The sequence below is a fragment of the Camelina sativa genome, chromosome 18 (assembly GCF_030686135.1).
Source record: "Camelina sativa cultivar CO46 ecotype springtype chromosome 18, ASM3068613v1".
NCBI classification, from domain to species: Eukaryota; Viridiplantae; Streptophyta; class Magnoliopsida; order Brassicales; family Brassicaceae; genus Camelina; species Camelina sativa.
In genome coordinates this window covers 3213191-3337688 of record NC_141897.1, presented here as the reverse complement: position 1 = coordinate 3337688, position 124498 = coordinate 3213191, and the positions used below count along the sequence as shown (strand labels likewise).

Genomic DNA, 124498 nt, shown 5'->3' with positions numbered 1-124498 from the left:
TAAAATTTTGGTACACGATTTGAAAGAAAATATCTTTTTAACTAAATGAGAATACCATAATTGTGTAGTTAATGTTCCAAAATTGTGTAGTAAATTGTCTAGATTAAAAAAAAAAAAGAATCTCTACAGAGCAATCACGGACCTTGTAAAAGAAGGGACTAGACTTAAACAGCCCTGTCTTAAACAAATATGGGACCTCTGTCAAATTCTTAAAAAATTTAGAAACCTTTAATAAATTTTTTTTTTTTGAAAAAATTGGACCCTTTTGCTTAAAGAATTTTTTTAATATTTGGAATGCACCCATGGCATTTGCCTACTCTGCCATGGGGTAGAGACGGCCCTGGACTTAAACTCCGATGACTTCCCTTTTCCTTACAGAGATAACATCTACAACGTCACCGAAAGATTTCTTGAGTTTAACAGTGAGTCACGCCTTCAAAAGTTCAAGATTAAGAATAATCACGGCAGATACAATGTGTGTAGCGAGAGACTGAAGGAGTGGATCGCCATAGCGGTTGATAGAGAGATTCAACATCTAGATGTTGAGACCAAGAATCCTCTGTATCTCAAAGATTTTATGCCTATGAACATTTATAAGAGCAAGACACTGGTGTCTTTAAAGCTTGTATACGTAGGGATGAATGACCCTGCAGAGTTTAGTGTTTCTCTACCTTGTCTCAAGATCATGCATCTAGAAAACGTTTGGTACCGTAATGGTTGTCCTTTGATTGTGGAGAAGCTCATCTCAGGGTGTCCTGTTCTTGAAGATCTTACCTTGGTAAGGATTCATGATGAGGGTCTACAAGCTCTGCCTCTTCTACGTGTGAGTTCTCCAACTCTGAAGATCTTCCGTTTAATGTTTGATTTAGAGATGTCTACTAAATCTATATTGGTTAAGATTGATGCTCCAAAACTCATGCATATGAGTTTTAGAGATAGGCGGTTTGATCGAATCATGGTAAAGAATCTGAGTTCATTGCTCAAGATAGACCTTGATACTGAATTCGGTGGCAGTTCTTTTGATGATTTAAGGAAGAGATATATCGTCCGTGATTTTCTCACCGGTATTTCGACTGTGAGACATATGGTCATCTCTCAACGTACTCTAGAGGTAAATAATGTTCTCTGTAATGCATGATCATATGTAACAGTTTAGTTATTTATTGGAAAGATTCTCACATATATGTATCCTCTGCTTTCTTCTTGCAGGTCATACATCGTTATTCAAAACAGGAACCAGTTCCTAAATTCCATCACCTATCTCATCTGAAGGCTGCGTTCTCGAGCTCATCGTTACAAATATTACCAGCCTTTCTTGAGAGCTGCCCAAATCTGAAAAAACTCGTCATGGTAAGAATCTGTTTTGATTTTTGATTTGGTAAAGTAATATCATTGTTGACATATATTATAAGCTGATCAGCTCGTTTTATTTCGCAGGACTTGTCTGTTTCAGCGGAGCCAGAGCAAACTGATCTTACCGACGTGCCTGGCACTACAAAAAACAGCTTATGTTAAATCACTTAAATTGAATCATAAAACTAAATGATAGTATATTAAATTATTTATTTATAATTGATAGAAAAATTAAAATGTAACATCAGTTGCAATAACCAATGCCGTTATTAATTTGTGTCCCATCAATTGATTAAAACTGATGCAAAACTAAATTAATTTGTATCAATTTTACATATTGATAAAAATTTACATCACTTCAATAATTGATATATTTATCAATTTATATTAACATCATTTAAGAAAATGATATATGATTTACATCACTTAAAAGTGATGCTGATTAAATTATACTAATTACATCCAAACAAAACTGTATCGGTTCTTAACTTCCTATAAAACTGGTAGTTTAGCATCAGTTTTTTAGTGACTTCATATCACTTTTATTTTTAATTGCGGAACCAAAAAAAAAATCTCTTTTTTTTTCAATTTTTTTTTAAATGGGCGTCAGTTTTTTGGTTTTTACCTCAATAATACCATAATTCAAGATATTGTTGAAAACAAAATATTCATTTTCCCCACTATTAAGTGAATCCTAACTTCTCTAAAATTCTTCTTCTTCTTCTTCTTCTTCTTCTTCTTCGCAAAAAAAATGTCAACGATGTACAATCCTTAGGCTAAGGTCATAGTGGTTCCATTTACTACAACTTTTGATATCAAGATGATGATGTCAACGATGTCAACAATCCTTAGGCTAAGGTCATAGTGGTTCCATTTACTAAAAATGTCAACGATGTACAATCCTTAGGCTAATGTCAACCATTTACTATTCGAATATTCGTATCTTTTGAAATCTATATATATTTGTCTATTTGAACTTTTTTGCCATGACAAAAAATAATATAAAATTTCAATTTCAACGATTTTTACAGCTCTCTAAATTATTCTCTAGCATTCATTCTTTTAAAAGTAAAGAAATTCTTCCAATTGTTGATTTAACAAAAGACTTTTAGAATGATGAATCTAATTTACAACTTTTAGTTAATTTTATATATAAAATTTTAATGAAATACCTAGAGTTTTTTTCCAAGAGTTAGATGGATTATATAGTGAGCTTTTGGATTTGACTTTTGAATATGGTAATAAACATGCTTTTTATTTAAAAGCAGTTTATATGAGTTTGTAGGCATAATCAAGTGCGGACACAACAATTGTGATTTTTTGTAGTATTTTTTCTTAAAAAAAATGTTTTTATTTGTTGTCTTTTTAATTGAAACGGTTGTATCTGTTCATTGTAGAGTTGTGTCTTTTCACTATATTTTATTTATATTTCTTCATCCCAACTTTTCGTTCTAATAGGTGTATCTATTTAAATAGTCATGCTTTTTGAACTCTCTTTATATTTGTCTCTTCATCACTAACTAACAAGTTCGTTGAAGCTAATTTCCATTTTATGTTGAATCTAAATAATTGAATATTAATATATATTCTATAATCTAACTAAAATTTCAGAAATGATTATAGCAATAGAGAAATTTTATACAACTTAATATAGAATTTACAATTGCGTCTATTTATCGTAACTTTTTGTTAAAAAATATTTTAATATTTAAAAATAATAATAACAATCTGAATAAATGAGAACAACAATTACGACTTTTCGTAGTACTTTTTGTAAAAAAATTCGTTTTTTTAAACTCAAACAGTTGTATTTGATCATTGTAGAATTGTATCTTTCACTCTATTTTATTCATATTTTTTCATCACAACTTTTCGTTCTAATAGGTGTATCTATTTAAATAGTCATATCTTTTGAAATCTTTATATATTTGTCTCTTCATCAATAACAAACAAATCATTGTTTGTTGAAACAAATTTTTCGTTTTATGTTGAATCTAAATAATTTGAATATTAATATCTAATATTCAATGTTATTCTATAGTCTAACTAAAATTTTAGAAATGATTATAGTAATATAGAAATTTAATAAAACTTATTAAAGGAATTTACAGTTGTGTCTATTTATCGTAACTTTTCGTTAAAAACTATTTTAATATTTAAAATTAATTTTACTTTGTTTTTAAGAGTTTTGTATTTTAATTTTAATTTTTCGTTGATACAGTTTCACTCATTATTAAATATATTTTTAATTATAGTTATTTAATAGAAAATTACATTTACTCATTACAATCATTAGTTCAATATTCTCAGTTAGAATCACTTTGTCCTAATGATTTTTTTTTTAATTATAACTCTTTACCATAATTCTTCATAAAAATATCTTATATTTATAATACTTTAAACAATATGTTTTGCAAAATTGCGTCTATTCTACATAATATTTTTTGTTATAAGTTTTCATTTTGATGGTTGTGTTTTTAGTAACAGTTATGTATTTAAACTATTCTATTACATTCAAAAAAATTCATAATGTATAATTTTAAATTTTAAATTTTTTTTTCTCTAAAATACTTCCCCCGCGACATCGCGGGGGTCTGAGCCCTAGTAAAAATAAAACATATATGCAAAAAGAATGACCAATATGATTTTGCACATGCCATATCATAAATGTAGAGGTATGTGGTGAGGAAAAGGTAACTTGCAAATCATATAATAATAAAATAAATATTTTGTTTCAGTATTTTGAGAATCTATACTATTAAAGCAGAAGTACCCATTAGACTCAAATTGGACCATGACTTTGTTTTAGTATGTTTTTCATTACAAATGATTAGAGAATCACTTAATTTAATTAAATTACCCTATAGTTTTGATTTCAATAAATGCCCATTATACCCCTTAATCGCCCACTTAATTACGACCGGATCGGGACGCGGATCCTCTTTAACCCGGTAATAGAACAAAAATCTACACGTGGATCCGTTTGTAATCCGGGTTAATACTATTCAGATCGTTTATTTGGTTTGATTCAAGAATAATTATTCATACAACCAAACATATGTATTATCCCTATAAATAAGGAAACTGGTATCCGAGTATTTAATGGCTTCAGTAATATCAAATATTAACTACTACCATATTTAATCCCTATAATTATTACGAATATTAATAATAATGAGAAATCTTTAATACTTATGGATTGTGACTTTGTTGCTTCAAAAATAATCAATAGATTAAATACGAAATTGTATATATATGTAAACTTATTTGATTTACTTTTATATTGTTAGATAATTACGGAAACAACAAATCAACATTTAGTTTAGATTTTTCAATATTTCCTTCACAAAATTATAGTAATTAATTATGATTAGTATATATAGAAATAATAAAAAACGCAGAAATTATATATATGTAAAGTTGTAAACTAATTTACATAAATTGTGTACTGTATATCCCACATCGACTAAATATTTTGGAATATGGTTCATAATCACTATAATATATGACTAATATGTTTTGAGTACAAATGAGCAGGAAGTTTGATTTATCAGGTATCCAAATTTAACAGTTTAATTTGGGTCTATATTTGAGTATATTTAAACTTTTAAAAAGTAAACATATTATAATATATTTACGTTTTTAAAAAAAGTTTAAGAAATTATAAATTTTTTAATTCTTATAGAATGTTTAAATTATTATCAATAGTTGAACTCCGTCGAAAGTTTAAAATATTATAATATATTTAAGTCTATAAAATATTTAAGTATTATTAATATTTTTACTCTTAAAAATTTTAAAATATAAAAATTTTTTGAGTTAAACCCATTAAAACATGTATTTTTATCAAACTATAAATTAAATTGGGTTTTCACAAATTTGCTGAGATTTGATATATTAAATATTAACTTCTAAATAATAATCTAAATATATCTAATCTCACTATAAATACAATGATTTCCTAACTATTGACATATCTCACACTAAAATTTAACAAGCAACTTCTCCTCTTTTGACGACAAACCAAAATAAAGAAAAACTCATCCTCTTACAAAAATAATTTCAGATATTGCGGTGTGTCTATCCTCTTACAAAACTACTATATGATATTGCGGATTGTCTATTCTCTTACAAAATTACTATCCAATATTGCGGTGTATTTGTTTCCATGAAAAACTACATTCTACAAACTACTTACTCTATTAAGATTTCCAGTTTACTGTATAACCCCAAATATACAAATAAACGCTATATAAACAAAGAAAATACGTCAAAATAAAAAATTACATTACAAAAATATAAATTAAAAAAAAAGTAACTAACAAAATATTTAATCTCGTGCTGTAGCAAGGGGTATCACCTAGTTAAATATTAAAATACGGGAAGACACACACGGTCATTTGGTTGATCCGCTAACCAGTGAAGTTTTAAAGTCATTTACATTGTTTGTTAGAAAAATTGGAAATTCCACAAAAGGAAGTCATATCTTTATTACTTCACTGTTCACTCACTTCAAATTTGATGTCCTTTTCAAGTTTGGTTTGAAAATTCTGGTTTCAATTATTTTCTTTTGTATAATTATAGCTTTAGCCTTCTCGCCTTCTGGGTCCAAGATTGCAACTGGATACATTAATTAGCAAATTGCAGCTGATGGAAGACGAGAGAAGCCACTTCATTCCAGGCTGGAAATGAATACCACAACTAAGTAAATAGTAAATACACATCAAGGTTCAAGGATATCTTTCTTTCAAAGCCACTTCAAAGGCACATATGACCAAGTAAATACATTATCAAGGTTGAAGGTTTCTTTTATTTTTTTTCTTCTTTGAATGATCCTTTCTTTCAGATGTGTAAAAGAGGCGTATTGAATCTAACATTTTAAGTGATTTGTTTAAAAATTATAAATCCTATGTAAAAGTTTAAAGAAATTCATTGTTATTGAACTAAGAATTTAAAAAATTCTACTTTATAGATTGATGTTTTTTATAAAATGGTTATAATATATTGACTTAAAAAAGGGCGTAAAATATAGCCATATAATATTTTTTTTTACAGTATTGTATAAATTATTTAGCATTATAATATTTTTTGGATTTTTCCCTTTTTATTGAAAATTAATTAAATTTGCCTCCAATTAAATATTAATTGATTGAGTTTGTTCTATAATATATACTAGGTTTTCACCCGCGGTACACCGCAGAACTAAATTATAAATTATTGTTTTTTAAATAATAATTTTTAATTTATTTAGTTTTCAAATTCCCAATTAATTAAATTTTATCTAATTAATTTATAATTTTTAAAAAAAAGTTTTTTCTTCTTCTTATGTTTTATATAGTTTATAACCTAATTACATTAAATTTGTTATTAGATAAAATATAAAATTTTAAAACACTTAGTTTTGTTTTCTTCAGTTAAACAGATGTATATGCCGCCTATATGGTATGTTAGTGTATATTTTTATGTATATACAATTTTTTTTTTTGAATATTAATGTGTTGTAGTATGTGTAATATTTTGTAGTTCATATACTAAATAATTTATAAGTTAATTTTCCAAACTATGACTACAAATCTATAGTATATGAAATAAACTAATAGTTTTAGTGTTGTATCTATAGTCCAAACTCGCCATGCTAGGTAGATCACGCAACATGTTTAGAAAATTTTAATCCGCAAAAACTTATCATACGAAACCCGTGAAAGTAAAATATATTATGTGAGGCTAAAAATCACTTTTTATCAAATGAGTTTTTCAAAAATCACTTCACTCACCTCCTTATAAAATAAGGAAATAAAATCTGTATACATTTACAATTATATTTGTTACCTTTTAAAACACTTAGTTTCTATAAAAAAAATCAAATATAATTAAAATTAATTTGTTTATTAAATTAACTATTTAATGTCAATGGCATGTCTGTAAATAAGTGTCAACTTCAGGATTTTTTTTATAAATGTCTCAAAAAATGTATCTATAAATGTATATATATTATTTTTTTGAATAACTAAGAGTTTCGGCCTAGGCCTCACATTCACTCACGCCATGAAAAGTGTATTGTACCATGTACACACACAAAAAAAATAATCTGCATACACTCTCTTTTCATGGATTTTGTTTTGTTTTTTTTGAGTGGCTTCAAAATTTGGGTCCTTAGAAATACATTATCATGTTTGCCAATATACATACACATATATATATATATATATATATATATATTTACAATGAACATTTCGATTAAAAAAACGATGAAATTATATCATCTACTTAAATGTGAAGATGAATGATGATGTACCACTGCAACCGTATACAAATACCATTATATATACCATTATATATATGGAAAACAATTTAAGTCCATCTCATAATTTCTACAAACAGATGTAAACGATGTTTCCGATTTCAACTCTCATCACTGAAAACACAATATTGATTAATGTCACATCTTACGCAACTCTCGTTCTCATAGCTATCTTATCGATTCTATGGTACTTCTTGAAACGCTCGCCACATCCACCTCCACCGCCTGGACCGCGAGGGCTACCTATTGTCGGAAACTTTCCCTTTCTTGACCTGAAGGTTCACAGATACTTCACAACCCTCGCTCAAAGGCACAGTCCAATCTTCAAACTCAATCTTGGTTCAAAACTAACCGTAGTGGTCAACTCTCCAGCACTAGTTTGAGTGATCTTGAAAGACCAAGACATCAATTTCTCAAACCATGCCATCCCTCTGACAGGCCGAGCCCTTACCTATGGCGGTATCGACCTTGTTTCGTTACCGTATGGAGCCGAATATGAAAATAAAGAGAGAACTTTGAGAAATTTTTACTGTTTTATTATAATCTCTTGATACATTATAGTTTTAGGGTACATTGTCTTATATAGAGGCAGAAGAAACAATCTAGAATAGGATGAGTCATTGTGACAGCTGTGGAAAGAGCTAGTCACCATCCTTATCCTGCAAGACACCAAATGGTTATAGAGCAGGGGAATTGCAGGTACAATCTTTGTCTTCACTTGAGAGTGTTGACGGGGTTTCTGTGATGGGCCTCTTCCTTGTTGGACTGTTTTGTGATCCATTTCACCTATATCACTTATATTCCCCCTCAAACTTGTGGTGGGTGAAGCACCAACACCAAGTTTGACTATTAGATCTTCAAATTCCCGTTTTGGTAAGGACTTGGTAAAAACATCGGTCAGTTGCAATTGTGCAGGTACATGCTGTGTTTCAATGTGTCACAATGCTACCTGCTCCCTGATGTAGTGAAAGTCAGTGTCGAAGTGTTTAGACACTGCAGAGAGATTGTCATGCAAGTACACTGCAGAGAGATTGTCACAACGGAGCGGAGTAGGGAACTGTTGTGGACTTGCAAGTCACGTAGAAGAAACGAAAGCCAAGTAATCTCGTGAGAAGTGGCCGTTAAAGCTCTGTATTCTGCCTCTGTTGATGAATTTGAGACTGTTCCTTGTCATCTTGTTGACCAACTTATCAGCTTAGGACTGAGAAGTATACAGAAACCAGTGGTGGAGCATCGTGTCTTCTTACATCCGGCTTGGTCACTATCACAGAATGTCGAGAGTGACAAGTTGGAGCTTCTTTTTAAATATATACCCATGTGCAGAGTTCCCTTTATGTATCTGAGTATGCGTTTGAGAAGAGCAAAGTCAAATACCGTAGGTTCATGCATCCTTTGACACACAAAGTTTACAGAAAATTGAATGTCAGGTGTGGTTATTGTAAGATACTGGAGCTTTCCTGCAAGACTTCTGAGAAGAGTTCAGGACTCTGCTTGTACATGTTTTGTGGTAGTGGAGTTGGCATAGGATTGCAGTTAGTCATTGCAGCTTGATGAAGAATGTCTGATGCATAAGCTGTCTGGTGAAGAAAAAGACCTAAAGAACACTTTTGGATTTGAATACCAAGAAAATTGCTTGGTGCTCCCAGATCTTTCATTGAGAATCGCTTGTTGAGGGAGATGAGCAGATCATCTAAGAGTGTTTGATCATTCCCTGTAAGAAGCATATCATCAAAATACATTAGTAGCACCAGATATTTACCATTTTTATGATAGGTGAATAAAGAAGGGTCTGATTTGTTGCAGGTGAACCCAAACCTGATTAAATATTTGCTAAAAGTGTCAAACCAGGCTCTCAGAGCTTGCTTATGTCCGTAGAGTGCTTTCGTAAGACGACAGACATGAGATGGTCTTTGTGTATCAACAAAACCAGGTGGTTGCAGCATGTAAACTGGTTATAGCAATTCTCCATGAAGAAAAGCATTTGATACATCGAGTTGTTTAATCATCCAGTCTTTAGCTGTGGCAACATCAAGAACCATTCGTATAGTTGCAGTGAGTACAACCGGACTGAATGTTTCAAGGTAATCCAATCCTTCTTCTTGATCAAAACCTTTCGCCACAAGACGTGCTTTAAGCTTATCAACTGATCCGTCCGGTTTTAGTTTGGTTTTGAACACCCACTTGCACCCTAAAATGTTTATTTCTTCTGTAGGCTCAACCAAATCCCATGTATGCAACATATGAATAGTACTGATCTCATCATGAGCTGCATCGTTCCAACCAGGATGTGCCAGAGCAGCTGTAATGTTTTCGGTTCTTTTGGAGAAAACCTTGAGGTGAGGAGAACAAATCTGGGATTAGGTTTGTGAATGCCGTCTTTTGCTCTTGTTGTCATAGGGTGAGTGTTATTTTCGTTTTTTTGGTCCTCTTGTTGCTCTTGTTGCTCTTCTTGGTGTTCTCCCGCTGATGCAGAGTTCTCGATCTCAATTTCTGTTGAGTTTTCCTCCTCACTAATTTCATGATCATCTCCTTGTTGGACTGTCTCATGTGGTACAAGAACTTGTTGGACTGTTTTGTGAGGGATATGACCTTGTGGAGATGATGATTGTGCTTCATTAGAGCTTGCAGTTGGAGGAACTGAAGCTTCTTGCCAAGCTTGCAGAAGAGGAGTCTGATATACAGGAATTAGAGACTTGTACTGTTGTGTAAATGGAAAGCAGCTTTCATCAAACACTACATGTCTTGATATGTAGACTTTACCCATTGGAGGATATAGGCAGCGGTATCCTTTATACTGTGTATGGTACCCCAGGAATACACATTGCAGAGACTTCAGATCGAACTTGTGATTGGCCATGGGTCTGAAACACGGATAGCAGGCAGATCCAAACACTCTCAACATGTTGTAGTTCGGTTTTTGATTAAAAAGTAGCTCATAGAGACTGCAATTGTTTAATGTGACAGAGGGAAGCAGATTAGAGATGAAACTTGCTGTAAAGAAGGCTTCTACCCAGTGATGAAGAAGAGTACGGCTGTGAAACATCATTGAAAGGCCAAGCTCCACCAGATGCCTATGTTTCCTTTTAGCAATCCCATTTTGCTGAGAAGTGTAAGGACATGAGATTCTGTGAATAATTCCATGTTCTGATAAGTGTTGTTTAAAAAGATTGCTTGTAAACTCTCCTCCCCCATCACTCTGAAAAACCTTGACCTTAGTCTTGAACTGATTCTCAACCATTTTCTGAAAAACTTTGAAGATTGCAATAAACTCTGATTTTGCTTTCATTTGATAGAACCAAGTAAACCTTGAGAAATCATCCACACAAACAGCATAATACTTAAATCCTTGGTTTGATACAACTGGTGATGGTCCCCAAAGATCACAATGTATTCGATCTAGGGGACATAAAACTCTAGAATCAGAAGAAAAAAATTGAAGCCTACTATTCTTCCCCATCTGGCAAGGCTCACAAATGGAGGTGGTGCTGCTCTTATTTGTAATGATATCCTTGCTGGTTTTAAGTTGTTGGAGAACTTGTGAATTTGAATGCCCAAGTCTGTGATGCCATGTATCTTCAGAGGCTGTGCACTGACGGTTAGAGAACAGAGCTACAAATTCTTGATTCCCCAACATATACAACCCACTACTTCGAGGACCCTTTGCTACCACCTTCTGGGTAGGTATATCAACAACGCAAACTTTATAAGATTCAAACCACACACCACAAGGCAGGTCATCACACAGTTTAGACACAGAGATAATAGACTTTTGCATGTCCGGACAGACAAGAACCTCATTTAATGAAAGCTTACCTGAAGTGGAAGCAATGGTGGTAGAGCCAACGTGAATTATAGGAAGAAAGGTTTCGTCTCCAACCTGAACTGTGTCATTCCCCGTGTAAGTTGTTGTAGTCTGCAGGTTTGTAGCAGAGGAGGTGACATGAGCCATAGCTCCAGAGTCAGTGACCCAGTCATTGCCATCAGAGATTTGTAGAAAGGAGAGCACTTGAGCTACATCAGGACGTTGATAATTTTCATCGAAACGGTTCCAGCAGTCAGTCGCAACATGTCCTGTTCGACCACAAATCTGACAGATTGGTCTTTCTCCAGTTGCTTGAGGATTGGTTTGATGTTGATAAAATCCTCTGCCTCGTGAGGAGTAATCACCACGTCCTCTGTTTTGACCTGAAGACCTTCCTCTACCACGATAACCTCCTCTCGACTGATTCCCATATCCGTTTTGTTGAGCATGAAAGGCAAGATGTGGAGTAACCGAGTCAAGAACACTGTAGGACCGAAGCTGAAGCTTGGTGTCAAAGCTTTCGACTTCAGAGACTACATCACCGAAGCTTGGTGGAGAGATCTTGCTCAGAGAGCTTTGAATGACAGTCGTGATTGGGTCATAATCACGACCCAACCCATTCAAGAACCAGAATATTTTCAGGGACTCATCAATGGGTTTTCCAATAGAACTCAAGGCATCACAAATGGCTATAAACTCACGACAGTACACAGCAAATGACAAATCTTTCTTTTCTAAAACCCATAGACTACGGCGAAGAGTAAATTTCGTAGCAATGCTACGCTTATTGAAGTTCTAGAGGTAGTGATGTTATGAACATACCTGAGGACTTCTTCAGAGAGAGTACCAAATAGCCACGACCGAATGAGTTGATCTGTGCAAAACCAGGCTTCATATTGTGGGTTTGGGATCTCCGCACCGTTTGTTATTGAGATGGTTCGAGGTGGAGCTGTGACGACACCATTCACAAAACCTATGAGCTTTTGACATGACAATAGTGACTCAAGCTGAGTTTTCCAAAGGAGATAGTTGGTATTATTGAGCTTAATAGTGACGGTATTGGTGACATCTATATTGTCAGGAAAGGGATACACAGTAGCCATTGATGGACCTGTTAAGGTTTACAATAGCTCTGATACCATGAAAAAAAGGGAGAACTTTGAGAAAACTTTATTGTTTTATTATAATCTCTTGATACATTATAGTCTTAGGGTACATTGTCTTATATAGAGGTAGAAGGAACAATCTAGAATAGGATGAGTCATTGTGACAGCTGTGGAGAGAGCTAGTCACCATCCTTATCCTGCAAGACACCAAATTGGTTATAGAGCAGGGGAATTGCAGGTACAGTCTTTGTCTTCACTTGAGAGTGTTTACTGGGTTTCTGTGATGGGCCTCTTCCTTGTTGGACTGTTTGGCGATCCATTTGACCTATATCACTTATAGAATATAGAATGCTTAGAAAAGTTTTTACGTTGTCAAGCTTCTTAACCGTAAAACCTTGGATTCTTTTTACGAGCTTCGACGCAAATATTTTTGGGAAAGAACGAGGTATTTGTACAAGAAAGGTCAAGAAGAATCACCGGTGAAACTCGGAGACCAGATCTTTTTGGCGATGATGAATCTCACAACGAATATGTTATGGGGATGTTCAGTGAAAGTAGAGGAAATGGAGAGTGTTGGAACACAGTTTAAAGAAGTCATTTCTGAAATAATTAGGCTCTTAGGAGTGCCTAATGTTTCTGATTTTTTCCCGTTGCTAGCTAGATTCGATCTTCAAGGTCTTGTGAAAAAGATGCACCTGTGTACTTGAGAGGTCGGTGCGATAATTGAAAGAGCCATCGAGCAGATGCAACGACAGAGAAGTAGGAGCGGTGATGATGGTGAATGTAAAGACTTTTTGCAACATTTGATGAAGTTGAATGAGAAAGAAGCTGACTCGGAGGTTCCCTTTACACTAGAACATGTCAAAGCCGTACTCATCGTAGTGAATGGTTTCAGTTTTCATAGTTTAATTTATACACTTTGGAGGATAACATATTCTTGCACACTATGTAGACTAGTCTTAAGATCTTCCGATAAAAAACAATAAGATGTTTATTTTTTCATGAGAACTGACTTAACATGTGATTACTTGTGAAGAATATAGTAGTTGGTGGTTCAGATACAACAACCAACACGATAGAGTTTGCAATGGCCGAGCTAATACGCAACCCGGAGTTAATGAAGAAAGCGCAACAAGAGCTAGAAAAAGTTGTATGCAAAGACAACATAGTTGAAGAATCACACATCACTACACTTCCTTACATATATAGGAGCCATTATGAAAGAAACACTTTATCCAACCATTCCTTTGCTAGTCCCTCATCGTCCAACTGAAACCGTTGTTGTGGGTAGCTACACTATCCCTAAAAATGCTCAGACATTCATCAACGTTTGGTCTATTCATAGAGACCCAAATGTGTGGGATAACCCAACTGAGTTTCGTCCTGAGAGGTTTATTGATAACAACACTTGTGATTTCAAAGGAACAGATTATAGGTTTCTTCCATTTGGATCTAGAAGGAGAATGTGCGCTGGTACAGCACTTGCTGAGAGGATGGTTTTGTACACTCTCGCGACGCTATTGCATTCATTCGATTGGAAGATTCCCAAAGGTCACATGTTGGATTTAGAAGAGAGGTTTGGCATTGTCTTGAAGCTCAAGAACCCACCTGTTGCCCTGCCCGTTCCTAGGTTGTCTAATTCGAATCTTTATCTATTTAAAATTTTATAGAAATGGTAAAAGATTGTAATAAAAACCGCAACCGTTGTTTTGGGGTGAATGTACTATGCATTTATTTTTATTATTTGTTATCTAGAAACCAAAATAACCGAGACAGAGTAGTACACTGAAAAGAAAAGAAATATGAAATAAAACACACAGGAACATTTACCCAGATTCAACTCTCACTTGATCATGGAGCCAAGAAGTCCTTCCAAGTGTGAGGTAAGACTGAAATCTTCCATCTCTTGTAACACTCTTTGCAATAGTTACAGCCACCTTATTTGCAGTAAATGCAACTTGAAACTATACATTTTTAAGTTTAAAATTTATTTTTGTCCTGAAAATAAACATCATTTTCCATAGACAATAAAATTTTGAACTAGGACCACTTCTTTTACTTTTTTTTTGAACAATTATATAAAATTAACTCAACTAGATTTTAACCCGCGGTACACCGCGTGTATATAATTTTTATTATTATTTATATTTCTATTTTATTTATTCTTTAAATATTGGATGTTTTCCAAATAGAAGAATAACTAATTTTTTCGACCGTTTTTGCGGCTAAAATTTTACATTAGTTTTTTAACCCGCAATATACTTCATGACCATTTGCTAGTTATATTTAGTTTGTTTTACTTAGTGATTGAGATTCTATTTTGATTTTTAATTATTATAACAAAAAAATAAAGGATCTAAATACATAGTAAGTCATTTATACGCTATGACTAAGTCACATTTTTCCTAATAAATTAATTATTTTACACAAATTAGTTAAATCAACTTAATTTTTATATGTCAAATATTCTAATATTAATAGTGTTGACAAATAATAAAATGGGGAATTAACCCGTGTTAGCACAAATTTAATATTATTTTATTAATTCTAACATGTCCTCTTTATAACTCATCTACTATATAACCATATTATATACTATTTTAAAATATTTTAATTTTACTTATTCGTAATATTTTAAAATTTTATTAAGTTTATATATATTAATTATAATATTTAAATAAATGTGAATCGAAGTTTTTCTTACGTTAAAAATCAAAACTCACACGTTTTGGAAAACAAAATAAGAATCAAATTGTTGTTTTCTTTGTTTGCAAAAGATTCAGAGATATAATATCTTCAATACAAAATAGAAGGTGAGTTAAATATATCACAGTTTCTGTTTTCATATTGATTCTGCTGTATTTTTTAGTTTGTATGGTATGTAAAATATTTAGGAAACAAAATCTGAAGTAATGCTATTTTTAGAAATGTTTTAGGGATTAACTTTGTAAATAAGTTTTTAAATAAGTACAAATAAAAGGGTGGAACCAAAATGTAGTTCAAAAATGTATGTATAGATTGAGCCAATAGTGGAGAATGTTGTTTACATAAGTGATATAGTGCGCTATGGTTAGAATTTTTGCACCTAACTTATCTGCTAAAAGTTATTTAGTATTCCTTTTGACTCGTTTGTCTGTTTTTGTCTGTCTTTTGTGTTTTTTCTTTTTCCCGCGTCTTTAATCTTGTACAGGTTTGAAGGAGTTATGCGGGAATTAGACATTTTTGGGCTTATTTGGGTTGAGAACGAAAAAGGAAGGAACCGGGCATTGGACCGATCAATCCAAAAATTCTGCACTGACGCATTCGTCTGACTCCTTGATGCCAATGTCCGATGTGCCTATGCGGGTGGACCGATTGTCAACGTGTTTGTCACAAAGTCCATCAGCGAGTCCGTCAAGAAGTAGTTCAGCTACTCCTGCAACAGGTGTGATGTCTGCAACATTTGTGAATTGAGCAATGTATTTCTAGCCAACAGAAGTTGATGTCATAATGAATTGTGAACTCAATGAATTTATTTGGTAATAGGATTTTGGTTAAGAGGTTGCAAATAAAAGTTGTATCAAACTAATAGCCAAGTTTAGCAATTAATGCCTTGAAAGAGGGCTTGTCTATTCTTGTATTCATGTTCTATGAAATACTCTATGTCTCAATGTTTTTTATCTTATAAGTTAAATCGTTTTATTTTTTGCATTTTTTATTTAGTCAAAAACAAACAAAGTTTTGTCTATATTAACTGTTTAGGAGTCTCGCAATTCTTTAGAATATCTTTGGTCGTTGTGGATTGACCCCAAGTATACTACCTTGCGGTTAAGTGTATCGGATAATTACTCGAACAATCACTTTGCACCAATCAGTATCGATGTATTTTCCGCACAAAACCCTGGAGTCCCTTGTTACTTTTTATGTGGTTTTAGCTTATTCTAGTCTATATAATCCTTTGTGTGCTTGTTTTGGTCTTCGTGGAGTTGATCCCTAAGTACTACTGTGTGTGTAACTATGCACTTGCGGTTTTATAATGGGTAAAACTTTTTAACTTGTTACTATAACCTCTCAACTAGCTTTCGATCTTATATGAGAACACAATATAGAGCAAAGAAATAACATAAGAAAGAGATGAGATAACTATGAAGATGAAGCAAAGGAATGATGTAGAACTTAAACGAGGAGCACACACAAGGTGTAATGAGTTCATGAGGCCTCCAATGTGGAGACCATACATCTCGCACGAGGCACATACCCTTCATAGAATCCACTAAAACACACTTAGCAGGGTGTATTGAAACCACAATTTTAGAAGATTTTATGGGATTTAGGAAATTAAGATTTTTGCTAGATTTTAGGGAAGTTTATATAAGTGATGTTAAAATTCTTTTAAATCCCACCTAAAATCATGAGATTTAGATTTCTGTATTTTTAACTAAACAAATCCTCTCAAATCCTCCAAAATCCCTAAAACTTATTAAAATCCAAATACACAATCTGTTTTGTGTAACAGTGGATTTTAAAATAGATTTTTAAATCATCAATTTAATAACAGTGGATTTTAATGGACTTTTTAAAATCAATGATTGAATAACATAGGATTTGTAAATTTTATAAAAATCACTTAAAATGTCAATTTTAATACACTTAAATGTTTTCATCTTTATCTCTCACCTTTTTTTCCCCCTCTTTGTTTCCCGCTACTCTCGCACAAATCTATATATAGATACTACAAAAACAATGAAAGTTTCTAAAATACTTTATTACCAAACAAAAATATATCTTGTCTTTAATGATTAGAACTAATAGGCCTCAGGGCATCTTTAAAGGGGCAACTATTTTTGGTGTTCTTAGACTAAATATATTATGAAAATAATGTAAGATCAGTAGTTAAGATCTTTTGTTAAAAAATTAGTTATTGGGAGAACATGTTTAAGATCATAAGATTTAATAATATAATAATATTAAACAAATCAAGAACATTTACAAGTATCTGCATTTTGCAAACTTAGCTTCATAATCAAAATGTTGTTGAGAAGCATAGTTGAGGTTTGTTTAACAAAATTTCGTTCAGGTTCAGTAATATTTGAATGTAAAAAATGCAGTTAAAAGAAAACCTTTACTTATATAATGGTTTTGTGGAACCAACTCCCTATACTCGTGAAGATTATTACTCTTCCTTGGATCTCTTCCTCGCCTCTGCCTCCAAGAGCTCCAGATCTTTGTTGAACTTGCAGATGCGGTAGATGCACCTGTCAATGAACAGAATATATGCCAGTGTAAGAAAGCTAAACTGCAGACCAAAAACTAACTGCGAACCAGAATCAATCAAGTTGTGAGAAAGCTTCACCAAGAACCAATTGCCAAAAGAGTCACAAGAACATTGTAAAACTCAAATTGATCAAGTTGTAAAAGAGGATAAACACTTACCACCGTGCGAAAGAAGTAGCTAACAGTGTTCTCAAGACCTCTTTTTGCAGCATGATGTTCGATGATCTTTGAACGCGTAAGAGGAACTCTTTCAAGTGCAGTACATGCTAGTCTCATTAGCGGCATTGTGAATGGTCTGATCCCTTCTGTTAGCTACACATGATCATCGTGCAGTCATTGCACAAGCATAAGTAGAATCTCAATAGAAACTGAGCAGAGAAGGGCAAGTCTAGTGCTTTACATCTCACTTCCACTAATCTAATTTTCAACCTATTAATCACTTCACAGTACTACGCCGAGAATCCGATCAAACATTAGAGACTCTTAAAAAACAACAGTATATTCAACCTATCGATCACATTAGCACTCAAAATAGCGAAACATAGACATGGATCAAACATCACGAACTCTAAAGAACACATTCGATTTGATTGATGTTCATGGATACAAACAAGAAACAACATCAAATTCTCAGCTTTATGTTGAATAGACAATCAAACAGATCCAAATTACAGGAAATTTTAGCTAAACATCATCAAAATCAGAGCTTCAGAACACTATCAAATTTGCCACTCAACGAGCAAACCCAATCACAGTCAGAAGCAAACCAGATCGAATTTCGTGAATTCGAGAACAAACCTGATACTCCCAACAATGGCCCTAGCTCGAAAATATCGAAGAAAATGAAATGATAGTGATCTCTCGTTTGCCAAAAAAAATTTTCCAATAACAATCGGCCACGTCACACAAGAACAACCCAAAAAACAGTTTTACAATAAGATCAATAAAACTAATCTAAACCCACTTTTTCATTTTTTCTAATTTAAATAAGCCCAAGAACATACTAAGTGTTATGCCAATAAAGATGGCCTCATGCGCCTCAGAGTAACCCTCTTTCCCAGAGAGCAGCTTTCATTGTTTTCAGTGATTCTTCCATATCATCACAAATGGTGTGAGGATCCGGTATTATGGTAGGATCAACCGTTATCGTGATTGTCATTTCCCCCGCATAACTTGTGTAAATTATGAACAATGCCTATCAAACACACATAAAACAAGACAATTAATTAAAAAGAAAAGCTTATACCGTTTAAACTAAATTACACAACAACACAAAAAGACGTACATATTGATGTCCATAAGAAATCGACGAAATATAAGTGATAGGATGGCCATGGAAACTGATTTCTTCCGTAGGCCCCATAACGTTTGAAACACATGCCATTGTGTTCACCGCGTGTAGATTGTATAATGATGATACTACCTATAAGACGAGAGATTTATGATACTACCCATAAATATAAATGCAAACAAATCTCAATTTATTTTACCTTAGCTCCAAACACTTTTAGGCCTATTTTGATAAGATAAATACGCTAGAGCTGCGTGATAAGAATGCTTTTTTCGAGCCAGCATAGCTTTGGATTTTTTCAAATGAACCAATGGATCGGTTTCTAAACGAATTGATAACGGTAAAACAATAAAGCTAAAGTAGTTCCCCCATCTGCATTTTGAATCCTTGACCATCATTTCTGCCAAAGGCTTTATGAAGAAAATATATATATATATATATATCAATATGTGCAATTATTGTTTGTTGAGAACTAAAGAGTTATATTGTATAAGTCTCTAACCTTGAACCCGATGTCTGGCCTTAGATTTACTGTACAACCTGCACGGAATCGTATTCCATCTGGAAGACTATTCCGATATGAAGTCAATAATGCTCCATCCTCCTCATTATTCTTGTCTTGTTGTTCTTCAAGAAAAAGACGTGCGGGTGAAACATTAATTTATAGATCATATAAACAGCTTCGTTTCATTGTATTAGAATCAACTTCAGCAGGCTAGGTTATTAATCGTTGTAATTTAATCACTAGAACTCTTAATAATACATCATCTATACTGGATTTAATGTTTACCATATTGTCGGTTCATATAGCTAGAAAGAGCAGCTTGTGTAATTCCGAGTAGAACATCGTTGATCGTCTAATAACAGCATATGCAATATATAGAAAGCACAGATATCCATTAGAAAGTTGTTACGTAAGAGAAATCCTCTCAAATGAGGTCTGAACATAAATCACGTACCATGTTCATAGCATTCTTGATAAGTTCTGTATCCTTCAAAAAAAACATTGTCGCAAAAAGCAAGAACATATCTACGACTGTATTCCATATCAGTCTCAATGTAGAACCAATGGTGAATGTTACCCATAAGAACCAGTCATTTTTTTCAAGTCTATGCGTATGCGACACAGTGCTTCCCCGTTTCACTGAAGGAATAACATTAGGCAACATGTCTCGATTTGATGTTTTGTGGGTACATGCGAGCACGAGGGAAAAGAAGGACATTCTGTAGGAAATATATTTGAATGAATATTATGTAACGTGTTTACAGCATATATATAGTATATACAGAAAACCCTAGGAGAACTTAATTACACTTAGACCCTCATACTATACTACTCTGACACGTCCCCTCAAGATGGAGGTAGTGGACGAACTCCAATCTTGCTATTGAGATTTTGAAAACGTGGTCTTGGTAGAGGTTTGGTGAGAGTGTCGGCTAACTGATCATGTGTGTGAATGTGAGCAACACGAAGAGCACCATCTTGGATGTGACCACGAACAAAGTGATAATCAAGGGCTATATGCTTCATGCGTGAGTGGAATATGGGGTTCGCACATAAGTACGTAGCTCCCATGTTGTCGCAGTATATGGTTGGCGGTGACCGGAGTGTGATACCCATCTCAGTGAGGAGATTACAGACCCACCGAAGTTCTGAGGCCGTGTTTGCTACGCCGTGGTATTCGGCTTCAGTGGAAGAACGAGCTATACCTTTTTGCTTCTTCGAGGACCAGGAGATAGGATTACCACCAAGATAGAGAATGTAGCCATTTGTAGAGAGATAATCGTGGCGATCACCGGCCCAATCTGCATCGGAAAAGGCATGGAGAGTGAGAGGTGTACCAGCCTGGAGGAAGATCCCATGTGACGATGTTCCAGGGAGATAACGGAGTATACGCTTCACAGCTTGCCAGTGCAGATCAGTTGGGCTGTGCATGAATTGTGAGAGGCAATTGACCGCATAGGCGATATCAGGACGGGTGAAAGACAAGTACTGGAGCATACCAAGAACCTTGCGATATTCAGTAGCATTCACCAACGGCGTTCCGGAAGTGAGTGTCAGTTGTGGTGAGGGAGCCATTGGTGTTGAAACGGGCTTTGCAGCGAGCATCTTCGTTTTGGTGAGGAGATCAATGGTGTACTTATGTTGCATTAGGTGTAGTCCTGCAGGCGTACGAATGGCCTCAATGCCTAAAACGTAGCTTAGGTGGTCTAGGTCTTTGAGGGAGAATCTGGTGGCGAGCAAGTTGATGATGCTCGACACGAGTGCAGTACTACTACCGGTGATGAGGATGTCATCGACGTATACAAGCATGTAAGTGATGTGTCGACCTTCCCAATGAATAAAGAGTGAAGTGTCCGCAAGGGAGTTCTTGAAGCCAATGGAGAGAAGGTAGTGACGGAGTTCGGTGTACCAGGCGCGTGGTGCCTGTTTAAGGCCATAGAGAGCTTTGTTGAGGCGACAGACATGGTGTGGTCGATCCGGATCAACAAAGCCTGGGGGTTGAGCAACATAGACTTCATCTTCTAGCGTTCCCTGAAGAAAGGCGTTGTTGACATCAAGTTGTCGATTTGGCCAGGAATGATGAACCGCAACGTCAAGAACCGCACGAATGGTAGTGGACTTGATCACCGGACTGAACGTTTCGTTGTGATCCCGGCCTTGCTTTTGTTGAAATCCCTTTGCGACAAAATGTGCTTTATATTTGTCAACTAAGCCATTAGGAAGATATTTTGTGGTAAAGAGCCACTTACAGCCGACGAGGTTTTGTGATGGATGTGGAGGGACCAAATCCCATGTACGGAGACCGACTAAGGCAGTGATCTCGGCGGACATGGCTGGGCGAAAACGCGGATCTTGGAGAGCCTGTGTGACGGTCATAGGTTCCGGCGAGTGTGTGGTAATGGCGGTGTAGGTAAGCTTTTTGGTCAGTTTACGGATGTTGTTTTTGGAACGTGTTTGCATGGGGTGATGATTTACGTGAGGAGGGACAGGATTTGGTGGTGGTGGTGGAGTGTTAGGTTGTGGTGGTGGGGGTGGAGTCGTCGGTTCGGGTGGAGGTGTCGAAGTGGTTGGTAGTGGTGGTGGTGGTGGTGTCGGTGGGTGTGGAGACGGTGAGGGAGAGGGCGATGGTGTATCAGCTAACGATGGTGTCGAAGTGGGTAGAGGATTGATGAGGTACACAGCTGCGGTGAATGCATATGTCCAATACAACATAGGCATGGATGCGTGTCCAAGAAGAGTAAGACCGGTCTCCACAATGTGGCGGTGTTTCCGTTCTGAGATGCCGTTGTGTTAGGGAGTATGTGGAGGAGTGGTAAGATGTGCAATGCCATGACCGCCTAAGAAGGAATGGAGAGCGATGAATTCACCATCGTTGTCGGAGTATAACGTACCAACTTGGGCGCTGAAATGATTCTCGACCAGGGCAGTGAACGCAATGAAGGTCTCCTTTACTTGGGACTTCTGCTTCAGTGGATAGAGCCATGTATACCTGGTGTGGTGGTCCACAATTACCAGATAGTATTTATAATTGTCAACCGATGTGATTGGAGATGTCCAAACATCAGAGTATAGGTATTGGAGAGGTCTGTTGGAGGTCTGTGGCTTTTATCAATATGACAGTCAGAACAAGATATGTCTTTTTGTGTAAACGAAGAAAGCGGAAGAGAAAACTTAGAAATGACAGTTTTTAACACAGGTAGAGAAGGGTGACCCAATCTAGAGTGCCACGATGAGAGATTCGGTTTAGAGGTTGGTGAAGCAAACATCAAGACCGGCGGATTGACGGGCCACTCATACAACTCGTTTTTAGTCTTCCCTTGGAGTAACCGGTCCCCCGTGCTGAGATCCTTCACCTGAAAATTGGAGGGAGAAAATTTCACAGACACTTGGTTATTGTTGCACAAGCAGTAAACAGAGATCAGGTTTTTGTGGATATTTGGCACAAATAAGACATCTCTTAAGTATAAAGGATGAGAAGAGGTAGAGTGGGAGGTGGAACCGGTTTGGGAGATGGGAAGTGTCGACCAATCGGCAATGTTCACACCATCACTTCCTTGGTACGGTTGGTGTAGTGCCAAGTTGTTAAGATCCGATGTGAGGTGGTGTGTGGCACCGCTGTCAAGAACCCAAGGGGTCGCACCGTACGGAGCAGTAACAAGGTTTGCACGGGGCTGCCATGGAGCGTAAGAGCCTTGTGATGGCTGAGAGGACTGAGAGGTGAGTTGTAGCTGCAGCTGGGAACACCGACGGGCGCTATGACCATGAACACCACAGATTTGACAACGTCCGTTGTAAGGGCGAGGAGTGCGTTGATCGTGTCGAGGAGTGAACTGTTGGTGCTGTTGCCAGTGTTGGTTGGAGCGGTTGTTGGTGTTGCCACGACTGTTAGAGTAACCACGGTTGTTGTTGTTGTTGTTCCGGTTGCGTTGTGCCACATTCGCCATGATGGGAAGAACCGTGGCGGAGTTGGTGTTGGCGTGAAGATTCGCTTCAAAGAGGATCAACTTCTCGTGAACTTCAGGGAGAGAGGGAGTGGTGTCACGTCCCTCAATCTGATTGACGACTTGCTGGTAATCATTAGGAAGACCCTTTAGGAGTTTGGCTAGTTGATCATCATGTTCGACAACTTTGCCAAGAAGTGCTAGTTTGTCGTACAAGGCAACAAGGCCTTGAACATAGTCATCAATGGAGCGAGTCCCTTTCGTCCATTGGGTAACTTAGTTTTGCAACTGGAGGATGTGGCCACGACTAGGTTTGGCATATGTGGCGGTGAGGGTGGACCTGATCTCACGTGCAGTTGTTGCACGAGAGACAATGGGTAGAACAGAGGTGGAGATGGCTCCAAGGAGTGCACTGTAGACAAGTTTATCTTGTCGACGCCAGAGGGAAAACGCTGGATTAGCAACGGTGGCAGCAGCTTCGGTGATGGTTGGGGTTGGTACCGTCACGGTACCATCGAGATAAGTGGCAAGGTCGTATCCATCAAACAAGGCATAAATCTGACGGCTCCACATGAGGAAGTTTGTTGCAGTCAGTTTCATGACATTAGAGGTGTTGACATGAACCAACGAAGTGGTGTCAGTCACAGCTACTGTATCGGCAGTGGAGAGGTTGGATGTGGACATCTCGTTGAATCGAGGGAGGAGGCGGCGAAGACAAAGAAAGAAAAAAATAAGGGTTTTGTGATTGTTTGTTTTTATTTATTTATTATTATTTAGGTATCGGAGGCTCTGATACCATGTAAGAAATATATTTGAATGAATATTATGTAAGGTGTTTACAGCATATATATAGTATACAGAGAAAACCCTAGGAGAACTTAATTACACTTAGACCCTCGTACTATACTACTCTTACACATTCCATCTCCCAACGCATGGTTAAATCTTATTATACCAACTGCTTCAGCATCCAAGGTTTTGACGTTAAGGATGTGAATGTCCCACAAAGGTCGTGATCTATCTAGAGGAATCATTGTGAGACGTGAGATATAGTCATCGACGAAGCTTTGCCCACCATCACATATCTCTTCTTGATCTATGGACGGTACGATTACATGATCTTCTACGTTGACGTCGGTCTCGATCCATTTTGCACCATTTTCAGACTATTAAGATAAGGCACAGATGGAGACCAAACGACATGTGTTAAGATAGGATTTATACAAAATTTATATATCTATAAATAAATTAAAAAAAAAAACATGGCCGTACGTCGACTCAAATTACATGGAGATGAGTATAATAAATATCACATATATTTTTTAATTAATTTATTATCTATATTTAAAGAATAAATTCAAGAAAATCTAAAATTGTAAATCAGGTCATTTTTTAATTATCTTACGTAAAAAGAAAATCAATTTATTTATCTATATTTAAAAAATAAACTCTTGAAATTCAAAAATATGGTCATGTTTGAATGCATCACTTACAAGTGATCGAACATAATTATGTATAAAGAGTTGACAAAAAAAAAAAAAAAATGTATAAGGAGGTTTGCATATATATATATATATATATATACATATATATATATATATATGTGTTTTAGTGGGTACCAGTTTGCTGCAGAAACGAGGATACTTTTGGACATCGTGCCTCAAAGCATGAAGAACAACATCGGGGTTCATTTTGCTTTTGAACAACATCGTGGTCTTCCTTTATAAATAAATTATAAAGCGAGTTTGATTGATAATTAATTCTTCCTAACATACAAAAAATTGTAGTTGCCAGAAAACAAAATATTATTTTTCAGTTTCAAGGTGTTGGGTTTGAATTACCTAGTACTTAAGTGGTTGTGTATACATATGTTCATATCTATAATGTGGTCGAAACTGAAGATAAATCTAAAATTTGTGTGTAATATAAGGATTCGATGAGTAAATACAGTAAATTAGGGCTAGTTATCCATATCATTTCAGTTTATTAATTAGAAAGTTATTTTTGATATATTTATAAAAAGTATAATAGAAATTTACGTAAGTTTTTTTAATATGTGTGAAATATGTTAAAATAACACACTTTGAAAGGGAATGTAATATAAATTGTTGAGACACTTTGGAAGGTAATATAATATACAGAATAATTTGGATTTTAACTATTAAATATTTTATATGAGGTGTTAATTTATATAATTAACTTAAACTAAATGTTTGAATATCATAGTAAAATTTCTTTTTTCACTAATTTTTTCAACTCAATTGTCCATAAATGCTAAAAACTATTATCAAAGTTGAACAATCAAGATTACAAATAAACTTAAGAAATATGCATGTATGTAGTATTATATTTAAAATATATCTGATATTGCATGATTTGAATATATATATATATATATATATATATATATAGATAATTGCATGTAAAACATGTTATAGAAATTTTGGAAATTCATTTGTGTCTATACATATATGATTTTCTGATATTAAATAAATTAAAACTAATTAACATGACTAATTTTACAACTACCTGCGCATATGAGCGGGCTATTTTATATCTAGTTATGTAATAAATTAATACCTAACTTACGTAATAAACTAAAAAACAATTCTTACATTCATTCCTCCATAAAGTTACCAACATTTTAAGAATTAATATTAAGATATGAATGACCCACGACACGGACATTGGGTTGATCCGCCAACCAATTAACTTTTAAAATCATTTACATTGTTGGTTAGAAAAATTGGAACTCAATAAAAGAAAGCCATATCTTTATTACCTCACTCACACTTCAATATGATATTTCCTTTTCAAGTTTGGTTTGAAAATTCTGGTTTCAGTTATTTCCTTTTGTATAAATGAAGCTTCTTGTGGATCCAATAAAATTGCAATTTAATGCATCTATATATATATACATTTTTTAAATACATTTTGGGTTCTACGGTTCTACCATTTTTTCTGTACATTTCTCTGTACTTATTTAAAAACTTATTTACAAAGTTAATCATTAAAATTTTCCAAAAATAACATTACTTCAAATTTTCTTTCCTAAATATTTTACATTCCATTCCAATTTGGAAACAGAAACTAAAATATATTTAACCACAACTTCTATTATGTTTTGAATATATTCTATCTCTGAATTCATTTGCAAACAAAAAAATAACAATTTGATTTCCATTTTGTTTTCTAATACTTGTGAGGTTTGATTCTTAACGTAAGAAAAACTTTCATTCACATTTATTTAATTATTCTAATTAGTATATATAAACTTAAAAAAATATTAAAATATTACAAATATGTAAAATTAAAAAAGTTTAAAATACTATATAATATGATTATATAGTAGATGAGTTATAAAGAGTACATGTTAGAATTAAAAAAAATATCATTAAATTTGTGCTAACACGGGTTAAATCCTTATTTTATTATTTTTAACACTATTAATATTAGAATATTTGACATATAAAATCAAGTTAATTTAACTAAGATTGTGTAAAATAATTAAATTATTAGGAACAATGTGACTTAATCATAGTGTATAAATGACTTATTAGGTATTTAGTTCCCTTATTTTCTTTGTTATAATAATTAAAAATTAAAATAGAATCTCAAACACTAAACAAAACAAACTAAATATAACAAACAAATGGTCATGAAGTATATTGCGGGTTAAATAATTTAATATAAATATTTAGCTGTACAAACTGCCGGAAAATTTAGTTATTTCTCTATTTACAAAACATTCAATATTTGACAGACAAATCCAACATAAAATACAAATAATAATAAAAATTATATACACGCGATGTACCGCGGGTTAAAATTTAGTTAATTAAAAATTGCTGCGGATGGAAAAAGAGAGAAGCCTCTTCTTCTCTTGGCTGGAAATGAATACCACAAGTACAACTACAAAGTAAATACATATCAAGGTTGAAGGAATTTATTAGAAGCCACTTCTTCCCTAGTTCGATGTTTATCTTACACATATGTCCCTAGTACAGACTACCGAATACATGCAAATTAAACCAATCACAAAACCTTGCAATATCGATTCTTGACTTCAGTGTGTCTTTTGATTTGTCTTTGACATTCATAACAGTATACATGACGTTGTCCAAAAAAATCTTCTTCATATATATTTAGTCAAGATTGTGTCATAGCGTAAGATTCTTCCAATAAGATAGTTCCCAAAATGTGCTTTTTTGTGTCAATATGCCATTCATCGGTGACTTTAGCCGTTACCCTTTACCTAATGACCATTATTACTAACATCAAAAGTTTTAGGTGGTTCAACATGTCATATCTGCTCATCTAGAACTTTTTCACTAGTCAAATATTAAGGTGGGTACATCTTCACTGTGTGCTTTTCCTTTCAGAAAAACTTTTTGTCTCCGTAAAGAATGCCCTACATGAAGAAATCTTATGTGATGTGACTGTACTCAAACCAACATGTTCTTCTACCAGCTAGCAATAAAAACGTAATTGTACCATCTATGCAAATGGAACAAGATAGTTTTCCATGCATCGTCCATCCCAACAACTTACCATCTGCCGGAAAATCGCTTATAGTCCACTAGATAACATCTTTAAGGCTGAAATTATGATTTACTGGTACGTCATAGGCCTCAACTTCACTGATCCATAACTATTTTAACTCTTCAGTCAGTGGTTGGAGAAAAACATAAAAACTATAATTTGGTCCCAAATTTTAAGATCGTAAGAAACAAATACTCACTTCTCATGTACATATCTATCTAGAGGTATCATCATCACCAGTAACACCCGCAAACCAAAAGGAGGCTTTCTGGGTGGGTGTCGATTAACACTTTGGTACCCGATTAAGTTTTAAATCGATTATTTTGGTTCGGGTTAAGAAGAAAACCGTAAGGCTCGTTTTCAAAGAAAAATCTAGAGGTTCTTAGGGTTTGTAATCACTTTTTCGTAGCTTTGTGAAAGAGAAGAGAGAAAAAGTCATGTGTTTCTGGGAGCAAAAGGGAAGGTTTCTATGGATGTTTTGGTGAGATCTGTTCGTTGGAAAGGAATTCTCGGCGTGTGCGACTTTAGGAGGTTGTTATGGAGCTTGTTCTTATTGTTCTTCGTCATAATCTTCTTGTCTTAGAGGTGTGTGCATAAACATGGCTTATCTACGCGTTGAGATCTCTGTTTATTTGTTTTTTGTGATTGTATGATTGATTGTCTTGTCTTGTAGATGTGTCTTTGTGTTGGTATGGCGTTGGATGGCTATTTTGGAGTGTTAGGCTATGGCATAAATGGCTGGAGGTGGTGATCCATAGAGGAGAAGTGACGGGATAGACATTTAGGGTGTCAGTTTCAATTGAAGCAAAATGAAAATTACTTGTGGTTAGTTATTTATAAAGATTGAATTGGATTTTTGTTGGTTAATTTTGTGTTATAAAAATTATGGGTTTATGAAGGTGGTTGTTTCAACTAATGCATCTACTACTTTTCTAATTAAATTTGAAAAGTGTACTATTTTCCAACTTATCTCTTGATTTAATTATGATTATATAAAAACAAAATTATTTTGCAATAGATGGGAAGGAGACATAAACTTTCCTAGTTTTTAGTATCTGAATAAAAACAAGAAACATGTTAAATTATAGTTTTAAAAATTTAATATTAGAGGTTGTAACTCTTTCCTGGAGGTTAAAATTTGAAGGCTTTAAAAGCAATTAAAAGTCTTAAAGGTATTTTATTTCCCAATCAAGCTTTCATTACTTTTTTATTTTTTAAATTTTCCACAGCCACTTTAATGTTTTCCTTCTTTATTTCTCTTTCTTTTTTAAAGCCTCAAAATCACGCTTTAAAACTTTGTAAAACCAACAAATTTTTAAAACATAAAACTTTATTCCCCCATCATAATTAAAAACTCTCTATTAATTTACATATATGTTTTGCACAAACTTTTTTACCTTTCTTTTGATATCCACTTCTCTTCACAAATATATTATTTCGCCATCAACATTGCATTTCCTTACAATTTTGTTATTATTAAAATTTATTGTTTTGTCTCTAATTACATATGGATTTATAATTATCAAAATATATATTTATAAAATTATATATCTATATATAATATCAAACCCACTTTTGGGGGTCAACTTTAATCTAACGGATGAGATTTTTTCTATTATCTCATCTAACGGTTTAAAATTATTGATGATCCCAATAGTTACAAGTTTTTTTTTTCCAATAATCGTGTTTCTTCGTCGTACCCCCATCTTTTAAAAATCGCACCTATTAAACCCTTTGTTAATGATCTCAAAAGTTGCTATGTTTCGGTCTAACAATTGTGTTTCTTCGTTGCACCCCCAGCTTTCCATGTTGGCACCCGTTAGTTTTCACACCCTTTTGTTTTACACCTGTTTATTTATATAAAGTTGCAATGTTTTGATCCAACAATTGTGTTTATTCGTCATACTCCTAGCTTTCAATGGTTGCACTTGTTAGTTTTCACACATTTTTGTTTCACACCTCTTTGTTTTCACACTCTTTGTTTTTATATATATACAGATTTTTATGGACTTTGAAAAGAGTTTTTGTTCTTTGAGTATTATTAATGATCTCACCCTTTGTTAATGATCTCAAAGTTGCAAAATTTTGGTCCAACAATTATGTTTCTTCGTTGCACCCCCAGCTTTCCATGTTGGCACCCATTAGTTTTCATACCCTTTTGTTTTACACCTCTTTGTTAATATAAAGTTGCAATGTTTTGATCCAACAATTGTGTTTCTTCGTTGTACCTCTAGCTTTCAATGGTTGCACTTGTTAGTTTTCACACTTTTTTGTTTCACACCTCTTTGTTTTCACACTCTTCGTTTTTTTTATATATATATATGCAGATTTTTATGGACTTTGAAAAGCGTTTTTGTTATTTGAGTATGATTAATGATCTTACCCTTTGTTAATGATCTCAAAAGTTGCAAAGTTTCGGTCCAACAATTGTGTTTCTTCATTGCACCTCCAGCTTTCTATGTTGGCACCCGTTAGTTTTCACATCTTTTTGTTTTATACCTCTTTGATTATATAAAGTTGCAATGTTTTGATCCAACAATTGTGTTTCTTCGTCGTACCACTAGCTTTCAATGGTTGCAATTGTTAGTTTTCGCACCTTTTTGTTTCACACCTTTGTTTCACACTTCTATGTTTTCATACCTTTTTGTTTTTATATATATACAAATTTTTATGGATTTTGAAAAGAGTATTTATTATTTAAGTATTATTAATGATCTCACCCTTTGTCAATGACCTCAAAAGTTTCAAAGATTCGATTCAACAATTGTTTTTCTTTGTCGCACCCCCAACTTTCCATGTAGGCACCCGTTAGTTTTCATCCTTTTGTTTTACACCTCTTTGTTTATATAAAGTTGCAGTGTTTTGATACAACAATTGTGTTTCTTCGTCGTACCTCTTTATTTCAATGTTTGTACTTGTTAGTTTTTGCATCTTTTTGTTTCACACCTTTTTGTTTCACACGTCTTTGTTTTCATATTTTTGCATCTTTTCGTCGTACCCCCATCTTCAAAACTCGCACCTATTAGTTTTTCACATTTTTTTTACCCTTCTATGTTTTACACCTTTATATTTTACACCTCTTTGTTTATTATATAGAAAATTTTATGGAATACAAAAACAAGTTTCGAATTTATTGTTTTCTGAGTATTTTTTATACTTACAAGTTAATAAATAAAATCATAGATTTATATGTTTATATATTATAGCAAACTCACTTTTAGGGGTCAATTTAAATATAACTGATGAGATTATTTTTATTATCTCATCTAACTGTTTAGATTTGTTAATGATCTTAAAAGTTGCAATATTTTGATCCCAACTTTCAATGTTCACATTTGTTAGTTTTTGCACATTTTTGTTTCACACCTCTTTGTTTTTATATATATATATATATATATATATTATGGAACTTGAAAAGATTTTTTGTTATTTGACTATTGTTTAATACCTCCAAATTTGAAAATTCTGGGTATTATTTTATTTCAATTTATTAATCAATATTAATTCACTCATCTTTGTTAAAAAAAATTAGATTGTTTTATTTATTAATTCATTCATCTAACTTTTGTTTGGTGTCGTTTTCCATCTAACTGTATTAATCATCTCTTTCAAGTATTAATTTAGGTAATTAAATTGTGATTTCTAATTTTTCATACATTTATCTTTTTAGTCAATTTGGTTGGTTGCAGTTGCAGCTATGAGCTCTTTCTCCCTGATTCTCTTATTATTTTTTTTATAAATTTTGATAGAATAATGATTTAAATTTTATTCTATGTGAATATCTTTCAAAATTGATTATCTGAGTATGATTGGGTAAACCTAGATTTATATATCTTTAACATATTCTCTTATTTTCACTGAATCGATTTTTCATTTTTATATATATAACAAATATTTTATTTAACTAATTTGGTTAATTCATCTTACTCATTATTTATGACTTTTATATTATATAGTTAAAAAATTACCAAAAAATTATCACTCGAAATGTGAAATTAACAATGTTAATACACGGGCCGACATCTTAGTAATAATAAAAAAAAAACAGTTTTAACAATAAGATTTTACTGAATCAAAATATTTACAGTCAAAACCTTTGCAGCCAAATTCTTTACAGTAAAATTTTTACAATCAAAGTTTTTACAACCATAAATAACATTTATTACGCTATAGACTCCTCCTAATATCGTTTTTTCTTTTTTGAATTTAATATCATTTGTTTTTTTTGAATTTAATATCGTTTTCTCAGTTGTCCCTTTATAAATTAAAATTAGAGGTTGTGTGATTAACTCTTTGCCGAAGGGAGACATGGACAGATGGACTCCTCCTAATATCGTTTTCTCAGTTGCTGTCTTTCCCGGAGGGAGACATGGACTCCTCCTAATATCGTTTTCTCAGTTGTCATCTATAAATTAATACTGCCTCTGATGGACTGATGGTCACGACTCACGTTTTTTTCCTGTTTTGGACATAATAACAGTTAACAAAGACTCTTTAATTATGTTTTCTTTGTATACATAATTTAAACTACAAAGTATACTCTCTGATAACCCACGCCTTTAGGTTGTATGATTAACTCTTTCCCGGAGGGAGGACTCCTCCTAATATCGTTTTCTCAGTTGTCGTCTATAAATTAATACCCATTTTGTATAGTCGTTGGTACAATTAAATTCTGCAACCGCCTGTGATGGTTATGGGCTCACGTTTTTTTCCTGTTTTGGACATAATAACAGTTAACAAAGACTCTTCAATTTGTTTTTCTTGTATAAATAATTCAAACTAGATAGTATACTCTCTCATAACAAACTCGAGAAGAGATGGAGGAAATAAAGCCATGCGCCGCTAACTCGCCACCATTGACGCCGTTAGGGTTCTTGGAGAGAGCCGCCATCGTATACGGTGACTGTACCTCCATCGTTTACGGAAGTAACACCGTTTACACGTGGCGGGAAACAAACCTCCGTTGCCTCCGCGTCGCGTCCTCTCTGTCATCACTTGGGATCGGAAAGTCCGACGTCGTCTCCGTCCTTTCTCCCAATACTCCGGCGATGTACGAGCTCCAGTTCGCTGTTCCCATGTCCGGCGCAATACTCAACAACATCAACACACGCCTCGACGTACGCACCGTCTCTGTTCTTCTCACACACTCTGAATCTAAGCTTCTTTTCGTCGACATCTTCTTCTGTAGTCTAGCCATAGAAGCTATCGCGATGATGACAACTGATCCGCCCGTTCTCGTCTTCGTCGCAGATAAAGAAGAGGAAGGAGGAGGAGGAGATGCTGACTTGGCCGATTGCAACAAATTCAGTTACACTTACGATGACCTGATCCAGAGAGGTGATCCGAATTTCAAATGGATCCGACCCGAAAGCGAATGGGATCCAGTTGTGCTTAATTACACTTCTGGTACAACTTCGGCTCCTAAAGGAGTGTTACACTGCCACAGGGGCATTTACGTTATGTCAGTTGACTCACAAATCGATTGGACCGTACCGAAAAATCCGGTTTACTTATGGATTGTACCGATATTTCACGCTAACGGTTGGACCTATCCATGGGGAATCGCCGCCGTCGGAGGAACAAACGTCTGTTTGCGCAAGGTTAACGTGCCGTTAGTCTATCGTTTGATTCGTGATCACGGCGTCACACACATGTGTGGAGCTCCGGTAGTGCTCAACATGTTATCCTCGACTCAGGACTCGCAGCCTCTTAACCGTCCCGTCAACTTCTTAACCGCCGGTTCTCCGCCTCCAGCCGCCGTGATCCTCCGAGCAGAATCAATCGGGTTTGTGATCAGTCACGGTTACGGACTAACGGAAACGGCTGGTGTGGTCGTCTCCTGCGCGTGGAAGCCGCAGTGGAATCGTTTACCGGCGAGTGATCGTGCCATGTTGAAGACACGGCAAGGAGTGAGAACCATCGGAGGGTTTACTGAAATCGACGTGGTGGATCCTGACTCAGGTCGGAGCGTTGAGAGGGATGGAGAAACCGTCGGAGAAATAGTGATGAGAGGAAGCTCGATCATGCTTGGTTACTTAAAAGATCGGATCGGAACAGAGAAAGCTCTCAAGAACGGGTGGTTATACACCGGAGACGTTGGTGTGATTCATTCGGATGGTTATCTAGAGATTAAGGATAGGTCAAAAGATATAATCATAACGGGTGGAGAGAATGTGAATACAGTTGAGGTTGAAACGGTTTTGTATACGAATCCGGCGGTGAATGAAGTGGCGGTGGTGGCGAGACCTGATGAGTTTTGGGGAGAGACGCCGTGTGCGTTTGTGAGTTTGAAAAGTAGGTTGAGTTCGAAACCTACCGAGGAGGAGTTGATAGAGTATTGTAGGAAAATGATGCCTAGGTTTATGGTTCCTAAAACTGTCTTGTTTATGAATGAGTTGCCTAAGACTTCGACTGGAAAATTTTCGAAGTTTTTGCTTAAGGAGATTGCTAAGAACATTGGTTGATGAGACCATTTCTTTAAACATCTTCCACCGTTCCACAAAATGTACAATGGTCAGTGGATTTGTAATTCCTCTGATCGATCGTACGTAACTCAGATCGTGATTCAATAGATGGGATGTGTACCAATATGTAACAAAAGGGTTTGAATATAGTATTGGGATTTGTTTGTTTTTACGCGGGTTTGAATTGCTCGTCTTATTTGGCAAGACTTATTTGTTTCGACGGATCCAGAGCAAATTGATCTTACCAATGTGGTGTTTAACATCGACTCTGACGTGTGTTGAGATTAACAAACTGATTGATGATTAGGAAGGAAACAACTGGGATTTAACTAGTTCACTATTTTCTTGAGAATTCACCAGTCCTTATGAAACTCAAGCTGAGTTTCACAGATTCTCCTAAGGCTATGACCAATCAACCCATAGATCACATCTTCAAGATGTATCTTACATCTAGAAAGCGTTCTCGCAGATGTCAAGTTATCATGTCTTAACATGCATCTGGAGTCAGTGAAAGCATGCATGAGCATTGTCATCGAACATTGGTATACAGAACTATTCTCATGGAAGTAGCAGTTAGGCTTAGCCATAGATTCTTGAATGATAATGTCTTCTTCATATTTTCCCATCTTTCTTCTGTTTGGATTCTTTATTTTCTGTTTTAAATCTTAATCTCAGTTTCTTGGAGGGCTTTAATCATCTTTGAATTCAAAGTCTTTTCGAAAAATACCGAGCATTTTACGAGATCATAACTTTAATTTTCCTTCGTCAATTATTGATGTATTGTTGTTGACTTCAAGGTTCTCTGTTCGAAGCCAGACTTGTCTTTTTTCTTTTCTTAATACCATCCATAAGCTTCTTCTGCTCGCCAATGTTGACTCAGTTTTCACATTTATTAATTACGTAGCATCGAAGACAACAGTTGAAGACTTGCTTCATCATCAATTTTCTGATCGAATCGAATCTCACATTCATTATTGTGTTAGGTACTTGTTTAATTTTTTTCATTCTTGTTCTAAGTTCTTAATTTTGCTGTCAGAAACCTATCTTAGATATAACATTAAGTTTTATGTATTTTTTTGGTTATGTCATTGCAGCTTCATTTGAGTAATATGGAGAACCTAATATTTCAACAGCTCGGCTCATGTCCCTTACCGATAAAAACATCAGAAATCCGTTCAGCTCCATTCAAAACAAAGGTGACCACACGTATGCAGATAGTTTACTACACGCAATCCATAAACCTCACCTTGACAAGCTTCTAGTCCTCTGTTTAAAGCTCTGTTTTTAAGCTCAAATGTTTCGGCTCCAAATATATCTTTTTTGTAAAACCAGTTTTTTGGTTTGAATAAATTTTACAGTAAATTCATTTTACATATATAGTTACAAATTATGTTCTAAATGTTGATTTTGATTTTTTTTTTTTGTTTTTTTTTACTGTCCATTGTGCATCAGCAATGTCAATGTCATCAATAGCTAACGAGAAGTCGGATTATGCTAGAACCGCAACGTCATTCCGGAACTTTGTATCACAAAAACCTGATTCACAGTTTCCAGCAAAGTCAGGAAGATACCATCTTTACATATCTTACGCTTGTCCATGGGCTTCAAGATGTCTTGCAGTATTGAAACTCAAAGGGCTTAAAAAAGCAATAAGCTTCTCGGTTAGTAAAGAATCCGTTTCCGACATATTTAGTTACGATTTTCTATGGAACATAATCTGATCGATCGGTTTTGTTCATTAGTCTGTCCAACCAGTTTGGAGAAAAACCAAAGAAAGCGACGACCATATGGGATGGGTTTTTCTAGATTCAGATACAGAAGTTCTTGGAGCTGATACTGATCGTCTTAATGGTGCAAGAAGCATAAGAGAACTTTATGATATCGCTAGCTCGAACTACACGGGCAAATACACTGTTCCTGTAAGTTCTTTAAATCCATGGTGTGGCCTTAAGTCAGATTTTGGTAACATATCGGATTTTTAGATTTTGTTTGTTTGTTTGTTTGTGGTTGATTCTTTGGGATAAGAAGCTTAAGACTATAGTTAACAATGAGAGCTCTGAGATAATCCAAATGTTCAATACGAAGTTCATTCATGTTGCAGAAAACCCTTCTCTTGTTCTTCACCCTCCCAGTTGAAAGAATGAGATGTGTGCTAGATTTACAGACTTGTATGACAGATCTGTATGTGCGATGTTTAACAGAGAGATGAAAGGATAGTGAAGAGACGACACAAGAGATTTGTTAACAGGGTTTGAATAACCTACATCCCCGGGACCAAGTCCAAAAACATTCACTAGAATTAGAACGCAAAAGTTACATTTGCCAATGGTATCTAGCACACACTTTTGCCTACCACTTTAATCTACATGAACTAAAGGAAACACCACTCTTTGCCTTTTCCGACGAGTGTGAACCTCTACAAAAACCACCAGCAAATTCTCTATCTTACTGGTGGGACAACACCACACACAACATGTGTGCTTCTCTCAATTTTAGGTCTAGGGTGCGTAAGCTTCTTCTTACTACCACCTCTTCCTTTTATACCTCTTAGAGTTCTCCACAAACCCTAGGTTCCACAAGCTTCTTCCTCTTGAATTTTGGGTAAAATCTTGTTCTCTTTTTGTCAACTTGACCCATGCTTTTGTTTCTGACACACCTAACACAAGTATGCTTTTCTGACACAGCCGCTCCACTGTTTGCTGCAACTTGAAGCTTTTCCGCTCTATTGCACTACACAACCTCTTCACGAGGTTTACCCTGTTTCCAGCTCTGTTGCAATACACAACCACCAAACATGTCTGCTCTGTTTCCACCTCTGTTGTACTTCAGGTTTACTCAACTGCTATATATCTTTGCTCTGTTATAGTTGCTCATTTCTTTCTGCTCTGATGTGCTTTCAGTTTCCTCAGCTGATTAAGAATATCTTGGCTGAGTTCTCACTTCTTGAATCTTCACAATAAGACTCCAAGGTTCAGCATGTCACTTCATTCCATGTGACTTCACATTGAGCTGTCTTGGCTGTGGTAGATTCTCTGATTCTCTATCTGAGGAATCATTGCGTTTGTGTCTGTAGCTGGTTACACATATTCCATTTTGTTCACTGCTTCTATGTCTGAACATGCGTTTGTATCAGGTTTTCTCATTGCTTCTTGATCATCTCTCTTGAGTCTGATAATCAGTAACAACACCAATATATCTTCAATCTCTCCCTTTGTTACTGAGTTATAGAACGTTATAGAACTCAAGCTTTCTCTATTCTGGCACTTGATGATCTTCAAGCTTTCATGTTGTAACTGAGACTTTGGCATCTTCATTACCTTGAGAGGATTCTGTCATTGATCTTCTCTTATCTGTTTCACTAGTTGCTCCTTTACGCTTTGTTGTCAGTCATACAATTTTGTCAACACAATGTATCTTCAATCTCTCCCTTGTTGACTGAGTTGTAGGACTGACAAACGTTGATGATCTGCAACCTCTACATATCATGTTCTTGTTTCTACTGGCACATCTGTTTCAAACAACTTCAATTTCGGTCAACACACAAATCAATCTCTCCCTTGCTGACTGTGTTGAAGGACTCTAGCTCTCCCTTAATCATAACCCATCAAGATCCTGATCTTGACTTGATCACATCTTCAGTGAATATCAAACACCTACAAGTGTTGTCTGCAACCATGACATAGCATAGCAACAACAACAACTAGCATATGGGAGTAAATCAGAGAGTCTCCCTTTATAGCTCAGTTTGATATTCCACTTCATACAATGAAACCAACTCATCATCATCAAACCTTGGATTTTGAATGTAACGCCATCTTCTGCATTTATCAAACACCTTCAAGTTGTGACAGCAGCAATGACACAAGCATAACAGCTCCAACAACTAGCAAATGGGAGAAAGTACAAGAACTCTCCCTTTTTAGCGCAGTTTGATACTCAAGCAATCAATGGCACTAACTCATCCTGCAAGGCAACCATAAAAACTCCCCCTGCTTGAGTGCATAACTAAGGTAAAAAGTAACATATCAAGAGCATAGTCCAATAAGGAACTCATTAAGCAAATATTGATCCTCCTCTTGCTTTGATGAGAAGAGTCTGCTCAGACTTGCCTGAACACTGCAGAAACTTCACACATACCAAAATCATAAAACCAGAACACGATATCAGCCATCAAACCATTGACAATGATTACTTGGTTACAATGACACAAATGAGAGTAGCTCAGAACTAGTTAACCCATCTTCAGAAATGTACCGCTGTCGCCAATAGGAACAGGATCAAAGCCTGTCGTACGCACAAAACAGCTAATTTCTAAAGACAAAAACACAAACTAGTTCTGAGTTGAGAACACTTCCTTGAGAGCACAAATGTCAAACATCTTAAAATCCTCTTTGAACCTCATGAATCTTAACTTTGTCAGAAACTCATCAGCACTAGCAAACAATGTGCTTCATTTCAAAGTTCACCCTTTGAACAATGGAAGCAAAAATTGATCAGAAGCAATAACACAATCATCAAAATAATACCTTTGTAGTTGCAGCGGAAACTTAGACATATAATCTCTCGAAGAATTGATGATTTGTTAAACGTAGCACTGACTGAATAGCCCCAGCTTTTGCAGACTTACTTGCTCAAGTAGCCTTGATTTAAAGTTGTTTCCATTTTTGCAGATATAGCCTTCAGAATGCCCTCCTTTAAATTCAGAAACCCTTCTTACTAAGAAAGACTAGAGATCCATATATTGTACTTCATGAGGTCGACATGCAGCTTCCATTAAACAATTGCAATACATACCACAACTATGATTTCCTTGAGACTCCACCTTGAGACAACCTTTAAACAACATCTTTTGATCCCAACAATGAACCAGTGAATAAGATAGACAATTGTAGCTTCTGAAGCAGGTGTTGTTTCAGTATTTGGAACATCCTTCTTCAATGCACAAAAGAAGAACCTCATAAACAATCCTCAGATTTAAAAACTAGAGCAGCAACAATTTCTTGAATTTCAAAAGCGATGTCCCAACTTTCACTGACAAGACACTTCAGCTTCTTGGGTTACAACATAATCGGTTTTACTCAACTCTGAGTACTCTACCTCAGATTGATCCCGAATAACATCTCCTTGCAGATGTCACTTTTGCTAACCTTGCAGAACTGAACCAGAGTTACACAACTCAGAGTATTCTACCTCAGATTGATCCCGACCATCTTATACTACAAGTGAAAGTGAATCCTTCTCTTAAACTTTAATAATCGAGCGCTCTTACTCTTCTCTTCTAACACCCAGAGGTCTTCTTGAATATTCTGCAACAACTTACTTGTACACAATCCCAACCAATAGAAGACACAACTGAGAACAACACCAATAACATCTGATAAGAGCTTTAAGGACATTCCTCACAAAAACCTCCAAGAACCATAAGAATTTTCAACAGCAAAATATGGGTTTCACATCTCCATAGTAACACTTCTCTCGTGACACTAATTCCCTGCAGAGATTAAATCCTTGGAATCATATTCCATCACGCAGAAGATTTAACTTACATTGACATAGCTTTGAGGTAGTGACACAGAGGTGAATGTATGTCTTGAACACTTCACACTTTGGTGCAAGATGTTCACCTTCAGATCAGATGACTTTCCACACTTCTTCACAATCAACTTAGTGTTACTCACTGATAGATCGTAATACTTTGATTGTGATTAACAAACCAAGGAACAATAAGAACTTCTGTTTCTTTTTCCAGCGAGGAGGTCTTGAACTGAGCTTCTTCTTTCGCCTTGATGCAGAGACTGCCTTGATTCAGAGCATATACGAAATGACAAAACAGCCCAGAAAATTCCAGAGTGATGTGGGATGATCAAGGACAGTAATATAAACCCACAGGAAAAGCGGATCACAATTTGGGTTTGTTGATTGAAAGTTAAGACCAAATTTCCAAAGCAGATCAAAAATGCTAAAACCCTGCGAACAGCTAACTTTGGGAACAGTTTCCCATCAAATGGCACAGAATCAGAAGGATACCTTTATATAACTATAAAGATCCTGCTTTCAAGATTCCAAAACATCTTTCAATGCTAAAATCCAAGGTTTATAGCCATGTCAAACGAAGATGAAAATTCAGACACAAAACAGCTTCCTGAACCTGCAACTCCATCAAAATCATAACTTCTTCATATCTTCTTCTTTTATCATTATGAGTTTGTTTTACTCCCCCATGTTGATTATGTGTTTCCACCAAGAACTTTTCCATAGGAACACATAATCAACACAACACAGACCTTGTCTCTTTGTAGACTTCAAAGATCTTGATATATCTTTCATAAAAACTTTTTAACCATTCTTGATACACGACATCGACGAAGCAGCAATTCAACCCAGAAAATTCTGCAACTTAGTAACAAGACCAACATCAGAGATAGGGAGCTATAGGTGAAATCAGATCATAATTTGGGTTTACGGTTTGGAAGTTATGACCAAATCCCCAAAACATATCCATAAAGATAACTCTGCAAACAACCAACTTCAAAAGCAGATTCCAATAATATCACACAGAACCAGAAAGGGATCTTTATGTCTTTGAGAAGATCTCATTTCCAGTTTTTCAAAACACCTGCCAGCACTAGAAGCCAAGATCTGTAGTCAAAGGAAATTGTAGAAGAAGAACACATACCAGCGACACAACAATTTCCTTGATGTATGAAATTATAACAGGACTGCGGATTTCAGTATCTGAAAAATGTTTCATTTGATCTCTTCTCAAAAGCTAGCAAAATTTTTAGGGCCCATAATCCAAATGATTATCCTTTGATGATACTTCCCTTTCTTGTGATCTCAACTAATCAATATGACCTCAGGTCTTCTTCTTTAGCTAGAAGCATCTTTGATAGGTTGAGACAAACCTCTGCAACACAACTAATGCAATTCAGCCCCTCCCTGACCACTTGTTCACCATACTATTTCTATCTCCATCAGATCGCAATACTCCACGTGCTTCCTCAAGCATACATAAAGGCTCAAACTGAACCCAAACATGTGGTTGACGTCGAACTCCACAGTCACCTGCAGCTTTGACCTATCTTTACCATTTTCTGTAATGGGCTTAGATATAATAGCACACTAGGCCTTTGCACAATTACCAAAAACCCAAGATAACACAAGACCACACAAGATCAATTCTTCATCTTTCTTAAGACGCATCAGCGACAACCTTCAATATTAGTGAGGATCAAACTCCATTCCTCACACAAGCTCTTCTTCACTTCCATAGAACCCGAATTCAGAGATCATAATTCTTTGCCAAGAATCACTTCCTTTTTTTTTTCAAACTGGAGAAAATAACCAGGGGTGTTATTAACTCTTTCTCTAAAGTCCCAACACAAGTAACACTTGTGATTGCAAAGAACCAATCAAACAACCATTGAGTCCTCAGCGGCGGAGAGATGAGCGTCTTCTTCTCATACTCAAAATCAGATGTAAACCACAACACTTCGTTACTCTCTTTACTGTTAGAGACACAGAACAAGGACTCACCCCATATTTGGATTAACAACTATGAGCATCTGGTGACATCTTCTTAGCCTCAAACTCTTTTTATAATTTCAAAAATGATGTAGTTCCACCTCAAATCCACGATATATACTTCATACTGTTACCATAATCTCCAGTGAATTTTATGAAATGTTCAAGGAACAATTCACAACGGCTCACAGCTTTTCCGGCGTCGGAACATAAACTTCAAAAGTAGTGATGAAGGTAATCGCAAAACTTGAAGGCTAATCTTCCAAACCAAATCCATAAGCTTTAGGAGAAAATACCTGTTGATTCAGGCTTCTTGTGACAAAGTAGAGACAAAGGAGATTCCCTGAGCATCAACAAGATCCTCTATTAATTTCAAGGTGAAGACCAAACAGGAGTAGAAGATTCTCGTTGACTTGTTGATTTTTTAAAAACCGATTCACACGTGACAAGAACCCTCACGGGCCCAACACCTTAAAACAACTCCTTGTGGGCTTTTATTGGGCCTGATTTACGAATTTAGATGAAGGCCGACCAATAACACAAAATACCCATGTAAGAAAACCTTTCTCCTTTCTTCGACTATAATTTCTCACGACATGAGAATCAAGACATCTTGAAGATGACACTAAAAATCCCGATGAACTGTAAAAACAAAATCCGGCGAGTTTGAAAACAGATCCGCCGTCGTCATCTTCCTCCATCTCTCTCTATTACTTCGATTCCACAAAAACTTAAAAGAGACTCTGGATTTTCTTCTCAAACGATAAAGATCTTCTTTTCTCTCTTATCTAGCAACACATCCAAGATCTAACCTGTTAGAGATAATAATGAGATGTGTGCTAGATCTACAGACTTGTATGACAGATCTGTATGTGTGATGCTTAACAGAGAGATGAAAGGATAGTGAAGAGACGACACAAGAGATTTGTTAACGGGGTTCGGATAACCTATATCCCCGGGACCAAGTCCAGAATCATTCACTAGAATTAGAACGCAAAAGTCACATTTGCCAATGGTATCTAGCACACACTTGTGCCTACCACTCTAATCTACATGAACTAAAAGAACTACCACTCTTTGTCGTTTCCGACGAGTGTGAACCTCTACAAAAACCACCAGCAGATTCTCTATCTTACTGGTGGGACAACACCACACACAACATGTGTGCTTCTCTCAATTTTAGGTATAAGGTGCATAAGCTTCTTCTTGCTACCACCTCTTCCTTTTATACCTCTTAGAGTTCTCCACAAACCCTAGGTTCCACAAGCTTCTTCCTCTTGACTTTTGGGTAAAAGCTTGTTCTCTTTTTGTCAACTTGACCCATGCTTTTGTTTCTGACACAGTTAACACAAGCATGCTTTTCTGACACAGCCGCTCCACTGTTTGCTGCAACTTGAAGCTTTTCCGCTCTGTTGCAATACACAACCTCTTCACGAGGTTTACCCTGTTTCCAGCTCTGTTGCACTACACAACCACCAAACATGTCTGCTCTGTTTCCACCTCTGTTGTACTTCAGGTTTACTCAACTGCTATATATCTGCTGTATTTCAGGTCAATCCAAAGACCACCAGACCCAAAACAACATCATCTCGTCTTTTGAGCCTCTAATGTCAGAGCTGGACCGACTACTAGGTCGTTCACAAGTGTTCGTTAGTTTTTGTAAAGACGAGCTTGGCGACAACTTTGTCATGCATCTCGTATGGGCTTTGAGAGACTCAGGGATCAATGTCTTCACAGACACCTACAACCCTAGAGAAAAACAACAGCAACAACAAGTATTGACAAGTAGTATAGAGAAGTCGAATATCGCGCTGGCCATCTTCTCAAAGAGGTACTCGGAGTCAAATTGGTGCTTGAATGAGCTTGCAAAAATGAACAAGCTTGCAAAGGAAGGAAAACTTGTGGTCATTCACGTGTTCTACAACGTGAAACCAAACGAAGTTAGAAAACTCCAGGGAGAGTTTGGAATACATTTTAGGGATACAAAAGAGAGATTTGCAATGGAACCAATGATGGTTCAAAGTTGGGAAGAATCCTTGAAGTCCCCTATTATGACAGGACGAATAGACATGAGCTTGGAAGCACACATGTGTTAAGAACATTGAACCAATTCTAGTTTCGTAGTATGACTTAGTATTTGGTCTTCTAATAATCTGTTTTCTACTCATGTTGCAGAAACGAATTTGCTCTTGTTCGCGCCATTGTTAGAGAGGTTTCAAGATTATTACCAAACTCTCCAAGAAGAAGAAAATTAGGGATTAGAGAAGTATTCTTCAGGGCTTTAATCGCTACAATTATCTTTGTTCTCTTCATATCCCCTATGCCTATGCCTGACATGAATTTCTTTAAAATTGGTAAGTTTCTATTAGGATTTCCCTTTTTGGCTGTTCTCTTGTACGAGATTTTTTTTTTTTTTTTTTTTTTTGGTAATGGACAGGGGATTTACCCCCTGTAATTTATTAAATAAAAGACACTCAGACACGAACAAGCCTCGGAACCATAGTTCCTTGACCATCATCGTTTACAACAGCCTCTAAATTAGGCGGACACGACAGCAAGAATTGAAACCCTACATGTAAAGTAAAATCATATTGAGATAAGCCATCCACAAGACGGTTTGCCTCTCTATACACATGTGAAATACGGACTATCCAGTCCTTTGTTAAGAAGCCATGGCACAAGCGTACCAGGAAGGACAAAGGATGAGCATCATCAACCCCTGTCTTCAAAAAACCCACCACCAACTCTGAATCCACCTCCAATTCAAGCCGGATAATCCTCTTCCTCCATGCAATCAGCAACCCGTAATAGACACCCCATAGTTCTGCTAAAGTGGCCGAGCATATGCCAATATTTAGCACAAACCCCCCACACCAGGTTCCCCTCTCGTCTCTAAGCACATATCCACATCACCATTTTCATGCCCACCAAATTCCCATAGCAAACATAGTTGGCCACAAACACTCTCCCCCTGCATTTGCCTGTGTCTCTTGTACGAGATTTTATGTCAGTAATGAGAACAAAAATGATGTTTTTTCTCAATAATGCGGTAAGAAAATGTACCATTCCTACAATAACCATAACCTGGTTTAAACCGGTCCAAAAAGTAATCACACTCGATGGTGGTAAGTCAACTCGTTAGGCGTGAGGCTTGTCGCGTGTGACAACGCAGTGACGACAAAGGCAAGGCAAAGTCCCTTTTTTCTGATTCTCTAATTCTCCTCCACTATAAGAAGACATCCGTCGTCATTACCATCTTCCACTAAAGCTGACTTTTTTGTTTTAGTTTTCCCCTTAATCTTATCGCCAAAAAAAAAAAAAAAAAAAAACACATATTTCCAACAACAGCGACATTTCGACTCCAAAGTACATATCATTCGTTGTGATCAGGTTTTGTCCTATTCTCCTATCTTTACGAATCACCATCGTGTTAGACCTTTTCCTGATTTTTGGGTTTGATCTTTGTCGAACGATCCGTTAGTGTTCTCAATTGCAGAAAGCATAATTGAAGGCTATGAATCTTTATTTGTCTTATAGGTTTAATGATTTACTGACTCTAATAAGAATGATTAAGTAAAACCCTACTCGAAATTTCTCAACTTTATGATGTTTTAATTCGTTTCGTGACCCTTTCATGTGAAGATTGGTAAGAACGCATAGTATAAGAATCTGAGGTTTTGGATTTGTTTTGTGATCCTTTCTTTAAGGGAAATTGAGGTTGACCATGTGAAGATTATACAAGATTAAATTGATTTTTGTATCCATTGTTTCATTATTAGCAAAAACAAAAAATGGCAAGGTCAGGGGTTGATGAGACATCAGAATCTGGAGCTTTTGTGAGGACAGCATCAATATTCCACAACTTTGTTTCACAAGACCTTCATTCTCAGTTCCCAGCTGAATCCGGAAGATATCATCTTTACATATCTTATGCTTGTCCATGGGCTTGTAGATGTCTTTCTTACTTGATGATCAAAGGCCTTGATGATGCAATCACCTTCTCGGTTAGTACAATTCATATTCCTCTATCTCGCTGTTTCCATTTGGTATTAGACTGTTGAAGCTTTGTGTATTTTTATATTTGTATTTGATTAGTCGGTTCATTCCATTTGGGGAAGAACCAAGGAAACTGATGATCATAGAGGATGGGTTTTCCCGGATTCAGATACCGAGCTCCCTGGAGCTGAGCATGACTATCTTAATGGTGCAAAGACTGTGAGAGAACTCTACGAGATTGCTAGCCCCAACTATGAAGGGAAGTACACTGTTCCTGTAAGTTCTCCATCTCTTAGTGAACTCTCTCTAATCTCTCTTGTCCTGTTTCTTGAATGTTTTGTTTTGTTACTATTATGGCAGATTCTGTGGGATAAGAAGCTTAAGACTGTAGTTAACAATGAGAGTTCAGAGATAATCCGGATGTTCAACACTGAGTTCAATGGTATTGCGAGAAACCCGTCACTCGACCTTTATCCTTCTCATCTCAGAGACAGAATCGATGAGACTAACGAATGGGTTTTCAATGGGATAAACAATGGTGTTTATAAATGTGGGTTTGCTAGGAAACAAGAACCTTACAATGAGGTATAAACTCCTCAATGTCTACACCATCTTAACAAGGCTAAAACATTAATTGATACCATTGGATTGACCTCTTTTCTCTCCAGGCAGTGAACCAGTTATATGAAGCAATAGATAGATGTGAGGAAATACTCGGAAAACAGCGGTACATTTGCGGAAACACTTTCACTGAGGCAGATATCAGATTATTCGTCACCCTCATAAGATTTGATGAGGTATGTGAATCGAATTTTCTTCTTTGTTTACAATACACAGCTCATCATGTTCTTTTATTTGTGTTCCAGGTTTATGCGGTTCACTTCAAATGCAACAAGAGACTCTTAAGGGAGTACCCGAATATCTTCAACTACATAAAAGACATCTACCAAATCCAGGGCATGAGTAGCACTGTGAATATGGAACACATTAAGCAACATTACTTCGGAAGCCACCCTACGATAAACCCGTTTGGGATCATCCCTCACGGACCGGACATCGACTACTCTTCACCTCATGACCGCGACAGATTCTCCTCATGAAAAACCCATACATCATATGTCAAATGTTTTATCTCCTGTCAATAACAGCCTTGACAAATCATGTCTCTGTTTTTTTTTGGTTTAAAAGTTGATACTTGTGTGGAAATGTTGGAAGTGATGTTACTAATGTTGCTACATATTTCAAAGTGATTGTATTTTGGAGATTAACTTAAATGTTGAAACACTTGGAGACAAGCCTTTTGATATGCTTATTGTGTTAAAAGATGAAAAGGAGAGAGAGAGTGAGTTGTAAGCATGATAGCTCTTAATGACGTTTGAGTGTGATCACACCATTTTTGAAGATAAGTATACTAAAAAGGAAACATTATCGTTGAATGTTTTATCCATTTCTTGATTTTCTACTGTAGATTAAACGGCTTCTTTCAAGAATTTAAATTGAAATATACACTCACTGCAAAAAATCTTGTTGTAGAGAGCGATAAGTTTGACAAAGGTTTATTTGTCTATGTATTTTAGTAGATTATAAAATTGGGCAGATCTCACTGAATTTTCCAAATTTATATATGGATTTTTTTTAGAAATTTGTTTAAAGATACCAATGTTTACTCGTTTTTGTATTTTAATTTTACAACATTTTTTTTTTAAAAATAACTAACATTCCATATAATATAAACTTTTTTGTTAAATTTTAACCGGACTTTGAACTTATATTTATACATCTATCATTGAACAATAATTTATACATTCAAAGACTATGCAAGGAATATAGACAAAAGATCCTTATTTGGCTCTCACTTAAGTTGTACATATAATTTTTTAATTATTTTCTATTAAAAAAATTAATTAAAGTACACATTTTGAAAAAAAATATTAAAACAAACACACTGTTTTTAAAATAAATAAAAGTAGAAAATATACATTTGGCAAACAAAAGAGTCGCTGTTTCCTACAATTTTGGTTATGAGATAAAAAAAAAAAAAAAAAGAAAAGTCTTCGCCGTCCACTCTCAAGCTCAACCAAAGTTCTTTGGGTCCTCCTCTCTATTATTACCACTTCTTCCTCCAATCTCCTCTACACGATCCTTCATTCATCACATGAGAAAAGATCCAACACTACTGATCGGTTAGTACTACTTCTTTCTTCTCTCCTCTCTCTCGAATATACACACAAAGTTCCAAAGTTTCTCTTTTGATTTTGATTAATTGCTCCGTTGTTTCACTCAATTTCTTAAGCACTTTTCATGTTTCCTCATCTGGGTTTATGACAAGTTTAAGTCTTGCGCATAGTTTTCCAATAAAGGTCTAACCTTTAATATACATAAAGCCAATTTGGGTTCTTGAGACTTTGGTTGGTTTAGTTTCATTGATGATTATGCACTTTAAGGTTGGTTGCTTCAATCATGATGAGCTGAGTTTTTTTGTTTGTTTTTATTCTGAATCTTTAGTACATGATTCAATTTAGTGTAGGTTGGTAAGTAGAGAGGTTGAAGATGGAAGGGAAAAGATTGGACCTTAGATTTCATCACTCTGTATCATTACAATCTGTGGAGTCTGCATTGGATTTGGATGAAAACGGTTACAATCATTTAAAAATGGCTTCTTCATCGCCGCTTCAACCGTTTCCATCTGGCGGTCAGCATCCTGAAACCAGTGCTGCTGCTGCTTACTTCTCTTGGCCTACTTCAAGTCGGTTGAACGATTCAGCGGAAGACAGAGCAAACTATTTTGCAAATCTTCAGAAAGGGGTTTTGCCTGAGACTTTTGATGGTTTACCTACAGGGAAAAAAGCTACTACATTGCTTGAGTTGATGATGATTAGAGCGTTTCATAGTAAGAATTTAAGGAGGTTTAGCCTCGGTACAGCTATTGGATTTCGGATTCGACGAGGTGTTTTGACAAATATTGCAGCTATTCTTGTCTTTGTTGCTCGGAAAGTTCACAAACAATGGCTTAACCCTCTTCAGTGTTTACCTACAGCCTTGGAGGTGAACTATCTGTTGCCTATTCTACTTTACTTATCTTGGAACCTTCAGTAATGTAGATACTACAAACTTGGAACATATTGTAGAAGAATCCTTTTTTACTTTATAGTATCTTACTTTAACAGGGTCCTGGAGGAGTTTGGTGTGATGTAGATGTTGTTGAGTTTCAATATTATGGTGCACCTGCGCAAACGCCCAAGGAGCAGGTGTATACAGAGCTTGTTGATGATCTGAGAGGCAGTGGTTCGTCTATTGGATCTGGTTCACAGGTAACCAACCTCCCTGTAACTTTTTTACTAATTTGACAGACATGCTTATGATTCTCATATTGCAGGTGGCTAGTCAAGAGACATATGGAACCTTAGGTGCAATTGTAAAGAGTAAAACCGGTATCAGACAGGTTGGTTTCCTAACGAACCGGCACGTTGCAGTTGATTTAGACTACCCAAGCCAGAAGATGTTTCATCCATTGCCACCTAGTCTCGGTCCCGGAGTCTACTTAGGTGCAGTGGAAAGAGCAACTTCATTCATTACTGATGACCTTTGGTATGGCATTTTCGCTGGAACTAACCCAGGTAGCTCAGTAACAATGTATATAATAACTCTGATGTATAGTGGCGTAGCACAATTTTGATTAGGTTTCTCTCTTTTATGCAGAAACATTTGTTCGAGCTGATGGAGCCTTCATTCCATTTGCCGAAGACTTCAATATGAACAATGTAATCACAACTGTCAAAGGGATTGGTGAGATTGGTGATATCCATGCTACTGATCTACAATCTCCAATTAACAGTCTAATAGGAAGAAAAGTTATCAAAGTTGGAAGAAGCTCTGGTTTGACCACTGGGACTATAATGGCTTACGCATTGGAGTACAATGACGAGAAAGGGATTTGTTTCCTAACCGATTTTCTTGTTGTTGGTGAAAACCAGCAGACTTTTGATCTTGAGGGTGATAGTGGAAGCCTTATTCTGTTGGCTGCGGGCGAAGAGAAGAATGAGAAACCGCGACCTGTTGGAATTATTTGGGGAGGAACAGCAAACAGGGGACGGTTGAAGCTAAAAGTAGGAGAACAACCTGAGAATTGGACAAGTGGAGTTGATCTTGGTAGAGTTCTTAATCTTCTTGAGCTTGAGATCATTACTTCCAATGAGGGTCTTCAAGGTCAGTGTCATCCCCTTAAATTTGTTTTTTGCGGTGCTTTTAGTATACATTGTTTCCTTCAATGTCTCTTTTTCTGAGTGCAGCCGCGGTGCTGGAGCAGAGAAACGGTATTATGTGTGCTGCAAATGATTCCACCATCGTGGAATCATCTCCTGGTGTGTGCAATATTTCCAGGTGTAAAACGGGTGAGAACTTTGAGCCTATTAATCTGAATGTCCAGCAAGTTCTTAGAGAAGAAGAGAACTCAAACATTCATCCAGAGTTCCAAATAGAAGACGTGCTAGAATCAGCACCCGTGATCGAAGAACACCAGTTCATTCCAAGTTCAAGCAACAACGGATCCCCACTCCGTCAGAAAAGTAATGGACCAGAGAATCTCGAATCCAAAAACCTTTCTTCGCTTAAGACTAGTAGCTCGGGTGATGAGATTGGCTTTTCTTTGCAGTTAGGTGAGTCAGATGCAAAGAAAAGAAAGCGAACTGATTCAACGGATGGTTCTCAAGAACCATGAAGAGTGAATGTTATGCTTCATAACATACAAAAGGATTCTAGAGTAACATCATTATTCTTTTCCACTGCATTTTTCTACAGAGGAAAGATATTCAGGATAGCATATTTGTAAGGGCTATAGTCAAAAGTTATGAGCGTATTGTGTTGGTGGATTATGAACACCTATAATTTTGTTGTACCTCGAGAACACCTTGGAGCATAAACAATGGCAATGTAGCCTCCCAGAAGTTATAGTTATAAAATGTAAGTAGAAGAAGCCTTATGGATTAATTGGTTTAAATGCAAGTAGATGTTCTGATATTCATATTATTTAACACCATAAACTGAGTTTTAGACATACAATAGATACAGAGGAATATCAAACTAATGCTGCAAATTTTTTGACTCGATTAACGAACTTGAACTGTACTAATCTTTGTTGCTATTCGCTACCGGTAGATACATTTGGCCAACCTTGCTCAGCTTGAAACTTTACAAATTCAGCCAGAAGCTTGATTTCTTCGTCCTGCAACCGCGGTCCAAAGGTACATTGTCCTCTTGGCGTGCATTTCTCTCCAAACCCCTGAAGTGAACCATCAGACATATAATAACAGATCACTTAGCTAAATGGAAGGGCATTCTTGATTTATACAAGGATGATCTTGAAGAAGATCTTACCGGCATCCTTCCCTTTCCGTAGTAGGTAACACGAAATATCTCTTCTTCAGTATCAACTCCATTTCTGTAAGGTAAAAAAACAACAAAAACATTGCCAATCTTAAAGAGACAAAGATCAGTCTAACCAAAGCATAGCTTTCAGCGTAGATGAATTGGTTATTTTACCTTTGGAGGTCACTTGTGAAAAGCGTTGCACCCTGGAATAAGCAAAACAATGTGAGGTTATTGACTCCAAAGGGAAATGAAAGATGGCATGAGCCTTTGGTTTAAGTGCTTTATAAACTCACTGGTTGAATAATGTTTCCACCTGTATCGTGACACCCAATACAAGCTCTATTAAACAATGTTGCTCCTCTTTGTATATCCAAAGTCTGCCCAAGAGATTCTACACCACAACAATAACCACCAAAAGCAAGAAACTTTTCATGAACACATTCAAAACATACTTTAATTCCAGTTGCAATTCAAGGATACATTGATTCCGGTTGCAGAATCCAGATTCCATATCAGTACAAGTTCCAACAAGAAAACATTCTTTTAAAGTGAAGAGCTGTTCTGTAATGTCTCAAAAAAAAAAAAAGCAAACACTCTAATAAAGGTGGAAGCTTTTGGTCGGAGGAATGAAATAAGGTTTTACCTGGAGGGTGACAGATGGGTGAAACAGCAAGTAGAACCGCTGTGAGTGGCGGAGCTAACTTCTTGACCAGAAAGTTCAAATCTTTGTTGTGGTTTAGAGGAATTGAGTATTTCAAATCTCTCTCTCTTCCATTGCCCTTTCGAAAAAACAAAATATTATAAAGTCAAGGTCATGTATGAAACGATACCTAACCAAATGTGTGCAGAGAGAGAAAGAAATTAGAGAGAACCTTTTGGGAGGAACAGAAAAGATTGGAGGTGCGAGCAGAGGCACAAGAGAGAAGAAGACTCATCTCGATGAGTGAATTGGCGTCTCTGCTTCTTTTGGCAATTTAACCGGTTTTTGGGTTAAACCAAATTTGCTTTGGATTTGACCCCATTGTTAAAGCAAGAGAGAAGAAACCAATGTTGCTAATGTTAATAGACTTATCCGGAAATTAATAAAAAGTATTTGTATTTTAAGCAAGTGACATCTTTGTCATCATCATCCTGGTTCTAGAATCAAAAATCGTTTGCTGTACCGAGTGACATCCTTGTCATCATCATCAACCTATAACGATTTAACTAAACGGATTCCGTGAAAATGTTGGGATCGACAATATTTTGATAGTTCATGTAGACAAGTTCAAATTTAATACTAGTTCTTATGGTATATGCATGGTATATCTAAAGCAAATCTAGAAAACGTATATTTTTTTTATTCTATCAACATCTTTAAATGACTTTAAACAGTAATCCAAACTACCGAACCCAAACAAGCTCAACTGTCATCTTTCAGCCTTGAAGCTGTTGTACCGGGTAAGGTTGATCCCTCTGTTGTTTGCTTATCTTCTATGTGTAACAAAATACAATAACTCAACGTGTTAATCTAAGAGGGGTTTTTGCTGTTACTAAACGAACCTGTTCTTGAGTGCAATCTGTTTTTGTTTCCTAGCTCTGAAATTTAGAGGAAATTTCCATTGATGTTCTTGGAAAAGCAAATGATGGTTAACCCAAAAGTCGCACTTGAACATGATGGGGGAGAAAAATCTACAAGAAAGATGCTGCATTTTTCGTTAAGCTGCAACCTGGTGCGCCTTTGGTACCATGAGCCTAGAATCCCTGCTTCGATATTCACATGATTTTTTTTTTTTTTTTTTTTGAATGAATGTAAAATTTTATTCACCAAAAAAACTATTTCTTACAACATGGTTATAAGTTTAATGAACAAAGAAGTTTTTGAGTTTCGAACAACCAGTTCTAAGTTCTACTGGAGAACCACATCACAAGGATGTCGGCATATTTCCTGTTTCCGGAGCAGAGGAGTAGCAGAAGTCTGTTTCTAATGGTTTTGTCGATTAACCGGTGCAGGCGAAGGGCAGAGATTGGGTCTTCACCGTGTCTACGGTTATTACGCTCTCTCCATATTGAGTGAATGGTTGTCTGAAAAGAGTATCTCAGAAAAAGCAGAGAGTGGCTGGCAAGGGAAGGATCCTGAGATGAGTAGTTGAAGTTGATCCCAAACAGAAGTTGACTGTCTCCCAAGGAATCCGGAGGTGATCTGTGTCCAGATTTGATGGGAATAGGGGCACTGAAAAAATAAGTGATTTCTTGTTTCCAGCGGATCATGACAGAAGACACAAGCTGAATTCACATGGCTGTTCCATTTCAACATTCTATCACCTATAGAGAGTTTGTTGTGCAGTCCAAGCCATGTTATGAATGCAAACTTTGGTGTGGCTTGTGAGAACCACACTCCTTTTGCCCACTCACAAACTGGTTGGTCGACGCGAATTAGCTTCCAAGTGTCCCCCGTCAAAAATTTCGGTTTGAACCCAGTGCTAGAATTCCATAGGTTCACATCCTCCAAATCAGGCCGGCGTTTGGATCTTGCTACTGCAATCTCTGTTTCAACATTGTTCAGAATCTGAAGTCTATGTCTTATGCTTTGATGTGTGTTAACCACTAATTCCACTGTTGCTGTTTTCGGAATCCCTAGATCAATACACCCCCTAGGACCGATAACATCAGCCAGAGTTCCCATGGGAGACCATCTATCATACCAGAACGATGTGTTCCGGCCGTTTTTTATTTCCATTCGATGAAAAGTTTTTGCAAGGCCTCGTAGCTTGAGTAGCTTCCTCCACATCCAAGAACCATTATAAGATGTTGCTTTTAAGTCCCAAAAGGATTCTTGACGGATAAGATTTGTATGAACCCACTGTCCCCACAACGACGTCTTAGCAAACAGACGCCAAATGAGCTTAAGTCCATAGACTGTGTTGGTTTCCTTGAGTGGCCTGAGACCCAGACCACCCTCACTTTTGGGAAGACAAACAACGTGCCAAGATACCTTTGCCTTATGTGGATTTAGGATTGGTCCACTCCAGAGAAAAGCATAGCAAAGTCCTTCAATTTCCTTTACACACTTGCCCGGTAAACGAAAAGCAGAGGACCAGAAGTTCACAATGCTCATAAGGACCGATTGTATGAGTTGCAGACACCCTCCATATGATAGTGCACGGCTCGTCCAAGTACTGATCCGTTTGCGAACTTTTTCAATTAGAGGCAAGTAATCAGTGCTTGTCATTGCTTTGGTCATAAGAGGCAGTCCAAGATAACGTACCGGTAGCATTCCCTTTTGCAAATGGGAAATTTCCTCTGATCTCTTCCTGCACTTGCTCTGATATTCCAGCCATATATAAAGTAGATTTTTCGAGACTAATTTTCAGACCTGAAATCTTGGCAAACTCATCGAAGATAGATATGACTCCTTCGACTGATCGTTTGGTGCCTTCTGCAAAGACCATGAGGTCGTCTGCAAAACACAAATGTGTTAAGAGGAGGTTGTGGCATCGGGGATGATAGCCAAACTTATTCTCTTCCGCTGCTTTGTTGATCAAGATGCGTAGCACATCCCTCATGTTCATCCGTTCACCAGCTGCATACGCAGTGCAAGCCAAACCAACTTCCACAATTTTGTTGAGGCAATCAATTTTTGTGGGAAGTTGTGCACCACAAATATCGTCCATGAGCCCTTTAAATCTAGGGTCAATCACTTCCACAATTGCATTATTTTGAAACCCATGACTTATCAATTTCACCAAACTTTGATCTCCTTGGAAGCTCTCGTCCATTGGGCTTTTCCCACTAAAAAGCTCTAACAACATCACTCCAAAGCTATACACATCTCCTGCTCGTGATGGCTTTTCTCCAAGTCCATACTCTGCATGCATGTATACCACAGAATATATATAGTTCATAAAAGCGGCTAACGGCACACTTGTGAAAGAAAACATTTGTCAAAGAAGAAACAAGCATCATGAATGATCATCAAAAAATTTTATTTAGTTATAAAATTTACTAGGTAATTCATATTCCACAGAAGAATTTATTGTTTTAAATTGAATAAAATATAAAAATTAATATCCGAGTACACATACCTGGAGGAACATAACCAATGGAGCCTTTCAAGACGTGCGTGGAACTTATAGAAGCATGGCGACCATCATCAGATGCATTGAATAACACACGAGCCAGTCTGAAGTCTCCAACCTTTGCAACCATTTCTTCGTTTAGAAGAATATTGCTTGGTTTCAGATCACAATGAACAACAGGAACCTCACAATCATTGTGCAAATAATCCAACGCATATGCAATGTCAATGGCTACATTTACTCTTTCTTCAAGACTTAAACCAACACTCCCATCAGAGTTTACCTTCCTGCCTTTGATCCATTCTTCTAAGCTCCCATTGCTCAAAAACTCATACACCAAAGCTAGAAACTCTGTGTTTTTGAAGTCTATGTTTGAGCAAGAAGTTATTAGTTTCACAAGATTCCTGTGCCTTACGCTCCTCAAAGCCTCACACTCTGCGATAAAGCCTTTATAGTATCCGTGAGCTTTGAGATCGATGACTTTTACTGCAACATCAACCCCTCGTATCACCCCTTTGAATACTGATCCAAAGCTTCCAACGCCGAGAAGGTTTATAGAAGTGAAACTATCAGTAGCTCTCCTGAGCTCATCATATGAGACATTCATGAATGGTTCCTTGGTGTCAAGGATACTCCTTTATGATCATATCATCTGTCAAGGATACTTCTTTATTATCAGAATATCTCATCATCTCTGTTATGGAAACTCTTGAAATTATACTTACTCTAGAATATTCTCTTGTAAACACTATATAAGAAGCTGTACATTACATTGTGAATATATGAGAAACATACCTATTCTACATGGTATCAGAGCATTAACGATACCCTAGGAACCTCTCTTTATTTTCTTTTCAGCCGCCTCCTCTCTTCTCTGTTTTTCTTTCTCAAACTCTGTTTTTCTCCTCTTCTTCTTCTTCGTTCACCAATGGCTGCGTTGAACCTCTCGACAACACTCTGTCCCTCCTCACTGTGAACATGTCTCATGTCACAAAGCTCACCTCCAGCAACTATCTGATGTGGAAACTTCAGGTACATGCTCTCCTTGATGGCTATGACCTCACCCCCTATCTTGATGGCTCTTTCCCTGCACCACCGCCCACCACTCTCGTCAATGGTGTTGCTACCCCAAACCAGACTTTTCTCAAGTGGAAGCGTCAAGACAAGCTCATCTACAGCGGTCTTCTTGGATCCATGACCCTCCCCATGCAATCTGTTGTTTCTAGTGCCAAAACCTCTGCAGACATCTGGCAGACGCTGGCGGAGACCTATGCCAATCCAAGCAGAGCACATATTCACCAGATCCGCAACCAGATCCAAGAATGGACCAAAGGAACCAAGTCTGTTGAAGAATACATGCATGGTCTCACTACCAGGTTTGACAAGCTGGCTCTCCTTGGTAAACCAATGGAACATGACGATCAGATTGAGCGTATCTTGGCTGTGCTCTCCGATGACTACAAAATTATCATCGACCAAACTGAGGGTCGTGATGTTGCCCCTTCCATCACGGAACTCCATGAAAAACTACTCAACCGCGAGAACAAGCTTCTCTCCGGTGCCACTCAATCCTCTCCAGCACCTATCTCTGCCAATGTTGCTACCACCAGCTATGGTCCAAACTCGCGTACCGGAAAACAACACCAGCGTCAGGATCACCAATCCTCTCGCTACTCTCACAATCATCGTGGTGGACGTGGCTATCAAGGTAAGTGTCAGTTTTGTGGCCTCCATGGTCACAGTGCAAGGCGATGCCCACAACTGCAATACCAACAACCCCTTATCCCGAGTGGTTCAATGTCACCCATGCACCGCCCGTGGCAGCCACGTGCCAATATGGCTCTTGCCTATCCTCATTCAAGCACTCCCTGGCTTCTTGACAGTGGTGCCACACATCACTTGACCAGTGATCTACACAATCTGGCAACCCACCAACCGTATCATGGAGATGATGCGGTTCTCATTGGTGATGGGTCCGGTCTTCCGATTACGCACACTGGTTCACTTTCGTTACCCTCCTCCTCTCGTACCCTTTCCCTTACCAATGTCTTATGTGTTCCTCATATTGCCAAAAATTTGATTTCTGTTTATCGCTTATGTAACGCTAACCAAGTCTCTGTGGAATTCTTTCCGGCATGGTTTCAGGTGAAAGATCTGATGTCGGGGGTCCCGTTGCTCCGCGGCAAGACAAGGAATGAACTGTACGAGTGGCCGCTATCTCCCTCCACCATTAATTCTTTCTTTGCTTCCTCTTCTCCAAAATTATCTTCCGTTGATTGGCATAACAGACTTGGACATCCCTCCTTTGTTATTCTCAACAAAATTATCTCCACTTTTTCTCTATCTTGCTCACATGTTGTACCACAAAATAATGTACTGGTTGCTCCATTAATAAAACACACAAACTTCCATTCTCGCAAAACACAATATCTTCTTCTCGTCCACTTCAATATATCTATACTGATGTTTGGACCTCTCCTATCTATACTGACAATTGATCACTACAGCCGATACACTTGGTTATACCCTCTAAAAGCCAAATCACAAGTCAAGGAGGTGTTCACTGCCTATAAAGCTCTCGTAGAAAACAAGTTCAACACTAAAATTGGAACACTTTACTCAGACAATGGAGGAGAATTCATCGCACTTCGCTCATTCCTCTCCGCCTCTGGCATTGAACATCTTACATCTCCGCCTCACACACCAGAACATAACGGCATCTCTGAGCGAAAACATCGCCATGTGGTGGAAACTGGCTTAACTCTTCTCACACACGCCGGCATTCCCAACACATACTGGAGTTATGCATTCACAACAGCGACATATCTCATTAATCGCCTACCTTCCCCAACAATCAACATGGAGAGCCCATACCACCGTCTCTTTGGAAGCACTCCCAACTATGACAAGCTTCACACATTCGGTTGTCTCTGCTTCCCCTGACTCCGACCATACACAGCTCATAAGCTTGAAGAGCGGTCTACTCCATGTGTCTTCATCGGTTATTCACCAACGCAGAGTGCCTATTTGTGTCTTCAACCTACCACTGGCCGAATCTATGTCTCCCGACATGTCAAGTTTGATGAACAATTCTTCCCTTTTAGTAATCATGACTCGCCTCCTAGCTCTGTTCCTATCCCGTCCTCGCCTTCTTCTGCTCCAATAACGAACATTTCTCTTCCAGCGCCACTCGTACAGCCACAAGCTTGTCTCCGCAGTCGTCTCTGGGACTTGCGACCTCTGATCTTCACCGGTCGTCACCTTGGACGAATCCTGCTCTGTCGTCGGGATCGAATTCCTTAACCGATGAGACAATATCTTCTTCGACCTCGCCAAATGTTCCCAGGCCTGTTTCTTCCTCCAACCCATCCTCGGCCCAACAAGAACATTCCACGCCATCACTGACTCAAAGCCCAAATCGAGCCCAACATTCAGCCTTTTCCCAAACACAAACCACCTCTACCGACACACACCCAAATCGACAATCTCCACAACCATCGCCTTCTCCTCAACCACTCGTCGTCCCTGCTCCACCCCCGGTTTTCGATGCTCACCCTATGCAAACACGTCGCAAAAACAACATCACCAAACCCAACTACAAATACAACCTCTCTGTTGCTCTTTCCACCCACATCAAACCCGAACCACGAACAGTGAACCAGGCGTTGCGAGACCCGAATTGGCGAGGAGCCTGGTCTGAAGAGATCGATGCCTTTGCACTCAATGAGACGATGTATCTCGTTCCACGACAATCTCATATGAATGTTGTCGGCTGCAAATGGATTTTTAAAAATAAATTCTCTACTAATGGTTCTCTTAGCAGGTGCAAAGCTAGACTTGTAGCTAATGGGTACAACCAGCAGCTAGGACGAGATTATGAAGCCACCTTCAGTCCAGTGATCAAAGCCACCACCATTCGTACAGTTCTCGATGTTGTCGTCTCCTCCTTCTGGCCTATAACAACAATTAGACGTCAACAATGCCTTCCTCCAGGGAACACTAACTGAAGAAGTCTACATGGAGCAGCTTCCTGGTTTCATCGATCCCGACAAACCGTCCCATGTGTGTCGTCTACGCAAAGCCGTTTATGGATTAAAACAAGCTCCCCGTGCCTGGTACTTGGAACTTAAGAATTTTCTAACCTCCATTGGTTTCCACAACTCACTAGCAGACACGTCTCTGTTCGTTCTTCTCCATGGCAACCAGTTTGTTAACTTGTTGGTCTATGTAGACGATATTCTTGTCACAAGTAACACAACTGCTGGCATCGAACGGGTTCTATCCCTCTTGGCTGAACGATTCTCTATAAAAGATCCTGAGGATCTCAATTACTTTCTCGGTCTCGAGGCTCATCGAACACCAAAGGGATTGCATCTGTCACAGCGCAAATACATTCTAGATGTCCTTCACCGCTACGATATGCAAAATTCCAAACCGGTGGCTACACCGATGGCTACCTCTCCCAAGCTGTCTTTACGTTCTGGTACTCCACTCCCTGATCCGTCTGTTTATCACAAGCTTGTGGGAAGCCTTCAATATCTTGCCTTCACTCGCTTGGATATCTCCTATGCTGTTAACCGCCTTTCTCAATTCATGCATCAACCAACCGATGAGCACTTCAAAGCCGCCAAACGAGTTCTACGCTACCTGGCAGGTACGACGACACACATAATCTTCGTTGCAGCTAAGAACAGTCTCAATCTACATGCCTTCTCTGATGCGGACTGGGCCGGTGACACCAATGCTTACATCGTCTATCTTGGTAGCCACCCTATCTCATGGTCGGCCAAGAAACAAACCGGCGTAGCTCGCTCATCAACAGAGGCAGAATACAGAGTTGTTGCATATGTCTCTGCCGAGATAACATGGGTATGTAACTTGCTCTCTGAACTCGGAATCACGTTGGCCAAGACACCCGTTGTTTATTGCGATAACGTGGGTGCCACGTTTCTATGTGCGAACCCGGTATTTCACTCCAGGATGAAACATATTGCTCTGGATTATCACTTCATCCGCGGTCAAATACAACGAGGAGCATTCCGTGTAGCTCATGTCCACACCAAGGATCAACTGGCGGATGCCCTCACCAAACCTCTTAACCGTGCTCGCTTCATTGAACTTAGAGACAAGATTGGAGGTTCTAGATCAACTCCATCTTGAGGGGGAATGTCAAGGATACTCCTTTATGATCATATCATCTGTCAAGGATACTTCTTTATTATCAGAATATCTCATCATCTCTGTTATGGAAACTCTTGTAATTAGACTTACTCTAGAATATTCTCTTGTAAACACTATATAAGAAGCTGTACATTAAATTGTGAATATATGAGAAACATACCTATTCTACACTTGGAAAGTGAAGTACTTGATGATGTAGATATGATAGACTTTGTTGCTTTTCTTTTTAAAAGCAAGAAAGATACCATGCCTATCGCAATTAAACCTACCACACATATAACAATGGTCACTATCAAAAGATTTTTGCGCATCCGAGTTTTTCGACAAGTGGTGCGAGTGCATAGCTTCGGATTTCCCTCCATATAAACGTTACTCTTATACTTAAAAATCCCATTACTTGGGATCCATCCTTCAAGATTCTTGAATGAAAGATTCAAGGACTTCAAAGCTTGTAAATCTTGAAGCTTCAAGGGAATAAAACCAGAAAACTGGTTTGAAGATAGATCTAGAAGCTCTAAAACCTTTCGGTTCTGCTAATGTTTCCGGAATTGGTCTAGACAGATGATTCCTAGCCATGTTTAGCTTCTCCAAGCTCTGACAACCTTTGATAGAAGAAGGAACGTTGCTTGATAAATGGTTGTCAGAGAGATCTAGGCTTACAAGGTTTTCGAGGCAACTTATATCTTGAGGCATATGACCAGATAACAGGTTCTTAGATAAATTCAAGATGGCACTCAAGCTTTGAAGGTTGAGAACTCCATTTGGTATGCTTCCATTTAGCATGTTGTTGGATAAGTCCATGGATAGAATATTCTTGAAGTTTTCAAATGATGGTGGGATCATATCTTCTAGTTTGTTATGAGATAGATTGATCTCATTTAATGCGCCAAGATCGCCCAAAGAATTTGGGATTCTACCAGCAAGTTGATTTCTCGCGAGTTCTAGTACTTGTAACCCTTTCAAATTCCCAATCTCTTGGGGGATTTCACCAGTGAGTGAATTGTCACTCATGTTAAGGAGTGTCAAGCCTGTGAGATGCCCTATCGATTCAAGAATTTTACCTGTGAAGCGGTTTCCTCCCATGAAAAGTTTCGAACGATTCTTCGAAAGATTGCCGATAGAATCAGGAATAACACCTTCCAAGAGATTTCCATCAAATGCAAGGAAGTTAAGTTGCGAGCTATTACTCAAAGATTTGATGAACTGATCAAGATCTTGGTCTTTATCCCAAACTAACTTGTTGAATCCAACATTGTACATTTCTAGAAATGGGAGATTGCCTAGTCTTGATGGTACGGTCCCTTCTAGAAGGTTATGCGCAGCACGGATCACCTTAATGTTTGTGAGGTTATATAAAGAATCTGGAATCTCTCCGGTGAACTTGTTGAAACATATGTTGAAAACCAAGAGCTTAGGAAGTGTGTCTCCTATGTTGCTTGGAAATTGACCATATAAGTTGTTTGAAGCAAGAACTAAAGAGACAAGAGAAGATATGTTGTAAATAGAAGGAGGAACCGTTCCAGTGAGGTTGTTTATGGTGAGATCAAGGACTTGTAGCTTTTCAAGACGACCTAATTCGTATGGTATTGGACCACTAAGAGAGTTTGTACTCAGGCTTAAAACAGTGAGCGATGAAATGTTTGAAAGAGATGGAGGGATTGGTCCATAGAAAAGATTATTGCCCAAGTTTAAGATATTGAGGTTTTTGAGATCACCAAGTTGGTTTGGAACAAGACGAGTGATCGTGTTTGAAGTTAGATCGAGGATGCGGAGATTGACTAACTTGCTTAAGTTGGAAGGTAAGGATTCTTCTAAGCTGTTGGAGCTTAGATTAAGAACCTTTAGACGGAAAAGATTTGTGATCTCTTTTGGAATTGTACCTTGAAGTTGGTTATTTTGAAGTTGAAGAGATGTGAGAAAAGAGAGATTACCAATACTTGGGCTTATAGAACCGCTGAGACCGTGACTAGAGAGATTTATGGAAGCCACTCTTCTGTTTCTTGTGTTGCAAGACACGCCAGTCCAGTTACAAGGAGATGTGTTTTGGTCCCAAGAGAGAAAAAGAGTTTGTGGGTCTTGGCTTATTTGAGACCTAAACGAGATCAAAGCTTCTTTGTCCGTATTTAGAGAAAGAGAAGCTGAAGCAACAACGGAAAATGTTGAAATTAAAAATACATATAGAAGAAAAGACAGACGACTGAAATTGCCTAGAGGATGATGAACACTCAACCCCATTTTTAAAGATCTCTTTCTAATCGGTTTCTCTCTGTTTTGCATATGTGAAAAGATCTAAGAAAGGTTTGACGATTTATAGTGATTTATTGGAGTACGTGTTTGGTTGGAAGTTGGAACAAGTTCAAATTAACCTAACGTCTTAAATCAAATACAAAAGACCATAAGCTTGCTTGACTCTATTATGTGTGTGGCCTACATTATTGACACTATTTTCTATCAAGTTTTCATACCTTAACTCAATTACGTGTGACAAATTTTTATACATTATTGACATTTTGGTATATATATATATATATATATTCTTCTATCAATATATATATATACATATATATATATACATTTTCTATCAATATTTTTTCACCCCTGTTGAACGAAGTGATGCACAAAACGTATCTTTTACTTATTACGTAGTACATTATTCAACAACAAAAAAAAGAGGAAACTGCAGTGCAACTGTAGTGAGACATTTTTTTTGATAAATAAACAACCAGACACAAATTTTGATACGTAATCACGTTTGTATTAAATTCTCTGATAAGATCAATTAAAATATTTTTTAAAGAACTACATGAATTAATTTACTGAAGTGCTAGATGAAAAAATTTCATCTTATATTATTCTTTTAAACTATCAGTGATAGTTTTTTTCCCCAAATTTGGGTTCTTTTTTATTTATTTACGTACGTCCTGGTTAAAACTTAAACACAAAAATCTTAAAGCCATACTAATAATTTGCTATCCACATTATTAATATATGAACCTCCAAACCTCCTCTGATATATTGATCGAGCAATATAGCCACTCGTTTTTTTCCGTGCAAAGAGAAGAATGAGTCATAGGGTTTTTCCCTTTTGATAAGAGATAAAAAAACAAAGAAGAAGGAAAAAAAAAGGGTTTGTTTGCATATTAGTATATTTTGAAAACTTAATTGGTAAACTAATACATTTACTATTCAAAATTAGAAAAATAGGTGTTGTGTAATAGAGAATGTGTAAGATATGAGAGATTATGGGAGATATGCTTTGATGAGAAGATTACCAAAAGGGTATGTGTGGGTGAGAAATAAATTTTTTTTTATTTTAATTATAATTATTTAAATAATTGTTAATATAATTTTTTTTAGAAATTTTCTTGGATACAAAAAAAATCTATAGTTTTTTCTTTACAATTTGATATTAATTTTATTTAATAATTATTTAATATATTATATACATCTTTTGTATCCGTACACCTTATTTACTGTACAAATGTCTATATACTTTATTAAGTGTACAAACACATAATATTAAGTATACATAAAATTAAATAAGGTGTACAAGTCCTCTGCTACGAATGTTTGTAAAAAAAAATTAACATTATCAAATAAAATCATCAAACAAAATGCATATCAAAAAGGAAAAAAACTTAGATTTTTATACATCTTTAAAATTTTAGAAAACCAATTTTAATACCCAGCATTTTTGTTTTTAAGATTGTTGGGAGCTTAATAATAATAAAAAAAAAAATTAGAGTTTAAATAACATGTGTTATAAATATAAAATGTTGATGAGGATTGAAATGTCTTGTAAACAGTAGAAAACAGTAAAAAAATATGGAATTTGCTAATTGTAAACAGTAGAAAACAGTAAAAAAATATGGAATTTGCTAATTGTAAACAGTAATTGTACTACTTCTACAAATTTATTTTGAAAACGGTCTATTTTGTCAAATAACTCAAAAAAACTTTGACTTATTCTCTTTTTTGACTTGTTCTCCTTTTGCAATGTAAGATTTAGACGAAGTATGACTTTTTCAAATGCTGTTAATTTTTGGTAGACGGTCCGAGGTTCACAAGAACTACACGTGTCTACATGTTGGTGTTGGATTTTGTATGTAAACCCTGCGTCGAGCTGATCAGTTTAGTCAAAAAGCCGGTGTGATGGGTTTCTACCGGTTCTAGTGACAAAGCCGGTTTCAAATACAAAAGACTAAACCCACCAGAATTCGGTTTTGTGATGAGAGAAAAATAAAATTAAAGAAATATAGAAATAAAATAAAATACTTACTCTTTCCCTAGTTTCCCAAGATGATACAGAAAATCTTATTTTGAGAATGTAAGTTCCAAAAATATACTCAAACTAAAAAAAAGGTTAGTAGCACGTCGACAAAAATTTTGGTGATTTCGATTTTATTAGTTTGAGTATATATATTGATAAGAAAGAAACGGTATAAACTCCATTTCTTAACTTTCGATGCACTGTTACAAAGAATAGAGCCACCGACACATCAGTAATTCATCAACTCTATCTTCCTAAGAGACACATATGTCACTCATTATCCAACAAACAATGCATGACTAATACAATCCTTTCTCCTCTGTATGTATAGGCTAGCTATACAATAATAGTTATGTTTACTACGTGAACTAACTCATCTTCATCCTCACACGTACCTCTCATGTGCTTATTTTATACCCTTATTGCTTTTAGTTTCCTTTTAGCAAAAGTTTCTGATTGCGCACATTGGATTATATGTTTGATCGTGTTAATCTCATTGTAAAATTTTTAACTGTAGAACGAAGAAATTGGTGCACAAAAACACAAATTTTATTAATGACATTTTATTTTTCATTTATATTTTTTATATGTCCATACTATAGATATAGCAGAATCAGTTTTCACAAAAGTGAAGACATAAAAAAATTGATGGATATTGGAAATGGTAAAAGTAACAAAATGTACAAACACTAAAACACTATTTTAGAAACTTACAGGTTTTGAAAATGTACTATTTTGCCAATAAACCCAAAAATATATATATACTGTATTGATACACAATATAAACCTGTAAAAATATTCACGTTCCATATAACCAGCAAGCAATCAAATTAATGCATACAAAATGCATTAAAGTTGGTGTTTAGAACGAATTACAACGCCTTTGACTATAAGCCCTGACTTCCACATATTGGCTTCGTGTTCATACAGTGAGAAGCTGATCTCTCCTACGCTCTCCTTAGACATAATGAACTCACCGGCCGAAATATCTAACCATTGCTTCCCAATGTGTTCCACAAAGCTCACACTCTGCTCTTGAGGTGTCTCACTACCACTAGGCACGACCAACTTCAGCTTAACCGGTGCCCAGTCCCATCCATAAGCTTCATCTTCTAGCTTAACCACGAATATCACCTCGTACTTTATTCCTAGAGACAGGTCTTTTGTGTCGTACTTTCCTGACACGTCTAACCAGCAAACTTGATCCAACAGCGCGGCTTCACCGACTTCCTCGCTGCCAAAAAAAAAAAAAAAAAAACACCCGTTTATATATTAGAAGAATGGTCTATATAATATATATTATGGACATATCAAAAATATAATTGGAAAATAAAATATCATTAATAAAATTAGTTTTTTTTTTGCACCAATTTTCTTCATCTATGGTTAAAATTTACAATAAATAAACAAAATAAGACATATAATCCAATGTGCAGAATCATAAACTTTAGATCAATGCTTTGTTCATATGCATCACTTGCACTGAGTTATGACTAGGATCTATCACGTATGAAATAAAAGAGAGCATATATAAAACAAGTGAAAATATACCAGTTGACACAAATTTGGCAATTAATTGCTAGATTAACACTCCACCATATCCAATAACTAGAATGATCCAATTTATATGTAAAATGAATAAAAACCCAGAAATTTTGTTTTTTTTTTTGTTTTTTTTTTTTTTTGAAAAAAAAACGAAAAACCTAAAAATGATAGTGTTTAATATTTTGATTTAAAATATGATTTATTAAAAATATAAAATGATTAAAAAAGATGATGTTTATTTTTTAATATAATATATAAAAATAAAATATGATTTAATATATAATGTATAAAAGTAATATTCAAAAAAATTTTATAAAAAAATTATGTATAAAGATATGATGTAAAAATATGAAGTTTAAGATTATATAGTTTAAATAAGTTTTATAAAAAATATAATGTATGAAATTATAACTAAAAAATAATGTATATAAAAAATGTTAAAATAAGATTTATGAAAATATAATATAATATATAAAAATATGATTTTGAATATGATGTTAACTTTTTAATATGATTTAGGAAAATGAAAATGTATAAAATATGCTTTAAATATAAGAGTTTAAAAACATGATTCATAATATGATTTATAAAAAAAATATAATTAATAACAATATTACTGAAAAAATATAACTTCAAATAAATTTGTTGTCACTATATTTACAAATTACATATAATAAATCTGTTATCAAACACCAGAATTTTGGAGGGAAACAAAAAAACTGTCATAACATAAACAAAACTGCCATAACATATGGTATTCACATAGGTCATTTTAGCAATTTTTAAAAAACGTTATAAATCTGTTATCAAACGACAGATTTTTAGTTAAATTAAAAAATCTGTCGTAACTTAAAACAAATTTGTTATTAATAGAGGTCAACCTAGTAATTATTTTTCTGTAGAAAAATCTGTCGTAACATGACAGATTTTTGATCAAGAAAATAAATCTGAAATAACTGTGTAAAATAAATCTGCCAGACATGATATCAAATCCTGTCATATATTGTAAAAGTCCGTGGTGTCTTTATAAATAAGTTTGTCGTGAAAAATAAATCTGTCATCAATTATAAATCTGTCATAAATATAATTAAAAAATCTGTCGTCCAAAATTAGTCTGTCATAAAAAATCTGTCGTACAAAAATAAATCGGTTGTGCAAAATTAAATTTGTCATAGACAAATAATCTGTCACAACTAGTCCGACAGACTTTTGAAAATATTTTAATTTTCTTAAAAAAATTTCTAGGAAGGTAAATTTGAATTTATTTTTTTCCTAACAAAACAAAAAAAATGTATTTTAGGCACAAAAATAACTCATATAACCCTCACATTTTATGAGTTATTTTAGTAATTAAGTTCTTAATTTGGATCGATCTAGTTTTTCTCCCATAAAACAATATTTATAAAACATTAACAAGTCATTCAGTTGCTAACTGATTTATGAGTTTCATATTCATAAATCTTGACAAAATTTATCGCTAAAATATATAAAATTTTTGTATGAAAAAATGTAAATTAATGAAAGTTTTAGAGCTCTACTTGGGTTTCTCGTTTGGGAGAGGGATCCAAGACCAATATTCAGGGTTATCGGACCATGTGATAGAGAGATCCCTTGCATTGATCATGAAGACCTTGTCGTTTTGCTTCTTAAGAACCCAAAACTTTATCTGTCCAAATGAATATAATCTCTCGTTGAGTTCGTCAGATAACGGTATTAACAAGCATGTAGAGAAAATATAGAAAATGCGAGAATGTAAAAGTTAGATTCTAACCATAAAAGCCATGGCCACTGCAAGTGATAATAATTCGGCGGCCACTGCAACTGTGGAATCGCGCTTCATAACGTCAAAGATGACCACAGCGATAATTAGACATGTCGTGGCCATCTGAGCAGAAAGCATCTTCTTCATTGTGGTCTTCTGGGAAACGTTTTCTCTATTGACTGTTGTGTTGATTTTATGAATGAGAAGATTTTAAGGTGAGTTGTGCAAAATGGTATTTTGGAAGGTTGTTTAAATAGAAACCACTCCTGATCCGAAGTTGTATAATACGATTTAATTTTCTTCTTTGGCTAGCCACATGAAAATAATTAAAAATGATTATGAGTGTCTCGTATATTAAAAAGAAAACTAAAGTGTGGTCGTTTTTGGAGCATTATCACCTAACTGTCGAATGATGATCAACTAATATAGATTTTGAATTTAGAATTAGCTAGAAGACAGAAAGGCGGTCAAGTCAATTTTGTCGAATATAATTTATTTTTATATATAGTAATACATCATTGTATTTTTTTAGTTAAGAATATCTTTATAGTTTACCCTTTTTTTGTTCCCAGGTTACATTATTTAAATATATAGTGTTTTATTTTTTTGGATACAGTTTAATGAGAAACATGAATCCAATAGCTTCTTTGTGGAGAGAAGCTGAAAAATAATATTACCAACAAACAAAAAGGATTTGTTGATGTGCTGTTGACGTGATTCTAGACTTATTTTTGTGTTTTTATTACTTATAAAACTTAAAATTAACTTTAAGCTAGTAAGTTATTTACGTTTGTCTCAGTCTCTGTTTATTACTTAAAATATATGTATGTTAAATTTTCATTGATATAGATAAAATTTTAAATATAACATTAATGTGGTATAGAAATTTGAAAATAACAATCTGTGTAGATTAAGAAAAATGAAATTAAATCTAGAACATGTATCTGAAAAATTAAAACTCAAGTTTTAAATTAATTGAAAACGCTAATAAAGTATTTACTAAAATTATGTTTTATTTATCGGATATGCTCAGTAAAATTATGTTGTGACCCATTATAGGCCAAGTTCAGAAGATGTATAATTTTTACCACTTGAACCAGATTATGGAGTTGAAAAACAACTTTGCATGATTTTGTGTCGTCAAATATTACATTTCATTAATTTTCACTTTTCAGAGTAAATAAGTTTAAAATTCAAAACTAATTGGTAATATACTCAATTATTGGTAAAATACATAGAAGGGATCCAAGTGAAACTTTACTTTCTAAGGCAGCTTTAGCTAAAATACAAGCATCAGCCAGACTATAAAAAGATGTGATTACCTCTCTATATATACTATCGGATTAATTGACGAAATGTTTTATTACAAATTATTTGGTGGCATAAATAATTTTGTAACTAAAGTTCATATAATCAAAGATCCACACGACAATACTTAACCATGTGGTGGCGATTTTGAGGTAAAACCTTTCTTTCATTAATTGTGGCTTCATGGAAAACATTTTCTCTAGTAATTTGTATTTACTTGATCAATAACAATCTTTTAAGATGAATTGTGCAAAATTGTATTTTGGAAGTTGTTTAAATCGATGTTTTAGTGGCGATCCAAAATTATACTATACGATTTTCTATTCTTCTTTAGCTAGATTTATGAATATAGTTCTGTTTGTAATGCTTGAATTTGATTATGTTACTCGTATGTACAAAAAAAGATCAAAAGGGATTTTTTCTGTATGGAACATTATCACCTAACGCATACAATTAAGTAATTAACTATCGAATCAACAGCTCATATAGACTTTGGATTTACAAGACATAGTCAAAGTCAATATTGTGGAATGAATAAATTGACAAGCTTTATATTACTAATATAAAAATTTATTTTTAATTAACACTAGGTTGACATCTCATTAGGCCGTGAGATATTTTTCTTAATTTGTTAATTTTTTTTTGTCAACTTCGTTTACAAATATAATTTTTAGTAATTAAATAAAATTTAGTATTTAATGTTTTACCTTAACTTACTTTGTAGTGCCTTTTACTTATTGGAAATAATTATTTTTTTATGTGGCTAAATTTCGGCATTACAATTATATTCTCTCTTTGTCAACGTTAATATCTAATGAGACACTTTTGTGGAAAAAGTGTCTTAAAAAAAGATAATGGTGTCTCTCTCAGGATGATTTGTGTGGCGATTTTTACTACTCGGTAACTGTCCGGTGTCGCTAGTGTTTTTCTCCGTTTTGGAGTGTGCTTTCCACCGACAAAACTATCATTTCTTGTTCTTTTACAGTTGGCGGTTTATTTATGTTGGTTAAATCTGACAGTTTCCTTTCTCTCCTTTCTGCGGGTGATAATTGTTTCTTAAAACCGCCATGGTTCCATCTGTATAAATTCCTTTTTTTTTCCTCTGATTTTCCCTTTTCATTCACTCTCCCGTTACCAATCGTCCAACACCTTCCAAACAATGAGTGATTATCTAAGAAAATCAGTCATGGATCTCGATCTGGGTATTGATGATGCCCCGATTACTCTCCCACCTGATTTTGTTTCAAGAGCGGCTGCGATAAACCATTTTTCACTGGTAGTCACTCCAGTCAATCCTCGTAAACAGAATTTGAGGGCGCTAATCCGCCAGATGCCAAGGGTTTGGGGATTTGCAGAAGAGTGTGTAGGAAGAATAATCGATGGAGGAAGGGTCCAATTCCGATTCTAGTCTGAGGAAACGATGAACTTGGTTCTTTGTCGGGGTCCATGGTCCTTTTAATGAATGAATGGTGACGACCCATCGTTGGTAACCGAACATTGCTGAAGAGGACTTGAAGATCATACCCTTTTGGATCCAAATCCAAAGTATTCCAATCCTTTACTTAACTAATGTCATGGCTAGAAGGGCTGGAAATAGTCTAGGCTATGTAACCGAAGTGGATTATGATGAAAATGTTAGCCAAGTTGGTTCTGTAAGGGTTAGGATAGACTGGAACATAGACAACCCTCTCTGTTTCCAAAAGAATGTTCAGTTTATGCCGGGGGAGAATACCATTGTCAAGTTTCGATTTGAGAGACTTCGCAATTTCTGCAGCAACTGTGGATCACTGAAACATGATGTCAAAGAATGTCCTATGAGTTTTGACGATGCTGATCACAATATATCTGATGATGAGAGTGATGGCGGTGATCATCAAGACGAAGATAACAACATGGATGAAACTGATGTCCCAACTACTATGCACCCTCCTATGACTATCCCGGGTCTCCAACTTCCAGGTCCTCAGGAACCCTCTTATGAAAAGGCTCCTACCACCATTGTCTCCTCTGATGTACCTAGCGTTTTAGAAGACACAGAGTTAACAGCAGAGAGGTTGTGTTATCTCCATGCCAAGTATATGAGAGAGTCGGCCATCTCTCAAGCACAAGAGGACCTTCTTGAGGATAACATCGACAATGCTACTCCAGAATTCATCTTTCTTAAACGTAAGCGTGTCAGATTTGAAACTGCCTTTAATAATGCTGATGCTGCAGAGGAAATGGCGGTCCTGAGCCATCTCTAGAAACAAGCGAAGAGAGACAGCTTTGTTGGCTCGTGTTCTGCCACTAATGGATTAGTCGGAGGCGCGAGGGGCCCGATACCCCCACAACCTCCATGAAGATGGTGTCATGGAACTGTCAGGGCCTCTGTTCGCCGCTGACATCTGCTACTATAAAGCGACTATGTACATTAACTAAGTGTGATGTTTTATTTCTAATTGAAACTTTAAATAAGTGTGATGTGGTTTGTAAACTAAAGGATGATTTAGGATTTTCTAACATTATAACTCAGCCCCCCTCCCCCCCCCCCTTGGAAGGAGCGGTGGCTTAGCTCTTATGTGGAACAATAATGTGTCCTTATCCCTGATTTCAAAGGATGAGTGACTCATTAACGTTTCTGCAACCTATAAAAACAATAATGTCTACTTATCTTGTGTTTATGGTCATCCAAGACAAAGTGAACGTTATATCTTATGGGACTACTTTGAACAATTATCATCTCATCGTATTGATCCTTGGATACTCATTGGGGATTTTAATGAAATTATATCCAATCAAGAAAAAAGAGGTGGTCCTATGAGAGATGAATGGTCCTTTCGAAATTTTAGACACATGATTTCACAATGTGACTTGGATGATATTAACTCAAGAGGAGATAAATTTACATGGGTTGGAGAACGTTATACACTTACAGTTCTACACTTACAGTTCGAAGTTGTATAGACCGGTGCATGATAAATAGCATTGGTGCAGCAACATTCCCAAATGCGTTTGTTGAATTCATGGACTTCTCTGGTTCAGACCATAGATCATTATCTCTGCGACTAAATATGAGGCAAGAAACGCGTAACAGACGTTTGTTTTTTATAAACGCTTATGTGAGATTCCAACTTTTTTTCAAACTGTTCGGGAGGGGTGGAAAGGGAAGAATTTTTCTTCACCAACAACAATTACCACGCAGATAGCTAACTGTCGAAGGAGTATGGCTGCTTTGAAACATAAGTCGCAGCTTAATGCAGAAACAAGGATCAAAGCACTGCATTCGCAGCTGAATTCTGCAATGGAAAGCAACTTGTAAACAGAGACACAACGAGTACCGAAAATTCAAAGTGCTCTCACCAAAGCCTACTCCGATGAGGAACGACACTGGAAACAAAAAAAACATAAACCAATTTATTGAAGAAGGAGACCAGAACACCAGTTTCTTTCATGCTTGTGCAAAGACTAGATCCTCAAAGAACAGAATAAATTCCATCTATACTGAAAAAGGACATCTTATTCACAGCGATAAGGAAATTGGTGATCATGCACAAGATTTTTTCACCAAAATGTTTTCCAGTAGTGGACATTCGGTAACTCCAAATGATTTCGCAGATTTTGAAGCAACAATTATAGATGATATTAATTCTGCTCTAACTAGAGACTTTTGTGAACAAGAAATTTATGAGGCTGTGTGGTTAATTGGGGATGACCGAGCCCCACGACCAGACGGGCTTACTGCATGTTTCTATAAACGATGTTGGTCCATCGTTGGTCAAGATGTGGTTAATGAGGTACATGACTTTTTCAAAACTTCAACCATGACAAGAGGCATTAACCACACTAACATATGTATGATTCCGAAGATAGATATTCTTGAATACCTATCAGACTATAGACCAATTGCTCTTTGCAATGTCTTATACAAGATTATCTCTAAATGCCTTGTTAAACGACTCAAACCTCATCTTGATAGTATAGTATCTGATTCACAAGCTGCGTTTATTCCGGGTAGAATCATTCAAGATAATGTAATCATAGCACATGAAGTCATGCATGCTCTGAAATCCCGAAAATGTGTGTCCCAAACATACATGGCCGTGAAAACTGATGTTAGCAAGGCATACGACATAATCAAATGGAACTTCCTAGAAACTACTCTCAAACTCTTTGGTTTTTGTGATCGATGGATCATTTGGATCATGTCTGCTGCTCGATCTACTACCTATTCAGTCTTAATAAATGGCTCACCTCAGGGAATCATTAAACCAGAAAGGGGAATCCGTCAAGGAAACCCTCTTTCCCATATCTTTTTATCCTCTGCTCAGACATTTTAAGCCACCTTATAACATCATATGCCCAGGATGGAGACATCAAGGGTGTGAAGATTGGTAATGGCGTTCCCCGAATCACTCATTTACAGTTCGCAGATGACTCTCTCTTCTTCTGTCAAGCGAATAGAAAGAATTGCCAAGCTCTACGAGATGTTTTTGACGTTTATGAACACTATTCAGGCCAAAAAATCAGTACTGATAAATCAATGATCACCTTTAGTTCAAATGTGTTTGGTTCCACTCAAGAAAGACTAAAGACCATTTTAAAGATCCCAAACCAGGGAGGAGGAGGCAAATATCTTGGTCTACCAGAGCAATTTGGGCGAAAAATAATGAAATGTTTGAATATATAATCGACCGAGTCAAAAAAAGAACTTCACACTGGACTTCTAAGAAACTTTCCCCTGCTGGCAAAGAAGTGATGTTGAAATCTGTAGTTGTATCCATGCCAGTTTACGCTATGTCCTGTTTCAAATTGCCTAAAGGAGTTACATCTGAACTTGAATCTTTGTTAATGAATTTTTGGTGGGAAAAGAGTTCTCATCATCGCAAGATTCCATGGATATCTTGGAATAAACTACAGTTATCAAAGAGAGAAGGAGGTCTGGGCTTCCGGGACTTGGAAAAATTTAATGATGCCTTGTTAGAAAAACAGGCATGGCGCCTCATTCAATTTCCGGATTCCGTATTTGCACGAGTGACGAAGGCTAGATACTATCCAGATGGATCCTTATTAGATGTAACTCCAAAACGATCCCAATCCTATGGTTGGTCATCTCTTCTTATGGGGATAGCTCTCATAAAAAAAAGGGTCACGGTTCATTGTTGGTGATGGAAAACTGATTCGTGCAGGAATAGATAACGTTGTAAACACTCAACAGCCACGCCCACTTTGCACCATACAACCAGGAGGATCTTTCTTGATACAGGAATTGATTAATAATCAAGAGCACAACCGCTCGTGGAACACAAGAAACTAGAATCTTTGAATACACCAAAGGACCATGACTTCATCAAAAACACTTATTTATGAAAGAAAGAAAGTCTTGATTAATTGATCTGGAACTATACTTTTTCTGATGACTATACAGTAAGATCAGGCTATTGGCTGCTCACACATGATCCCTCTGATCCACACCTTCCTCATTCTATTCCACATGGCTCTGTCGAACTCAAAAATGATTAAATCTAATGCCAAAAATCAAAAACTTTATCTGGCGTACCATCTCCCTCGCTCTACCTACAACCACAAGACTTCGGTCTAGAGGCATGAAAATAGATTCAACATGTTCCCGATGCAGACAACAAGATGAAACCATAAACCATGCTCTGTTTACATGCCCATTTGCTAGTTTGGCCTGGCGTTTTTCTAACACTCCTGCTCTCAATGTTAATCGCTTGTCTGATGATACAGAGGAAAATCTCTTAAACATAATAGATTATTCAACACGGAAGGATATCCCTCGTGAGACTGCCCTATTGCCACTATGGTTATTATGGAGGAATTGGAAGGCCAGAAACAACAATGTTTTCAACAATTACAGGGAAAGTGCAACAAAAACGGTTTTACTTGCTGAAGCTGAAACACAAGAATGGATTGATATAAAAGAGAATCGACTAAACACCCAAACATTTTCTCACCAGGTCCATCAATGGACAGCGCCACCAACCCCGATGGTAAAATGTAACTTTGACGCAGCTTTTGATTGGAATACTTCGCAAACTATAGGAAGATGGATAATTTGCAACAACCTCGGTTTACCTCTCTGCTGGGGCTCTACTGTTCTAGGACATACTGATTCCCCCCTTGAAGTGGAGACAAAAGCACTACTTGTTGGATTACATCATTCATGGATCAGAGGTTACACAAATATTATTTTCGAAGGGGAGTGCGAGAATCTCATTAAAATTTTAAATGGTGTCCAAATTAACAGATCCTTAACAAACTTTCGCAATGATATCCATTTTTGGGTATCAAAATTTACCTCAACATTGTTCCTGTTTTCAAAAAGAGAATGTAATACTGTTGCTCATAACTTACCAAAATATGGTTGTCGAGACAATAATTTCTACTCTGATTCTGTATCATTACCGGAATGGCTTCAGCAAAACATTTGTATTGATTCTTCTTAAAGTGAAATAAAATTCTATTTTGTGAAAAAAAAAATCTAATGAGAAAAATAATGTAACAAATATAAAAATATAATATAATTGTCAACTGGTACTTATTTTTTTTTCTTTTTCTAATATGTTATTTTTGAACTTGTAGATTATCTCCACATATCATGGATTTTTTGGTTGTTCAAATTATCAATTTTATCATCCTCGAGCCTTTAAATTAATTATTTTCTTATACCTAATCATCTAAAAAAATCTCTTATTCTTTTTATAATATTAACAAATTGAACGAGGTAAAATATATAAAAAATATACAGAATAAGATAAAAAAAATCTGGATATATTCACCAAATCAATAAGATAATAATCAGTTATACCAAATCGACATACATAAACATATTTTCATGACATATAATAAAATAAGAATATATAATTTATGGCAGTATGAATATGTCTTATTTTATTAATTTTGCAAAATTCTTTGTTCAGTTTGGTCATACGGTGGATGAGAGAAAAGAAAACAGAGCTCTAGGGGTTCTTGGAATAACAAATTTGGACAGTATGGATTTAAATATTTTGGCAAAGAAAGGATCTTCAGAAAACATTTCTCTTTACTATTATCACTATGTACTATACTTCTTACTATCTACATCACATTGTGAACAGCTTCAACATTATTAATAAAGCTTTAAGAGTTAAAAAAAAGAATAAGTGAGAAATCAACTAAAGTAAAAAGATAAATTAAAAGTCTAATCTAAAACTAAAATAATTTTTAATATACATTATTAAATATAAACTTCTAACACTATATATTCTATAACTATAAATTCATTCTGCAATAAATCAAAATTTTGTAAATTAAAAAAGCTAGACAGGTGTCATCTTATCTTAAAGCATAAAAGGAAGAATATAATCATTTTAGATTTTGGTTTTTGGATGAGGATTTAAACTTCATTATTGATTCTAAAATTTAATTACAATAAGTATTATATTTTATTTCAAACTAAAAAAAGTGAGAAATCCATTAAAATAAAAAATTAAAAACAAAACCTTTAATTAAAAATTAAAAATATAAAGAATAAAATCTAATCAGATCAATCAAAATCTTATGATTATAATACTATACTAGGTAACAACCTTCACTCTGTGTGAGATAGATCTATACAAATAAAATTAGAGTTATGAGTAAAAATTAAAATTCATTTGCGTAAAAACAATATATATCTAACTAATGTTTTATTTGTTTAAAGTTTCATTTATTTCGAACATGTTTCACCCGTGAAATATTATACCAATACTATTTAATAAGTCAATCCTCTTTTTTTTTTTTTTCATCTGATTTTTCCATTCATATAAGAAAGGATTACATAGTGTAGCTTTGTATTCTAATCAGAAGCTACTAAGGAAAAGTGATTTAAACAAAATCAGCTAAACCTTCCAAAAAATAGGCTCTAACAAGTTAGCCATTAAGGGAGAAAGAAACCTGGTCCTAAAGAGAGGGAAAGAATCTCTCATATTCAAAGAGTTCATGTAACCACCTGGGTGATCCCATGGATACATAAGATTGCAAAAACGCAAAATCAGGAACACTTTGAGCTATGAGAGAGGCACCTCGATATTATTCTGGTTTCTCTAATTGGACACTCCATTCTTGTATTCTAGTTAGTTGCAGAAGCATTTCTGATTGTTGATGAGCATAAAATTGGCTAAGCTTTTGGTCTGTTTATCGCACCAGTCAATATCGGTGATTCAGAAGCGAATATTATTTTTGAGACTTTGTGGCTATACATGCTTTGAGCAGCCCACAAGAAACTCTGAAAATCTGGATCCTCTTTGTTGAAAGAGTTAGCCAAAGATTTTCTGTTGTGTAGCAGAACTGAACCTCTTTCATCCCTAAGAACCCAAGCTGCACCTGAAACCGATTTCTTTTTTACTCTTGACGTGCCTATGTTGCACTTTAACCAACCAGCCGGTGGTGGTTTCCATTTTGTCACATCCCATATTTCCTCGGTTTCTACCTCTATTTCACATTCCAAGTCTACTTGTTGAGACAAACTCCATTGTTCTGCATCCTCTCTACTCTTTAGAACTGTGTCTAGAGGATCAAACATTTTTGCTTCAAAAAAGAAGGAATTTCGGTTCTTTCACAATCTCCAGACAATCCATGGGAATAACCTTCTAATCTCAATAGCAATAGACGAGATCTTTGCTATTGTATTCAAGTAGTGGAAATTGGAATGCACTGAGAGCTCATCAAACCCATTGGGAGGTGTAGGGAAATTAGATAGAGCCCATACCTGCCTCGCTAGTGTGCATGTAAACAACACATGGTTGATTGACTCTCCCTCCACTCCACAAATCTGACATCTAGAGTCAAGCTTGATTCCTCTTTTCCATATCAGATCGGTCACTGGTAAAGCATCACTAACAACTCTCCAAAGGAAGGCTTTATTTTAGGAACTGTTTGAGTCGACCAGACCTTGTTTTTGATGTCATTGAGTGATGGTTGCATTTGAGCTTCCTCCACAAGTTATGAATTCTTTAAAGAGTTAGCTATCCAGTTACCTGATTTGACTGTGTACTCTCCACTCTTCGTATGGTCCCAACACCAAAAGTCATTGTTGATAACCGGTTTCTGCGTTTTGATGCGTTCTATATCATTGGGTAAGAAAATGAAATCCAAGGTCTCGTTATTCCAAGTTCTTTTGTCATGGTCGATCAGATCCGATACGCTTAAGCCCTAATCAAAAAAAGTATTTTTCCTGTATGGAGCTCGCCAGCCATTATCAAAGATCCACAGATCCCACCATACCTGAACAGATTTCCCATTTCCGATTTTCTTCTTCAGGCCTTTTGTCAGCAGGTATCTACCATGTAATATGCTTCGCCATCCAAAGGATGGTCTATCCCCACAACCCGCTTCTAGAAACTCAGTATTGACACAATATCTGCTTTTTAAAACTCTAGCAAAGAGGGAATTGGGTTCTTGGAGGATTCTCCAAGCTTGTTTAGCTAACAAGGCTTGGTTGAAAGTTTCCAGATCTCTGAATCCCAAATACATCTTCTCCCAGCTCACCCAATGAATTTTTTTCCTATGTTCAACTGCATCCACCAGAAATCTGACATTGCACTTGTGAGATTGGTCAAAGTAGTCTTTGGCAGTTTGAAACATGATATTGCGTAAACCGGTGTCGCCATTGCAACTGCCTTGAGCAAGATCTCTTTACCACCAAGCGACAAGGATCTAGCAAACCAACCTGAGAATCTGGTTTTTAGCTTTGCTTTTATGTAGTCCAAGAGCTGAATTTTCGAACCACTAAAACACTCAGGAAGGCCTAGATAGGTTCCAGCTCCTCCTTCAGCAAAGATTCCTAAAAGTTCTCGTAATGCCAGTTTCTTAGCAACCTCAACCTTATCTCCAAAGGTGATCGAAGATTTGAAAACATTCACTCGCTGACCTGATGCATCACCATAAACTTTTAAAATATTCTTTAAAGCACTACACTGAGCAGAATCCGCCTTACAAAGGAATAAATTGTCGTCCGCGAACAGCAAGTGATGAACCGAGGGACCATCCTACGAGAACTGGATACCATTGATAAGACCCTGAGCTTATGCCTTGTTCATAAGATGTGTCAATCCTTCTGTACATAAGACAAAGAGAAAGGCCGATAAGGGGTCTCCTTGCCTCAAACCTCGTTCTGGGATGATTATGCCGAAAGGTTGATCATTGATCTGTACTGTGAAGGTGACAATGGTCACACATCCCATGATCCACTGATGACCAAAACCTAAAGCTCGAAGCAAAGTTTCCAGATATTTCCATTCTACTATGTCAAACGCTTTAGACATATCATATTTGATAGCCAAAAACTCCTTTGATATGGTTTTATCTGTTCTCAAAGCATGTACCAATTCATGTGCTATCAAGATATTGTCAGAAATGAGCCTCTCCGGGACAAATGTAGATTGATTAGGAGAAACTATCTCTTGCAACAAAGGTTTGAGCCGTCTTATGAGGATTTTGGATATAATTGTAGAGTACTGAACAGAGACTGATAGGTCTCAGGTCTGTCATATGCTCTGGGTTCTCTTTTTTTGGCAGCAGAAAAAGCTGGGTGTAACTCCATTCAACTGGTAAGATACCAGTAAGAAAGAAAGATTGAACCTCTTGAGTGACTTGATTTCCTATAATCCCCCAGTATTTTTGAAATAAAAAGCCAGTGAACCCATTTTCTTCAGGAGCACTTGATGGTTTGATGGCAAAGACAGCCTCTTTCACCTCTTCTTTAGAGCCAACTTTGCACAAACGCTCATTCATCGCCACAATTACTCTAGGCTGGAAACCTCAAGTCAATCCTCTATAATAATGATTATTGTGGTTAATTTAATTTTTGAATTTTTAAATATGTGATATATAGTAATCAATTTTTTTAATATGTGAATAACTTAAAGTTTTAAAAACGTTTTAAATCTAATATTTATATATTTTAATAATTAATATATTATAAAAAGGATTAAAATATATTTTAAATTGAAATGTTTGGCTAAATGTTTGATTTTTTTAACTAATTGATATAGGATCCAGAATCACTCCGCAATCTTATAAACAAACGGTTATCAAGAACTGATCAATAAGCGTTGGCGGAAGATAGATACGACGGTAAAGGTGGTGGTGTTGCTTTGATTGACTCTCTCAATCGGTGGAGAAATAGACTTGTTTGAATCACACAAACAATTCAAATCCTTTATTCTCAAGAATTCAAATGAATCTCTCAAATGAAACTTAAAGACAAACTTTCTTAAACAAAGACACTCTTTGAATAAAACAAAAAAAACTTGTATATTTCTTAGATGATTGAAAGGTGCATAATACAATGATGATGGAAGAACTTATATAACGCTCAATACAAACGGTCTAAAGTGTAAAAAAAGGAAACTTAAAAATCAACATAAATGAGAGATTTTGTGTGCAACAATGAATATGGCCGTTGGTGATGGGTGGTGAGCTCATTATGGTCTTCTAATAGGAGAAAATAAATGATAATCACGTGCATTGATTTTCCTAGCCGTTGGAGATCAAAAGAGAAATGTAGTCTTGGCCAAAGATGGAAAGTAAGATCTCCTCTATACTTGGATGTGAACCAAGGGCTTCTAGTGTGTCTCTTCTTCAGCTGGAGGGTCTCAAATGTGTGGATAAACGAACAGAAAATGACCTGTTGCAGTGTGAACTCCTTAAGTGCATTTAGCGCCAAATTAGGAAAGTTGAGGGAAATATAAATTTGCCTAATCCTCTGGGTGCTCGAGCATGGGAAAGTGTTAGCTAGCTCTCCCGTATGGAAAAATGACCAGTGCATTATGCACGCTTTTCGAGACATCCGGGAGGTTTTCGGGATGAATAGTGCATTGTGCACGTCTTTCTAGGTCTCCCGGGTTTAAAACGAGAGTATTGCGTGTTCTGCATGCTTCCCGAGACGCGGGAAGTTGAGATAGCTCCAAAACTAGGGTTTTCCTTTTTACCTCGGTCAACGCGCTGGTCCCCACCATATATATATGTCCCCTTGACTATTCTTTTACTTCTAACTCTCTACCATCTTCTCCAAAAGGTAAACTTCTCGTTCTTCCTTCCTTATCTCTTTTTTTTTTATTGTTTTGGTTTGTAAGACCATGGATCGAAGATCTCACTTGTGCCGCCGTGGAGTTTCTGATCTCGGCCGCCGCCTATCCTCACCGAAGATCTCTCGCCCATCGGTGAGCTCGCCGTTGTTCTTGCCCTCTTGTGAGCTCGCCGTCATTCTCGCCCTCTTGTGAGCTCGCCGTCGTTACGGAGCTGACAAAGACCGTGAGGCGTCTTGGTCGCGCCACACCAGCTCGACGCCATCAGATCCAGCCAAGACCGTGAGGCGTCTTGGGCGCGCCACACCTGTTTGCCGCTGACAGATCCGGCCAAGACCGTGAGGCGTCTTGGTCGCGCCACACCTGCTCGCCGCCGCTGGATCCGGCTACCTAGATTGGGACCATTTGGCGTCCTGGTCTGGTTTCCTCGCGAGATGAGATGATGGCGAGTAGCAGATTTCGATGGAGAAAAGGGGCGGAGCGATGGCGCGGTAATGTCGTGGCGGGCTCGAGTTTCTAGTGGCGAGATCGTGTGCGATATCGAGCTCTACCGGCGCGCAGGTCCTGTAATAAGGACGTGTTTGCGAGATACCATCGCGAGTCCTGCGGAACGATGTTGTGGTGGACCAAACTGTTGAGAATTGTCACCCTTGAGTTTGAGGGCGCGGGACCTTGGCGAGATTGCTTGTGTTGTTGTTTCTTGGTCGATTGCATAGTTTTGGTAGCGAGGTGCTGCCAAAGGTGGTGAGATGGCATGTTCGCGAAAGAAAGCAGTTCGCAGTACGTGAGAGAGTTCGCGGGATGCAGTACACAAGACACGGGACTATGTGCGGCGTGCAGTACGCAGCATGCGGTACGCGGGGTGCAGTAGGCGGTACGCTGTACGTAGTACTCAGGGCGTAGTACGTAGTACGCGGTACGCCGTACGCAGGTCGCAATACATGGTGTGCAGTACGCAGTATGCAGTACACAGTACTTGGAGCGCAGTGCGCGGTACGCTGTACGCAGTACGTAGGGCGCAGTACGTAGTACGCGGTACGCCGTACGCAGGGCGCAGTATGCAGTACGCAGGACGTGGTACGCAGTACGTGGTATGCAATACGTGGTACGCAGTACACTGCGCGTAGTACGTGGTACGCGGTTCATTTGGGTGTGATCGTTCTATCTGGATGTTATGGCGCTTTCTAGATGTCTTTAGTCCCATACTGACCGGTTTCTTGGTTGGTTTTTCCAGGCCTCACGCCATGGCTTTGGGAGATGGCGTCTTCAGTGATGCTTCGGAAGATCTTGGGGATGATCATTATCGCTTGCTTGAGAGAAGCCTGGACGAAACCGGAACGGGCTGTCCTTCCTGGTGGGACCCGTCTGAAGGAAGAGGTGTCGTGACAGATCTGGCGGAGTTGACGGAAGAAGACGTTCGGGAGCTCGACGTAATGTTCCCTTCGGATAACCAGACCCTTAGTCTGATTCCCCTTCCTCCTGGTTCTCGCATACGAAGTACGTACTGGCTCGGAGCACGCTCCCAGATCTTTGGTCGCTGGCTTAGCTGTGGGTAATGGGGTTCCGAGACATCGCAGAGATCATACAGGAGGCAGAGAACATCTCCTCCGTGACGATGGAAGAACCCTGAGTAATGATGTCTCTTTAGCCCGCATGTTTGATCTCTATGGGATGCCACACAACCTGCAGCTTGCGTTGCCGAGTGTCAACGAACGTCCGTGGGACTGCCCAGAAGGTCACCTCTGCGTCTACGAGGACTTTTTTACTGAATGTGGCATGTGGTTCCCGATTCCAGAATTCTTGACGAGTTACTGCTCGCGTTGGAAAATTGCATTCTCGTAGCTGTCGATCTCCCCCATCCGTAATGCGGTGGGACTCATGATAATCAGCGCCAGGAAGGGAATCCCGATCAACTGTGACCTCTTCGAGCTTGTTACGCAACCCATGCTTGACCATACGAGACTATGCAGTGCTTGCTGCATGCGAGGTCTCACGATCACTTGCGGCCAGAAGAGTAACATTCACGTTTAGCAGAAACGGTTTTTCTTCGTGGAAATAAACGAGATTTCGATTGTAGACCTGGACACAACTTGTCCCCCCGCTTGGAATTTGACTCCCGGTAGTCATTACTGGGTTGGGTTTGTGTTATTTTCATTTTTAACTCTCTTTGCTGACCATATTTGTTTTATATTCGCAGGTAATCCCCCACCTTCCGCTGCGTGTGACTTCAAGACTGTTGACAAAGCTTCTGATTTTCTTCACGGTGGGAATTTGATGTGGCCTTACGTCCTTTCACACTTCGAGACATGTAAGTTTGTAACTGTTGCTTGCTTGTGTCTCGATGCTTCTATGTTCTCGTATCTTATTTTTATGCTTGTCCTGCAGGTTCGCAGATTGGTTTGCAAATGGGAGACTGTCCGATGCCATCCGTCGCAACCAAGGTTGTTGCACCTAATGCCGAGGTCGGCGCGAAGATCGTTATGGTAGAGCATGAGGATGGCGAGGTGACCATTCCCGAGGGTGAACCCAGTCGTAGGACTCGTTCTGCCGAGATTGCTTCGGCTCGTGCAGTGAAGAAGCCTTCCTCGACATCCTGTGGGAGTGCTCCAGCAACTGGAGGTGGCAATCGTTCTCGGAAGAGATCGTCGCGCTCGAGTCCTTGGAGCGAGGCTGGAGGAAGCTCTAGGCATTCCAATCATGCGGGGAATGGCCGGGAGGGCGTTGATCACTCGTTTTCGTTTCGTTATGATGTGAAGGATCAGGCGTTTTGCAGCGATTGTCGGGCATGCGTAGACCTTGCAAGCAAGATTCATGGGGACTTTATCCCTCTTCCGGCTTCTAGTGATTTGGCTTGTCCGTTTGCGTATGAGGATTGCGTTTGTCAGCAGATTCAGGTTATAGTCTACTCCTTCAGTGGCATTAATTTGTATTTCGCTTAGGTGTAACTTAACTGTCTTCCTTGATGTTTTAGGCAATAAGTTGGACGAACCATCTTACAGATGAGTATGAAGATAAGGTGCATGTGGCTAGAAGGGAGACCGCGCTTGTCCGGGAGGCGTTGGTTCAGGTCGAGAAATCGAGCAAGGAAGGTGAGGCGCTTCTCTTAAGGAGTCACAATGGAAGCTTAACTCCGAGTCGGCGCAACTCAAGAAAGCGCGGGATGAGCGCGGGGAGGAGGAGCGCGCAAAGGCTGCTGTCGATATTGGGATGCACCGGGAGCGTATCGAGCGAAGTGACCGGGACTAGGCAATGTCTTCAGAAGTTGATTGACAGGGAAACCACAATTCCTGAGAGTAGGATGGAGCATCTCACAGCTAGCCAGGTAGAGTTTCAAGCGAAGGTTGATGGGGTTGTGATGCCACCGCTTCCTGACGCTGATCTGGAGCCATTTCCGGAGGCCGCTGATGGGGGAGCTGGTGATAACGCAATAAAGTGATATGTCCTCGTATTATTACTTGTTGTTCTTGCTTTTGGATTTTTTTCTTTTGTCATTGTGGATTTGATTGCTGATTGCATTTTGTACTTTTTGTTTCGGTGTTGCAAACTTGTTTGCTTTTGCTCTTCAAACTTGATTATTGCCGACTTTTGTTTCCTTCATTATGATGAAGCTGCTTTTGAATTTTATGCTTTTGGTCGCGCAAAGATTGATTATTGCGTAGAATAGAGATGTGACGTTTTCGTTGTTTGGAGGGCATATTTTGCAGAGCAGGGCGTCTCCTAGCTTACCCTGGATATGTTGTTCCCCAAAACGTCTCGAGTAGACAAGACGAAATTGTCGTACTATTTTAGGTGCGGTACGCGTGACCGGCTTACCCTGCGGGTCTTGTGGGAATTGCGGGTGTGCGAGTCGAGGTATCAACTTATTCACTCTGATTCCTGCTAGTTCTGCGAGTCTGCGCTCGGCTTAAAATGTCCTACCGAAGTAAGGACGTGGATTATTTCACCACTGCACCCATGCGGAGGCGTTTTAGAGCTGTACGCCTGGCCAGGGCGTCAGAATAAGAGTCTATAGATTGCTCTAGAATGTTTCGTTGCGAAACTTTTATTTTTCAGGAGAGAGTTCAACGAGAAAATCTGTGAGAACTTGTGACTTAGCGCAGGTGCGGTTCTTGTACTCTATGTCGTACTCGCTCAATTCCTCGGCCCATTTTGCTAAGCGACCTGACTGGCTAGGGCTGTGCAGAATCGTCCGCAAAGGTTGATTTGTCAAGACTTCGACCGTGAGAGATTGGAAGTAGGGGCAAACCTTTCAAGCTGAAATAAAGACCGCGTATGCGAGCTTCTGCGCCGTCGAGAGTTTTGCTCACATAAAAGATAGGATGTTGCTCCCCACGATCTTCTCTGATGAGCACACTACTTACAGCTGAACCAGAGATGGCGATGTAAAGATACAAAGTTTATCCTTGCTCGGGTTTGGCTAGGACTGGCGGAGATGATAGGTAATCCTTCAGTTGTTTGAATGCTAGTTCGCACTTCTCGTCCCACTCGAAACGTTTATTTCCACGAAGGAGCTTGTAAAACGGCAAGCACTTGTCTCTTGAGCGAGATATGAAGCGGTTCAATGCGGCAATGCGCCCTGTAAGATGTTGTACCTTGCGGGTATTTTTTGGAGACGGAAGGTTGATGATTGCCGAGATCTGCTTTGGATTCGCTTCTATTTCGCGCTTCGTAACGAGGTATCCCAAGAACTCGCCGGAAGTTACGCCAAACATGCACTTCGCCGTGTTCAGTTTCATGCTATACTTGTTGAGAATCTCGAAGCACTGCTTCAGGTGTGCGACATGATCAGTGGCCTGAGCTAACTTGACGAGCATATCATCAATGTATACTTCCCTTGTCTTCCCAAGTTGACTTGCGAACATCTGGTTTACTAGTCGCTGATACGTTGCTCCCGCGTTATTTAATCCAAAGGGCATGACTCTGTAGCAGAAAGTGCCTTGTTCAGTAATAAACACAGTCTTCTCACGGTCATCCTTGTGCATCATTATTTTGTTGTAGCCTGAGAACGCATCCTTGAAATTTAACAATTCGTTTCTGGTTGTGGCTTCGACGAGCTGATCAATGCACGGAAGGGGAAAGCTGTCTTTCGGACAAGCTTTGTTGAGGTCTGTGAAGTCGACGCACACTCTCCACGTACCGGATTACCCATCCAGTCTAGATAGCGAACTTCAGTGATTGACCCTGCATCAAGTAGCTTTTGTACCTCGTCATTTACCGCAGTTGTTCATTCCGCACCTTTAGACCGACGCTTTTGCTTAACGGGTTTGTAAGTTGGATCGACGTTGAGTTTGTGGCTGGTAATGCCAGGAACGATACCGGTCATATGGTCTATCGACCAGGCGAATGTGGTTGCGTTCTTTTGTAAGAATTGAACAAGTTCATCCTTTAGAGCAATTGGTAGCTCGGTCTCGATGCCCATGCAGCGTTTGGGATCGGAGAAATTGATGTTTACTTGTATCACAGATTCTTTCAAAGGAGGTGTGCGTGGATCTCCCAATGGCTCTGATTCGGCAATCACAAATTCTCTTGCATTGCGCATCTTTTTCTCGATGATGAAACAAGTCCGTGCCATCAGAGGGTCTCTGCGCCGCGTATAACCGTATGCATTTGGAAACTTGACGCATTATGGTAAGTTGAAGCGACGGCGTGCATCTTGTGAAGCCAGGGTTTTCCCAAAATGACATTGTAGACGATGGGTTTGTCCACAATTGCAAATTTGAAACATTGCATTGTTCCGCCGACATAAATTGGAAGCGTTATGGTTCCAACCGTCATTATAGTTACGCCATCGAATCCCGTCAGTGGTTGCGTTTCATGAGTCGTGCTGCGAAGATCAATCTCCATCTGGATCAGAACGTCCTTGAATATCACATTGACCGAACATGCTGCTATGGGAGTGCCACCTGCGTTTTGTTTCTGCTTTGCGGCAGTAAGCTTGGATTGACCCAACAGAGTCGCGACATGTTGACAAGCCGCCCATGATCATGTTGATCCTTTGGCGAGGAGCTGGTGGTTCGTCGTGTCCTTCCGCGTCATGGTTTCGTTTCAGGGGTGGAGGCAGGCGAGCGATATCTCGTGCTCGGTCATTCTGTGCATATGCTCGGTCATTTTGTGTCGCTGCTTCCTCTTCCTGCTGCCTTTCGTGTTGTTGCTGGTCTGCCAAACAGTACGTGTTATCCTTATGCGCGTTAACCTTTCTCCGTTCTCGCTCTACATCGATGTCACCTCTCTTGTACTTGTGAAGCAGAAGGTATTGAACTGTTTTGTAGTCTTTCGTGGAATGTCCGCCAAATTTGTGGAATTCGCAATAACCGTGTTTGCCTTTGTAGGTAGGACCAACGCTTGCCTTGCTGTTCCTCATTTTCATCGATAGCGAACATCATCGCCTTCCTTCCTTTCTCACCCTTGGCATAGTCTCTATTGTAATGCTGGCGAGGCTCATATTACTCTTCTACAGTCTTGTTTTTCGAGCTTGGGGTTTTTTCGGGCACTTTTTCTACCGCATCAGTCTGATTGGGGTTTCCTTTTCCTTGGTCTTCCTCCACCTTGATGTATTGGTTTGCGCGTGCAAGGACTTCGCCCAAGGATGTGACGGGTAAGATTGTTAGGTCTTCCTTGAAAATGGTTCCGCGAGCAAGTGCTTTTTTTAGAGCTCCTATTGCGGCGTCATCGCTGATAGCGAGCTGAGATACGACTCCTTTGAACCTGGCCATGAAAGTTCGCAGCGACTCGTTTTGCTTCTGGTGCATTCTCCATAAGTCGGCATTTGATGCACGGACATGCATGAAGCATTGATGATGCTGAAGGAAGGCAGTTGTGAGTGCTTCATAGCCATCGATCGAATTGGCCTTCAGCCTTGAAAACCAGTTCAATGTTTCACCAGTTAAGCTTTCGACGCACAGTTGACAACATCCCGCGTCTTCCTCTTCTGGTGAAAAGTACGAACTACCAATATGGATGGACATCGACTTCAGGAAGACAGTGGGATCCCCCTTTCCGTCGTATCGTATCGGCTTGTTCTTGTTGGTATCGGGGTTGCGTCTTACTCTGACACCTGATACTCTCATAGTGAAAGGTGAACGTCGCGCCTCTGCTAGCACGGTTTCGAGCTCTGGTGTCACGCTTGTTACGCGGTGCATCTGAGACGTAATCTTCTTCATCCGAGATTACATCTGCTGAAATTCATACTGAAGGGCACGATTCTCAGCGCTCTCGAGTCAATTTGGAAATGCACGTTGATCCATGAGCATCTAGTCAGTTTGGAAATGCACTCTTGGCTGCTCGCCACTGGGTCCAACGACAATCAATGAGAGTCAGGGCCTTCCGTTAGTGTGGTGCTCAGAGCGTGGAATGGGGTGTTCAGCTCGCGCAGTGTGGTGCTCAGCTCGCGGAGTGTGGTGCTCAGCTCGCAGAGTGTGGTGCTCAGCTCGCGGAGTGTGGAGCCTTAGTGATGTGAGCACCGGACTGGAGACGCAGCCAAGAACACTTGCACCAGACCCGGACACCAGCGGAACACTTGTATCACCCGCGGGACAACTCGGAGCCAACATGCCGAGGATCACTCCCGGTGCAACTAAGCGGAGAAAGAGCTCATCCAGGACTTCTAAGCAAAGGATCAACCACATAGAGGGCGACGTGTTCACCGTCTATGGAGACCCGTCAAGGGCAACGTGTGCGAACCATAGCGAGTCCGCGTGTCCCTAGCCCCTCTAAACCCTTACACTATTTAAACTCCCAACGCCCCTAGCTTAAACTCTTTACACTTGAATGAAATCATAATTTTCCAAAGAGTGAATCTTTGCTTCTTGTCTCAACCCTCTTTCTCGCAACAAAGTCCGAGATTTGGCTTGAAAGAAACCCTAGAAGGATCGATCCGGGATCGCTCTTCTTCTAATCCGCGTACGACGCTCACCACCGTCAGTTCAATCCATACCGCCTCCTGCTCACGACGTTCTTTGATCGTTAGTTGTGTCCCACTTCGATTCCATCATCCCCTAGAGAACCGAGCTCGAGTTTCTTACTCGGTTCACTAGCCACCGTCCGTACTCCCCGGTCCGTCTGTCCGCTACCGAGTTCAGCCGTCCGTACCATCAATTTCACACCTCCTTCCGTATTCTACTCGTCCATTTCCCCTCAAAACTCGTCTTGATAACTCATCCTTTTTCTACCTTCATCCCACCTTCCTGTGTCTGAAAAAAGTACCTACCATTCCGTCCGTCCAACGATGTAGAACTCCGTCCGAGCCTCTAGGCCGTCCGGCGTTCACATCAGCTATTCCCTCCCCCTTGCGAAGGTTTTGTCCCCAAAACATCTTTGTCATCACCTGCATCAAACGAAACAAGATCAGCAACATTAAACGATGTTGATGTGTGGTACTCACCAGGCAGGTCAAGTCGATAGGCATTGTCGTTGATCTTCTCGAAGATCCGGAAGGGTCCGTCGCCTCGCGGGCTGAGCTTGTCCTTCCTTTTCGAGGCGAACCTCTCCGGCCGAATGTGTAGCCACACCCATTCGCCAGGTTGGCAGAGCATTTCCTTGCGTCCTTTGTTGGCGTAACGGGCATATTGTTCGTTCCTCCTCTCGATGTTGGCTCGGACTTCTTCGTCCAAACGTTTGACCAGTTCGACCTTAGTGGCTCCGTCTTGGCATTCGGTCTCGTCTGGAGGCAATGGTAACAAGTCCATCGGGTCAATTGTTTGAACCCATTGGCGACCTCGAACGGTGACTTCTTGGTGGCCGAATGACCACTTGGTTGTAGGCAAACTCGATGAGTGGGATGCATTCTAACCAAGTCCCTTTGTTGCTCGCAATAGTTGTACGTAGTAACGTACCAAGGGTCAGGTTGACAACTTCGGTCTGTCCGTCGGTTTGAGGGTGTGCGGCGGTGGAATAGAGTAACTTTGTCTCCAGTTTCTTCCACAAAGTACGCCAGAAGTGACCAAGGAATCTTGGTTCCCGGTCCGAAATGATCGTCCGGGGAAGACCGTAAAGATGGACCACAAGGCTAAAGAATAGGTTGGCTAAGTGCATTGCGTCGTTGCTCTTGTGGCATGGGATGAAGTGGGCCATTTTGGAGAAACGACCAACCACTACAAAAATGGTGTCCTTCCGATGTATGGGTGACAATCCGAGGACAAAGTCCATGGACAAGTCGACCCAAGGACCTGTCAAGACCGGTAACAAGGTGTAGAGTCCGTGGGGATGAGTTGTGGATTTGTAGGCTCGGCACACTACGCACTGCCCGCAATGTTTCTCGATCATGCTCTGCATCCCTGGCCAGAAGAAGTGCTCTTCTAGCAGTGCTAGAGTTTTGGCCACGCTAAAATGTCCGGTCAGACCTCCACTATGCGCTTCTCGGATCAATAGGTCGTGGATAGAGCCGGCTGGTATGCAAATGCGCCGCCCTCTAAATAAGTAGCCCTCATACACATAGAACTCCGCATAGTTTCCTTTGCCAAAGTTCTTGAAACATTCCCTAAACTCAGCATCATCTGTGTATGTGTCCTTCATGCTCTCAAACCCCAATACTTTGGCGTCCATGGTAGTGGTCAAGGCGTGCTTCGGGAAAGGGCATCGGCTACGATGTTGCTGAACTCCAACCATTTAGCATGCCTCTTCTTGAGATTGGTTTGGCCGCGCAAATGCTTCAAAGTCTCATGGTCCATGTGAATTACACACTCCCGAGCTAGCAAGTAATGCTGCCAAGTCTCCATGGCACGGACCAGCACGTACAGCTCCTTGTCATAAGTGGAATAGTTGAGGGTTGCACCGCTGAGCTTCTCGCTGAAATAGGCCACTGGTTTACCGCCTTGTGTGAGAACGACTCCAATGCCAACGCCGGATGCGCCACATTCCACCTCGAAAGTCTTATTGAAGTCGGGCAGGACAAGGAGAGGAGCTTGAGTGAGACGCTTCTTGAGTTCCGAGAAGGCTCGTTCTTGTTCGGCTCCCCACTTGAACTCCTGGTTCTTCTTGATCACCGCGGTAAGGGGTGCGGCGACGGTGCTGAATTCTCGTACAAAACGGCGGTAAAAGCTGGCTAGTCTGTGGAACGATCGGACTTGGGAGATGCTAGTTGGTGTGGGCCAATCTTCTATGGCTCGGATCTTCTCGCCATCTACCTTTAGCCCCTGTTCACTGACAACAAAACCAAAGAAGACAAGTTCATTAGCAGCAAAGACGCACTTTTTCAAGTTGGGCGTACAGTTGCTTTTCGCGGAGAGTGTTTAAAACATGCTCCAAGTGATCGACATTGTCTGAAAGGCAAGAGCTATAAACGAGGATATCATCGAAATAAACAACAACGAACTTGTTGATAAAGGCTCTCAAAACATGGTTCATTAACCGCATAAAGGTAGAGGGTGCGTTACTTAAACCGAATGGCATAACCAATCATTCGTACAAAGTACAAACCTTGCCTGGTTTTGAAGGCGGTTTTCCATTCATCTCCTTCCTTCATCCTCACTTGGTGGTAACCACTTTTGAGGTTGATCTTGGAGAAAATGGTTGAACCGCTCAACTCGTCCAACATGTCGTCCAGTCGCGGAATAGGGTGCCGGTACTTGATCGTGATGTTGTTTACGGTCCGGCAGTCGACGCACATGCGCCATTATCCGTCTTTCTTCGGAACAAGCAGGACGGGGATGGCACATGGGCTAAGGCTTTCTCGGACATAGCCATGGGACATGAGCTCGGACACTTGTTGCTCTAACTCCTTGGCTTTGTCCGAGTTTACTCGGTACGCGGGACGGTTGGGAAATTGTGCTATGGGAACCAATTTAATTTGGTGCTCAATGCCCCTGAGTGGTGGTAAGCCTTCGGGCAGTTCATCCGGGAACACGTCCGAGTATCTCCTAAGCACGTCCTTAATGACGTCCAGAAGTGTGTCCTCTAAGTCGCATGTTCCTTCAACCAAAAAATCTCTAAAAACCATCAATAAGACTTGGTTGGAGTCCCTAATAGACTTTCTAACGTCACTTGACTGAATTAGGAAGTTCATTTTAGGGTCCGAATCTTTAGAAAGCTTCATTTGCATTCCCCTAACTTGTGTTGGAGTTAAGGTTTTTAGGTTTATACGTTTGTTATCGGGTACAAACGTATACTGGTTGGTGCGGCCGCAATGCAATGTTCCCTTATCAAACTGCCATGGTCTGCCTAACAAGAGGTGGCTAGCTTACATCGTTACTACATCACATAGGACTTGGTCCTTGTACGGTCCTACAATAAATGGTACGAGGACTTGGTCCTTCACGCGTATCACGGTCTTATCGTCTAACCACTTAAGCTTATAGGTACTACATTCGTGTAGGAGCCTCCGTCAATGATCAAGCCACATACCTTCCCGCTCACCGTCGCGTGTGAAAGATATTGTCGCGCTGGTTGGAGTCATCCGGCTCATCGAGGATACGTCAGATCATGAGAAGTTCCCCATTGTCGGGTTCGGCTATGGCCTCCTCCATGTCTGCCATATCTTGGTCTTGTCCCTCGGTCAATACTCCTTCGGACTCGGTGATGATCATGGTACGGGCGTTCGGACAGTCGCGGGCATAATGGCCTTGGCCTTGGCATTTGTAACAAATGATGTCTCGGCTCCGCACGTCATTGGTCGTCTTGCGGGGATCTTGTCAGCTTTCCCTGGTCGGATCGTTAGGCTTAAACCGCGAGTCGACAACGGCCAATTTAGACTTCTCTTGTGCCCGGTTGGATGGCGATGCGTTTGGCGACCAGTTAGGAACACCTTGTCCTCGGGGTTGGCTTTCAGTTGCGAGCTTCTTCTTGATTTGGGTCTCTATTTGCATCGAAAGATGCAATAGTTCCTCAAATCCTTGGTACGGTTGACGCTCGACCTTCCGCGAGATTCGATCTTGTAGACCATCGAGAAACTGGCCATGAGGGACTCCTCGGTATCTTCTACTTGGAGTCGGTTGCTTAGGTGTTCGAACTCCTCGTAATACTCCTCAACGGACCGCGAGCCTTGATTGAGTCTCCGAAATTTCTTTTAGAGCTCGCGGTGATAGAGCGGTGGGACGTAGCGACGCCTCATAACGGCTTTCATGACTTCCCAAGTGGCAATAGGCCGGTCATGGTTGTGATGCTGTTCAGCAACCAAGAGGTCCCACCATGTGAGCGCATAGTCGGTGAATTTTGCCACGGCATAAGAAATCTTGCGTATCTCCGGGTAGTTGTAGCAACAATAGATGTGATCCTTTCGGCTCTCCCAGTCGAGGTACGCCTTAGGGTCGGACTTGCCGGCAAAGGTCAGAGCGGACAGCTTGTGCCCCGGTTCGATCAGACGTGGAGCATCTTTGTATCGGTCATCGCGATGGTTCCGTTGCCTTGGACGCGGCTCATACTCGTCGTCGGACTGGTCACTCTGTTCCGGCTTGTGTCCCTGTCTTCGTACGGGCGGTGGATCCTCTCTCGGAGGGTTGGCGAGTTCAAGTCGGACCATTCGTTTGGCTAGTTGTTCTATGCCGTTGCGAAGGGCCGTTAAGGTGGCACCGATCTCCGGCGGTGGTAATGGAACCCCCGGTGGTTGTTGTGCGTCCATAGTGTCCGTGGTACAGACGGTGGTCGTATGGACTGACGGTGGTACGGTGTTTGGGGTTGATGGATGGACTGAAATCTCGAACGGTTGATGTAAAGAGCTGACTTCAGGTCACAGACAGTTGATATCACGATCGGGAGATGGTTCTCGAACGATGAAGTGGACTTGGTCCGTACGCGATGTGCTGGCCGAGTGAGTCACGTACCACGTCAAACAAAATGAATATTCGTGAGTAAACGCGTCCAAAGTTGCTGGATAAGATATTATTTGGACAGTCAATGATTGATATGACAGCAAGGCAAATGTACAACCTATAACTAACAAAAAGCAACCACACGCCCCTAAAAGCAAACACACGCACAAAAAGTAAACTTTTGGGACCACAACACAAACTAGAGACAAAAACACTATACTTTATGGATCTAACGCGTCCTAGTCAAGAACAGTGATGAACAATCAGATAAACAAGATGAACAAACACAAAAACAAACGATCTAACGGTGGTACTACCAGATCTAAGCGACCCTAAAGACGCAAATAAGGAACCGCACTTGACAAAAACGAAAATTGTAACGATAGAAGAGAAAAGATCTGGGGTTTCAGAAAGATACATCCTTTGGGTAGAACCTTTTAGCTCTGATACCAGCTGATGTGAATGCCGGAAGGCCTAGAGGTTGGACGGAGTTCTACATCGTTGGACGGACGGAAAGGTAGGTACTTTTCTCGGACACAGGAAGGTGGGATGAGAGTCGAAAGAGGATGAGTTATGGAGACGAGTTTTGAGGGGAAATGGACGAGTAGAATACGGAATAGAACGTAAGGAGGTGTGAAATCGATGGTACGGACGGCTGAACTCGGTAGCGGACATACGGACTAGGGAGTACGGACGGTGGCTAGTGAACCGAGTAAGAAACTCGACCTCGGTTCTCTAGGGTATGATGGAATCGAAGTGGGACACAACTAACGATCAAAGAACGCCGTGTGCGGGAAGCGGTACGGATTGAACCGACAGTGTACACGAGCGGTGGTGAGCATCGTACGCCGACTAGAAGAAGAGCGATCCTTGATCGATCCTTCTAGGGTTTCTTTCAAGCCAAGTCTTGGACTTTGTTGCAAGAAAGAGGGTTGAGACAAGAAGCAAAGATTCACTCTTTGGAAAATTATGATTTCATTCAAGTCTAAAGAGTCTAAGCTAGGGGCGTTGGGAGTTTAAATAGTGTAAGGGTTTAGAGGGGACTATGGACACGCGGACTCGCTATGGTCCGCACACGTTTCCCTTGACGCGTCTCCACAGACGGTGAACACATCGCCCTCTATGTGGTTTAAACAAGGCCACACGTCACACTATTCCAACGTTCACAAGGGAAGACTCTAGATAAGTTCAAAACGCAAAGTTTAATGGAAAAAGACAAAAGAAAGGCCGCATCCTTAGGTCGAGTGCGGATTGCCATGTCACCGATGTTAAACGCGGCGTTGCATGTGTCCTTGGGTTAAACGCGGCGTTGTGCGGTAGGACTCGTCGCCTCGTTAAAACCTTCTCCGGTAAACCTCATGGGAAAACCCCGAAGTAAGGAAAAAGAGTACAAGTCATGATCCTACCGTACAGACGGTCTCGCCGATGGTTGCCTTAACCGAGTCGATCTTTTGGTCTTCTTGGACGAAGGCTTGGACGAAGTGGTTGATCCTTTGCTTGGAAGTCCTGGATGAGCTTTTGCTCCGTGTGGTTTGCACCGGGAGTGATCCTCGGCATGTTGGCTCTGAGTTGTCCCGCGGGTGATACAAGTGTTCCGTTGGTGTCCGGGTCTGGTGCGAGTGTTCCTGGCCGCGTCTCCGGTCTGTTGCTCACATCATATAGCGTCTTCATTCTGTTCGTTTCGAGGCTCAGATTGTCGCCCATGACGCCTTGCGTGGTTACTCTGTCCTTGGGACGCTTGTTGCACTACTTGGCCACTCATCCGATCCAGGCTTCTTCGTACGGTTTCATTGAGTGCGGCTTGGCTGATGTTAACGCGTGCGGATGTGTGGTGACGATGAGCTATGGGCGTAGTGCCTATAGCTTCGCGGTTATTCGGAGTGTCGCCAGCAGCTACACGACCAGGTGGGATAACGCCATTTGTCGGATCGTTGCGCGTAGCGCCTACGGCTTTGCGGTCGACTGGATTGACATTAGGGGTTACACGGACAGGAGGCATAGCGCCGTTGGTTGGAGTGACGTGTGTAGCGCCTTCGGCTTCGCGGTCGGTTGGATTGATGTTAGTGGTCGCACGGACATAAGGCGTAGCGCCGTTGGTTGGAGCGACGCGCGTAGCGCCTACGGCTGCGCGGTCAGTGAGCGTTGCGTCCTCTAGCGTAGCTACTGCAGTCCCATTGACGCCTTGGAGCTGTTTGTCCTCGGACGGGTGCGCCCCCAAATGGTTCGCCTAGGAGACACAACGCGAGCTTCGGGAGATCGTGGCGCGGAGGAGCCGACGCTTTCGTTACTTGAGAGATCGGTGTGAGACATGCTTCTGATTTTCCGAAAACACCTTTGTTTTCAAACTCTATTCGTTAAATGAAAGGATTCCGTTCGGCTCCACGGTGGACGCCAAAATGTTGGGGGCAAAGCCCATATCCAACAGTATATGCTGACACTTCATTTAAAATAAATAACCAGTCAAATTATAACAATTAATACACCTAAGCAAAAATGCCTAACATGTAAATCATATTTAATACCAAACAAAAAAAACCAATCAATCCTTTTATGTTCTAACTCGCCGACGAATACGAAGATCAATTTTAATTTTATGGGTTTATCTCTTACAATGTCTTCTAGATTCATGAACATATTTTCAAGTCTAGAATCATATATTTACCTCAAACATAGAGAAGAAAGATCTCGAAGCTCTGAGACAGAGACATAGGATCATTGAGGAAACAGAGAGGAACACATAGGAACCAAAATAGATCTCAAGAGAATCGATGATTTCAAAGATCCGTGACAAGGTAGGAGGAGCGGCCATTAACTCTCCACGAAGCCTTGTGGTGCCATCTCTCCTCCCGTGCGTCGGTGATCAACTTCTCTCCCGGAGCTTCACAAAATAAGGGTTTATCTCAATGTCCTCTTAACCGTACCAGTTCAACTGTACCGGTTCAACCGTAATTCAATCTCCCTTTCGGTTTAACTTGTTTCTTTAACCGTATTAAACCCACGGTTAAAACCGTTAAATTTAGTTATGTGCTCAAATTTCATTTGTGAAGTCAAAGGTTAACGACCGGTTTAACCACGATCCACAAATGTTACCGATTTGCCTTTTTGGATTTGGTTTTGGAAAACATTCTCATGTGATATGACCTACTTGTTCGTATCAGACTAGCTACATTCTCGCATGAATATGTTCTAAGATCATCTCTAATGTATATCTCTATTTTTTATGTATATCTCTATTTTTTCTGTAAAATAGAGCATCGTTTTCCTCCAATGTATCACTCTAATTTCAACTCTAAAATAGAGTTAATCTAAAAAAAATAGAGGTGAGAATAGATTTGCTCTATATATAGAGCAATCCTATCATTTTCTCTATTTTAGAATAAAATATAGAGTAGGGTTGGAGCAAATGTTGCTCTAAAATAGAGATTTGACTCTAAAATAGTGTAGGGTTGAAGATTCCCTAAAGCATGTTCGAAATCTATAAATGTATCTTCTTCATCTCACGTCGTGCTCTCCTCTGTTGCACTCCGCCGAAGATTTTCTCTCTTACTAGGTCTGCCCCTGACCTTGATGGACCTTATCTACTGTTTGCTTACCCAATATTAAGGATAGTCTTGATAGCCAAGTATTTAGGAGAATATGTATATTTAGATTTACTTATTGGTTGAGATATTTACATAATTCGATCGTCTGTAACTTGTATAAATATAGACCTTTAGGTCACGTAATATAACAACACAAATCATTCATCTTTAAGAATCTCATGTCACCCAGCAAGCAAGAGTCGGTGTTTAAGTTTCGTGAGTCTTTACGTAGCTCTATAAATAGAGCTTATGATCACCTAAATTGCTCATAAAGATCTTACCTTGTGTAGGACGTAAGAGGAGGACTCTCATCTCTATCCCCTTTGATTCCATCATTTAAATTTTAATACTCCACTGTTCTTGTGTTAAAACAGAGCCATCGTCATCTTCACACATGCAGTTCAAGCCTTTGTCACAAAACTTGTACCTCTGTTTCACACCTTCTACTCCGCATCATTTGGTATCAGATTCATATTTGGATGTAGAACGGACGGTTATGCATGAACGACATCCCGTATGATGGACATGATCTCTCGGCAACACACGACACTACGACGATCAGCTTTTCAAACGACACTTTGGACCTCCCCATAAGTTTCCCACGGTTAATTTGCAAGAAAGTACATTCATTGAAATTCAAATCCCAAACCTAGTATACAAAAATTAGTAAACACTTGGTCAAACCACTCCAGTAGGGAACTTTCACAAATTTTGAGTTTTCTTCCAACCATTGGAAGATCTGATGAAGCTATTCGAATCAGCACATGATTTCTTATCAAAATCGGAAACATCAAAGAGAAAAACAAAACTCTTATATAGGCATGGTCACAACCGACCCGAGGTTAAATCAAACCCATAGACTTGAAAGTCACGCACAATAATCTAGAAGCTTACAATATTTTTAAAGAAGGAAAAAAAGGAAAAACAAAAAGAAAGACTAAACACACAAATAACTCCTTGTTTCGTTACATTACATCGTTCTGTTTCTTTCTAGGTTTCCTCTGCCGGTCATATCCTCCAACAATATCTGAATCTTGTCGACCATCGAGATTATGAACTCTCTATCGGTCACGTTACTGTCATACCATACAAGTGAAATATAAATATCAACAAGAGAAAGCTTATCAGGTTCTAGATGTATATTCTACTTGACAAAAAGAAAAGAAAAAGTACCTTCGTTCTGGCAAGACCATGCCTTTTATTTCGGGAATAGACACTAGAGCTTCCTTCCATTTCTGAGTTCTGTCTCGTTGGTGTTGATGACCGCGTTTCATATCCCGATAACAATCCCCAAATTCTCCTTTAAGTTGTTTCACAACGTAAGGTTCAATTTTGTAGAAGATGGGAACCACTATGAGACGGCCTTGATCCTTACGTTCCATGATCTTGGCCAGCTCATCTAAGCACCAATGCGAACTTGTGTAATCCTTGGAGAAGATCACTAAAGCGATCTCAGACTCTTCTATTCTTTTCAATAGGTTAACCAAATTTGATCCCAAATGCTCGTCTTCGTCTATGAAGACGTTTATATCCGCTTCTTTCAAGGCAGCGTAGAGAAAGCTTATAAAGTTTCTGCGCAATTCTATTCCCCGGAAGTTGATGAAAACTTGAGGCCCCAACGAGTTGGGTCTCACAACCGAAGACGAAGCAGCCATGAGAGAGCTTTATATATATAGAGGACAATGCCAAAAAAAAGACAGTTTATCACATATTAAATATATACTATATGATTCCACTATTTTTTACAATTCCGAATATTTATCAAATTTTTACGTTGGTAAAATAATTCCATTATATAATACTAATGTGTTAGAAATATAGATATAGATATATATATATATATGTGATCTTATACTAAATTTAGCTTTTCAGTGTTTTTATAATTATACTAAAAAAAAAAGTTTTTTTAGTTCTAGTTTATTTTGATTCCCTCACAACTATTCACTTATTACATTATTTGGCTATTCATATGATATACTAGTCAACCCAATAAGAAAACAAAAAACAGTAATGTTTTCACCGATAAAAAGCTTTGATGTTTGTAGATTTCTGTTCTGTTTTTAAGGAAAAACTTACTTTGGTGCCTCGTGCTTACTGAGACTGAGTCCCCTTGCTGGGACCAATAAACAGTCACTATTTTCTTCTCCTCTATTGCCATTCATTCCTTTGAAGATTAAGCTTATGAAATCGTTCTCGGATGTCTCACTTTGATATGCAAAATAAATATATAAACAAAAAAAAAAAAGCTTTCTTCAATTCGTATCCGAACACAAAAAAAAATATATATCTTAATTAAGAAGATCCACCATTTTATCAAAGTGGAAAATAAAAACCTGTAATTTGACAAAGTCAAGGATAACTTTGGGAAAATAGAATTCAAAGCTGACTTCCATTGCTGGAATGTTTCTGGTTCATGTCGATATTTTTCTTCCAGAATCCTGAAAGTTATCCAAACACATTAAATAAATGATACAATCTAGCTAGCTACCATTATAATGTTGATAAAGAACATATAGTGGGAGACCTGTATGCTGGCAAGGGCATGTCAAATGTTTGGGAAGTTGAATTCAAAGCTTCCGTCCATTTCTGTATTCTTTTTGGTTCATGTTGATATCTTTCAACCAGATCCCTGAAGTTATCCCCGAATTTTCCTTTAAGACCATTCACCACGGTGGCATCAAGCTTGTAGAAGATGGGAATCACTCTAAGTTTTCCTTGATCCACGCGTTCCTTGATATGTACCAGCTCGTCCAAACACCTTTTTGACTTGGTGTACCCCTCGGAGAAGATAACCAACGCAAATCTTGACTCACTTATCCTATCACACGGGCTGATTAGGTCTTTACCCTTCTCTTCTTGCTCGTTTGTAAACACGTTGATGTTTTTGTCTTTAAAGCCACGCAATAGAAAGCTGACGAAGCCATCGTGTAGCTCTTTTCCTCGGTAACTGATGAACACTTGAAGTCCCGTCGGGATCAATGAGACATTAGAAGAAGAAAAAGAAGATGATCCTGCCATATCGAAGAGCAAACAAAAGGAGTTTTATCGTATCTCGTTTGAGTTTGCTATATGGACTGATGAAGCTTATGTGTATATTTGGGTTGAATTTGAAAGTACTTTATAGAGTTAGACAGATGATATTATTATTGTCACTGATCGTATGATTAATATTTTGCAAAAAAAGTACTTTTTGGCATTTTCCTCAAAAATTTAGTGGCCAAAAATAGATGTTGCAAAAGATTACAATATAACTAGTTGACAAGTTGTTTTTTTTTTGTTTGGTCAAAACTCAAAACTAGTTTTCGAATAATATCTAGAAAACAAGTTGACTTCTTCTCTGACTATAACATCTCTAAGAAAATTTGCCTAATATATAGAGAAAGTAATAAAGAAATATTATAGTTGACCAAAAATTGTGACACCTTTCTTTGTGTTCCCACTGACTATTGCATGGTGCATGGTTATTCTACTTCTACATTTAATGTTCTTCACCCAACTTAACATTTCCTACACTGTGAATAACTTTCATATTATATGTAATATCTCTCGAACAGACAATCAGGGATCGTAATCTTTTCTTCTGCAATGATCCGCTTCATCCTCATTCTTCTTTTGGTGGTGATGGTAGTACTAGAGACAAAGATGACGTTGATATGTTGATATGTTGATTGATATGTCAATATGCCTTTTCTAACTTGTCCTAGACTCTTCTTACACTCGCAGTATAAGAAGCCTTTAATTAATCATTTAATAAGAAGAATCAACTTCAGCCCAAAACCAAAGTAGGTTTATTTGTATCATATCCCATTTTATGTCCAGAGGGGGTTTTCTTTGTATGACCAATATGAATTGGACTTTTAAAAGCCCATTCAAAAATTTTATCAAATTTGGAATCATCATATTCATTTGATCTTTAAACATGAAAGCTTGTTTTTAGTTTCTATAGAGAAGGGGTCAGATTAAGAAGCACACATTAAAACTATATTCGTCTTATCAACAGACTAATGACAAAACTTAGAATACTAATTAATAAAAGCAATGTTAATTAATTTGATAACTAATCCAACCGCTATAGGGTTTGTATTTGATATTTTGATGATATATTGATATTATACAGATTAGGTTTTGCTGTCACGATCCATATCTCATGACTGACCAACATGAACCAAACATGAAATTGAATGATGATGATGATAGCACTCGATGGAATTCTTTGTATTTAGAATATCGAACAAATAAAGTCTTCTTCCAGAATAATATTTTATTTTAAATCTAATGTATTATGATTACACAGAAATTGCTTCGTGAAGGTCTCGACTCGAGTACATATACGGAAACTATATTTTATTAAACAAAAAAATAGAAAAGGTCGATGCTCAAGTTTTGAGGTTTTCTCACCATCTTTTTCAGTCCAATCATGCAAAACATTTATCTGTCATCTCTACGAGAATTCTCCTAACATATAAATTAATTTACTTTAAGAAGATATTATTGCTCAATCGGACAATTAGTGATTATTACAGAATACATTATTTATAGTGAGGCCGGTGCTATAAAACCAACATGTATAGCAAAGGCGGTAACAAACCCAACCAAAAACATATAAACTATATCTTTTTGTAGCCTATCTACTAATTCCATCATACAAAATTTATTAAAATTCATAAAGATTGTTTACTATGTCGTAAGGATTATCCCATGTATTATATTTGTTTAAGTATTAGGATAGTTTTTGGTAAACCCCTTTAGTTAATATATAACCTTATGCGTGCATGCATCTTGACGGATCACAATTTAAGTTATATAGTCTTCTTCAAATTAGCATTTTGCTTGCTGCTCATATTGATTTCGACGTTTAACTTATCATTTTTCATAATTGGATTTAGTTACTTATAAATTATAATAGCCGCCTAAGATTGTCATTGGGTTTGGGCAGCTTTAAAATATTCAAGCAAATTCTTCGTCATCTTTTTAAACTGGCGTAGAATCATTGGAAACTGATGATATTATTTAGCGTTTATAACGAATCAAATCATATCTTTCAATATTTTCATATGATAAACATCTTTGACATGCATCCACAACATGAATTGGTAACTAATTGATTAGTTTGTTTGTTGAATTAAAATCGTATGTATTACTACAACTTGTTTGCTGTTCGTACTTCTAATATTATTATTTTGTCAATGTTATTTTTTTATTAGTTTGTATATTATTTAATTAGCCCGATTTCAATATAAAACTTCCACATATTCATAATACGGTTTTTGAAAAGATTTAGTAAATTAGCCTGAGAAGTAGGTGAAGAAGTTTCTCGATGGCCTGTCATATAGTATTTGATTGTAATGTGAAACTAGTAGAGTTTATGAACAGGAACATTAATTAAAGCAAACTGAGTGTCATGTGTGAAACTAATAGTGATTTTCTTTTCTTGGTCTGAAGTAATAGTGATTTGATTATGAACAGTGCAACTTTAAACATTAATTAAAGCAAATTGAATTCAAGATTAGCACAGAGGTTGATTGTCCGTCGGAATCATGACAAAAATATACACAAAATTAAGTAAATCATGATAGTGATTTTCTTTATGTCATAAAATATAGTATGAGAGACATATACTTTATAATAATGAGTGATTAGATCTGAAACCGTGTCGTGGTTAAACACTTAGGCGGCGGTATTAGTGGGGACAAATTGATTATGGAGTGCGTTTGAATCATTCCATTTAGATAGGTGGGACGATGATTCCTAAACTCTAACCTAACGGGTAGGGTAGACTTTAGACTGAAATTTTGAAAACAGTCTAAATTTTATATGAATAAACAAACCTCTACGTCGATAGAACCTGCCATAGTAAATAACCCATGAAAAAATTCAGTTGACTCTACAACCACGATGAAGTTGATTTATTGAAAATTGACGTTGAGGTTTTTTTTTGTTTTTTTTTTCGCGCAATGCTCAATAGATTAAACTTCATCGTGGTTGTAGAGTTAACTGAAAATTTTCATGGGTTGTTTACTATGGTCAGGTTCTACATATACCTAGCTAAAATATATTTGAATATAATGTATCCTTCGAAGAAATATAAACTGTAATGCTTCAATACTGGACTTCGCGATGAATCATTACAACTTGGAAGCGACGACAGAGACGGTCAAATCAAACTTCTAAAAGTATAGTATGAAACAAAATATGGTTGTACTCTCTAATCAATCATACGTTCTATATATCTAGATTTTTCAGTTTGGTCCCAAAAGACAAAGTAATCAATCAACACATCATTTGAGATGTTTGAAACGTGGATGTGTAAGAGACCCACTCCACGATGACTTTGCCTTCTTCCTTGCTTTGGGAAAGAATGGGGTCTATAATAAAAGGTCCAATCATGGTTACAAAATTTACTCAACTATACTTTTTAAAGAATTTACTCAACTATTCGTAATTTGAGTAAACGAAACACTAAAAATGACTTCAACTATAAACATTATGTTAAGAAGACGATATCCACTAAATAAATAAATAAAAGTTTGCATTATTTCTTTTTTATATATAATAAATAACATCAGTATTTTTAGAACGTCATTAGTACCACCAATATACTGTTTTTTCAAATCGATTTTACTAGACTTTTTCCATATTGTACATGGATGGAGAACGACCGGAGCCAGAACCATCTCGCGAGAACCATCCTTGATCAAATCAATTGTCACTTTATACAAAAGCAAAGAACTTGTCCGAAGAGAAAATGTTTTACCTTAAAATCGCAAAGACGCAAAAAGTAAAACGAATATTGAATAAAATTAAAATATATATATATATATATATATATATATATATTATAAATGAAACGACAGAAACCTGAAACAAGTCAGAAGACAATCCTATAAAAAAAAGGTTGACAGATTGAACATTAAGATACTTTCACTAAAATAGTGGGTCCTTCTATCTATTTTCATGTTAGTTTTTGTAATCATAGTATATTAATATAACTCACTTGATTTGTTATTAGTCGTTTTGAAATTCTATTGATTTGTTATTAGTCGTTTTGAAATTCTATCTTTCTTCTTTTGTCCCGAGGACTTGGCGGACACGAAGGAAAAAGGAAATACAAGTGGCGAAACGCCAAAGTAAAAGATGAGATGCTGAATAAGTCATTAGTGGGACGTGCAATTATCATCGATTCTCTTGTGTCTTTTTCTTATTATAAACAATAATTAAGAAAAAAAAACGAGAGAATCGAAAAAATAACTAGAATATAGGTTAAAAGGTAAAGTACATTTTTGCTTTCTCAAGTGTAGTCCACCATTTCATTAATTATATATATGGTCCACTATAAAGTATTTAATACCAAACCGAACCATATCATACTTCGTATAATATTTACAATTACAATTTATAATTAAATGTAAGATATATATGATCCATTAATATTGTATAAACTCAAGCTACGTTTTTTTTTTTTTGCCAGTGGTGATATTTATTTTGAGTATAAGTGTTTGATTGTTTCGGTGGAAACATTTCAACGTGATAACCAAAGATATCGAATATTGCAATAATTATAAAAAGAAGAATAATCTTTTTAGCAAATTTATATGACCATACAGACACTGTAGTAGCATATTTCATTTGTTTTTTTTTCTTTTCTTGTAAACAATGTAAAATTTTCAGTTATACTTCGATTCTAGTCTGCAGGTTTCGATATTCGAGATGAAACTCCGTGCTTCCACAATTTTATGATAAACTAGGTTAGATCTGCGCAATGTTTTTAATACATTTTTAATATATTTGATGTTAAATATATGATTTTAAAATTTTTGAAATTATATTAATCATAAAGTTATGATTTACACAATGATAAAATATATAAATTACAATGGTTTATAATTTCGTAGTATTTGTTATAACTTATGCATTTATATTTTAAGTAGGATAAATTTAATTGTATAATTGGCTCAACGAAAATTCAAACATTGCAATCATCACCGTAGAAGAAATCATATCTATATTCATAGTAAATGCATTCAATAAGATAGACATATGATAATTTTTGTTTGATAATACGTAAAGTTTATGTATGTTGCTCCAAGAATCCAATAACTGATGTTTATCTTCCACAAAAGCTTAAGAAATTAACGTAGCTCATTCATAGAATGTAAATTAAGCAATTGTATGGTTTTTTTCTTTTTGGTCGAGAAGCAATTGTATGGTTTGTTCTCAAATTTAGAATACCAAAGTGTTGACAAAAATAAACAAAAGAAATGAATAACTTAACTAATCATAACTTGTTAATATCACAAATTAATACTATTGACTAATTATAAATGTGATGTGGAACATAGAAGGATTTTTTTACTGGAGATGAAATGCTTAACTATATTATTTAAATTTAATTGGCTATCTGTTTTAAGATTTTATAAGTTATAAATGATATGATAAATGTTATCTCGTATTTGTTTTTAGATTTTACTTGTTGATCAACTTGTTAAATGAATCATTAGTATGCAGGTTTTGATAATATTGACTTTGTTTGTATTTTCTATTGTATAAGTGACTTCTTGTGAGTTATATGTTTTAAAAAAAAATCTATTTTAGCAACTTCGATGCATTCTAGTGATTGTGCTACATACTATTGGTAGATGAGCTAAAACAAATTGTGTAGGTAATGTAATAATGTAAAAAAACATAATTGCCATTAAGAAAAAAATTCTTTGTTTTTCATGCACAGTTGTTTTTGCGATTAAGAATATTCCAATCGAAACAGATGTTTTGATGTCAATCAAAACCGTTAGTGGACCAAAATATAAGAGAGTCCAAGACCCCAATTGAAGAATATTGAAAATGAAACACAGCCCATTACGAAGACCAATCTTATAATGATGCGGTAGAGAAAGATGAGATTAATGGAATGATGATGACATGTAAGCAAAATTAATGCTGATATGTATTAATTATTATAATTTGATTAGTTACACATTTTAACTGATGTGTCAGTTACTCTTTCAACTAAAAAGCTGAAGTGTCATTACTCGAAACAAACACATCCTACTTTTATTGTATTGATGAGTGTATCTCAATCTGAAGATAATACGAAAATTTAGTTCTGATTTGTGTATATTAAAGAACAATTTTTATTAGTATAACAACTAATGTGTGCGTGGGACGATGATCAAGTTCCCATGTATTTGTGTTTTCGGTGGCATGTGAATGTGATGATTAATTTTATTGCATTACTGTTTTTTCTTTTTTCTTTTTTATCTTAGCCATCCATAATCTTCCATTTTCCCGTAATAATATATATATATATATCATATATATATAAGACAATTGTGGTCATATGATTAAGCTTTATAGAATTATAGGTCCTTTGATTATCTAAATAACTAAACATTATATGCTGACACATTCATACAGACAAATTAGCCCTAAGTTCTGATCAATCTCCACTAGTTATATTATTTTTATAATTAGCATGTGTTTCTAAAAGTGCACAAAATCTTTACCTAATATGCTCCATTCTCCAACTTATCAAACACTAATTTGTTAGTATATGCTTATCTTATTACATTAAAGTGTTAATAAAAAGTCTAGATCACTACTACCTAGTATTATAATATCTCCAATAATTTACGAAGATACTTTGTATATTCCTATTATTTGGCCTTCCGACATTGTTTTATGTCATCCTTTGGTTTCTTCTTTATCTATATTCGAGCTTATACAGTTGCTTTTTTATTCCAATGCTCTATCACAAAGATCAAAATCTTTTTTTCTTAATCATCCGAGTGATAATATTGATTTGTCAATATTCATATATATATATATATATATAAATACATATATATATATATATTGGGCAATAATGATAAATTTGATATGATAAATTTTCTCATAATACATATATATATATATATATATATTTTGGGCAATAATGATAAATTTGATATGATAAATTTTCTCATAACATTTATTACAAACCTAATTGTTGATTATTAGACACACACAAACACAACTACTCGTAAAGTTTAGTTGTATACTATCAAATTTAACTGAAAACAAAAGTGGTTGTATTGTAGTAGTAAATTTTGCAGTTGAAGTGAATTAGTTTTATGCTGAAAAAAAAGAAGTGAATTAGTTTTACTCGCTTATTGTGTGGAAACACGTAAATTTGGCCTATAATAAACTACTTAGCCATTCAAAACATGAAATAAAATATAAATATACAAAGAGCAATGGTGGTGGATACCGAGAATCCATCAATCTCAATATATGCCACCTTTTCTGGTGGCATCTCCATTTATGATTTTTCTATCAATCTTGTTCCATTAAAATTTACAACTATTTATACTATTTGAGTTTTATTTTATACACATATATAGAAATAGATTACTAGGTATATGTATATATAAGTACATACATGTGTGTGAGGATCTTTTCGTACCTTTATTTTTGCCAGTGCTTTAGGGAATTTAAGACTATGCTAGCAAGTCTCAGACACATTATATAGTGGGGTTCACTGTTCCCATAACTTCCCTATTTCTTGAAATTTCTTTTCATTGTGTTTTAATATTCAATTATTTCCTTTTTCTGTGCCTTAGGATCAATGACCTAACAAGGTTGTGCAGGAGTGGGTGGTGATGGGGACCAATTTGATTATTTCAACAATCTCAGATTTGGTTCCATCACTATCTGTCTTTTTTCATATGAGTTTAATGCAAATTTTGTAAAATCCAAAATAATTGTAATAGTGAAAAGGGCAATATCAATGGTACCTAGACATGTATACAATATATGTTTAATGGGCGTGAAAGTGTCTCGTGAATAAATTTATTCAAGTTTTGCAGAATCACTTGGGGACAAAATAAAAACATTCAATAATGAAAAGGACAATGAAAATTGGTTGATAGATGTGATGAGCAACTCATCCACGATGTGAAAGAACCTAATAATTCATTTATCACATTTATTATCATGTGGGCGCATTTCCGCAAATACGAAGGATGAGCTTGGGCACGCCCCTAGTACTATTGTCTTGTTCTTGTCTAAACTTTTAGTTAATCAACTTATTATTAGTTATCAGTTATCACTATTTTTTAAAAAAGATAAGTTAAAAAATCTGAAAATATATATTAGAAGGAAAGTGAGCTCATAAATCTAGTTGGTGGTGCCATTAGCTCGGCGATTGACAAGTGAATTTAAGAACTTTTGGTCTATGATTAGAGATTTATATAATCTTATGTTTTTTTATTTTTTAAATTACTAGATCTAGGTTGGTACATCCCCTTAGGCTATGAATCAGAACATTTTGTAAGGTTTTCTCTAATCTATGTTCCTCGAATCGGCAATTTTTTAGACTTTTTCAGAGAGTTTTTACTAGTTGAACTAACGACACTTGGTATAATCTTATACTGTTTAGTAATCACAAGTCTATGATTATAATTTTTATATAAAAAAGTCTATGACTATAATTTGTAGAGTTTTTCTATGCAAAATTTCAAGCCAAAAGATGGATAGAAAATGACAAACATATTTGTGGACATTGTTAGGTTTTCAAAATGTTATAGTAATGTGTATGTGTAAAATAACAAAAAATTGTGATGTTGGGTATTAAACAGAAAATTATTATTAGTTGAGATATTTTTTTTTGAGGAACCAAAATAGTTTATGTATTTTGATGTTATACTCCTACCGTTTTAAAATAGTTGTTGTTCTAGGTTTAATTTTTTTGTTTCAGTTTAGCTGTCATTTTCATTTTTCAATATAATTTTTAGTCAAAATTATCTTATTTACCCTTTATTAAATAAATAAAAATAAATCTTTTAGAATTATAATAAAAAAGAGTATAATAAAAAATTTATCTATTTTTTTAATTTGTGTGAAAAACTGTTGAACGATAAATAATAAAAAAACGGAAAAAATAGAAAATTTACTTGAATTATATTTTGAGGTTTTCTCGTATATAATTTCAGCCTACAAAATCAGTTTCGTCATTAAAAATAATACTGTGGCTAACACGGTTTTAAATATAGATTTTTTTTTCTATTAAATGGCCATGCCTAGTATATGTCACTCCTAAGTCCTACCCACTTCCTTTGTTCGATCCGTTCCCCCATAACTTTATTACGATGCTTCAACAGTTCAACTTCCAATTCATGTTCTCTTCACCCATCTCTTGATATATCTATCACATCTAATAAATAAGTATTTAACTTGAATGTAGTTAATTTAATGTTAGAGGATATATGGTTATATACCGTGATTTTGATTTTACGTACTGGATCATGAAACTGAACATGAACAAAAATTTGGAAAGAGAATATATATGTTGTACCGAACTACCAATTATGTCATTAAGTTGGTCTCAGGTGTAAAACAAGTGAACAACTCATAGGTTAGGTTTAAAATTTCTTAACCTATAACTTTTTTTTTTGTCAATAGCTAGAAGTATATATATTATTATCAAGTGATCTCATATTCTAAAATATGAAAGTAATAATCAATATATTTGATTTATAATTTACAAAAAAAAACTATCATCTAAATCCTAAACTAAAAACTTATAAACTCCCTAATTAACAATTTTAAACTTTAAACCCTAAACGTAACACCTAAAATTTAAAACTTAAATCCTTAAATGATGTATATACGTTTCCATTTTAAAATTTATTTTATTCTTTATTTTTTTCGATAGAAATATATCTACTCCATTTTTATCAAACTATTTCCAATCTTAAAGATAAAATGACATACCGACGGTTTGAAGATTTCATTTTCAAACTTTTTTAAAATACACTTTTAAATGTATTATTTCTTCTTGGTGACATATACCAATACGTATTCGTCAGTATGAAATGACACATATAATATAAAGAGAGACAGAGAAAGAGAGATTGATACGTAGATTCGCCTGTACATATAACAATGACTATAAGACATCAAATATACACAGAGACACGCATGAATGTGTCCACAGACATATATATATATATAAATATATATAATAGAGTCTCTCTAAATTTTTATTTTCATGTGGTCCATCCACCTATTTATCGCACATCTAAAAAACAATTTATTAATAAAATCACTTATTGTCCGTACAGTGTTATAACATTATCGGATTTGTTATTTTCAACGATGACTTTGATTTTTCTTTTGTTTTGTATATTGTTTTACAAAAAAAAAGATAATAAAAGCGACGAGACAATAATGTTTTTTTTTTCAGCAAAGCAATGGATGGACCAAAAAAGAAAAGAAGCTATTTTTTTCTTTTCCGAATCACTAAAATAGTAAACTGGAAACAGTGAAGTTTTGAGGAATGGGTTCCACCAAAAACGTGGCTTATGTTGTATTTTTCCCCGATCATGGATCTCACGCGTTCGGCACGTGTAGAAACTACTATAGACTTACGTACTCATCAGGATTCATGATAATTATAATAAACAATATAATAGTATGAAATTATTCACATAAATGATTGCCTTACCATTTGTGTTACCTTATAATTAAGAAGGACAAAAAATAATAACTAAAAATTGTAATTAAAGAATTATTTTATACGATAAAAAAAAAAAATGATTGCTTTAAACGTTAATTATATTATTACATTAATTCATTGTACACAAAATAGAAAGTGTGAAGTATTTAGAATTTAGTTATGAAAAATTGGTGGGTTCACCCTTCACTCTCTAAATTTTTAATAATAAAAATCTGTCACATAAAAAAAACAAATAAAATTACAATTAATATTATTTATATAAATAGTTAATAATATATTATTGGATTTTGTTTTTACAAGATTATATATCGATTACAAAAATGCCTACTAGATAAGGTGGAAAATACATAGATTTTTTTTAAGTAATTTTTAAAAATCAATTATTATTTTAAACGTTAATTATATTATAACACCTCATTGTACACTTAAAAAAATGTAAAGTATTAAATTATATATATGATAAGTGATTATAAGATTATTATGTTAATAAAAAATAGAGTATATATAATTTTTAATAAGAATTACGAACAAAGAACGTCAAATTAATATATATATTTTAAAATAAACTGCTTATTAGACGGTAATGATATGGCTTACATTGAAAAGTGATATACGTTAATCGAATTTATAAACTTACACATCGTCACCGAAGCTTGAAAATATATGTCACTATTTTCTTTAGCATAACTCTGAAATCATATTCAATTGAGTCGAGGACTTAAATGTTATTCCCTCGTTTTAGTCAAAATTGATGTTTTGAGATATTTTTTTTATCCTATAAAAATTAATGTTTTGTAAATTTCAAAAAGTAATCATTGAAAATATTTAAAATTTTGAATTGTTATTAGTTTAAAATTAAATAATATCTTTTTAGTCAACGAAAAAAATATATTTAAACTTAGTAATCATTGTTTTCTTAAAATGTGTAAAAGGTTCTAAACATCAATCTTTTAGAGATAGAAGAAGTAGAAGACATTCAAAAACTTTTTTCCCAGGCACGACTCTCAAAAGGAAGGACGAAGAAAATGGGTTTTCACCCGCAATAGATTAAGTGGCTTATGCAATGTATTCGTACAGTTATTTATTCTTACATGTTCAATAGCCAATCTAGAGTTTTTGTCACTCTAGAAAAAGGCATTAGACAAGGTGACCCTCTCTCCTCGTATATCTTTATCATTTATAGTGAAGTTCTTTCTGGTCTTTGTTCAAAAGCACATCGACAGGATAACCTCCTGGAGATCAGAATATCCAAGAGAAGCCCTCGAGTGAACCATCTGTTTTTTGCTGATGATACTATATTTTTCTGTTGATCAGACGCCAAATCCTGCACCACCCTCTAGCAAATACTGCACCAATATGAGAAAGCATCTGGGTAATAGATAAATTAGGCAAAATCATCTATTACTTTCTCAGCAAAAACTCCTTCTTCCCTCAAAGAACAGGCAAAAATCATTCTTGGAATTTAGAAGGAGGGAGGAACTGGCAAATACCTTGGTTTACCTGAACTGTTTGGACGAAAATAGAAAGAATTATTCAGTATGATTGTCGATCGCATTAAACAACGAGCTCTCATTTGGTCCTCACAGTTCCTATCCTCAGCTGGAAAACTGACCTTGCTGAAGTCTGTCCTAGCAGCCATGCCCACCTATATCATGTCCTGTTTTAAAATCCCAAATAACCTTTGTAAGAGAATTTAATTTGCATTAACAAGATTTTGGTGGGACACAAAAGCGGAAAGAGAAAAATGTGTTGGATCTCATGGAAAACCATGACTAAATCCTTTAAGGAGGGAGGTTTGGGTTTCAGGGATATTTAAACCTTTAATGATGCGTTGTTAGCCAAGATTAGCTGGCGTATTCTTACCTCCCCGTCATACTTGTTGGCCATAGTTCTCTTAAGCAAGTACTGCCCGAATGGCAAGTTCTTGGAGAGCAAAGTACCCAATTCAGCATCTCATGGCTGGAGATGCATCTGCTTAGGACGGGACCTTCTTAAGCCAAAGGTGGGACGCCTCATAGGCTCCGGTTTGTCCAACCCCATTTAGCGTAACCCCTGGCTCTCTTTAGACTCACCATTGGCTCCTATAGGCCCCCCACGGAAGAATCACAGAACCTAATTGTTGCTGACCTGTTACTACCAAACTCCTCCACCTGGAACATGGATCTTATCCGGTGGGTTCTCCCCAACCATGAGAGGGATATTTTATTGTTAAAGCCTAGCAAAACCAGAGCACACGATAGATGGGCATGGTTACCCACCCAGGATGGGGTCTACTCCACGAAGTCCGGGTATTTTGAAGCCCTGGGTAATGAAAGTAAGCAGCAGGAACCCCCTATGCATGGAAATTTGAACCTCTTTAACTGGAAATCAACCATTTGGGCAGCCAAAACTTCTCCTAAAACGAAGCTCTTCCTTTGGAAGCCAGCTCAAAATGCTCTACCTGTGGGAGAGAACCTGTCAACCCGGCACATTACTGATTCAGCTAAATGCCCTCACTTCGAAGAGGTGGAATCGGAACTACATACACTCTTTAAGTGTCCTTTTGCTACACAAGTATGGAGCAAAGCCCCTTTTAAAGAAGATTTCAACCCACAACAGCCTACATCGGCTCAGGAAGGAATCTCAACAGCCAGCCGTCTTACTTGCCTTCCACCTACAGGTCTCGGAGATGGTCCTCTCTCCCCTTGGATCCTATGGACCATTTGGACATCCCGAAACCGGCTCTTGTTTAACAGACTAACAACCTCGGCGGATGAGTCCCTAAATCTAGCCATAACTAGACAAAATAATGGCATCAGGCTCAAACCCGTAAAGCACAGACACCGGGTCCTGTTTCCCTAGTTTCTGCTAGATCGAGTAACCCTCCAATTAGCCCTGGATTAACCGTCTTCCCTGACGCTTCTTGGCGGATCGATGGGACGGTGGGGCTTGCTTGAATCTTAAGAAATCATCTAGATCAAAAAATCCTCCAAGGCTCGTGCGTAGTCACTGAAGTCCGTTCTCCCTTGATGGCCAAAGCGTTGGCAACTTTAACTGCGATTGAAGTTGCAATCGAATCGGATCTCACCCATCTATCTTTCGCCTTAGACTCGCAATTGATAGTCAAGGCTGTTAATTTGAAACTCCAACACAAGGATCTTCACGGGATTTTCCATGATATCTCCGTTCTTTCAAGGAATTTATGTAGTTGCAATTTCACTTTTATTTCCAGAGAGTCGAACCAATTGGCCGATAGACTAGCCATAAACGCTCTACTGTCCTCTTGTAATGAACTCTATTAATTTAATATAAGAGTCCTCCTTTGATCAAAAAAAAAAATCAGTTGAGTTTCCTACGCAATAGTCTTCCTTTCCCAAACACCAGCAACCTCGACTAAAAAACAATCGCCAACATGTTGTTCTCTTAAACTTACAATATTGCCCCATTTTTTTCAAAATTTTATTATCGCCTTATTTTATGAATCGATCTTCAATTATCTTTTAGAGAATCAATTTTTTTTTAATACATAATTCAAACTAATTTACTATCAAACTCTTTGCCATAGGTTTTTTTCCTATCTAGCAAATTTACAACATCGACTTAGTAAATTGCTAAGCCGCAACTATAGTATTGAACAACTTATTTGCACCACTTCCATTAGATGAGGCACGTAGTAATCAACTAATGACATTTACTATTAATTAACAACAAAAGATTTGTGAGATAATTATAAATTTTAAAACTGAATTACCAAATATTGTTATTCTCAATATAATAAAATGATTTTTTTATAGCGTACCACAAAGTAAAATATGCATTTATTCATCGTGTTTTAAAGAACAAATAAATCATTTTTCGTTTTTTTTTCTACGACAAAACGATATAGATATTATATGTCAAAACATATACATGGCGTTACTTCAAAATTAAAATTCTCTCGTTTTGTGATTAGATCTAGCCTCTCTGCTCCGGTCTTGATTTCTCATATTTGCCTCTCCGGCGGCCACCACGACGCTGTGAGAGGGCTCCTTAGATCGTTTTTCTTGCTTCAGAACGGTGGTAGTGAGGCTAAGATCCAGCTTTGACGTATCTTTTAGATGGGAATCTGATAGTGGTGTTGGTTTGTCATTCGATTTGCGGCTGTCTCAATCGAGATTCATTGTAGTAGCTTTTTGTTGGGATGGTTTAGTTCTCGGAGGCTCGCCGTTTTTGTGGCCTCATCTCACGATTTTGTTGTCTTCGAGGACCATGGCATAAGCGTCTGAGTCTCTTAGTTTAGTTTTCTCTCTTATGTTTGTGGTGGGTGTGGTTGAGCTTTAGCCCTTGATTGGGGAGTCTTGTGGTTTGGTTAGAGTTTTGATCTTGAGTTTTGTGATTGCGGTTGGAGGGGTCAATTTTGTTGGGTTTTGTGGTTGCAAGCAGATGTTAGTTATTCTGGAGCTAGTAGTTCCACGGTGTGACTTTAACAATAATGCATCTTTTTGTCCTTTCCTTTTTGTTGTTTTCGTTCATGTGTTTCTCATCGATTTGAAGTCGTTTGTGTTGTTTGGCTGTGATTGTGTTTTTATCCGCCCAGATTTGTCTCACCTCTCACCCTTGATTTAATCTTCCAACCACTATTTCCCATAAGGCTTGTTCTCTTTCTATAGCTTAGGCTTTGTTTTGTTGGAAGATATGCTAGTTTTTGTTGTTTGTAGTTGGTGTTCATTGTTGTTGATAGTTATTTTGATCCATCTTTGTGCTCTAAGAAGCTCGGTTTTTATCGAGAGGTTAGGTTTTGCTACTTATTTTGGATTCGCAGATCTGTTTAGATCTGATTATGTTTTGAAGGCTTCTACATAAACAATTTTGGACGATGTTATCTTCATCACCACATCCGAGAGTGTATTCAGATCTTTATTTGTCGTATTATGAAGACTTTGATTCTGGTTTGGAGAGATTAGCTCTCACCATAATAGAAGGTGGTTGATGTTAACTTCAAATTGGTTGTAGGCATCTTTAGTATATCTCATTCGCATGTGGTTCTCGAGAAAGTTTTTTTTTTTTTTGAGTCTAGTATGTTGTGTAAGGGTTAAGTCTTGTTTCGGTTTTTAATTTATGAGTTTGTCCTCTTCTCATTTTGAATTCTCTCTTGTTTCGTAGATTTTTAATTTACTTTTGTTTTATGTCTCCCAAATTATTTTTTTCTTCGACTACTTAGGCTGCAAATGGTTGCACTTTTGAACCAGGTTGAATGAGTTGAACTTTAACGCTCCAATCGCCACCTCTTAGTAGCACCTATGTCCAATCTCAGTTCATGGGCTCACCTTCCTTAATGGGCCTCACATCCTCTCACTAGGCCCGTGAGCTTATCCATATTCGACAGATGGTTTGCTACGTCCGGGAGGTTTTAAAGACTTGTTACCGTCCCTACAAATCACAACATGATCTTTCTCTGTGTTTTGTCCTCACTCGCACAGTTCCGACAATCACTTCACGCAAGGTCACTCATCCTAAGACTACTCCAGCATAAGCACACTTAACTGTGGAGTTCTCTCAGGACCTTTGACCGAAAAAATAAGTGCACTTTGGTGACATAGGTGGACAAATCAATTCTTTTAAACTTCTCTGCAAGTCTCTGGAACCGGGGTATCACAATTCATCCCCACTAACATATCGCAATGTCCTCGTTGCGCACCAAGATTGTCACCCCCTGACGGTGTGAGCCCACTCGACTCCACACTCGTCTGGGTTCGGCTCTGATACCACTTGTAACACCCTGACCGCCACCTCTTAGTAGGCCCTATGTCTAATCCCAATCCATGGATATACCTTCTTTAATGAGCCTCACGTCCTCTCACTATGCCCGTGAGCCCATCCATATTCGACGGCCGGTTTGCTACGTCTGGGGGGTTTTAAAGACTTGTTACCTTCCCTACAAATCACCATATGATATTTCCTTGTGTTTTGTCCTCACTCGCACAGTTCCGACAGTCACTTCGCGGAAGGTCATCCATCCTAAGACTACTCTATCATAAACACGCTTAAGTGTGGAGTTCTCTCGCAACCTTTGACCGAAAAGATATATATATATATATATATATATATATATATATATATATACACATTTTTTTTGAAATATGCAACAAACGAATCCTACAATCACTAACTAATTATACTTTTTTGTTTGCAAATTTTTTTGCAGTAATTAATGTTAAATATTAAACCAAATAATTTAAATTAGCATTATTTGTTAAGAATAAAAGATATTCAAGTATGTAAAATCAGCTCAATTTTAAACTCTTACAAATAAAATTTTATATTTTGTAATAAAATATTTATTTCTAAATAAGAATTAATAATATATTAGTTTTTCTAAAATTTTTATTTCTTATATTTAATTATATCTATAGAATTTCATATACTATTATAGATATCTTATTGATTTTTGTATTCAGCTATTCAACTTAATTGTCACCATTTAGCATACAATTTATTTCTTTGTAGCTAATTCAGTTCATTCAATTTCTTCAGTTAATTTTGATGGTTCAACTCATTTTTATTCATCCCATTATTATTCAACTTATTCAGCTTGTTCAATTTGTAAATCACCATTTACAGTCTTAATTTTTCCATTTTGGATTTTAGACTCCAAACATATTTTCCATCAACTTAGGTCGTATTTGATAATGTACTCTTCCAAATTTAATGAATATTATCAATTGACAAAAAAAAAAGAAAAAAAACAGTACATGGTTGAATCTTCTTGGTAATAGCGTGATGTAGCAAGCGTGGAGAGGAATTAACACATCGCATATGCGACGTGCATGCTTCTGATTTTTTTTGTTTTTATTTATTCTACGAGTACATTTTAGAAAACTTGTTTTACGAAAGTGCCCCTTAAGATTTGTATTATGACATATACTGACCAATCATATCATTGTTTAATATTTTATTTTATTTTATTTTAATATATTATTTCTTTTTTTTTGGTTAAGTCAAAAGAAAACTGAAAAAAGCATTTTTAACTATTTTAGTAAATGATTCCTAATTTTCATGTTAGTCAAAACAAACCGTCAAAACCACAAGAAATTTTTTTAAATTTAGCTAGATTGTATTTCCTTATGACATAAATAGCATTTATGCTAAAATTCTTATATACACGGGAAAAATAGATATACAGACTTTTCTCTTTCTTTAAAACATTATTAACAAAAAAAACAAATCAATTCTAAATTTTACAAAATTAGGAATATAAAAAATATTAATACCATATATCACTACAAGTCAAAGTCACATGTGCTGTTGTTTGTTAAGATATTTGATAATTCAATAGGAAATATAAATATCCCTAAATTTTAAAAATGTAAAATTAGAAAAAGACTCTTTCTAGAAATAATCTTTTTTTATTATTATTATTATTCATTTTTGACTTTTTGTCTCTCTTCCTTAAATAAAAAAGCCTCCCTCTATACATTTCTTCACCAGTCTTCTTCTTCCTCCTCTTCCCTCTAAACTCTCTCTAACCTTTAAGAAAACGTTATCAATGGCTGTTGAAGCTAGACACATGAATCTCTTCTCTTCTCAGTATATCACCAACAACAGGTAAATAATCTCATTCTCTCTCTCTCTCTCTCCACATGTTTATTTATTTTTTTTTTTTGCAGTGTTTGATTTTTGTTTGTTTTGCAGAGAATGTGTTAAACCACAAATGAACAACAACAACAACGGCGGCGGTGGTTTTCCGGTAACAATCGGTGATCAGAACTTACAGTACCAATTACAAAATGATCTCACAAATTACAGTTTCAACCAATCTACAAAACGCCAGAGAGACGCAACAACGTTCGCGTCTCAGAAACGCAGATCGATCTCCGAGTTTGCTCCGTCGTCGTCACTGATCGACGCGGAGCTCGTCTCTCAGATCCAACAGCAAAACTCGGAGATCGACAGGTTCGTCGCGGAGCAAACGGAAACGCTGAGGATCGAGTTGGAAGCGAGACAGAGAACGCAAACGCGGATGTTAGCGTCCGCGGTACAAAACGCGATTTTAAAAAACTTGAAAGCGAAAGACGAAGAGATCGTAAGAGTTGGGAAACTAAACTGGGTTTTACAAGAACGTGTTAAGAGTCTCTACGTTGAGAATCAGATCTGGCGTGATTTGGCTCAGACTAATGAAGCTACTGCTAATAATCTCAGATCAAATCTTGAACAAGTTCTTGCTCAAGTCGATGATTTGGATTTGGTTCGTCGTCCTTTGGTGGTGGCTGAAGATGACGCTGAGTCGAGCTGTGGAAGCTGCTGCGACGGAGAGAAGAATCTAACGGTAACGGTAACGGAAACGGTGGTTAACGGAGGGTGTAGAAGGTGCGGTGAATTAACGGCGAGTGTGTTGGTGTTGCCTTGTCGTCATTTGTGTTTGTGTACGGTTTGTGGATCGTCGGCGTTGTTACAAAAGTGTCCTGTTTGTGATATGGTCATGAATGCTAGTGTACATGTTAACATGTCATCATGACCATTTTTTTATTTTATTTTATTTGTTTAATTTTTTAGTTTTTTTTTAGTATTAAATTGAAGGATTAAAGAGTAAAAATAGGATAAACAGGAAGAAATATGACTCTTTTTGACTTTTTTTAAAAAATATGGATTTGATTCATTTGTTTATTTTTGGTAATTCTAATTTTTTTGTTTCCTTCATTCGTACGGAAGTTTATTCAATCATAGTAGATAACTAAATATTTGTGTTTTTGAATTAATGTGACCTCTTTGAAAAGATTGTTGTAACCGTGCGAAATCAAAAAAAGGATATGTTAGGATTTTACGATCATTAAAACTAAAAAATTTGATTTGGTTTTAGAGTCAAAGAATGTTACGCTTCTTGTAAGTTTTTATCATTAAACTTATAGAACTGCTTAATGACTTAACACCATACAGTTACATATATATATTGTGATGATGCGACATAATACTGTACAGAATAAAACATAAGTTTTTTGTATTTTTTTTATAATCATGTAGATTGTATATATTCGTGAAAAACTAAGGAATATGTAGAATGTAATATGTAAATAATATGTCCAATTACACTGCATTTTTTTTGTGAATGATGATGAATACTATAATTTGTGGTGTGTACGTGCGCATGCTTCGGAACGCACTAAACAAAATTTACCCTACAAGTTTCAGTGTCAATTAGTGTCTTGTTGCAACAATATTAACAGTGTAATTATGTACGAAATAGTAGTTCTTAATTTTGTGGTCCTAGTTTTTTTTGTTTAAATTACGATGCAATCTTACGGGTTTGGTTTAAAGCTTAATCTACATCCTTAATTAGTCCCTACTTTTTTTCTTCCTAGTTAGAATTTGAAAATGAAATGGTGTATATCCGTTTTGTTAATCTGTTGACATTATTATCGTCATTATTCGTCATGAATGTTATTATAAAAATACTCTTTGGTTAATTGTTTTTCCTGGAAACTTCAGAAGTGGAAGCCAAAAATGGAAGTTGCAAAAGACGACATAATAATTGAATGAGGGGAAAGACATCTTATAGAGTCCCTCCAAAACATGTGAGGTGGTCCTTGGCCTTTTACTTCTCCTCTAGCCAAAGCAATTTACATATAACAAATTGAAAAACATAAAACAAATTTGTTATAAATTTCCTTGAATTTGGATAATATTAAAGATAAAATACTTTTACTTATCTGACATTTTCTTAGTTATTCATTACTTGAAAAACTTAGAATATTACTACATTGTAATATTCAAATTTCATTATTTATGTTTGGTAAACTTTCCTAGTCAGATTTGGTTTCACATTGTTTTGTAATGTTTGTAAAAGTTGATGTTCTAACAAGTTTACTAATATTTTTTTATTATTTTAACAAAAGAATCAGCTCAGACGAGCCAATTAGGAGAAAAATTGTCTACAAACAAAACAAAAACATGATGCGGAGACACAAGCGTTTGGCGTGCTAAAGAATCCGCTCGTACATTAGCATTACGAGAAACATAAATCAAAGAGAAAGAAGAAAATTCCTCCCTGTCGATCCGAATGTCGTCTAAATATGTTGCAAAAGCTGGCCAATCAGTTGGGGAAGACACCATCTTCACCAAGTCAGAGCAGTTGGTAAGAAAAGCCACATCCCGGAAGTCATGTCCAATCATACATCGCATCGCCCAGATGAAGGCTTCAACTTCTGCATGTAACGGGGATAAATTTCGCCGGAAATTTGTCGCTCCAAGCACTGGGGGCGATCCTTCTGATGAAATACAGCACCATCCTGCACCGACAAAAACATCTGTCGCTTTCCAAGAGCCGTCAACATAACATCTCTGCCCCATAAAAATTGTAGGAAGAGATAAACCCCTTCTATACCCAGGTGTTAGACCCGTAGTAGTGGAGGGAAACTCCTCCTCCTCGACATCTACCTGAGCCTCCTGCCAGGAAAAAGCCCCACCCTCCGCCACCCGGACAGCCTCATCAGGGCGTTCAGCCTGGTTTTCAAAAACACGGGCGTTTCGAGCGTTCCAAATATACCACATCATCCAAAGAAAAACCTGAACCTGTGAACTCGGACTTATGGGATCTAGAAAATGATCAACATTAGCATATACAGAGTTCGTCGGAAAGAGTTGCGGCCCCACTGGTACATGAGCTAAAGCCCAGGCTTGTCGGGCCGGCGGACATAGAAAGATGGCATGATTTATATCTTCCTCCTCCATCCCGCACCGTGTACAAACGACATTACAACTCAATCTCCGACGATGCAAATTAGTCGATACCGAAATACAACCCGATAAAACTTGCCACATAAAATGTTGTAGTTTTGGTGGACATTTTACTTGCCAAACCCTAGCAAGAAGGAGAGTAATTGCTGGACCAGATCCAAATGCGTGAAAAGGACCTTGGACATTTTACTAATATCTTATTGGCTAAATTTTGGATTCTATTATTCTTTGTTATGTATAATTATATATGTGTCTGCTTAACTATATATTAATTAATATTATTAAGAATGTTATAATTAAAAAAACTAAAATTTAAGCATCCTTAATTTTTCGATTATGTTTGATATTAACTCAAAGTGTCAGAGGGAATCATTTTAACTCAAAGTGTCATCAACACCTCTATGAAGAAACACAAAATTCATAATTTTCTTGTGTCCATTAATTGTTGTTCTTTCAAAATTCGAATTTCAATGCTACCCAAAAAACTGTTTCCCCACTAAAGGTTATGTAACTTTGTCGCAATCACTAATAATGAAATTGTCCAGTGACGTTTAATATAACAAAATATGTCTGTATATTAATTTGTTTTTTCTAAGAAGAATCAAATTTCGCTATCCCAACTAATATATAAGAAAAAAAGTATAAAGGAAAACGTCAAAAAAAGCAATAGTCTGAATTTTTTGATACCTTCCACGACATTTTCAAAGTCATTATTATTTGTCGTGTTACAAAACTTTAAAAATTTGGGGTCGTATCTTGTGCAGTGCATATAGACAAAACAAAACAAAGACCCCATAACTTTTTTAGATAACCAGATTCAATACTAAAATAAATGTTATTCAAATATACCATTTAAGTGTGCATATCAGAACGCAGAACGATGAATACGATGTGTAAATTCACGATTTACGATGATTGCGTCCAAGAAACGTTACAATGTCGCTATCCAAAATTTATATTTTCCTCCTCATATTGCGTCCAACAACTTTTTTTCGTAGTGATGACATTTCGATACTATTTGGTTAGATGATGATTCACATGCTTTCACATATCTTGACTAAAACCAGATTCCTCTTTTTTAAAAACAAACATTTGATCTTAATTAACGATAATTATTTTCTCTATCCAGTTTATTATGAATATTATTTGTTGAGCAAAAGAATCTAAATTTGTGAGAAGATGTTATAGGTTATTAATTAAATTATATACGCAATTGAAGTGGTCTGGAAATGTTCTTAATTTTATGAAGTTTAGGGTAGCTTTTAAGTGCTTTTATGAGATACATCAATTTTAAAACATAGTTTATCTAGACCTTTTTTAAACATCTTAAATTATTTGGCTCAAAGGAACTAAAAATAAGGAACATTATATACCTATAAATCTAATAGCGGAACATATCTACATCTTTAGTAGGCTTTTCAGTAATCTGAAACCTACATGATATGTTAACTGGCTGATGCCTAATACTAACAGGCCAAATTTCTTCCCAGCATACATTTACGTAAGTTACCTGTGTAGTTAAAATTATATTACTAATCAAAATTTGACTTAGATCCAACTACATAAAATTCAGGATACAGAGAATTGTGTGCCGTTGTAAATGCCAATGGGCTGTTTCTGTGAAGGGGCCAACCTCTTAATTGGGCAATTTATTTTGCCAACAATAATTTGGTAGTTTTACTTACCATCATAATTAATCTAATACCCACATACGGATAGAAACAAAATTGCAGGATAATGTCATGACATTTTAACCTGGGTAATTTGGTTTTTACCAAAAGAGCTTGTAACAAAGTACCTCACCTCTTAGGTAAATTTGGTTGTCTTCATTGTAAGTTTTATCCTGATAACGGTTATCTTTAATATAGATTACTAAACAATTTTATAATAATCTCACTAATTTTTCATTAATACTATATATATAAAATTTTAAATTTAGATGAAAAAAAAAAACTCTAGTTAGATAGGAAAAGAACCAAAATTTTGAACCAGAAACTAATGTTGAACTAGTAATATGGTTGTTGTTTGGATAATTAATATTGTACCAACTAATCCTTTTTATTCCTCAATATAACAAAGGAAACCAACCGACACAGAATAAAACTTGATTATGAGACTTTGAGAGATCCCAACTGACCATAGTAAGCAACTTACGCGGTTTTCGAGTTTTTTTAGTAAGTTATGTAGTATATGTTTGTTTGATATGGATTTATTTAGTCTGAAACCATGAATTGAGCATATATATATTGATGTGTAGTTCATATAAGATCCGAGTTGTATATTTTTTTAAGGTAAACCGACACAAGCTGTAAGATTTTACTATATAAGGGAAGCTAGGGTTGAAGAAAGATACGCCGAAAGCACAAAGACATATATAAGA

At 37.0% G+C, this 124498-nt stretch overlaps 18 protein-coding genes, 1 long non-coding RNA gene and 3 pseudogenes across 29 annotated transcripts; 10 read left to right on the top strand and 12 right to left on the bottom strand.

Annotated features, from left to right (window-relative positions):
- The first annotated feature begins 289 nt into the window (after positions 1-289).
- Positions 290-1515, top strand: LOC104760439 (putative F-box/FBD/LRR-repeat protein At5g44950 pseudogene; annotated as a pseudogene).
- A 6130-nt stretch (positions 1516-7645) lies between these two features.
- On the top strand, positions 7646-14232 carry LOC147921448 (flavonoid 3'-monooxygenase CYP75B137-like; annotated as a pseudogene).
- Positions 14233-19350: 5118 nt separating this feature from the next.
- LOC147921447 (uncharacterized) lies at positions 19351-19964 on the bottom strand. The gene is made up of 3 exons (XR_015588236.1): positions 19897-19964; positions 19609-19733; positions 19351-19516 (listed from the first exon to the last, which is right to left on the bottom strand). It is a non-coding gene; the product is annotated as an uncharacterized LOC147921447 (long non-coding RNA).
- A 12659-nt stretch (positions 19965-32623) lies between these two features.
- On the top strand, positions 32624-34730 carry LOC104760438 (putative acyl-activating enzyme 5, peroxisomal pseudogene; annotated as a pseudogene). Its single transcript, XR_015588220.1, has one exon. The product of XR_015588220.1 is annotated as a putative acyl-activating enzyme 5, peroxisomal pseudogene (transcript).
- Positions 34731-35317: 587 nt separating this feature from the next.
- Positions 35318-37795, top strand: LOC104763108 (uncharacterized). The gene is made up of 4 exons (XM_087497622.1): positions 35318-35541; positions 35653-35754; positions 36011-36219; positions 36301-37795. The coding sequence occupies exons 2-4, from the start codon at positions 35700-35702 to the stop codon at positions 36538-36540; spliced, it is 504 nt and encodes a 167-aa protein (XP_087353748.1). The 5' UTR covers positions 35318-35541; positions 35653-35699; the 3' UTR covers positions 36541-37795.
- A 5686-nt stretch (positions 37796-43481) lies between these two features.
- Positions 43482-45472, top strand: LOC109130615 (TIR domain-containing protein-like). The gene has a single exon (XM_087497621.1). It carries the CDS (start codon positions 43564-43566, stop codon positions 44176-44178), a length of 615 nt encoding a protein of 204 aa, XP_087353747.1. The 5' UTR covers positions 43482-43563; the 3' UTR covers positions 44179-45472.
- Positions 44490-47384, top strand: LOC104760436 (uncharacterized). The gene is made up of 6 exons (XM_010483364.2): positions 44490-45472; positions 45862-46086; positions 46178-46354; positions 46439-46663; positions 46747-46875; positions 46945-47384. The coding sequence occupies exons 2-6, from the start codon at positions 45874-45876 to the stop codon at positions 47176-47178; spliced, it is 978 nt and encodes a 325-aa protein (XP_010481666.1). The 5' UTR covers positions 44490-45472; positions 45862-45873; the 3' UTR covers positions 47179-47384.
- A 675-nt stretch (positions 47385-48059) lies between these two features.
- On the top strand, positions 48060-51094 carry LOC104760434 (protein NARROW LEAF 1). 10 transcript variants are annotated; one of them, XM_010483363.3, is made up of 7 exons: positions 48060-48261; positions 48606-49123; positions 49246-49389; positions 49455-49695; positions 49778-50284; positions 50368-50643; positions 50730-51094. In XM_010483363.3, exons 2-7 carry the CDS (start codon positions 48629-48631, stop codon positions 50735-50737), a joined length of 1671 nt encoding a protein of 556 aa, XP_010481665.2. In that variant the 5' UTR covers positions 48060-48261; positions 48606-48628; the 3' UTR covers positions 50738-51094. The 10 variants fall into 10 exon arrangements, with proteins under 10 accessions (XP_010481665.2, XP_010481661.2, XP_019096099.2 ...); XM_087497614.1 differs by having other exon boundaries at positions 48105-48261; positions 48601-49123; XM_087497618.1 differs by having other exon boundaries at positions 48109-48261; positions 48584-49123.
- LOC104760433 (cytochrome c6, chloroplastic) lies at positions 51085-53117 on the bottom strand. Its single transcript, XM_010483358.3, has 6 exons — positions 52318-53117; positions 52089-52224; positions 51739-51836; positions 51617-51648; positions 51452-51515; positions 51085-51356 (listed from the first exon to the last, which is right to left on the bottom strand). The coding sequence occupies exons 1-6, from the start codon at positions 52378-52380 to the stop codon at positions 51216-51218; spliced, it is 534 nt and encodes a 177-aa protein (XP_010481660.1). The 5' UTR covers positions 52381-53117; the 3' UTR covers positions 51085-51215.
- A 122-nt stretch (positions 53118-53239) lies between these two features.
- LOC104763106 (putative LRR receptor-like serine/threonine-protein kinase At3g47570) lies at positions 53240-59133 on the bottom strand. The gene is made up of 2 exons (XM_010486522.2): positions 55510-59133; positions 53240-55292 (listed from the first exon to the last, which is right to left on the bottom strand). The coding sequence occupies exons 1-2, from the start codon at positions 56108-56110 to the stop codon at positions 54643-54645; spliced, it is 1251 nt and encodes a 416-aa protein (XP_010484824.2). The 5' UTR covers positions 56111-59133; the 3' UTR covers positions 53240-54642.
- Positions 53327-54542, bottom strand: LOC147921446 (uncharacterized). The gene is made up of 2 exons (XM_087497692.1): positions 53797-54542; positions 53327-53657 (listed from the first exon to the last, which is right to left on the bottom strand). Exons 1-2 carry the CDS (start codon positions 54540-54542, stop codon positions 53327-53329), a joined length of 1077 nt encoding a protein of 358 aa, XP_087353818.1.
- Positions 59134-60832: 1699 nt separating the features above from the next.
- Positions 60833-62959, bottom strand: LOC104763105 (uncharacterized). The gene has a single exon (XM_087497613.1). The coding sequence runs from the start codon at positions 62917-62919 to the stop codon at positions 61096-61098; it is 1824 nt and encodes a 607-aa protein (XP_087353739.1). The 5' UTR covers positions 62920-62959; the 3' UTR covers positions 60833-61095.
- A 2712-nt stretch (positions 62960-65671) lies between these two features.
- On the bottom strand, positions 65672-68512 carry LOC104760432 (uncharacterized protein PHLOEM PROTEIN 2-LIKE A4). Its single transcript, XM_010483357.3, has 3 exons — positions 68271-68512; positions 68038-68165; positions 65672-66188 (listed from the first exon to the last, which is right to left on the bottom strand). The coding sequence occupies exons 1-3, from the start codon at positions 68406-68408 to the stop codon at positions 65804-65806; spliced, it is 651 nt and encodes a 216-aa protein (XP_010481659.2). The 5' UTR covers positions 68409-68512; the 3' UTR covers positions 65672-65803.
- A 9194-nt stretch (positions 68513-77706) lies between these two features.
- On the bottom strand, positions 77707-78111 carry LOC147921445 (uncharacterized). The gene has a single exon (XM_087497691.1). The coding sequence runs from the start codon at positions 78109-78111 to the stop codon at positions 77707-77709; it is 405 nt and encodes a 134-aa protein (XP_087353817.1).
- A 961-nt stretch (positions 78112-79072) lies between these two features.
- On the bottom strand, positions 79073-80321 carry LOC147921444 (uncharacterized). Its single transcript, XM_087497690.1, has 3 exons — positions 80147-80321; positions 79696-79893; positions 79073-79458 (listed from the first exon to the last, which is right to left on the bottom strand). The coding sequence occupies exons 1-3, from the start codon at positions 80319-80321 to the stop codon at positions 79073-79075; spliced, it is 759 nt and encodes a 252-aa protein (XP_087353816.1).
- Positions 80322-82557: 2236 nt separating this feature from the next.
- Positions 82558-85052, top strand: LOC147921443 (uncharacterized). The gene is made up of 6 exons (XM_087497689.1): positions 82558-82721; positions 82851-83113; positions 83205-83423; positions 83814-83924; positions 84002-84510; positions 84588-85052. Exons 1-6 carry the CDS (start codon positions 82558-82560, stop codon positions 85050-85052), a joined length of 1731 nt encoding a protein of 576 aa, XP_087353815.1.
- A 3007-nt stretch (positions 85053-88059) lies between these two features.
- On the bottom strand, positions 88060-88776 carry LOC147921442 (uncharacterized). The gene has a single exon (XM_087497688.1). The coding sequence runs from the start codon at positions 88774-88776 to the stop codon at positions 88060-88062; it is 717 nt and encodes a 238-aa protein (XP_087353814.1).
- Positions 88777-92225: 3449 nt separating this feature from the next.
- On the bottom strand, positions 92226-93005 carry LOC147921441 (uncharacterized). Its single transcript, XM_087497687.1, has 2 exons — positions 92954-93005; positions 92226-92770 (listed from the first exon to the last, which is right to left on the bottom strand). Exons 1-2 carry the CDS (start codon positions 93003-93005, stop codon positions 92226-92228), a joined length of 597 nt encoding a protein of 198 aa, XP_087353813.1.
- Positions 93006-98732: 5727 nt separating this feature from the next.
- On the bottom strand, positions 98733-101153 carry LOC104760431 (uncharacterized). Its single transcript, XM_087497639.1, has 5 exons — positions 100462-101153; positions 100271-100375; positions 100014-100142; positions 99111-99599; positions 98733-99013 (listed from the first exon to the last, which is right to left on the bottom strand). Exons 1-5 carry the CDS (start codon positions 100953-100955, stop codon positions 98908-98910), a joined length of 1323 nt encoding a protein of 440 aa, XP_087353765.1. The 5' UTR covers positions 100956-101153; the 3' UTR covers positions 98733-98907.
- A 12433-nt stretch (positions 101154-113586) lies between these two features.
- On the top strand, positions 113587-114710 carry LOC147921440 (uncharacterized). The gene is made up of 2 exons (XM_087497685.1): positions 113587-114088; positions 114403-114710. Exons 1-2 carry the CDS (start codon positions 113587-113589, stop codon positions 114708-114710), a joined length of 810 nt encoding a protein of 269 aa, XP_087353811.1.
- A 4101-nt stretch (positions 114711-118811) lies between these two features.
- LOC104760430 (BOI-related E3 ubiquitin-protein ligase 1) lies at positions 118812-120043 on the top strand. Its single transcript, XM_010483354.2, has 2 exons — positions 118812-118992; positions 119080-120043. Exons 1-2 carry the CDS (start codon positions 118934-118936, stop codon positions 119900-119902), a joined length of 882 nt encoding a protein of 293 aa, XP_010481656.1. The 5' UTR covers positions 118812-118933; the 3' UTR covers positions 119903-120043.
- A 1241-nt stretch (positions 120044-121284) lies between these two features.
- Positions 121285-122112, bottom strand: LOC147921439 (uncharacterized). The gene has a single exon (XM_087497684.1). The coding sequence runs from the start codon at positions 122110-122112 to the stop codon at positions 121285-121287; it is 828 nt and encodes a 275-aa protein (XP_087353810.1).
- Positions 122113-124498: the final 2386 nt, after the last annotated feature.

What these genes read in the sequence shown, in the direction of transcription:
- LOC104763106 (XM_010486522.2), bottom strand. Translation starts at nt 56,110, where the DNA reads ATGAATGTCTCATATGATGAGCTCAGGAGAGCTACTGATAGTTTCACT. An exon ending in CATTGGTTATGTTCCTCCAG is followed by an intron (nt 55,293 to 55,509) that starts GTATGTGTACTC and finishes ACATGCATGCAG; the next exon opens with AGTATGGACTTGGAGAAAAG.
- LOC147921442 (XM_087497688.1), bottom strand. Translation starts at nt 88,776, where the DNA reads ATGAAGAAGATTACGTCTCAGATGCACCGCGTAACAAGCGTGACACCA.
- LOC104760433 (XM_010483358.3), bottom strand. Translation starts at nt 52,380, where the DNA reads ATGAGTCTTCTTCTCTCTTGTGCCTCTGCTCGCACCTCCAATCTTTTC. An exon ending in TTTTCTGTTCCTCCCAAAAG is followed by an intron (nt 52,225 to 52,317) that starts GTTCTCTCTAAT and finishes TTTTTTCGAAAG; the next exon opens with GGCAATGGAAGAGAGAGAGA. An exon ending in ACGGAAAGGGAAGGATGCCG is followed by an intron (nt 51,357 to 51,451) that starts GTAAGATCTTCT and finishes GGTTCACTTCAG; the next exon opens with GGGTTTGGAGAGAAATGCAC.
- LOC104760436 (XM_010483364.2), top strand. Translation starts at nt 45,874, where the DNA reads ATGGCAAGGTCAGGGGTTGATGAGACATCAGAATCTGGAGCTTTTGTG. An exon ending in AAGGGAAGTACACTGTTCCT is followed by an intron (nt 46,355 to 46,438) that starts GTAAGTTCTCCA and finishes CTATTATGGCAG; the next exon opens with ATTCTGTGGGATAAGAAGCT. An exon ending in CCCTCATAAGATTTGATGAG is followed by an intron (nt 46,876 to 46,944) that starts GTATGTGAATCG and finishes TTTGTGTTCCAG; the next exon opens with GTTTATGCGGTTCACTTCAA.
- LOC104760432 (XM_010483357.3), bottom strand. Translation starts at nt 68,408, where the DNA reads ATGAAGAAGATGCTTTCTGCTCAGATGGCCACGACATGTCTAATTATC. An exon ending in CAGTGGCCATGGCTTTTATG is followed by an intron (nt 68,166 to 68,270) that starts GTTAGAATCTAA and finishes TCATTTGGACAG; the next exon opens with ATAAAGTTTTGGGTTCTTAA. An exon ending in CTCCCAAACGAGAAACCCAA is followed by an intron (nt 66,189 to 68,037) that starts GTAGAGCTCTAA and finishes TTTTTTTGGCAG; the next exon opens with CGAGGAAGTCGGTGAAGCCG.
- LOC104763105 (XM_087497613.1), bottom strand. Translation starts at nt 62,919, where the DNA reads ATGGGGTTGAGTGTTCATCATCCTCTAGGCAATTTCAGTCGTCTGTCT.
- LOC147921441 (XM_087497687.1), bottom strand. Translation starts at nt 93,005, where the DNA reads ATGACTCCAACCAGCGCGACAATATCTTTCACACGCGACGGTGAGCGG. An exon ending in ACGCGACGGTGAGCGGGAAG is followed by an intron (nt 92,771 to 92,953) that starts GTATGTGGCTTG and finishes ACCTCTTGTTAG; the next exon opens with GCAGACCATGGCAGTTTGAT.
- LOC147921444 (XM_087497690.1), bottom strand. Translation starts at nt 80,321, where the DNA reads ATGAATGAGCGTTTGTGCAAAGTTGGCTCTAAAGAAGAGGTGAAAGAG. An exon ending in TCAATCTTTCTTTCTTACTG is followed by an intron (nt 79,894 to 80,146) that starts GTATCTTACCAG and finishes CTTTGAGAACAG; the next exon opens with ATAAAACCATATCAAAGGAG. An exon ending in CATAATCATCCCAGAACGAG is followed by an intron (nt 79,459 to 79,695) that starts GTTTGAGGCAAG and finishes GTGATGCATCAG; the next exon opens with GTCAGCGAGTGAATGTTTTC.
- LOC147921440 (XM_087497685.1), top strand. Translation starts at nt 113,587, where the DNA reads ATGGATCTTATCCGGTGGGTTCTCCCCAACCATGAGAGGGATATTTTA. An exon ending in TACTTGCCTTCCACCTACAG is followed by an intron (nt 114,089 to 114,402) that starts GTCTCGGAGATG and finishes AAATCCTCCAAG; the next exon opens with GCTCGTGCGTAGTCACTGAA.
- LOC109130615 (XM_087497621.1), top strand. Translation starts at nt 43,564, where the DNA reads ATGTCTGCTCTGTTTCCACCTCTGTTGTACTTCAGGTTTACTCAACTG.
- LOC147921439 (XM_087497684.1), bottom strand. Translation starts at nt 122,112, where the DNA reads ATGGAGGAGGAAGATATAAATCATGCCATCTTTCTATGTCCGCCGGCC.
- LOC147921443 (XM_087497689.1), top strand. Translation starts at nt 82,558, where the DNA reads ATGGTGTGCAGTACGCAGTATGCAGTACACAGTACTTGGAGCGCAGTG. An exon ending in CCTTTCACACTTCGAGACAT is followed by an intron (nt 83,925 to 84,001) that starts GTAAGTTTGTAA and finishes CTTGTCCTGCAG; the next exon opens with GTTCGCAGATTGGTTTGCAA. An exon ending in GCGTTTGTCAGCAGATTCAG is followed by an intron (nt 84,511 to 84,587) that starts GTTATAGTCTAC and finishes TTGATGTTTTAG; the next exon opens with GCAATAAGTTGGACGAACCA.
- LOC104763108 (XM_087497622.1), top strand. Translation starts at nt 35,700, where the DNA reads ATGTCCCTTACCGATAAAAACATCAGAAATCCGTTCAGCTCCATTCAA. An exon ending in CAGCTCCATTCAAAACAAAG is followed by an intron (nt 35,755 to 36,010) that starts GTGACCACACGT and finishes ATTGTGCATCAG; the next exon opens with CAATGTCAATGTCATCAATA. An exon ending in AAAAAGCAATAAGCTTCTCG is followed by an intron (nt 36,220 to 36,300) that starts GTTAGTAAAGAA and finishes TTTGTTCATTAG; the next exon opens with TCTGTCCAACCAGTTTGGAG.
- LOC147921446 (XM_087497692.1), bottom strand. Translation starts at nt 54,542, where the DNA reads ATGAGCATTGTGAACTTCTGGTCCTCTGCTTTTCGTTTACCGGGCAAG. An exon ending in TTCTCACAAGCCACACCAAA is followed by an intron (nt 53,658 to 53,796) that starts GTTTGCATTCAT and finishes TTATTTTTTCAG; the next exon opens with TGCCCCTATTCCCATCAAAT.
- LOC104760430 (XM_010483354.2), top strand. Translation starts at nt 118,934, where the DNA reads ATGGCTGTTGAAGCTAGACACATGAATCTCTTCTCTTCTCAGTATATC. An exon ending in CAGTATATCACCAACAACAG is followed by an intron (nt 118,993 to 119,079) that starts GTAAATAATCTC and finishes TTTGTTTTGCAG; the next exon opens with AGAATGTGTTAAACCACAAA.
- LOC147921445 (XM_087497691.1), bottom strand. Translation starts at nt 78,111, where the DNA reads ATGTTTGATCCTCTAGACACAGTTCTAAAGAGTAGAGAGGATGCAGAA.
- LOC104760434 (XM_010483359.3), top strand. Translation starts at nt 48,629, where the DNA reads ATGGAAGGGAAAAGATTGGACCTTAGATTTCATCACTCTGTATCATTA. An exon ending in GTTTACCTACAGCCTTGGAG is followed by an intron (nt 49,124 to 49,245) that starts GTGAACTATCTG and finishes TTACTTTAACAG; the next exon opens with GGTCCTGGAGGAGTTTGGTG. An exon ending in CTATTGGATCTGGTTCACAG is followed by an intron (nt 49,390 to 49,454) that starts GTAACCAACCTC and finishes CTCATATTGCAG; the next exon opens with GTGGCTAGTCAAGAGACATA.
- LOC104760431 (XM_087497639.1), bottom strand. Translation starts at nt 100,955, where the DNA reads ATGGCAGGATCATCTTCTTTTTCTTCTTCTAATGTCTCATTGATCCCG. An exon ending in ATGCCCTTGCCAGCATACAG is followed by an intron (nt 100,376 to 100,461) that starts GTCTCCCACTAT and finishes GATAACTTTCAG; the next exon opens with GATTCTGGAAGAAAAATATC. An exon ending in ATGGTCTTGCCAGAACGAAG is followed by an intron (nt 99,014 to 99,110) that starts GTACTTTTTCTT and finishes ATGGTATGACAG; the next exon opens with TAACGTGACCGATAGAGAGT.